This window comes from Canis lupus, chromosome 6, assembly GCF_011100685.1.
Source record: "Canis lupus familiaris isolate Mischka breed German Shepherd chromosome 6, alternate assembly UU_Cfam_GSD_1.0, whole genome shotgun sequence".
Taxonomy (NCBI): domain Eukaryota; kingdom Metazoa; phylum Chordata; class Mammalia; order Carnivora; family Canidae; genus Canis; species Canis lupus.
This window is the reverse complement of record NC_049227.1, coordinates 53330071-53474249: the sequence shown is the minus strand read 5'-3', so window position 1 is coordinate 53474249 and position 144179 is coordinate 53330071. Positions and strand designations below refer to the sequence as shown.

Genomic DNA, 144179 nt, shown 5'->3' with positions numbered 1-144179 from the left:
TACAATTTGATGATCCATGATGCTATCAACAGACATTTGAGACATTCTAACTGCCACCCAGTTTTCTAAGCCCTTATCGTCACCCATTTCAGGTTGGGTAATTCTGACTATCAATAAACTCAAAGGTTTCATCAGTTAGAACAGGATTAGCACCATGGTAAATTATAGCCATTTGTAAGGAATAATCCAAGAAGGCCCTTTAGATCTTCTGATCATGGGCTGCTTAGGCCTAGAATAAATCATCCAACTGATTTTAATATTCATTCCTTCACTTTATGGTACACAGGTTTTGTAATACTATATTCTGCTTCATGATTACTTTGAATAAACATGGTCTGAATTTTGAAAACTTAAATGGAAAAACATTTTCCATAATGCAAAGAGCCTGTGCTTTGGATTCAGTCATATTTGCATTGAAATCCTGATTCTGTCATTTTCTAGCTATGAGAGCTTGAATAATTTATTTAAGTTCCCCAAGTCTCAGTTTCTCTTTCAATAAAATGGAAACAATAATACATATTCATAAGTTGATATCACTATTATTAAATAAGGTAATATATTCATGGCTAGCATAATGTCTAGAATATAGAAGGTATTTAATAAACGTGTAGGGAATAAAGGACCAAAGAATGAGTAGTCAAAGGGGTGAGCAAGGAAGCAACATACATAGCTGCAGAGCACAGAAGATAACAAAGCTGTGTGAGTAGAGTGTGAGAAAATACTTAGTGGTGGGTCCCTTTCAAAGGAGAGAACACATGCCCCTTATTCATGGGGCTGCTACATTACACACGGGTGGTGCTCTCTGGAATTGTGCAACATGGCAGCCTTGTTTTAAGACATCTATATTCTTTTTTAAAAATATAATATGCTGGTCAAACAAAATATATCTGTAAGTGATTGGCCTGGATAACTACTATTCAATCCTTGATTTATAGCAGTGTCATCCAGGGATGTAGGAATTATCAAATAGGTGGCAAAACCAAAGCTAGTATCTTTTGTGTGCCTACTATACGTCATGTATCTTCTGAGACGCGAAAAGAGGAAAGTGCTATTGAAAACACCTCATTCTGGGATGCCTGGGTAGCTCAGTGGTTGAATGCCTCCTTTTGGCCTAGGGTGTGATCCTGGAGTCCCAGGATCAAGTCCCACATTGGGCTCCTACATGGAGCCTGCTTCTCCCTCTGCCTATGTCTCTGCCTCTATCTGTGTCTCTCACGAATAAATAAATAAAATCTTTAAAAAAGGAAAATGAAAAAACACCTCATCCCTTTGCCCAAGAACCTAAAATTTGCACCTTCTGTCGTGTGACAGTCTCCTGACACTGCCTGTTTGCTTGGGGGAGTCTAGGCCTTGTGGAATCAGTCCAGGACAAAGGGCTTCAAACACCTAAGATACCCTTCAGACTGCAAAGAACATATACATATAAGACAAAAGAAGCTTGTCAGCTTCTCCAGAGCAAGGATACACTGGATGTTCATGTCTACCTCCTTCATCCTTCCTGTTCTCCAGCCCCTTTCTAGTATTTCCAATTTCTGTCATCTTTTCTTCAAAGCTCTACTCCCTAACACAAAGATGTTCTGGGCAGTCTTTCTCTAATTCCCTTTATTCACCTCATCCTGGGAATAACTCTAAGGAAACAATCATTTTGCTTGACTAATTTGATGTAGCTCAAGTTCTTGGTTGGTTTTATACGTATTATCTACAGCATTAGTGCTGTGAAAACTTTCTCTCCCATCCCATTATTAATTAAAGGAAGTTATAGACAACCATACAAAATTTAAAACATAGCTGAGACTGTTTCAAGGCCAAAATTTCCTGTAAGAATAGTAGTTACATACTACTAAATTCTGACTTGTAAAGTACAGATGGAACTTGAAAAGTACTAGTCATTCTGGCCTTTTTCCACCCCTTTGAAAACCTGGTCTACACTGGGTGTTACACTATATGTTGGCAAATTGGACTCCAATTAAAAAAAATATGTTAAAAAAAAAAGAAAAGAAAAAGAAAACCCGGTCTTATATACATTGCCCACTATTGCTGCTGGGCGATTATCCTAGGCTTGTCATCAATCTGACCTGCTTGCCTTGCATGCCTTTATGATTTCATTTTATTTTGCCTAACTCTACCATATATCGCCTGACAATTTCAAATATCATCCCTGACAACTTTTCTCTTTTCACCACTATGTCAGAGCTCTCTGAAACACAGAACAGGTATAGTCTGACCTGCCCATTCTATAGCTTTATGACCAGATTAATAAGAAAAAAATAATTAATACTCAAACATTATCTGATAGATGACATGTACAAGTAGCAAAATTCCAATCTTTAGGACACACTGGCTTCATGCATAATGACTGGGAAGTGAAGAGTTCTAATCTGGCTTTCCAGCTTGCCTCTGCCGCATGCCTTGTGATGTAATATTCATTCTTTCTTCTCTGGCTCCTTGTATGTCAGCATTACCCCAGGTCTTTCCAGAATCATAAGCAACCTCTGGCCTATCACTTATTCTCAGTCCTGAGCTCCATTCTCCAGACTACAATGATAACCATGAGGAATAATTCTTGTGAGGAGGGGCTAAGGTAAAACTCATTTCCTTTCTGAGAACAAGTCTGTTAGTGTCACTCCTCTTTTGTGTTGCTAGTAGCTCAGCTGCTCACTACAGCAGCATGCTTCAATAGGAAGAGCTTACTTCTCATCTTTATGCCCTTGGGAGACTCTCTCCCAGGGGAGACCAGCAGAGCAAAAGCCATTTGCTGTCTGTTTAATTCTGGACCAGAATTCATTCAACTAAAATGGAAAGAAATATTACCAATACTGGCCTAAGCAAACAGGAGTTTTTTTCTCTTCAAAAAACCATGGATTTAGAGGCAGGAAGTCTACTACAGCTACTCTACAATGCCATCACAGACTAAGGCTCACCTAAGTTATCTTTCTGCTCTGTGTACTATGCATGTAGTTTTTGTCTTCATATTTACAAAATGGCTACTGCACCTCCATACATCACATCTGTGTTCCAGGCAGGAAGAAAGCAGAGGATCCTTGGCCATTTTATCAATTTCTTCTGGGCTTCCCTTCTCAAGCAGTCTCTGTTTATGCTCCTATCATTGACCAAAAAACTGTGTCTTAGAGCCAATCCAGTCTACAATCATGGCTGAGAAATCAAACGTTTTAACTTTCTAGCCCTTAGAGTAGAAGACACAAATTTTACAAACATAATACTCCTTCCATTGAAGGTTAAATCAGTGAATTTTTTTTAAAGTTTAGGGAAATTGTATTCATGAAATATATATTTCTCTATGTATATCTGTTACATTTTATTGCAATTTTGATGAGGGTGCTTAAGGCACTACATAAGTAACTCTCAAATGATAGACATTGTGCAAAATAACTAATATCTTAAACATTATACTCCAGGGCCAAAGTATGTGAAATAAATAGGAGAAGATAACAGGGAGGGGACAATAAAAAAAAAAAAAGCAGATTAAGATTTGGAAGAGGAGACAAAACTAAATTAAATCTGATAACAATAAGTGAGCAACTGTCCTAAGTGCTTGTTTCTCAAAGTCAAAATCAACTTGCACTCAATATCATCTTCCCAGGGTGTCTAGGAGGGTGCTGCAGGAGAGAAAACAAAACAAAACAAAACAAAACAAAACAAAACAGATGCTTCAGTGCCTTTGCAAAAACATATGTAATAATTTTCAAATACAGAAAAAAATATTATGTTATGTAAAAATATTAGACCACAAGCTTTAAAAATGTTGTTTCTATCTTAGGAATTCAAAACAATTATTAGTCTTTAAAGAGTACCCAAAGAAATTTGCAAACAATACACTATATTACTGTGTAAAATTATAGTGAATCAAAGATCCTTTTCTCACTTTCTTTTTTCTCTTAATCCCTTCTTTTATATTCTCTCTCTTTCCCTTGCTCTCCTTTTCCCTATACACACATGTATGATCACACACAAATTTATCCAAATAATATTGTATTTCCCTAAAGTGTTTTAGTAAAATACACATTTTAATAACAAATGCATATTTGTAAATAAGATAAGTTATTAGAATATTAAAGCATATGATATAATTTAAGAGAACAAATGTTTCAAATGTTCCCTTTAGTTATCTTTTTTTTTCAATTAGGCAAGATAGGCTAGTAATAACGTCTTCCATTGTCTGGTCTTCTCCTCTATCCTAGGCTATACCCTTGTACCTAAAAATGCAAATACAATTTGCTACCCATTTATTATGGAGCCTGGAAATAGTTGCAAAAAAATGTTTTTTATGTTTAGCTTATATCTCTCCAATATCTTAGTATAATAATAATAGTTTTCATTTTCAATAACACTTTAAACTCCTCTTTTAATATTTGTAGATATATCTTGATTCTACAATTATGCATTTATCTGTGACCATATTGTAATTAGTACATTAAATAGAAATCTCATGAATAGTATTTAATGTTTTATCACAGTAAGGATAAATAGTTGCACTTTAAATTCATTAGTTCATTTGACGTAACGTTTTTGAGATCTGCTACGTACCAACTATCATGATTTGCTTCTTTTCCTCTCGGTAGCCTGTGGTTAAAGACTGGAGACTAAGCATGGGTCTGTCTTCTTCTCCACTTAGTTGCTAGCGTCTAACTTTGTGTCTGGCACATAGCAAGTGTTGAATGCATAAATAGACGTTCATCTTCAAAGTCTGTTTCTGTTTTATGGTCCACTTTTTAGTCATCCTGAATCTAAACTTTTCTTTCCAAAAGAATAATCCTGTTCCTTGTAGCAGAATTTCAGGCTTGAATGATTGTTACATTTGTTTCCCAGCCATCTACACATGTGCCAAACTGCTTGAAGCAGTACTTGAGTGATTTCTTAAAGCATCTCTCTTTGCTTTTCCCACTCACTGTTACCTGAATTCAGATCATTAGCCAGGAACTTCTTGAGTGTCTTCTCAGAGGCATCCCGTTGTGAAAATCAAGAGCTTTTAAATGGAAGCATCATTGATGCATCCAAAAGACTGTCCAACCAAAATTATCCTCCGTACAGAGGGCAAAACTAATATGAACATCTTTTTTAGGTTCATTTTCTCGAAACGTAGAAGTTAAATTTCAATAGTCTTAAAATAAATAGTGTTATCAGATTGCTTTCCTTTCTTTTTAAAAAGATTTTATTTATTTATTCATGAGAGACATACAGAGAGAGGCAGAGAAGTAGGCAGAGGGAGAAGCAGGCTCCCTGCAGGGACCCTGATGCGGGACTCTATCCCAGGACCCCGGGATCATGACCTGAGCCAAAGGCAGATGCTCAACCACTGAGCCACCCAGGTGCCCAGATTGTTTTCTTTTCTGAGAGAAAATATTCGGGGCATGTTAAGACTACTGGAATTTTCCACATAGATTTCAGAGATTCTGGACCCACCTTGTACATTTAACAGTAAGCTACAATAGTTTGTGTAAACTGTTTTTGTAAGGTTAATGGTCATACAAAATAAGGCTTTCAATTGTGAATGTCTTCTTTCTAAGAAAAAATTTTTGTGTGTTAAAACACATTTACCAGATTATTAAGGTTACAGTTGTGACATGTCAAGACTGCAGGTTTCTGCTGCATATTATACATATTTTATTAATGACTTTGTGAGTTATTTCAGAGAAGTATCACAGAGCAAAAAATTTAAAATATATTAAAAATGTCTAATTCCGTATTTAGAAACAACTGCCAAACCACTATGACCCAGGGCCTAATTTTATGACTAATTATGAAGCAGCTGGGGTATGAATTATCTCTCATCAAAAACCATTCCAGGTCAAGGAACTTCTAAATAGTTCCTGGAGCTACCTCCATGCTCCCTCATGCAATTACATAGGAACCCATACATTTAGATACCTACAAATGTTCTCAGAAGCTGTGAATTCTAATCCTGTTCTATCACTAAATTGCTCTATAATTCTATGTTGCTTTTCTACTCCATGTTTTTTTCACCACTATATCACTGAATATGAACACAATACTTTTCTCTGGAGGACATGGTGAGGTATGATTAATTAATGTATGTAGTACATTCTGGGAAACTCAGAGGAGAGCTATACTGTATAAGTTATTGTATAAGTATAGAATATTGCACTAAAATCTCTAAACTGAATTATACAACAATGTACACTTTCAATATGGATATTTTGGCACTATATTTTCTGTGCCAATATTATAATTTAAAATAATTATAGTAGCTTCACTTTTCAAAAAAAAAAAAAAAGACATCTTTTTCTTAGAATACCAAATGCTACTAGTCTTTTAGCTATGGTTACAACAATAGCCTTAGTCAATTTCTATTAGAAGCCAGAAGTCATATATAAGAAATTCCGTGAGAATGAAAAAAATGACTGCCACAGTTGGTCTGGGTTATGGATGTTTATAATGACATGCTGAAACCGTTAGAGATGCATTAGTGTTCTAAGGATGGGCTTACCGTGGTTCTACATAGAGAGCCAAATTTGAATTTAAAGCAAAACTTGATTAAATAGTGTCTATGTAGCAAAAGGCAACAATGTTAAGGGGTGGGGAAAACTCTGAATGTCACAATGACAACCCTAAATTTTCTTTTGTTTGTTCTACCAAATTGAAAGCAATAACAACCCATCATCCACCTATTATGCGTTAAGTCCCATAACTTGTCAGCTGCTGAAATAATTGCCCAACCACTTAAATATTTCCAATATATGCCAGCAAGCAATGACAGTGTCAAATTCCTCCAAAGTATAGAATTTATGATCTTAGAATCCACTTCCTTTTCTTACCGAATCCCCATCTATATATATTTAATAAATATATATTTAAATATTTATATGATATAGATATATTTGAAACTCTACTTCCAATAACAGAATTATTTGAATTTATCATGCCTGTCATCTGTTATTCTCAAAGTACTTAACTAATAATAAATAATCTGTGAAATTTGTCTGTGACATGAGTATTACTACTTCTATTTCAGCAGCATGTTCCTGACCCTGGTCCCATCTAGTATTGCCAAGATGTCTGACTAGAGGAATTAGAAGTGGAACTGGAGACCAGAGCCAGATTGCAAGGTGGGTGGCTGGTGGTTCTACTGCTTTTTTGTCCTGTATGTGTCAAAAAATTTCCAGCTGTGGTTCCACACAGTGATCAGTTTCAAAGTCAGACTCCCTAGCAAAATAGCAGTGCAGTGAAGCCCAGCACAGCAATGGCAGGCCCAGGACAAAAATATTGCCCCAATCCACACCTGTTCAAAGTTCTTGCAACTGCACTTGATTCCCTGCTCCTTGCTAGTGTTTCAGGTTCCCCCTCCCAAGAAACCAGCAGAAGACCAGAGTGACTGTTCACTTTTTCTGAAATGGTCAAGTGGATCTCGTAACAATTTCAGAGCATTGGCATCTGGAGTAGTGTGTCTTGTAATCTGTTTCCTATAGTAAAAATATGCAAAAATAAAGTTGCAAGGATAATAAATGCATACGGGGTGGCTTTGAATGTTCGAGTGATCCCCATAAAACAACTTAATAAAGATTTGTCATTTCAAATATTGTATAATACAAATTCTCTTTAGTTTTCTTGTGATTTTTAAACCTCTGGTCCTAAGTACCTAAAAATTTTAATTTATTACTCTCTCCATATTAGTATTTGTGGATAATACCTGAGTAACACTATCACCCTTTAATTTGTCTTAATAAATTTCCAACCTGCTTGGATATTTTTTATAAACTTTCACTAACCATTTATGCAGATAGGGAAATGTGAGTCTTGTATGGAGATGGAAATTCTTCAGATTTGTAAAGATGTTGAGTGTCATAAGCATATTCAGAGGTTCCAAAATAAATATTAGACCTGGTGTGCAGTTTTTCTTTTTTTAATCAAAATGTGAAAGATCTTGGAGTAATTGACATCATTTAAATTGTCAAATAAAACTGCTGAGCTTACATTTTTATATCCATTCTTTCCTGAATTCTACCTAGAGAAATAAAAAGATCCATATCAGCACTGAAAGTGGCTAAAAATCCTGTTTGCAGATTGCCTTTTTCAATACATTCCAGAAATAACATGGATGAGCTCATATTCAGAGTGCTAACCACATAGCACCTTTGCAAAAATTAGGGAAGGACACTTCCTGAAAGGATAGGGACCTGAAAGCACATTCACATCTCTCTAAATATTGAAGAGCCCCAACATTTATTTCTTGATCTTTCTTCCCCACCCTTACTCATTAGAAAATTCTTTTGCCTTTAAATATCATCTTAATGTTGACAGCCAGATTTGTATTTCGGCCCCATTTGCCTGCCTTAGCTCTTGATTCATGTACCTGTTGTCTACTCAGCATACCCATTTTGATATCCAATTGGTCTCCCAAAGTTAAAATGGCAAAAAAATAACTCTTGGTTCCCTTACCCTCACTCAAACCTGATCTTTCCTAAGTCTTTCCCATTCCAATTAGAAACACTACACTTCATGTGTATATTTAGCCCAAATTCCTAGAAATCACCCTCAATTCCTTTCCCATCTCCTACTGTAATCCTGAAGCATATTCTGTGGGCTCTATTTTTACTTTAAATCCTGATTCAAGCCATTCTCATACCCTCTACCGTCACTAGCTAGTACAAGCCACTATAATTTCTCATCACCACGCCTCTAACAGCCTCCTAACATTTCTGTTCTTTATTCTTGCTTCCTATACAATTCATTCTTTACACAGAAGTTATTTTTTTTAAGATTTATTTATTTATTTATTTATTTATTTATTTATTTATTTATGATAGACAGAGAGAGAGGGGCAGAGACCCAGGCATAGGGAGAAGCAAGCTCCATGCAGGGAGCCCGACGCCGGACTCGATTCCGGGATTCCAGGATCGGCCCGGGCCAAAGGCAGGCGCCAAACCTCTGAGCCACCCAGGGATCCCCAGAATTTATCTTTTTGAGTTGTAAGTCAGACCATGGCATTGCACTGTTCAGATCCCACTGGTAATCCCCTATCAGAGTTAGGATAAAATCCAAACTTGTTATCATGGTGAAAAAGGCTCTATATCTCTGCTCACTCTCTAGCTCTCAGACTGCATCCAAAACATTCTACCTCTTGTTCTCAGCCCTCCTGATATTCGTGTGTTGGTTCTTTCTCGAAAATGTCAGGCTTGTTTCTGCTTTAGGGCCATGATACTGCTCTGGTCTCCCATGCACTCATGCTTCTCATTTTTATTGAACACCTATCATAGGATGCAATGAGAACACCTATCATTTATGCAATGAGAAAACAGCAATGACAACAAAACCTGCCCTCAAGGGGTTTACATTCTTGTGCCTAAGAGAATATTTTATTATCTCTTATCAAGGCTCCTAAAATAGCCTCCTAACCCTTTCCTTTGCTCTATTACTGCTCACTTTAAATTCCACTCTTCACACAGCAATACAAGTGTGGCAGGCTCCACAGAAAGGCTTTTTCTGAAGATTCTATATAAAACAGTGCTTCTCTGTCCACTCCAGGTCCCTATCATTTTTTGTTCTTTATTTTCTTCATGCCTCTTTTAATGATCAAAAATGATATTATGGACTTAGTTGCTTTCTTTTCTATTATCTGTCTTGTTCACTGAACTATAAGGTTCAAAACAACAGAGGTTTTGTTTTTCATACCTGTATTTCCAACTTATCCAACAGCACTTGACACATAGTATAGATTCACTAAATACTTGTAGAGTGAATATATTCAAAGGATGTCACAATACACAACATGCACAGGAAAGAGCTTAAATTGTGGAGTTCATTCCTTCTGGAAGTGCATATGATAGGTTTCAAACTTGGAATATGTGGAATGGAAAGGGCCATAGAAGGGAATGTAGGTTATTTACTAAGGGACTGTCTATAAAATATCTGAAAGGGTAAACCCCCATCCTTTAATTGCCCCATACAGAATGATTTGCACAGTCTTTGTCCCAAGACTAAGATCAGAGTTATCCTTTAAAGATAGTGAACACTTCTGGAAATAAACAAAACTGTTAAAGTAGCTGTTAATACTGTAAAGAGAGGAAAGCAGAGACTGGAGTAAATGAGGACCTTCAGAGCAAAGGGGAAAAAGAGACAGGGAAGGCAACTTTGCCTGAAAAAAATACCTTAAATGAAGCCTGCCTGCTCCTTCCTGCATATATGTCTCCATTCTGCTGCTCCTCAGCCTCATTTCCTTGATTTGAAGTCTGCTTATCTGCAGGCCATGATTGTTTACACAGAGCCAGAAGTCAGTGATCCAAATCAGGAGAAGAAGAAGAAGAAGAAGAAGAAGAAGAAGAAGAAGAAGAAGAAGAAGAAGAAGAAGAAGTAGTTGTTGTTGTTTGGATACAGATCTGCTCAATTGTAGTTAGAATTAGCATTTGTGAAATACTTGACATGTGCCAGGCACTGTTATACATGCTTTAAATATGTTAATTTATTTAATTCTAACAACTCCTCCATGAGATAGGTACAATTATTCTTCTCATTTTACAGACTATGTACAGAAATGTTGAAGTGACCAGCCTACACCCTTACAGCTTTTTAATTACTTAGTAGAAGCTCTAAACCTGGAAGCCTTTCTCCATGGTCAACACACTTCTTTACTCTCTTTATAGAAAAAACCCATGTCATTGCCCTATGTTAATAAACTTTGTTCTCTGTGCATTAATATAAATGAAAACTGAGAAAAACGAGACACTTAAGATAAATATACAATGCAAAAAAGAACCAAAGGAGAAAACAGGACAATTAACACTATGGGAAACAAAATTAATTTAGGATATTAGTAAAATTCCAGTAGTATCCTTTAAGGGATTTGAGAAGCTCTTGTATCAATAAGACATGATCAGAATGTTTTGAAACAAAGGCAATCAGGAACGTAAAATATTGTTGCTAAATTTTTTTTTTTTTGCTAATTTTTTTTTAATAATAGATTTGAAGGATACAAAGAACACTACAGAAGACCAACCAATCATATAGGAGATAAAGATAAAAAAATTTCAAGAAACATAATTCAAAAAAAAATAAATAGATTAAAATATGATAAAACTAATTAATAAAAAAAATTGATCCAGGAGGTCCAGCATCCAACTATTCAGAGCTCAAGAAAGAAATAAAGCAGGAGTAAGAAAAGAAGTCAAGACAGGAGGGAAAAGAGGAAATGAAATAAAGAATGAAGGAAAATGGAAGAAAAGATATATTATTAATGGAAGATAACTGGAGAAATGGCATAATCAAGCAGATTATGATTGATCTCAATCAGAATAGATTGAGAATTGAATTTACATTGGAAAAAGTTGAGTTTTAGTAAGAGAAAATGTTTTAAAGACATATGTGGAAGAAAATTCACAAAATACAAAAAACTCCAAATAGTAAGAGAAAATCTAATATTTTAAAGACAGAAAAAGTAGGTGACTACAAAGAAGTGAGAATCTGAATTGCATTAATAACTTTGGATATTAGAGAACAATAGAAGAGATCTTGACAAAGTCTAAAATTAGAAACCAGAATTCTAAATCTAACCAAAGACTGGATACACAAAAGAAACTCAAAACCTTTACCTCCCACAAATGTTTTTGCAAAAGTAGTGAAAAATACATTTCACAAAACAAAGTAAGTATATTATAAATGTGCCTTGAGGAGCTATGGAATTAATACAGAATATAAAAGTAAGAAAATTACAGATGCCATCTATGCAGCAAAACTAGAAACTACTGGTCCAAATTAAAACAGAAGTCAAGAGGGCCCTGTGAAGTTTTCACTTCAAAAAGATAGCAGATTTCTTTCACAAAAATGTGACTGAAAAATGTGAATTTCTTCTGCCAGTAAGGAAAAGGAAAGGCAATTAGAAACTCAGGGAAACACAAAAAGCTGTACAAGGAAGCTGTAGTTTAGAATGAGAATAGAAAATATGGCATGATTTTTATTTTTTATTTTAATTTTACTTTTTAAAAAATTCTATTTATTTAGTTGAGAGAGAGAGAGAGAGAGAGAGATAGCTACAGAAAGTACAAGGAGGGGGAGAGGAAGAAGCAGGCTCCTCACTAAGCAGGGAGCCCAATGTGGGGCTCTATCCTAGGACCCTAGGATCATGATGTGAGCTGAAGGCAGTCACTTAACCCATCGAACCACCCAGGTGCCCCATGATTTTTAGTAATTTATGTTCAATAAGAAAAAAACACATTTGATTTAATCTTAAAACAATGTTGAACATTATGGTTTTAATCACTTATGATTACATTTCCTGTTTACAACATAAATGACACAATTTGGATCTCAGTGAATGATGTTTTATTATTATTATAAATACTGATTTTAGTTTCTTATTTTTTAGATCGACTATTGTCAAAGATCCAAAGGCTTTGATTATACTACAGAATTATTTAAGTTAGCATGTGAAAGAAATTACAAAAATGACAGAAACTGGAAGATGGCATGACAAGAGGTAGAGGAACATGTGAAGAAGCTAACTTGTCATATTACATAGAGAGAACTCAATAGAATCTGCCTAAAATTGATGAATTAAGATATTTAATATTATAATAATAATCACTTGAGTAATTAAAATCAGAAACAGAGTGATAGAGGAAGGAAGAAGGGAAATTAGAAGATAGTGTAACTGTGATCACTTTCTTCTTGCAACACTGATTCAGCCAATATCTTCTAAATCAATAAGCACCTGCACATATATATCAGATAGAAATATAATGGCAACCTCCAGAAGAACCAATTTTTACCATTTTTATCAGAATTAATGAGTCATAATGAAAATTAGAAATTCTTGGTATCAAGTGACACACTGGCTAAAATAGTTTCCAGACAAGTTAATTGGTCTTCATGTCATCTGGCAGAAAAATAATAAAGCATTATTACAAAGTGAAAGTATATATTCTTTAAAAAAATGAAGTATATGAGATGTGCAAATTAATCTGTAATGTGAATTATAACCATTTCTTAGTTCAACGAAAGGGCAAGGAATTTAAGGTAAACAATGATGAATAAATAAAATGTAAAATGTATTTAAACAAACACATTAGTTTTTGCTGAATAAAACCCACCCAAAATATCTCAGTGGCATTCAACAATAAATTTTTGTTATTATTATTATTTTGCTTACTGGACTGCAGGTCAGCTAGGACAACTTCCTCAGCTTTTAGTCTGCTGTGATGATTCAGCTCCATGGTCCTATTCAGGAGCCCAGGTTGATCATGGCAATAGTTTTCTGAAAAATGATTTCTCATGATAAAAGTTGGAAGTTTCTACAGGGATGCATGAAAACACATGTTGCCTCTTAAGGCCTAATTTCAAAATTTACACATTCCCTTCTACCTTCATACCACTAGGCAAAGCCTATCACATGCCCAATCTCAACATCAATGAGGCAGAAAATATACTTCTCATATTCGCTGAACAGTAATCTAAGCTACCACATAGACACAGATGAAATCATTCATTTCTATTGAGCACTACTGATTTCATTCAGAAATACATTTTAGGAAATTATTATTCCAACCAGACTTTACCTATATTTGTTTTTCAAATATAAAAAGGCCAATAAAAGCTTTGCAAGTCAAGCTGCCAATAAAACTAAGTTAATAGAGTAATATATAACCAAGCCATTATTTATCATCTCACTATAAGCAGACACTAAAGCAAACTGCATGGTAAATTATTCTCAAAAAGGAAAAGTTTCATTTGTTCATTGTCTTGGCATACACATTTATGTATACATTATATTAATTCTAGAAACATAACATTCATCTTCTGTGTGAATAGAATATGTATAGCATTTGATAGGAAATACTCATTTTGTTCTGCTCAATAGCACTATCATTTAGAATATTAAAAACAAATTAGCACATTGGACACAACACAGGCTGGTGAAGGTTGACTAAAAGTAACAGTTCTCAAATGAAGTTCTTAGGATATATTTAAAAGCTCTTTAAACATAGAAGCATTACTTTCAACCACAAAAAACATATCATATTGTGACTTATCTCCTCTATGATCTAAAAGGAGAAGCTTTATAGTCTTCTAAGATAAACATTGATTCGAATTTCACAAATGAAGTATGGCTAACCATTAAGATTTTTTTATTATTTAGAGACTGCTAAAAAGAACATTAATTTTAGTCTTAGAGACATATGGATTTGGTTGATTGGCCAGCATGTTCAACAATCTAAATTCATTTTAGAAGCATTTTAAATGAATCAGCTGGTAAAACTCCAAGCAGAAACAACAAGCTAACTGAGAAGTAGGCCATTTTTCTCTTGATGTTCTTTGTAATCTTCTTTCTCCATTTCCAGTCCAGGAAATAAAGTAAGTCCTCATGCAAATATAGCTGAATAGTTTTTACAGTTCTGCCCTAGCACTACCAACTCCCTAAAATTTCTGGACTGTTAAGACCTATACATATTTAATGATTATTTACCTATACTGGAAAGAATGAGCCTTACGAAGACTTGCATGATCCTCAAACTCTAGAAAACCTATTAAAGGAAAAAGAAATCAATAATATTTCCTCTGAACTGAATAACTCAGCAAAGTCCTTTGCTGCAAGTATAGGATAGATGGATAAGTAGAGGATAGACAGACAAATGAAAAGAAGAGAGGGGGATAGACATATAGAGATAGAGATATATATGTACATATATGTTATATATATGCATACACATATGTATGTATATGTGTTTATATATCCTAATAAGCCTATGTAGATTCAGTGCACTATTTTCATGATGTTATTGCATAAACATCTCACTAAACCTACCTTGAATGACTTATATATAATAATAAATCAATAACTTAGGGCATCAGTATCTGTGGGGTAAAAAAGATTATCCAAGAAATATATACAAAAATTATAAATTTCTGTTTAATTTTCTTGAGGAAGGAATTAAATTCAGACATTTACTTTCTCTTTTACTAAGTGATCTTTCTATTTTTTGAGCAAAATTTTTGTCTTCAGTGGTCTACTGGTCAAATCTCTCATTCCTTTAGTTGCAACCTTTTAAATAAGTAAATAATTTAGACTCTTCATTAATTCAAATTGGCCCATGTCTTCCACAACCAAGCCAGATTGGTGATATTCCTGGTACATACATAGGGAAAGTAAAATGCTTAGCAAACTAGGATGACACTTAGTAGGTACTCGCTAAATCTTGGTTGAATGATTCAATGAATGAATTCTATAAAACCAGGAACTAAAAGACAAATTTGCATCATTTTTCTTTATTTCACAAAATTTCAACTCGAAAACATTGGAAATGTCATTTAATGAAGGAGAAAGTGCGTATCTGTATTTAATTCCTTCTGCATGAATGCTTAAAAGATTTAAATACAGATTTATAAGATGATTTGTCCTGGATATATTTCTTGAACAACCTTTTTTTCCCACAGGCACCAATGCTAAATTATTGATTTGTCATTAATGTATAAGTCAGGAACACATTTAAAGTAGGTTTAGTGAAAAAAAAATGTTAATTAACTGAATTTAAATAAAATAAGATAAAACCCTGCAGTTTACTCCAATTTAATTTTTTAAATTTTCACTAGAATGGCAGCAATGCTTCAGATGTGCTTTGTCTATCCAATGTGACTGTTCTTTTTTTTTCATAATTTTATATCAAGCATGTTTCATTGAATTACTTTATTTTTTTTACTATAAACATGAAAATAATTTTGAAAAGATGTCTGGAAGAGAAGAGCAATAAGTTGTATAACCTGTAAAAACATTAAAACATAACATAAAAACTACAATATATCAATACTTGCTTGACAAAACAGAAAAAAAAACATTATTTGAAGTCATTATAATTGTATACCTGCAAAAAAGCAAGACCATCAAAAAAATTATTTTAGTATGAATTATCATAGGACACTACTGTGACATCTGTAAGACATCTAAGAAAAGAATAAAATGGTGCTGAGAATTTTGAAAGAATATTTGAATAAATGGAGAGGCCAGCTAGCATTGCTTTAGAATGAGCATGGGGTTTTCTGGCCTATAGAGGAAGTCACTGCAAAGACCCAAAGTTCTAAGTCCCAGCCACATCAGTTTCTATGTCTCAAGTACCTAGTTGGGTTTCCTTGTCCCAACAGGAGTGTCCTTTGGAGGATATGCAATCATGACTATCATGACTATATCATAAATGTGCCCACTCAATACCTCTTCATGGCCATGAAACCACAGTAGGTGGGGGGAGTTATGACACAGGTTAGCCACATCCCCCTCCAAAGATTACTGGCAAAGATAAACCTTGTATTTCAATCAGAAGATCCATCATTTATTAATATATTTCCCTCATTGTAAATTGGTTGTCTCCCCCAAAACCACTCCCAAGAGAGTAGAAACTCTTCAGGGACAGGTGTCTTTGCAGATTTTGTTCACTTATGGGCCTGAGCACCAAGAATAGTGACAGGTACAGAGTAAGTACTCAAAAAATAACTATATTGAATGAATAGATCTCCTCCCTAGGGAGACTGTTAGACCCTCAAGAGTAAGAATCATATTTAATCAGACTTTGTAAATCCACCATCCGGTTCACTGATTGAGACCTTTTCAGAATCAATGAATACATGTTGAATTAATTGATTGATTATTTGGAAGTAGAACTAATAGGAAAAAACTTTTATATTTACAGAAGAGTTGTAAAAATAGTACAGATAGTCCCATATACCCTTTACCCAGGTCCCCCAAGGCGACATCTTATATAAAAATGGTAGTTTAGCCAACACTATAAAATTAACATGGTACACTATTAACTGAGTTACAGACTGTATATGCGTTTTGCCACTTTTTCACTAATGTTCTTTTTTTATTCCAGGATCCAATCCAGAATATCATGCTGCATATAATCATTATGTCTTCTTAGTCCCCTCTAACCTGTGACAATTTCTCAGCTCTTCATTGTTTTTCATAATCTTGACTGACAGATGCTTTTGAAGATACGTGGTCAAGTATTCTACAGAATGTCCCTGAATTTGTGTGTATCTATTGTGTCATGATTAGACTAAGACTGTAGATTTGGGGAAAGAACAGCACAAAGGTAAAGTGTATCTGTCCATTAATTTTTTAAAGGTCTTTTTAAAGATTTTTTTTTAATTTATTTATGAGAGAATGAGTGCAGGGTGGGGGAGCAGAGGGAGAGAGACAAGTAGACTCCACACTAGGTGGGAAGCCAACATGGGTCTCAGTCTCAGGACCTTGAGATCATGACCTGAGCCAAAACCAAGAATCAGACACTTGGGTGACTGAGCCACTCAAGCACCCTAATTTTTTAAAGTTTTTATTTAATTTTTTTTTACTATTACAAATGATAATGATATTTTACAAGGCTATGTGAGCATTTTGTATCACATGCAACATGTGTCAAAATTGATGCCAGTTTCAATTTTGTGCTAAGCCTAGGAATCCTGATAGATATTCTAAGCCTAGGAATCCTGATAGATAGCTTTTTTTGTATACCAAAACAATCCAAGACATATTCTGGTTGTCCTAAAGTCGGCTGGGCCTCTGGTCTGGAGTAGAAGTCAAGGCCTAAATTAAATGGTTGGGTGGAAACACCTGCCCCTGTTTTGGTCCTTCTGGTTACTGATCTCAGCAGCTGCTGGAAAAGAAAAAATAAGAGACTATTTGGTGGGCATATGTCAAGTTACTTACATTGATCTTATGGGGATGACATGGTATGATACTTGACACATAGTAACTGTAATAAATATTTGTTGAATTAATAAGTAAATGAATAAATGGCCAAGTCACAAAAGCACATCTCCTGGTACCATTGACAGAATATTGGGCTTTAAGACAATGGATCTGACCCAATATATCTGCAATTTTTCTCTTCAGGGGTCAAAGTAACCTGAAAAATTAGCTTTATAACAGGTAGTTGAAGAGAAATAGAGAGTAAGATCTCATCAAATGTTACATTGAGTCTAAAAGCTAGAAGTTGAGACTCACATAAGTTTCTTCTTGCTTTCTTTTTGAACTAAAAGGAAGATTCTGGAAAACACTCTTTGTTTCCTTTATTTTAATTAGAACTATGTATCTAACAACCTTAAGTTAAAGCCTTTACATGTTTGACATTGAAATAAAGTGTATTGTGGTCAGTGCTGACCAGAATTTTCTCTCTCTTGCTAAACCTAACTGTTGTATATATTATTGGTAGTATTTTATTTTTATTATTTTTAGTGTTTCGCTTGGAGGAATCTAAAAATGCACACATCACCGAAAAGGCAGTTTTTCTATTTCTGAAATAATTCCTCCTTAAAGAATGTTCCTGGCTTAAAGAAAATTTGGAAAAGGTTTTCTCTTTGAAAAAACTCATATGATTGAAGAGATTTCACCTTCAAAGAGTTTTACTCCAGAGGGAGCCCCCTTTGAGAATTTTAAGCATTGCATGGGAAATGTATGCTTTGAAGATTTTCATGTTAAAAAACAGTTGCATGACTTGGGTATCCTCTTTGAAGTTTTTTTAAAAACAATATTGAAAGGATTTCCCCCTTTGAATGCTTTCTTGTTACTAAGTACTGCTCTTCTGAAAACTGTTACTCTCCACTCAAGTGGTTTGCTTCTCTTTTTATTTTTCCACGTTGTTATCCTACCTTTTATTATTTTAGTCTAATAAGAGGGATAGAAGATGCACTCTACCAGAGCTCTTCCTCCATACTATAAAGCTAGAATTGGATTTCCTAGCCTCACCCTGCATCATATCGGAATCAGATGTACTATGAAAATTACTACCCCATATAAGGAACTAACTCGGAAATATGACCTCAGATAGCAGATTTTATAAGAATTGGTGATGTCTGGATGAATTATTCAAGAACATTATAAATTGGTTATAGGTAATAGAGAACACCTCAATGAATAATCTCTTTATAATATCCTTAAATCAGATACAGCTAAAGAAGAGATAAATCTTTTGAGGTAGGTCAGATGAGGCATATCATGACCAATATCAGGTTTCCTTCACTGGACTAACTTCCAGTGAGACTCTACCACAACCTAGGTGCCAAAGAGGACATGGAATAAACAAGACATCAACGTTACTCCAAGGTAGTTTACAATCTTATGAGAAGGTATAAATGCACAAAAGTAGCTATGACCTCTTGTCTTGTGTTAATAAGTGCATCGATAGCAAAAAGTCCTCATTATACTTTAGAGAAAGGAAAGGCTGTTGGTGATTGGGGGGATAACAGTCCTCACACAGGAAGGGACATTTCAGATAAGCATTAAAGCTGTGTTTTCAATTGGAGAATAGTAACCCATAATTGGGTCAAGACTCAATCCGATGGGATAACACTAGCATTTTCTTTTAATGAAATAAAATGGTAGAGAACAGAATACAGTGCAATAAAAAAGAAATTTTACACCACTCAAAGTAAGGGAAAATGTGCTTTCATGAAAATTGTGTTGTATTTTATTTTTATGCACATACATGTGCTTGTATTAGTTACACTGTACAATAACATTTCTTACAGTGAGTCTCAGTATAACAAAACAAAACAAACAAAAACTACTTGAGAGCCACTACATTATCTGGCAACCCTAACAAGTGTTCACTGATGTTAGATGAATGAGTGAATGCTTATACATGGGGTTTCTTATTGTGACAAAATATATGTAACATAAAATGTACCATTTTAACCATTTTAAATGTACAACTCTGTGGCATTTAGTACACTCACATTGTTGTCTAATGATCACTGCAACCCACTACCAGACTTGTTCATCATCCCAAACCGAAAGAACCTCTATACCCGTTAAACAATAACTCCCTATTACCCCTTCCCTCAGCTCCTGGTAATCACTATTCTACTTTCAGTCTCTGTGAATTTGTCTATTCTAGATCTCTCACATAAGGGAAATCGTACAATATTTATCCTTTTGCATCTGGCTTATTTCACTTAGCATAATGTTTTCCAGGTTCACCTATGTTGTATCAGAATTTCCTTCCTTTGTAAGGCTGAATGTATGTGTTTTTATTAGAGCATCTTAGAATGCTGGCCTGGAGACTACCTTGTAATCTTCATACAGCCTTTCAAGCTTTGCCCCAATTCTAGCAGTGTGAGGGCCAGTGGAGATTGTTTCTGTTGCCTATTTACAGCTCAAAAGCTTCCCATTCCCTGCCAGAAGCACAAAGCGGGGTCAGAGGTCAACACCACTTGTAACAGAAGCACTCAACAAACTTATTCCCTTCTTCTGCCCCTGAGTGTTCCTGCCTTCAGCAATCATACCTTCTCCATTTCCTAGACTGTAGCTTATCACCCCAATCCTTCCAGATGAACCACCTGTGTTTTCTAGCTTGGCTGAATTTCCTGAACCTCTGACATATTGTCTGACCATAGATCCCTAACAACCTTTTTTCCAACAGCTACTCTGTACTGGGAGTGATAGCCCATTACAATATATGTTCAGTAAATGATTTTAGCAAATATTTGCTAGCATCAGTTGAATTCTTTTTTATTATTTTAAAAAATTTACAGTCATGGACACATCATTGGCCATTTGAAATGACGTTTGCATGACTATTCATTTAATTCCATGAAAGAACTTTTTAAAATCTTTGGAAATATGTTTATATAATAATATTTTGATATAGCTGAGACTTGTTTAATTTTCAGCTGTATTAAAGCAATTTTGTACCATTCTCCATATATATGAGATGGTTGCTAAGGAACTATTCAATGTAAATATCAAGTAATTCAGGTTTGTGCTTCAAAGGGCAAAGAGCTAAATTTGAGAGATCAGAGGAAGATAATAGTGGTTTTCTTTCTCTTTTTTTTTTTTTTCCACTTGAAAATGCAGAGAGATATTGCAAAGTCTCCTTTTGTTCCTGTACAAGATGAATCAAACATGGCACCCCATACCTTGCCTCTCATGATTGTTTAACAGCTCTCCTATGGGCAAGGCTATATATATGCTACATGGGGACTACCTTGTGTTCCCTCTTGCTTCCTCCTCAGTTCCCTGGGCCTAACACATAGCCAGGCCTATTGTAGGCTCTCCATAAATACTTCTTGTTTAAGTCAATAAAGGCATAGACTGGCTAGACAAATATAGCAGCTTCTTTGCTCTATTTTTCTTTCATCTAAAAGCAACAATGCTGGCAATCTAAATCTGGGCAATGGTCATCGTGACCCTCACCCTAAGAGTGATTAGCTCAGGAATGGGAATGTGACCCAGATGTGGCCAAATCACAACAAGTTTTGGATTTTTGCTGGAACCTCTAGAATAAGAGACATCTTCTTCTGTCCAGGTCATTAAACTAAGGAATTGTAAGCCTAGAGCTTCCAGGGGCCTCCCTATGAATAAAGCCAACATAGAGGGGAGTAGAGTTGACAAAGAGAAAGGCTGAGACTTCCTGAATCCAACTCTGCCTGCCCTTTTCTATCCCTGTACTTTTCAGTTTCTTTCTTTCTTTCTTTCTTTCTTTCTTTCTTTCTTTCTTTCTTTCTTTCTTTCTTTCTTTCTTTTTCTTTCTTTTCTTCTTTCTTTCTTTTTTTTTTTTTGTACTTTTCAGTTTCGTGAGCCAATGCATCCCCTTTCACTGTTAAGAGTTTGAGTTTTCTGTCACATGCAAACAAGGATCTTGCCTGAAGTAGCAAGTTTAAGGTTGATGGCCCATTTGGAAAACCACAGTAGTTATGAGCAAAATTTCTCATTGTGGAGGTAATTTTAAATATCTCTCAAATTTGCCTGTTGTTGTTAATCCTACAGTAGACATTGTTAGTGTCCTCTCCCACTGGGAATTAGCCAAGCATTTGAGTACAATCAACTTTACCTCCTGCTGTGGTAATCTAAGCCCTTGAAATTCCTGGCTCACAGCGAATAGTTTAAGTATAGGCATGTGGCCTTAGCTGATTCAATCAGACTGAAAACCAGAACTTTAATTCAATGGTGGTAGAAAGAAAATTTCCCTTCTGAACAGATGTGTGCAACCATGACCTGGGTTTGCTGCAGCCATTTTGCCACTATGAGGAAAACCGGCCTAAGGAAAGAGTCAACACATAGAGGAAGACAAAGCTGTGAAAATTAGAAGTAATGTCTAATCTTTAATCAATTTAGTCTATCTCTGGTCTTTTTAATTCATGAACCAGTATGTTCTATTTATTGTTGAAGCCAGTTGAATTTAGTTCTCTGCTATTTCAGTTTGAAAGCATTCTGTTAAAATGTCTTAATTAAACCACCAGTCAACTAACAAGAAAATTCACTGCAAAGTGCCTTATTTTGCTAAAATACCTCTTTTGAGGAGCCAAAAGTAAAACATGTGAAAGCACCTAGCAAAGATCGTGGCACATAGGAGTACAAGAAATGTTGATTGAATTGGTAAGTATTATTTTTTAATAATAGCAATCAATTTAGTTATACCATGCAATGCTAAGGATTTGACATGCACTTCTTCGTTTAATCCTCACATCAAATTAGAATAATTGTAATGATAGGTTCAGGGATGGACATATGACCCAAGCCATCTAGAGTGACTCTCAAAACTTTCGTAGGAGCTATAGAAAAAGAGACTGACTTTTCCCCAGTGGATATGAAGTTGGAAGAGTACAGGCCAGAATCATCTTCACACACCTGATAAAGATCCTCTTTAAAATATATATATATATATATATATATATATATATATATATATATATATTGATTTATTTGAGAGAGAGTGTGTGTACAAGAGAGGGAAGGAGCAGAGAAAGAAGGAGAAGCAGACTCCCCTCTGAGCTGGGAGCCTGAGGAGGGAGCCTGAGGCAGGGCTCCATTCCAGGACCCTAGGACCATAACCTGACCCAAACGCAGACACTTAACTGACTCAGACACCCAGGTACCCTAATGAATGTCCTCTCTAAGAATGGGACCGACATAGAAGAAACAGACCTAAGAGTTAAAGAAAAAGCTGGTCTTACTGTAATTGTTTAAAATTCTATGCTCAAAGTTTTCACATGTTCTGTATCACTTATCTGCTGCTATGTAAAACAAAACAAACTCCAAAACTCAGAGACTTAAAACAATAAGTATGTATATTTGTTCATGAGTCTATGTGTCAGCTGAGTAGTTATGTTAATCTGGTCAGGCTGGTTCATTTTGATTAGGCTTACTTATATGTATGTGGTCATCTGGGAACTGACTGGTATATGATGGCTTCATTTACATACCTGATGGTGAGTTGTCTGTAGGCTGGGGCTAAATAGAACTACAACTGATCTTTCATCATCTGACAGGCTAGTCCATGTTGGCTCACATGGAAATGACAGTCTTTCAAGAGAGGGAGCAGAATGTACAAGGACTGTTTACTCTTGTGTAAGAACTATCATTTCTGCAAGATGTCACTGGCCAAAATAAGTCATAAAAGAAGCCCAGATTCAAGTGGGAGGGAATTGACATCTTGATAGAAGTCCCATTAGAATGTGGATACAAGGAGGCACGAAGAGTTAGAGACAGTTTTTAAATCAATCTACCACATGAGCCTAATTGAGTTCTCCTTTTAGACGTCTCAGTTATATGAAGCAATAAATTCATTTTTAAATCAAGCTTATTTAAGTGTAATTTCCTATCTCTCGTGTCTATCAGAGTTTTAACTGATAACAATGATTATTTTCCCTTTGTAGCCATATTTTGGGCTCCTATAGGGTGAGAGTCATATATGTTTATGTCCCTCAAAGTTACTCTTATTAGGTGCTCAAAAATTTTACTATTTTAGGCTACTGTAGTGGAGGATGTATTATACCAGGACTGTCCAATAGTAGCCACTAGTTATATTTGGTTATTGAGCACTGAAATGTGGCTAATTTGTACAACAAACTGACTTTTTAAAAATATTTTTTAATTTATATTTAAATAGCTGCATGTGGCTAATGATTAGCCTAACAGCACAGGTGTAGATTGATAATCTCACCTATGCCCCCAGGCCAGCTGAATGACTATGGATCAGTCGTATAAGCCTTCTAGTCTTAGGTCCCTTACCTATTTGATGAAGTGATCCGACAAAATGTTTTCAAAAAACTTTTAACTTTAATATTCTATGATCTTAAGTAATTCGTAATTTTTGCCAGAAGGATAAAAAATTCTGTAGGGGGATCCCTGGGTGGTGCAGCGTTTTGGCGCCTGCCTTTGGCCCAGGGCGCGATCCTGGAGACCCAGGATCGAATCCCACATCAGGCTCCCGGTGCATGGAGCCTGCTTCTCCCTCTGCCTGTGTCTCTGCCCCTCTCTCTCTCTCTCTGTGTGACTATCATAAATAAATAAAAATTAAAAAAAAATTCTGTAGGAAGTTTGATATTTTGTGAGGTAGTATGAAATGAAATGGTATGAAAGATTTTTCTTTTTTTTTTAAATAGTATTTATAGCACTTTTCCCTGCATGAAGAGTAATATGTAAGTGCTAGGCAAACTGTCCATAAAGGAAAGAGGAGGGCAGCTCGGGTGGCTCAGCGGTTTAGCACCACCTTCAGCCCAGGGTGTGATCCTGGAGACCCGGGATTGAGTCCCATGTCGGGTTCCAGCATGGAACTTGCTTCTCTGCCTCTCTCTCTCTCTCTCTCTCTCTCTGCCTCTCATGAATAAATAAATAAAATCTTTAAAAAGAGGAAAATAAAAGTCGACCATAACTGGATAATTTACTGTCCAAACAGAGACACTTTTGAGAGAGAAAAAGACACTAATGACAATTACAGTGGGACAAGTGGAACCCAGAACTGTCCCAGACAAACTAGGCTATATGGCCACTCTATGTATAATTCACAATGTTCCTTAATATAAACTAACATAACATGAGGCTAACAATGTGTCCAGGTATATATGTTTTCTGATGTCTGTCATACTACAGGAATAGATTTTATGTATATAAAGAAAGAAATGGATGACAGGGACGCCTGGGTGGCTCAGTGGTTGAGTGTCTGCCTTTGGCCCAGGGCATGATCCCGGGGTCCCAGGATCAAGTCCTGCGTCGGGCTCTTTGCATGGAGCCTGCTTCTCCCTCTGCCTGTGTCTCTGCCCCTCTCTCTCTCTCTCTCTCTCTCTCTCTCTCTGTGTGTGTGTGTGTCTGTCATGGATAAATAGATAAAAATTAAAGAAAAAAAAGAAAGAAATGGATGACATGGCTTTCAGTCAATTCTTCAAAAATAATTATTTCCTCTGGCTAGAGCTTCAAAAAATACTGAACAACAATGAATTAAAGATCAGGATATTAGGAGAGAACCTCTATAAAATCTTGCAGACTAAAACCAGATCCATGTCTTTTAACAGCCAGTCAAACCCAGGGTAGAATTTGCCTCATCAATTACTTATAATTAATAGTTTCTTGAAGAATATACTTACTATTGCTTTAATTCTAGGAAAATAGAAAACAAATAATTTCTCAACCTAACTGTATCTTTACATTTAAAATGTTTCTGGAGGGCAGTATATATTTTTATGTCACCATATAGTTGGTTCAGTATTTTTATGACACCATATAGTTGGTTCTGCTTTTTATCCAGAAACTGATAATATCTGCCTTTTAGTTGAACTGTTTCGGCCATTAATATTTAATGTTAGTATTGATAAAATTGAGTTTAAATTTATGACCTTAGTTTTTTTTTTTTTTTTTTTTATGACCTTAGTTTTGCTTCCTCTTTATTCTATCTGCTTTATTATTTCCTTTTTCTTTTTCTTGCCTTCTTTTTGGTTTTTGTTTCAAGTTTTTATGTAAATTCCAGTTAGTTAACATATGGTATAATATTCGTTTCACATGTGCAATATAGTGATTCAATACTTCCATACAACACCCAATGCTCATCACAAGTGTACTCCTTAACCTGCATCCCTAGTTCACCAGTCTTCCCCCCAACACAGAACTCTCCTCTGGTAACCATCAGTTTGTCCTTATAGTTAAGAGTCTGTTTCTTGGTTTGCCTCCCTCTTTCTCTTTTATTTACCCTTGCTTATTCATTTTGTTTCCCAAATTCCACATTTGAGTGAAATTGTATGGTATTTGTCTTTTTCTGACTGGCTTATTTCACTTAGCATAATATTCTCTAGCTCCCTCCACATAGTTGCAAATGGCAAGATTTCATTCTTTTTTATATGTATGTATATAAAAAGATTTCATTCTTTTTTATATGTATGTATATATATGTATGTATATGCATGTATCTCATATCTTCTTTATCCATTTATTTATATTCTTTATCCATTTATTGGTCCATGGGCACTTGGGCTATCTCCATATAATTTGGCTATTGTGGATAATGCTTCTATCAATATCAGGATGCATGTATCCCTTTAAATGAGTATTTTGTATTCTTTGGATAAATACCTAGTAGAGCAATTGCTGGATCATAGGGTCGTTCCATTTTTCTTTTTTAAGATTTTATTTACTTACGAGAGAGAGAGAGAGAGAATGAATGAGGCTGAGTAGAGGAACAGACAGAGGGAGAAGCAAACTCCTTGCTGAGCAGGGAGCCCAACACAGGGCTCAATCCCAAGACCCATAAGATCATGACCTGAGCCAAAGGTAGCCACTTAACCAACTGATCCACCCATATGCCCTAGGGTAGTTCTATTTTTAACTTTTTGAGGAACCTCCATACTATTTTCTGAAGTAGCTGCACCATTTTGCATTCCCACCACACTGCAAAGGGGTTTCCTTTCCTCCACACCCTTGCCAACATCTGTTGTTTCTTGTATTGGTGAATTTAGCCATTCTGATAGATGTGAGGTGATATCTTATTGTAGTTTTGATTTGTATTTCCCTGATGATGAGTGATGTTGAGCATCTTTTCATGTCTGCTGGCCATCTTTATGTCTTCTTTGGAAAAATGTCTATTCATGTCTTCGGCCCATTTTAAAAAATTGGATTACTTATTTTGGGGGATGTTGAGCTTTACAAGGTCTTTGTTCAATTTGGATAGTATATCTTTATCAGATATGTCATTTACAAATGTCTTCTTCCTTTCCATACGTTGTCTTTTAGTTTTCTTGCCTTCTGGATTGAGTATTTTTATGACACCATTTCATCTTTTCTATTGACCTTTTGGTTAAAATTCTTTGTTATATCTGTATAGTAGTGGCTGTAGGTTTTAAAATATGCATCTTTGATCAACAATGTCCCTTTAAATATCATACCACTTCATGCATAATATAAAAAGCTCACATTATTCTTCCATTCCTCCCCTTCCATTCCATATGTTATTGTTGTGATACATTTACTTCTACATATGATATTTTTTCATTACAACATTGAAAACAATTTTACTTTGAAAATAAAATACACAAAAAGACCAAATTTAATCATTTTATACAATATTTCAACCAATATTAATAACTTTCTTTTCTTTTAACTCACAGTAAGTTGCTATTAATTTCTGCTTTAAGTGGTTAATTATCTTTAGAAGAAATTCTAAAAATAGAAAAATTTAAACATACCCATGTATTTATCTTTTCCAAAAATATCTTTTATTCCTTTATTGAGACTCAATTTCCATCTAGTATAATTTCCTTTTATTTGAGAAACATTTATTCTTGTTGTGCAGATTGGCTGATAAATTTTTTCAACCTTGCCTAAAAAAGAGTTTCTTTTTCTTTAATTTTTGAAAGATGTTTTCTCTGGATGTTGAATTCTAGTTTGACAGCAATTTTTTTTCAACCCTTTAAAGATGTCATCGCATTTCTGAATTGCAATTTTTTTTCCCAGTGAGAAGTCTGCAGTCATTATTTCCCTGGCTGCTTTTAAGATTTTGTCTTTATCATTAATTTTTAGCAACTTGTTTATGATGTATCTTTATGTAGGGTTTTTGTGTGTTTATCTTGCTTGTGTTTGTTGAGTTCTTAGACTTGTGTAGACTTGTGGTTTTACAGTTTCTATAAAATTTGGAAAAACTTTTAGTCATTAAGATTGCCATCTTCCAAAAAAAAAAAAAAGATTGCCATCTTCCTCTCCAAGTTGAAACTTCAATTACACATGATTCAAATCATTTATTATTGTACCATGAGTCCCTGAAGCTCTTCATTTTTTCAGTCTTTTCTTCCTTTTTGTGTATCAGTTTGGATAGTTTCTATTGATTTCTATGTCTTCAAGTTCATTGATCTTTTCTTCTGCAATCTCTAAAAACTTCATTAAGCCGATCTACCAGATTTTTTCATTTTATTTTTATTTTATTTTATTTTATTTTTTCATTTTAAATATTACCTTTTTCTGGGCTAAAAGTTCCATGTGATTTTTTTATTTCTTGGTTATATATGTTATATAATGATAATAATCTTATACATAATAATTTTTATACTTTTATTTCTGTCATTACATTTATATTTTTTCTTTAAACACTTGAATTTATTTATAATAGTTATAAAATATGTGCTAAAACTCCTCGTTGCTACAGTTTCTGGGCATATTCCTATTGATTGATCTCTCTTGATAGAACTCCCATTTTTCTGCTTGTTTAGCATGTTTTGTAAGTTTGTATTGAGTTCTAGACAGCAAATTTTATGTTGCTGTGTGCCTGTGTTCTGTTGTCTTTAAAGAGTGTTGAATTCAGTTTGGTAGGCATTTAAGTTATTTTTGGATCAATGTGAGAGACTCTTTCATGATTTTCTTTTTGTAACTTGGTCAGGGATGGTCAGGAGCATTCTTAACACCAGTGCTAATTAGCCTTACTGTTAAGGTATTACCTTTCTGGGGTTTCTGTTGCATGTCCAAGGAGTTCAACAGGGGCCCTGTACTATGGCTTATTAGAACCCAAATGTCTCCCACTCCTGTGTATCTCCTGGCCCTGTGTGAATAAAGGACATTGCTCAGCTTATAGCATCTCAGTCTTCTTTTTTTAAGATTTTATTTATTCATGAGAGACACAGAGAGAAAGAGAGAGAGAGATACAGAGACACAGGCAGAGGGAGAAGCAGGATCCATGCAAGGATCCCGGAGTGGGACTCCATCCTGGGACTCCAGGATCACATCCTGGGCCGAAGGCAGGCTCTAAACCACTGAGCCATCCAGGGATCCCTCCTCAATCATTTTTGACCAGCCTTATGGAATTTCACCCCATGCATATGTATTTACCAGTAGACTCATAAATGACTCTTGCAGTTTTTTGGAGCTCTTTCTCTGTTTTTTTTTTTTTTTTTTTTTCTTTCCTTTCCAGTTCTCATCAGTTCAAATTTCAAGTGTTTAGTCTTTCTTAAGTCTCACATCTGTCACCTCAACTAATTGAGAGTGTCATATTCTACTTTGCTTACCTCTCTCCTTACCATATTCCAGGAAGGGTCTTCAGGCACAAAGCTGAAGAGATCATAAGGTTCACCTCATTTATTTTCTTTTTCCTCAGTTATGCACTGCCTGTTGTCCAATGTATGACAACAGTTGTTTCTTTATTTTTTTTCAAGTTTTGTTCTTTTTATTTTTTATTTTTTTTTCAAGTTTTGTTCTTTTTAATGTAGGAGGGTAAATCAGGTCCCAGTTACTCTTTAATGGCTAAGGATGCAAATAGGCCTAGTCCATATTCTTATCTGTGGTTGACATGTCTTGACATGTCTTGTTTGGGAAGTTTCTTTTTTCCCCTGTATGCTGCCATATTAACTGAGAACCTTGATTTTAACATATAGAAATATGTTTGATTTGATTTACTCCTGAGAGCTGGAGTTTTAGAAAAAAAGAAAACAGAGTGGCCTACTCCCTGTGGCCATTATTTCTGCTGTTGCTTAAGGATCTTGTCCCCAGTGCAGCTAAGTCAGATGCCCAGACTGGTGAACTTTGTTGCTACCAAGGACTCACTCAAGATTTTGGCCATTATTTTTTAGCCCAGATGGTATTAATTTCATTAACATTCTCTAAACTGTTTATGAACATTTGTATACGGTATGTATGAAATATTTCACAATACAAATTAAGTATTTTGCTTATAGTACAGATAAAATTTTGGAATTATGAAGTTTATGTTTTGTATTTGAACCATTATGAGAGAAACTCATTCTTGTGAGCACAGTGCTACCATAAAACAAAAAGCAAGCAAAGAAACAAACCAAGAAATAATAACTTACTTGTCAATGGACCATGAACTCTAAAGATATCCAGAGACAACTTTAATTATCATGATGAATTTGATTAAATATATTTCATACTGCACTATGGTAGAAAGAATTGGTGGGTCAAGGTGAAAAAATAGTTTCTACCCTTAAGAACCTACAAGGAATGGTGTGGTGGTGTGGTGGTAGAGCTGGGGAGCCCCAAGCATAAGGAAATAATTGGAAAATCATAGATAAGAATGGGTGATGGAAAACCACAGAATATTATTATAGCACAAAAGGAAAGAGTTCATGTTGAAGTGACAAATTAAATGATGCTGATAAAAGAAGCAGATATTAATTATGGAAAAGGCATATGTAAGGTGTATGTGGTGTGATGTGGTGTGGTGTGGTATGGTAAGTTGGAAAGTTGGAAAGGTCATAAAGAGACATAAATAAGGGCACTGAGGCAAGAATGGCATGGTAGGTGCAGGATATTGGTATTCTATGTGTCTAGAGCATAAAGTGGAAGATTGACAATACCTAGAAATGAGACTCAACACTATGAAGAGTTTGTATACCATGTTAACAAGGTATTGGACTTCACCTACAGTGAAAAGAAGCCATTAGAAGATTTTAAGAAAGTTGGTTCCATATACAGATTTATTTTTGCATAGATGTCATGGAGTATAGCATTCATATGATAAGAACAGAGGTTAGAAAAGTCAAATGATTTTTACAGTACTTGAGTTAAAAAACATCTGCCCCCCCTAAAAAAATTAATGATAAAGAGGGGGAGTAATTGACAGATCAAAGACCCAGATGATATATCATCAAGGAACTTCATCCTCAAAAGCAGAAGAAAGAAATACATGTGAGGGGATGCCTGGGTGGCTCAGCAGTTGAGCATCTGCCTTCGGCTCAGGTCATGATCCCAGATCCTGGGATCAAGTCCCACTTCGGGCTCCCTACATGGAGCCTGCTTCTCCCTCTGCCTGTGTCTCTGCCTCTCTCTCTGTGTCTCTTATGAATAAATAAATAAAATCTTAAAAAACATTTAAAAAAAAGAAATACATGTGAGTGGTTTATGTAAATTATTTCATAGGTGAGAGATCAACAAATTCAGAGAGATTATGCATTATGACCTCAGTTTTGTCAATGAAAGTGGCCTGAAAGTGAGTGGAGAATGGATGAGATTTGTGCAGATTTGGCTTAGTAATTGAGGGAGAGGAAGATAAATACAGCTCAAAGGATTAGTAGGAGAAGCTGAAGATCCAGCTGCAGTGTGAAATTATGATTTTATGGAGGCAGGATCTATAAGACTGGGAGATTTTTCACCTAGTGGCACTCAACTGCTCAGGTGTAGGAAAGAGAAGATGATAGATTAAAGCTCTGATTCAGTTTCTGTTGCATTGAGTTGAGGGGGTAGGGTTTCAAGTTTTTCCGAGTAGCAATTTTAAGCTTTCTTTAGACAATCAAAACCTATCTTTTAAAACTTCTCTCTCGGGGCAGCCCGATGGCTCAGTGGTTTAGCAGTGCCTTCAGCCCAGGGCCTGATCCTGGAGACTCAGAATCGAGTCCCACGTCGGGCTCCATGCATGGAGCCTGCTTCTTCCTCTGCCGGTGTCTCTGCCTCTCTCTCTGTAAGTTTCTCATTAATAAATAAATAAAATCTTTTAAAAAATAAATAAAACTTCTCTCTCATCTCCTATGAGAAGGGAAGAAACTATATTCATCAGGGGTTCTCTTGGGAAGAACAAAGTATAGTATTGTTTGGAAGAATTATTTCTCAGAGTTGTAAGTGAGACCCCCAATTGCATATTGAAGCAATAAATGATGCTCACTAAAATAATATGCATGAGGGGGCAGCCCGAGTGGCTCATCGGTTTAGTGCCGCCTTCAGCCAGGGCGTTATCCTGGAGTCCCGGGATCGAGTGCCACATCAGACTCCCTACATGGAGCCTGCTTCTGTCTCTGCCTCTCTCTCTCTCTCTCTCATAAATAAATAAAATCTTTAAAAAAAATAAAAATTGAAAAATAAAATAAAATGATATGCATGAGAGAGGGAGAAAATTTTGGTTTGCTTCAACAGAGAGGAGAGAGAGTACAAAAATAAGAAGAAAGAAGGAAGGAAGAGAGAGAGGGGCTGCAGATATCTAACCCAGCACAATATAACTCCTATTGTCACCTCTAAATATTCAGGGACAATCTCACAAATAATTAGGAGAAACTAATTTATCATGCCAATTAGACAAGGGACTGAATTTCATGTACAGGTTAATACAAAATGTACAAATGCAGGAAACACAAATACAGGAACTAGAGGCAGAGTGGATCATGAGAATTCAAGCTCCCAAGAGTAGACATTAATGATCCATGACAAGTTTACCTTCTGTGTCAGGAAAGCCTCCACTACAGCTTCCAAAGGACAGGATTCAAACTGATCCCTCTGTATCTCCTGACTGCCTAGCATTGCCTTACACATAGGAAACATTCAATAGATAAACTCTATTCTGAGTCATCCTTCTCAAGGATGAATGCTACCTTTTACAAGAGGAACAGAAGGAAAAAGAGTGACTGGATCTCTGACCTTTCACTGCCTTCAAATAAACAACTCAAAGCACAGCTCAGCACTGTCATTTTTAAATAACAAGGGCACGACATTTTCAAACATTGGAATACTGTGATAGCACATGTAAATCTTCTAAGAAAGACTGTATAACCAGAAACGTATGTGCATTCAGTAACTCTTATAAATTCCTGTGGTTAGGCTACAAGTAAAGCCACACTTGTAAAAACCCTGTACCAAAAAGGCTGTAGGCATCTGTTCTTGAAGGTAAGTGCTAACTCTCAGTTCTCTGGTCCAGGTCATTGTCTTGAAAAAATTTGTCAGGTTGGTCAGAACAGTGGCTAGTCCTGGATTAACCAATTATCAGGTTAAGTTTGTGCTTAGGCCAGTAAAGCTAGGGCACCATATATTTTTTTTTCAATGAAAGGCTTCCATGTATAGTATAGGAACATTTATTAGGCAAGATTTAGTTTTTCTTTGTTTGTTTTTGCTTTTTAGGTTATACTGGAAGCTAGTGAGATGTGTAGAGGAGGAAAAATTTTCCTCAACCTTCCTAGGAGACTGGCTGGGTCTGAAAATTAAACTGGTAAAGCCAGATTTACAGAAGAAAAGCATACACATTTAATTGACTTTTTACATGGACATGGTAGCCTTCACAAGAGAATGAAAAACTGAAGAAATGACCAGAGTAAGAAACCGTTATTCCTTTTAAAAAAAGAAACAATAAATTTGTGAAGAATTGACAAAACAGAGGGGTTTGAATAAGGGGTAGCAAGTGGTTAAGAAGTAACTGAGAAGATAATGATGAGTTTAACAAAGTTTGTACACATCTCTCAACCCCAAATGCCCCATCTCTGGTGATAAGGAATGTCATCCTTCTTTCTTGTACAGGGAGATATCTTTTCCATGGGAGTGTCATGATCTGTTTCAGGGAAGAGGGGTGGGAAGATGGTGGGAGGCCAAAGTCATCTTCCTGCTTCTGCCCTTTACTCAAAATCCTCCAGCTTAAGATATCCAATATGCCAAGTTCCCAAATTTTGGGGTAGCACGTTTTGAAAGCCATAAGATGGAAACCATACTTTCGTTAGTTTTGTTAATAATTATGTCTTCAACAATTACACTGTAGGTGGATATTTTCAGCAGACATAATGGTGTTGCATCCTAAAAGAAGAGGTACCAAACAAGTTGGGATAGTCACCGAGGAAAAAGAAAATATCCAAGTTCATTTGACAAAGATAAAGGACAAATATGTGACAGAATTTTGCCTTACTCATTCAGCTATCAAGTCTTGAGCAACTCAAGCTTACAGCTAACAATATGTGGACTAATAAAAATCCTCGAGGGACTGATTTAATGAAGAGATAAGAATTATTCACATATTAATTATAATTAGCATTTCAACTGTATGTAAATTAAGTACTTCTGAAGTATTTGAGGGTATTAAAGGTACTTAGAAACAGTTGATAGTCTGTTATCTTAAACATTCTGTTTACACTTTTATAATTAAATTTTACTGTTTGTAAGCAAGGAATTATTTTGACAAAGATGAACTTTATTCAAATTTAACTCAAGTTCAGAAGTTTTAAATTACACAAAATCTGAATATTGTGGGGTATTTTGAAAGGTTTTATTATAGCTTTTAAATTTTCTTCCCCCCCCCCCCTTTTTAGTGATACCTGGAAGGAGTTCCAGAAGATGAGTAAAAGAATTTCCAAAGCTATATTTTGTAAATTATTAAAACCTTATCTTAAAATATACCCTAATTGGTCACATTACATTCCACACCATGTATAACATCTGAGTGGCCAGATTGGTATCTTCTTTTTAACTATATCCTTGCCTGATGGGATACAGAGAAAGAAAAAAAAAAAAAGATCTCTTCTCTGCCTACCTGCAGTTCTCCAACTAGAACTCTGTAAATTAGACTGACAAAAGACAGATTAATAAGAGAAAAAGAAAAGTTTACTATTATGTATATTTTACATACACATGAGAGAAACTCAGGGATTAGTAACTCAAAGGGGTGGCTAGACCTTGGGCTTTTATAGCATTGTAACAAAGGAAGAATAATTTTTTCGAGAAGTAGCAGAACAAAGGAAAAGTACCTCAAGATTCTAGGGCTCAAATCATGGGAAGGCAATTATCTGGGAAACTAATGGTAGATAAAGGCTTAGTAAAGTTTGTTATATAGGGCCTAAAGTTGTCTCCAGTAATTCACTTTTGTTGTTTGGAGTGGAGGGGAGGAAGGACATCTTTACAAATTTATGTCTTACTTTTAGACAAATAGGAGGAGAGCTGACTACTTTTTATATATTTGCTTCTTCCCAATTGCCTTCAGCTCAAAATCATCCTTATGCCACAGTGGTATATCTTGAGTGGCAAATTCTTCTATGCTTCAGTGACAAGCTTTTGCTTATTCCTTTTTTTTTTTTTAAGATTTTATTTATTTATTCATGAGAAACACAGAGAGAGAGAGGCAGAGAGATAGGCAGAGGAAGAAGCAGGCTCCCTCCAGAGAGCCAGATGCTGTACTCTATCCAAGGACCCCGGGATCATGACTTGAGCCAAAGGCAGACACTCAACCACTGAATCATCCAATGCCCTCAGATTAATATCAAAAGAAAGTCCATTAGTCCAGTGCATTCACCAAGGTGAAATCAAGGCAATATTACCATATTATTAGCAAAAATACCAGTGGGAAAATATCCTATTGGTGTATTATAGAAGCTTCAAATTAAAGATAGTTTCCAGGCTATATTCAGTGTTCTTGAAAAAGCAACTAACATAAATATCTTGTTTAATATCCTTTATGTATTTCGATGTTGAGAAACTATAAACTATAAATTCATTGTATTGGCTTTTTTCCTTTCTGAGATATCAAAAGTGTTAAATAGGTAACACTCTTTTTTTTTAGATTTATTTATTTATTTATTTATTTATTTATTTATTTATTTGACAGAGAAAGTAAGAGAAAGAGAGAGAGAGAGAGTGCACAAGCAGGTAGAGTGGCAGGCAGAGGGAGAGGGAGAAGCAGGGAGCCCCAATCAGAACTCAGTTCCAGGACCCTGGGATCATGACTTGAACATAAAGCAAATGCTTAGCCAACTGAGCCACCCAGGCACCCGAATAGGTAATAAGCTTATGAAATAGCCTTATGACTTTAAAAAAGTTAAAATTAAAAAAAAAAGTTAAAATTTTAATGTCTACCCTAAATCTCTACCCAAATATTTTATAAAGACCTCATGTCCTTTCCTGCTCAAAACCTTCCAACAACTTCCTATTCCATTGTTTTTAAGGTAAGATTCAAACTCATCAGCATGGTATACACAGACATTTCAGGATCGGGTTTCCTCTTCAATTCTCCATTCCTTACACCAAAATTTTCAACACCATTAATACTTCTCTGTGTACAGTTTCTGGGTATTTGATACTCTGTCCTGACTTCCTGATTTGCAAACATGGTTTTGTGTATCAGAGATGCCTTCCCTCCCTCATCTACTGGCAACCTGACAGTTAAAATTTCAACCATCCAAAACCCTAATCATGTGTCCTCAAACTTCTTCAGCTTACATTCAAAAAATAATTGAGCGGGAGACCTCCTTTGTGCTTTTCCTGGTTGTGCTGGTGTGCTATACTGAATTTTTTTTTTTGCACTGAATTTTAATAATTGATTTTCTCATCTCTTCTCTCTCTACCAGAAGTCAAATTACTTGAGATTGAGGACAGTTGGGTTTTTTGTTTGTTTGTTTGTTGTTTTAAGTACCTTGCACAGACACTGAAATATGATATTTTTCAATAAATAAATATTAGATAACTTAATTTTCAAAAATTTTGAACAGCCACAGTCAATATATTTCTATATCTTTACAGACTAGATTATCATACCTGCAGTCTCATTCTCTTTTCTTTATCTTCTTTCACGTCTCTGCTTAAATGTCACGTTATCGGGATGGCCTTTCCTAATCTCCCTATTGAAAACTATCACTCATTTCTCATCTATTACCCTCTTTCTACCTTGCCTTGCTATTTTTTGATATAGCAGTTATCCTCTCCTGACATACACACATACATAAATTTTTTTTGTCTCTCCCACTGGAATGTAAGTTTCTTGAAAGCAGTCTTTGTTTGGATCACTATATCTTTAGTCCCTAAAATAGTGTCAGAAACATAGAAAGTATAAATTCCATTCATTTGACAAATATTTATTGAGTGCCAGGTACTATTTTAAGTGTTTGGGGTACATTGGTGAACAAAGTAAGTTCTTTCCCTCAAGAGTAGCCAGGGGAAGGAAGTGGTAAGGGAGGGAAAAAAAAATAAAAATTAACATAATAAATAAGGAAAATATTTACTATATTGGAAGATGTTATGGAAAATGAATGTAAGTGAAGAGGATCAGGTGTGCTAAGGGGACAATTTGCACTGTTAAATAGGGTGGTCAAATAAATATTTATAAATAAATGTTTATTGAATAATGGATATTTGTTCAATGAATGAATGAATGAATGAATACCTTCTATTCCATACAGATATTTTATATATACTTAAATTTGGATTAGTTAAATAATTTCAGCTCACCAAAACCACAACATGAATGGAAACCTTTTGAATAGAAAATTATTTTGTTTGAATGGGATATTTCACCTAATGTAAGAAAAAATGTTAAATGATTCATCCTACTCAGTTTCGGCATCTAGAGTTTTGGCAAACTCTCATAAATTGCGAGTCCATGGTTCTATTCATTATATCAGACTGGTTCAAATCCAAGCTTTTGTTTCTGAGTTGACCTACTAGCCTTATAGAAATACAGCACATTTTATGTATATAGGTAAAGTCAACTTATTTTTCTGTATTTCAGTCTTCCAAGCTATGAAACAAGATAAGGAAGAAAAGACTTGCCATCTGGTATGCAGGCATATCACTAGAAATATAATGTTCCTAAATGAACTTTCTTCTAACTTCCCACTCTAGCTCATTTGTCTTATATATCTATGTAATTACTTATTCATATATTCAAACATTTTTATTGAGTGCCAATTCTGATCCAGGGACTGTGCTAAGCACTTAGGATGTAGAGATGATTACCACTTTATTTAACAAAGTCTATTCATTAATTCATTCCATAATTATTTATTGACTATTTACTTTGTGTCAGGCATTGTTCTAGGTGTTCAGAGGACAGCAAAGAACAACAACAACAAAAAAAAATGCAAATTCACTGTTCTCATGTAGGTTGCATTTTGGCAGGCTGGAGACAAATAATAATCAACTAAACATATAGATACATAATGCAATGTTAGGCTGTTAATTCCTAAGAAGAGAAATAAAGTAAGGAAGGAAATAGAGTGATAGGATAGAGCTGCTATTTTAAATAGAACTCTCCAAGGAGGCCTATCTGAGAGGGTCACTTCAGAGCAAGACTTGAATGAAGTAAAGGAGAAAACCCTATAAAGTACTGCCTGAGGCTGACTTTCTTTGACAGCGGGTCCCAGACACAAGGTAGCTTCTATCAGTGGTGTGCTAGAGCTGGCCTCTACATGCCCTCAAGAGCCAACTATGCTCACCTCTTCCCAAATACATGCTTATTCATATTTGTAGCTCGAAATCAACCATGGTGGAAGTATTTATGTCATGGAAATGAACAAACATAACAAATCAGAGTTTTTTCTCCCAGAGAGCCAGTTGGTAAACATTTGCTAGTGTGTCACCAACACTGTTCCCATGTACTTAGGGAGGGGAGAGTGGTAGAGGTGAAATAATTTACTTAGGGGCTACATCTGACTTCTATGAAACTAGTGCTTTTGGTGAAGACCTAGCCTAAAAGCTCTGGTTGTTTTTTCATGTATCACTTCTTGGACCCTAACCTTTGAGGTGGGGGAGTAAACTTAGTAGTTGCTGCTCCTAGTAATTGGTAAGTGGCATCAATGAAAAAGTCCTTCCTCCCCACCCTTGCGTTTATATGCCACTCCCATTTTTAAAAAATGTTTATTCCATAACACCTGTTTTATCATGTTCTCAGTCCCACCACCAACTAAACCTGAAGAATAAAAAAGCTAAGTGGAGGACTAGAGCAGAACATACTACCACCCCTTGCTCCCAACAAAAGTGAGCAGGATATAAAAACAGTGTTTTTATCCATTTTATATAAATGATAGATCTAGTTTATTAACCTAGGTCCTATACAGATAAACAATACTTAAAAGCAAAATAAAGTGTTATTGATTGTAACTCTTTGGTTGCAAGTAATAGAAACAATTTGGCAGACTTATAGAAAAGAAAGAGCCAGTAAGTCAAAGAGTTAGACTCTCAAGGGAGAATACCATTGGATCTTAGAAACTGGAAACTAAGAACTAGGAACTAGAAAGCCTGATAGGTAGTATAGTCTCTGTTACTTAGTGTTGCTTTCTCTTTGTATCATCAGCTTCAATCCTTTATTCCTTCTGCACACCCGTTATCTCCACTCCTTAGCTTACATGGTAGAATGTGGTCCATTCGGAGTTGAGATGTTACCTATATAATCACTTAAGAACACCGATTTAGAGTTTTACCTCCTGTAACTAAGTTTCTAGGTGGCACAGTTCCATTGACATACTTTGCTAAGCTGCCCATTCTTGGTCTAATCAGCTATGGCCAAAGGACCTGAGCTCTCACATTACAAATATGGCTGCTTAAAGCCCATCATGGAAAGAGAGTCAAGGAATTGAGAGAATTCAGAGAAAGAACATGCATTTACGGGCTAAGCCAATATAACTACAAGTGCCCACAGCAAAATACTTCATACCAAATTAAAGAGCAGAAAGGGACTCAAAAAATCACCTATTTCAATCCACTGCCCTGTGCAGTGATCATTTCCATCCTGTCTCTGATGGATGCATTCAGCCTCTGCTCCAACATATAATAACAGAGAGCTGACTAAAGCATGAGGCCACTCATTCCAACAGGAGGCACTTTTATTGTTAGAAGGTTCATTCTTGCCTGAGCTGCAATTTGCCTCTCTATAACTTTAATCCATTCTACTTTGTGGAACAATAAACAACATGCTTAATTCCTCTTTTTACATGACCACCCTTTATTTATTTAAGGATGACTAATATGTTCTTCACTGGTTTTCCCCAGGGTAAAAATCTCCAGCTCCTTCAAACACTCTTTCTCTGATATGAATCCCTCATTCCTCACTATTTTAATGGCTAATTTGCTTTCAGTTGTCTAGAAAAGATATTCCTACCCCAAATGTATAAAGTGGTAAAGCAATCTCCCTGGCTCACATCACCAACAAGTCTACTGGAGTCAGTCTTCAGAAAGTAGGTGATCCAGCAGCTCAGATACTCATTCATCCTTCGGCAAATGCTTGGGGAGCATTTACTCTGTGCTAGGCATTTGTACTAGGTACTTGAGATACATCAAGGCCAAAGCAAACTGTTGATTCTAGAGCTTATATTGCAACAGAGGGAAACAGATGGTAAGCAACAAATGTAAAAAAAAAATAAACTAATTATATAGTACATTAGAATGTAGTGAGTGCCTTTAATAAAAAGAGTAGAGCAAGGAAAGGGAGACTTAGATGATAGGAGCAGGGTGGCAGGTGGCTGTATATAGTAGTGTTATCAAGGTGCATCTCATTCAGATTTGAATAGACTTAAAGATGAGAGAGGGTTGGTGGCGGGGGTGGGGGGTGTGCATGTGAAATAGGCAAAAGCATGTGCAGGAAGAGCAGAGCAGAAAAACAGCTTAAGTGAAGGCCCTAAACTGAGACACTGGCATGTTCTAGGAACAGCAAAAAAGGCCAGTAGATGGTAAAGAATGAGTGAAGGGGAGTCATCAGGATTGAAGACAGAAATAGGGACCAGATCAGGTAGGGTTATAAGCTTTTTACTCAACATGAAATCATGTTCCATTTCAGGGTTCTGAGTACAGGAGTGACATTTTAAAAGAATCTCCCTGGCACCTATTCAAAATAGATTGTTGGGAGGTAAGAGTTTCTTTCTGTCTTTCTGTGGTCTTTACATTTAGGCAAGCTTCTCTTGTGATTATAGTGTGTGGTTGCCTGCAATGATCAGAGAGACATGCTTCCCCATTTGTGTCCATCAAGATGGAAATGATGATTATTACCATCATCAAATTTCATACTTATTGACCCACCCCTGACCCAATCCCTGGGTTCAAAGGAATGCCATATTCTGATTGGCCTTACTTCTGAATTACCTGAAACTATCACTATGGAAAGGGAATGATTACTTTGATTGGCTTATCTGTGAAGCTAGGAATGAAGGTTAAACTACTCCACAGTGGAAGATAGAATGAACATTGAGCTGCCAATATAACGCCCTCTATAGTTATCTTGGTCTAACATTTTCTTTCTTTTTTTTTTTTTTTAAAGATTTTATTTATTTATTCATGAGAGACACAGAGAAAGAGAGAGAGAGAGAGGCAGAGACATAGGCAGAGGGAAAATCAGGCTCCCTCCAGGGACCCTGAAATGGGACTCCATCCCGGGACTCTAGGATCACACCCTGGGCCAAAGGCAGATGTTTTAACCACTGAGCCACCCAGGCATCCCAGGTCTAACATTTTCCTAACACTTACTCTAATTAAACATAGTCTGTGGGCAAAATTTGAGTACAATACTTTCATTTTTAACAAATCCTAGGATTGTAATTGTTTTGGTTCAATACTTTATGATTTCTTTGTAGGGTCTGTCATCAAACCATGTATCCCCTAATGTGTGTTTTGCAGCTCTTTATTTTAACCTAAATAGGAGACCTTACATCTATATTCCTGTTGCATTCTTTTCAATATCATCTTGAATGCTGATTCTATCTTCCTAATATAGGTTCTCTGTGATTTGCAAATTTGGTAAACAGGCTTAATTGTAAAAATTAAATAAGGACAAAATCATATTCTTCTTTTCTTAAAAAGATAATTTGTTTCCCTGATAGAAAATGGATGTAGGGGGTCGGGGAATCATAGAAGGAAGTGACAATGCTCCAAAAGAGACATCTATTGCAAAATAATTATGAGACTTAACCAAATCTGAACTATCTTCAGCTGTCACTTCTCAGTTTTTCATTGCCAGTGTTAAGAAACAAATTATTCAAACTACTTCAAAACTTCCAAAATCTTGAAAGATTTTGAAAAGGCTGATGGTTTCCATTTGTTATTTGGTTCCTTTCTTTGTGAAGTTATCAAAGAAGAATTCAGCTGGGAAGAGTTACTCATTCCAGGAATGAGCTTAAAACCTGTATTTTTATTTGTAAATCGTTTGTGAGTTATCATTTATGTGGCTATCTACATAAAGCGACATAAATTATAATGTGGATTTTATAATATATTTATAACATTTCATAATTTATAATATTTTAAAGCAAAATGATGTTGTTTCCTCTCCATGCAGGATTTTCTTTCATCTCTCACTTTTCTGTGTATTTTTCTTTACTTTTCTCATTCTCTCCCCTAGTTTAGTTCTTTATGCATGATCATTCCAAAAACTGCTGATCCACTCAAACTATTGTGTTCTCTTCCAAGAATAATCTCTATTATATGCACAGTATAGGAAGGACAGCCAGCTATGCTGAGCTTTTTTCAGTGAGCATGTAGATAAGCAGTCACTTTTGCTGAATACAAAAGAGGCAATGTTTATGCTAAGACAGTCCTTTGCTCGCCGCCATCTAATCCTTTCGTTTTTTAATGTAAAATGTATTTTTATCAAAGTAACACATGCACAAAGCTTAACAAGTAAATAGTTCTGGAAGATTTATCATGAAATAAACAAAGCCAAAACTATACTCTTCTGTCTCACCCTTTTCTTATCCCCAAGTACCATGCCCCAGAAGCAACCAGTTTGAACTCTTTTCCCTGATTCTTCTGGTATTTACCTCTATGCTTCTGAATGATATGTTCACTTGCTATTTTCTCACCTATCAATTCTAGACATATTCTATTGACTTCCTACTTTGGAATATGAGAATTTATATTCCTGCCACACACACACATGCATACATCCATACTTTTCTTCTATCCTCTTATGAGATTGTTTGATAATCTTAATTTTATTAATATTCAGTGCTTACATTATTATGAAAATGTAACTATTTTTACAATTGATCCATACAGTGCATTGTGATTTATTTCTTTACAACTTTTTATTTATCTTAGAGTTAACTTTATTTTTTCCTAAGCTTGCCAACAGCACTACAAAACTCTGCTCAATATAGTCAGACATTTTTGGTCTAGATAAGTTCCATGCTTTCTCTTGGAGACATCTCCTGGGGCCCTCCGGTCATATATTGTATTGGAACCCAAGGACTGCTGTACTGTTGTATAGCTGTTGGCTGAGGTCTTCTTTGATCAATATCTAATTTACTTCTACTCTCTTATATGTTGGATCTCTGACTTCCTGGATACCATATGTTCTTTACTGATGCATACCTTCATTGGGAAATACATCTTCCAGAAGATTTCAAAGAAGAAGTGTATAGGGAACAAACTTTTTGACACACAAATGTAGTGTATTTATTTATTTATTCAAATGTAGTGTATTTAGAAGTATGTTTTTTTCTATTTTCATACAAATCAATAGTCTGGGAAGGAATCCTTGTTCTCAGTTCTTAGGAAGCTTTGTGTTATGTCTGCTGAGGAGGGAGACAGGTGAGCATTAATAGGTGAAAAAGTGAATTTTAGTAGAATTTTCTCTTGAATTGCTCATATTATAAGTGAGGTTGAGCATTTTTGTTTTACTTTTTCTGTACTATTTATCCATATTCAATTTTTATGCTTTACTTATTTTTCTATTTGGTTGTTGACTTTTTATTTGCAGGAACTCCTTATATATTACAGAAATCAGCCTCTCTCTTTACGATAGGAATGTTAATGTTTTCTCACAAGGGCTCAAGGACCCAGAAGACAATTTGACAGCATTTTTAAAAATTAAAAATGTCTTCTACTTAGGAATTTAATTTGTGGTATTTTCCAGCAGAAATATTCACACATGTGGAAAATGACTTAGAAACAAGAATATTGATTGCAGAATGGTTTGTAAATAGTAAGATTGGAGGCAACCTAAATGTTCATCAACTAGATCCAGTGAAATAAATTATGATTTACTCATCTGGTGGAATATTATGCAGCTACATATAAAGAATGAGGCAGTTCTAAATGTATTGATAAGGAAAGATCTCTATATTTTTTAAGTAAAACGTAAGTTGCAGAAAAGTGTGTACTGTAGTTATTATTTTAAAATAAAAACTGAAACTATATGTTATCAATTTATGCATTAAAACGTTATGCAATGAACTGGTAAGATGGGTTGCTTCTGGAATATAGTAGCTGGGGAGCAGGAGTGGAAGGTATACGCTTTTTCTTTTTGTGCCTCCTTTATTGATATATAATGTACATACTGTGAAATTCACCAATATTAACTGTATAATTCAATGAATTTTAGTATATTTAGTACATTGTACAACTATCACTACAACCTAGTTTTAGAACATTTCCATCAGTCTAAAAAGAAACCTGTGTCCTAGTTTTCAATCAACATGCTTTTGTTATAGTTAGTCCTCATTTTCACTCCCAGCCCTAAGCAACCACTGATCTATTTTCTGCCTCTCTATATTTGCCCTTTCTGGGCAATTTATATATGCTTTTGTATCTTTTGAATTTACTTTTCCCATTTGAATTTATATTACCTATTCAAAAATACATACCCAAAAACCTGATCTAATTGATTCCTTCTTTTCATAAGATGAAACTGCTTTATGAAAAAGTTAAAAGAAGTCTTTGGTACTACAAGCAGATGAGAGGTGGAGATAGGAATAAAATCAGGACATTATGAACAAGATCCTATTTCCTACTTTTATTGCAGCCATATTAGACCTCATTTTGGCTTAGCATACACTGAATTTTAGATTTAATCATTGTTCACATAAGTGTAAATCTCTGTAAAAGGTCAAAACATTTACCACTCAGAAGGGAAAGAACAAATCATTATGCTGAAAAAAGATATGGGTATGAAAATAATACTGTACAGGCACTTCACTTTTTATTGCCTTATTTTGTTAGGAATCCATAAACACTAATATAATCTTGTCATATATTACAAAGGTTGGCCATCTGCTAATGTTGAGATTAATAATCTGCCCCATGGTTAACTCATAAAATCATACAAATTTAGGTTTGGATGAGGTTTCAGAAATTTATCTATGACATTTTCCCAGATTTATTCCACTAGATAGCAGCCAATCTAATTACTTCAGTGGCATGTTTAACCTTTGTGAAAATCTCTATATAGATTTATTTATACCAATATTGTTGGCCGTTAACAATCCAAGAGCTAAATTTGTTGCCAGATTTTTGTCAAGTGAATAATAGTTAATAACAAAAATAATAAGTATGATGATAGCACCCTTTATTGAATATTTACTTGTAACCCACCACTGAACTAGAGAGGTGCTTTACATCCATCAAGCCATTTAGACCTCACAACCATCTAGGATGAAGTCTCTATGTTTCTTAAAGATTTTATTTACTCATGCATGAGAGACATAGAGAGAGAGGCAGAGACACAGGCAGAGGGAGAAGCAGGCTCCATGCAGGGAGCCCAACATGGGACTTGATCCCTGGTCTCCAGGATCCCACCCCGGGCTGAAGGTGGCGCTAAACCGCTGAGCCACCCGGGCTGCCCGAAGGCCCTATTTTTAATCCCGCTCTTTTCAGTAATGGAAACTTTTTTCCTGGAGAGGTTAATGAACATGCCTAATGTCACACAGCTGCTAAATGAAAGAGCTCAAATTTGAACCTAGTTTTTAATCAACATGCTTTTGTGATATACATTGTTGCATTGGCCTCATTCCTGACTCCATATTATATTTTTGTCTTTTGTCATACTTATTCTCTCTTGTTTTTGCTATTTTATCTAGTATTTTACGTGTCTTGTAAAGAATCTTAAATCTTTTCTAGATGGTGGTGGGTTTACATAAGCAAGCGTATTGACTATTGTTTGTTCAGTCTTTTTTTTTTTTTTCTTTAAAGATTTTATTTATTTATTCATGAGAGACAGAGAGATAGAGAGGCAGAGACACGGTCAGAGGGAGAAGCAGGCTCCAGCTGGGAGCCTGACGTGGGACTCAATTCCGGGACTCCAGGATCACGCCCTAGGCCAAAGGCAGGCACTAAACTGCTGAGCCACCCAGGGATCCCTCTTTTTTGTTTAATTTAAAGATTTTATTTATCTATTCATGAGAGACACACACAGAGAGAGGCAGAGACATAGGCAGAGGAAGCCTGCTGTGAGGCTCCATCCCAGGACCCTGGGATCATGCCCTGAGCTAATGGCAGACGCTCAACCACTGAGCCAATTAGGCGCCCCTGTTCATAGTCTTATAGTTTGTTGGGAGAAAAAGTAGAAAAAACTGTGTTTTTGCGAATATTGTAATTTCTTTTGGCACCTAAGGACAAGCTTCCCCTCATAAGACGGTTTGCCTTTGCCAATCAATCAATATTGATTGAGTCAATGTGGAGAATACAGAAAATTATGCTATGGTTCCTGCCCTTTGGGAACTTACATATTAATTATGGAGGGACAATACATGTACAAGACCACAAACAAGTGAAAAGTGATTATTAATGGCACTGACAATGGGTCCTTTCTGTATTGTAAGTCAATGGTGAAGACACAGGGAAGGCGTCGTGGGAAATAGCTATTTTTAAGGACTGCCAACCCCTAAGGTAGGCCAAAAATGTCTAATATTTGTGTGCTTTGAAGCGTTCTATGGCAAAATATTTGGACAAGATGCTCTTTAAGATCTGCTCACCTTAAAAATAATGTTATGAATCATACATAAAGTTACCATTGAGTACAGCGAAATTCCATTTCGTAAAAGACGCGAGAGGATTGCAGGAAGGGTGTAGAGGAAGACCCGCACTAGACACCTGGGAGTAACTGGAGGGAAAATAGGGAATATTTTTCGTTTCCCAGGACTGCGAGCACATTTGTGTCTGTGTCGTGGTTGGGGGGGACAGATGGAGGAGAGGGTAAATTGGTGGCAAAAGCAAACTCCACAGAATGGACGCTTGTCCAAATTTCGTTGAACCTCTGAAAAACGTACTAAAGGCCCAATAGGGTATTCGAATTAAAACGGAGAGCCCTGAGATACATAGGGAAGGGAGTCGGTTTGTGCGGCCCATCGTAGCGGTCTCTAACCAGAACCAGCGGCAAGGACAGGACCGAGGTGTCACTGCACTCCCCCGTCTCCCCCTCCAGGCACCGAAGGGTGGACGATCCCCATCTGGTCTTCGCCACCGGGCTGGTCTTGCCTTCCTCTCCCTCCGGGCCCTGTGACCCTTTTTCCTACAGGGCCCCCAGTCATCAGCCGGGGGGGGGGGGGGGGGGGCGTCGCACCCTCCGCGGGCTGGGCCGCACGTGCCGGCGTCCGCTCCCGCACGGTCCCGCGTAGCGGGGCGTAGCGGGGCAAGGGGGTTCCGGTGCGGAGGGTGGAGAGGGGCTGCGAGGAAAAGATGGCGTAAGAGGAAAGCCATAAAATAGTTTTGGGTTGCGGGTGTGTGTGTGTGTTGTTTTTTCTCTCCTCCGCCCCCCCTTGGAGCAAATAGGTGCGGGGCGGCCGCAGGGGACGAGGTTCGCGGCCCAGAGCGGAGGCGGCCTGGGGGCAGCCCCGCGTCCAGGGCCTCCCCGGGGCTGCAGCGCGCCGGGCGCCGAGGCTGCGCGGAGGAGCCGCCCCGGGGGTTCCGCGGGCTCCGCGGGGCTCCGCGGGGGCGCGCGCAGGGGACGGCGGGCCGCGGCGCTCCACGGCCGCAGCGCGGGCCCCGAGGGCGGAGGGCCCCGGGGGCGGAGGCCCGGCGCGCGGCGGCGCGGAGGAAGCGACGGCGGCGGCGCCCACTCCCCCTCGGCCCCGCGCCCCGCCGCTCGCCTCCCGCCGCCGGGCGCCGGCGCGCTCGGCTCTTTCCGCCGCCGCCGCTGCCGCGCGCTGCCCCGTGCGCTCCGGCACCTTCGGCAATTTCCGTCGGGCCCCGGCCGCCATTTTCTCGCCGCTTGTGTGTCTCGCTGGCTGCGTGGCTCGGTTCCTGTGAGCGAAGCTTTGTCCGGTTCGGCAATGGACGGGTACGTAGTGCGGCCGGCGAGGAGGTGTGTGAGCGGGGCGCCGGGCCGTCCTGCCGCCCGGGCCGGGGTCGGCGGGGACCCCGCGGGCGGCCCCTCCCAGGGCCGGGCTGCCGTTACCCAACCCCCGCCCCATCGCACACACCCCTCCCTCCGCTTCCCCCGGCGGCTCCGCTCGGGAACCGGGGAAGAAAGCGGGCTCGGAGGCCGGGGCGGCGGCGGGGCTGCGGGGGGCGACGGCGGGGTGGGGGCCCCGCGGCGGCGGCCCGGCCCTGCCCCCTCCGGGAGCCATTTCCATCCGAGAGCCGGACCCGGGCCCCGGGCGGCCGCGCCGGCGGGAGCGAGGCCTGTGGGGGGGCGGCCGGGGGAGACGAGAGGGGAGGCAACGGCGTGACCCCCGGCCGCCCCCCCCCCCCCCGGTCCCTCCGGCCTCCCCGGGCCTCCGGCCTCCGCGGCCCCCCGGCCTCCCTCCCCCTCCCGGTCCCCCCGGCCCGCCCCGGTTCCCCGGCCTCCCGGCTCCCCCCGGCTCCCCCCGGCTCCCCCCGGCCTCCGCGGCCTGCCTCCCCCCTCCGGCCGCCCCGGCCCGCCCTGGCTGGGGGAGATGCCGGTGGCGGGAGCGGGGGGTGGCGGGAGCGGGGGGTGGGGGGGCGGGGAGGCCGAGCGGCGGCGGGAGGAAGGGGGAAGGCAGATGTCATACTCCTTTGTTTTCACTGGAGTCTGGTGGTGGGGGCGGGAGACCGAAAGAAAAGAAAAAAAGCCTTTTTGTGGGGGCCTGAGGACGTTCCAGGCTTGGCAGAAGGGCCCAGAAACGAAATCGTCTGAAAACCCGAGTGTTTGCGGTCGACCTCAGTCACACGGGCAGAGGCCAGCAGCCATGGCAGGAACGAGAGCCCCCGGTCCACCCACCCAGGGCCGTTTTTTTTTAAGTCACTTTGACCAGTTTCTGGACAAACAAAAAACAACTGCAAAAGACAAAAACAAAAAAACAAAAAACCAAACACCACCCGAGCCGGAACCGTGCGGCGACTCTGAAAGGCCGAGGAGGCGCAGTGCCGCTGAGCGAGGCGAGGCCGCGGCGCGGGGAGGCGGCCCGGCCCGGGGTCTCCGGGGTCTCCGGGGTCTCCGGGGTCTCCGGCGCTCGGCGTCTGAGGGGCCCGCGGGGGCGGTGCTGGGCGACCGCGCCGCCGTCCGCAGCCCTGCCCGGGGCTTGAAGCGGGTCGTTCAGAAAGCCCCTGGAGTAGAATCCGTGGCAACATACGGAGAGCCAAGTAAAATACGAGTTTATTTTAAATGTTCGTGGAGTTTAGTGTTTTTTAAGACACATCGAGGGAAGGACATACCAAAGTTAGAGTAACAGACTTCACCCCAGAGGTTGTTTAGACATTGTTTTCCAGTGAAACGTAGATCTAGAGAAGTTCACTATTCCTCCAGAGAAACCTGGAAACTGGTGACTAGACTTGGCAGTGGAGTTCATGTTCCCTGAGTCTATCAAGATAGCTGAAGAGTTGGTTTAAGTCTTCCATTACTAGTCTTAAGTGTAAAGCTTGGCAGAAATGGCACCACAGTGTTTGGAGTTTTTGTTCTTTTTGGTAGATAAGGGTCGTGGGAACAATACCAAAAGTTCAGCGACTTTCATCTCAGGTTTGAAAGCAATTTTCCACAAGACCGAAGTGTCGTTGACCATCTCTCTATTTGTTTTCCATATGCATGGTGACTGGAGGATTTATTAATGATGAACTACTCTGAAAAAGTTTTAGAGCCCAACAGTGATCCTTAGAACAACGAGGCTGAAACTTTTTTTTCTTTCTTTACAGAATTGTCACTGAGGTTGCAGTTGGCGTGAAGGTACGAAAAAATTGTTTGAAACTAATGAAAACCGAATTACTCAATCTACTGTTATCATTAGTGGAAATTTTCAGCTAACTTTTGTAAGTTACAATTAACAAAAGTGAAGTGTTTAATTTCAAGAGTTGGATTATGTAGTTGATAATCTAAATGGACAAAAACTAAGTTTTTTTTAGAAAGGCAGTCTGTGAGAATAACATCTTAAAGTAGGTATGAGTGCTGTTCAGGGAATGAAAAATGCTTTCGGATATAGAGCTTTGAGAATATATAAATAATAGCTCAGTTTTTTGAGGAGAGATTACGATTTTAAATAGATAAGTGATTTGACCAAAATCGTGTGATTTTATTAATCTAATATTTTTTTGTACTTTTAATTGTGAAGACTAAACTATGTATTTCAATAATGAGCCACATTAACAATCCGTTATCTTGATCCTTAAAAGAAATTTGTTTAGGCAATTAGCTTCAAATTAGAGTCAGAAGTTAAGAGCTGGTTTGTCTTTTCCATTAAAGGAAAATAGGCCTTGTGGTACAGATCATTTGGAATCTTTCCTCACTTTTTGGCCAGGAAAACTACTTATTTAGATCTTCCTTCTAATGCTTTGGCCTTTTCCTTGAATCCTTGCACATTTTAACAGTGTACTATGTCAAAATTTTTGTTTGCAAACCTGTCTGCTGTGTTGGGGCATGGTTCTTTGGTTTTTTAAAAATTTTCAGACCTGGCACATCTTTTAGGCCTAATACACAAATAACTTGTTGATGCAATGACGTTTCCCCCTTTCAAGTATGAATAGTCTTGGGAGGCTATGTTCTTAGCATAGTGGTAGTGACTGTTGACAATATTTTTTGGAATTCTTAAAATTTCATCTACAACAATGTGATATTCCTTAGAATATCCTAAGGAGATATTTTGTATTTTCTTTTTTCTGCCTTACTAAATATTTGTTCATACTTGATATTTAGTCTTATTTGTTGAGTTCATATTACATAGATCAGGGGAGAGAGAGTGAGCTTTTTCTGGGGAAGGCAATCTTACTTGGCAGTGATATTTTCTAAGTTGAAGTAGTTGCAGGGTTTGAAATTGGGAATAGTTCATGAGTGCAGGATATAGAATGTAAAATTACCATTGAAATAGATATCCTCTGTAATTTTGTATAAATGAATGAATGATGTAAGTTGGAGAGAAGGAACTGATAAGAGCCACCAGGAGTAGGCTGACAGAAATGAGACAGAGAATCAGATGTCCAGTTATGGTTTATTGGTTTAACAGTTTTCTATATATTAGTAGAGGAGAAAAAAATTGGAAAACAATGTAAAAATAATTGCCAGCCGTTTTTTTTTAATCCATTTTTTAATATAAAAGTTTGAATAACTGAAGTTTTGTTTTGCGGACTTTTCTAAGATGGTGGTTAATAACTTTTGCTTTGGAGTCATGCCTGTGTATAAGTAATTAAGTTTTCATATGTATATATATTCTTTTAATGTGCCTGGTTAAAATTCATAGTGGTAAGTATTTCTCACTGAGTCCCAGTCCTGTTTCTCAGGTGAGGTAATTACGTTAAATTTTTTCTGGTGCATTTTTTTCCTGAAGTGTTTTTTAGATTTGTATATTATCAAATATTAGCATCCTTGCTTATTTACACAAATGGGTTTTCCACAAATACCATGTGTACTGGCTCACTACTTGCCTTTTTTTAAAAAGATAGCTTTATTGAGAGAAAATTTGACATAAAATAAACTGCACTTATTATTGGACATATGAATACACCTATGAGATCATTACCATAATGAAGATCATGTCTATCACCCCCAGAAGTATCATTTTGCCCCTTGGTAATCCCTTCCTCCTGTCTGTCTTTCCCCAAACAACAATTGATCCTCTCTCTGTCACTGTAGGGTCAGTTTGCATTTTTTAGAATTTTAAGGGAGTCAGGATGTACCTCTTTGGTTTTATTTCACTTACTCTAATTATTTTGAGATTTACTCATGTTATCTATCAATAGTCTATTTTTTCTTGCTTAGTAGTATTACATTTTATGGATATACAGCAATTTGTTTATCCATTCAACTCTTGGGTTGTTTCCAGTTTTTGACTATTGTAAATAAAGCTACTGTGAACATCCTTGTAAAAGTCTTTGTGTGAACTTTTCATTTCTCTTGGGGAAATACCTTTGATTGGAATGACTGGATCGTTTGGTATGCATATGCTATTAACTTTTTTAAAGTTTTGAGAAACTCCAGACCATATTCCAAAATGGTTGTATTATTTTACATTGCTACCAAAAGGGTATGAGATGTCCAGTCCTTCCACATCCTCTCCAATCCTTGAGATTGCCTTTGGCTGTAGGCATTCTCGTAGGTGTGAAGTGGTAATCTCCTGTGGTTTTAATTTGCATTTCTTATGTCTGTGATGTTAATTATCTTTTCATGTTCTTTTTGCCAGCTGTATATCATCTTTGATGAAGTGTGTCTATATCTCTTGCCCACTTTTTAAATTGGATTACTGTTGAGTCTTAAGTCTTCATTCTGGTTATAAGTCTTTTATCAGTTATATGGTTAATATTTTCTACCATTTGTATTTTCATTGTCTCGATAGTGTCTTTTGAAGAACAGCAGTTTTTAATTCTGAAGAACTGAAGTTTACCAATTTTATGTTGTATGGCTCATTTCTAAGCCAAATTTGCCTAACAAAGATTTTTTTCTCTTTTGGTTTTTCTAATAGAAGTTTTACAGTTTTTGGGTTTGCATTTAATTTTTTTTTTAGTTCATTTTTTTTTTAATACAGTGCAAACTATAAGTCAACATTTTTTGTTTTCGTATATGGATTTAAACTTCCAGGACCATTTGTTGAAAAGGCTATCCTTTGTCATTGAATTGGCTTTGCACCTTTGTCAAAAATCAACTATGTATATATGATTCTATTTCTGTACTGTATCCTTTTCCACTGACCCATTTTTATCCATCTAGATGCCAAAAACAAACTGTGTTAATTATGATGACTTTAGTCTTGAAATCAAGCAGTCATGGTCCTCTTTGTTCTTTTTCAAAGTTGTTTTGAAAAACAACTTAGTACTGTGTTTTTTTTTTTGTTTTTTTTTTTTTAATAAGAGTTTCTACAAAAAAGCTTGCTAGGATTTTATTGGAATTAACTTGAATATATAAAACAATTTGAGGCAAATTGACGTCCTAACAATCTTGAGTTTTTCCACTCACAAACAATTATATCTCTCCGTTTACCTAGATCTTAAAAGATTTCTTTTAGCAGTGTTTAATTTTCATTGTACAGTTTTTGTACGTTTTTGTTAGATTTATCCCTTTTTTGTGTTTTTTGGTGCTATTGTAAATGATGTTGTTTTAAAAATCTCAAGTTTCCAGGGGGCACCAGGAACTCCACTGAGTTCAGGGTGACTCAGTGGTTGAATGTTTGCCCTTGGCTCAGGTCGTGATCCTGGGGTCCTGGGATCGAGTTCTGCAGCAGGCTCCCTATGGGGGGAGCCTGCTTCTCCCCCTGCCTGTGTCTCTGCCTCTCTTTGTGTCTCTCATGAATAAATAAATAAAACCTTTAAAAAAAAATGAAGTAAAAAAAAATGTTTCCGGTTATTAGTGTAAGGAACTACTACAGTTTTTTGCATGTTTTCTTGTGTTCTTCACTCTTGCCAAACTCACTTGTTAGATCTAGTAGCTTTTTGTAGATACCATCAGATTTTCTACATAGACTGCTTATTTTATTTCTTCATTTTTTATCTTAATACCATTTTTTTCCCCTGCCTGTGGCATCTAGTATAGTGCTGAGTAGAAGTGATGAGAGCAGGTATCTTTGTCCCTTATATGAGGGTGAACCCCTAAATGATATTCTTTATTTCTTAAATGTTTGGGGCAATTCACCAGTGAAGTTGTGTGGGCCTGATGTTTATTTTCTTTGTGAAGTTTTAAATGACACGTTTAATTTATTTAATAGATACAGGACTATTCAGGTTATTTTTTCTGTTTATTTTTTATTATTTTTTAAATTTATTCATGAGAGACACACACACACAGAGAGGCAGAGACATAGGCAGAGGGAGAGGAGAAGCAGGCTCTGTGCAGGCGGCCCGATGGGGGACTGGATCCAGGGATTCCAGGGTCTTGCCCTGAGCCAAAGGCAGATGCCCAACCACTGAACCACCTGGGCATCCCAGGTTATCTAGTTCTTAAGTGAACTTTGATAATTTGTACCTCCCATAGAGTTAGTCCATTTCTTCCATTTGCATAGAGTTGTTTGTGAGACTACCTTTTTATACTATTGATGTCTGTAGAATCTGTAGTGATGTCACTCCTCTCATTGCTGATACCTATGATTTGTCTTTTCTCTTTTTTCCTTGTCACTTTAGCTAGAGATTATTTTATTAATGTTCTCTAAATATCAGCTTTTGGTTTCTCTGAATGTTCTGTTTCTATCTGTTTTATTTTCTGCTTGCATTTAGTTCTTTTTTCAATTTATGTTGAAGCTTGAGGTCATTGACATACCTTTTCTAACATAGAGGCTTAATGCTAGGTGTTTCCCTTTTAAGTACAGCTTTCATAGCATTTCTTAAATTTTGACACGCACAAGTATGTTTTTTGTGTATAGCATCAAGTTGGAATTTGATTTTTACATCCAACTTACACCCCCTTCTTTTGACTAATAGCATTTTAAAACGATTTTGCTGTTTTTCTATTTATGCCTTGTGTTCTTCCCTTTTTCTGCTTTTTTTGCATAGGTACTTTTTTAATTCCATTATATGTCTTGTTAGTTGATTAGCTTGTGATTCTTTGTTATATTAATGGCTGTTTTTAGGAGTTGTAGCATAGATCTTTAACTTAACCGTAGTCTTCCCTCAAGGAGTATTTATGCCACTTCACATAAATTATGTGAGTATTAGAATACTTTATTTCTCCTCTCTTGGCATCTGTGCTATTGTTATACATCTTCCGTAGATGTTATAAATTCTATTGTTTGTTTATTGAAACAGCCAATTACCTTTTTTAAAAAATATCTTATTTATTCATTCATGAGAGACACAGAGAGGCAGATACATAGGCAGAGGGAGATGCGGGCTCCTCACTGGGAGCCTGATGCAGTATACGATTCCCGGACTAGGATCCATCTTCTGTATTACCCATAGTATAGTTATCTGTATACATTGAATATTCAGGGGGGATTCTTTTTTTTTTTTTTTTTAAAGATTTATTTATTTATTAATGAGAGACAGAGAGAGAGAGAAAGAGAGGCAGAGACACAGGCAGAGTGCAGGGAGCCCAACATGGGACTTGATCCCGGGACTCCAGGATCAGGCCCCAGGCCAAAGGCAGGCGCTAAACCACTGAGCCACCCAGGGATCCCTCGGCGGGGGGAGGATTCTTTACAGATTCCCAGAGTCGTCTCTGTGCAACTCTCTTTGGTATTTTGCTGTAGAAACTACTTATTTTGGTCTCGTTGGACTCCTGTCCTCTTACTTAGGGAGTTTTGAAGTTTGGCCGTTTTCTCCACCCAAGCTGTGCCATGGCCAGAGCTGTGCCATGGCCCGGTCTTTCTCTTAAGAGAGACTAAGCTGGAGGCAGTCATGGACTCATTCATTTGTTTTTTGAATTTCAGGGATCAATGTCCATCATTGTCTGATGTTCACTGGTTTTGAAAACCATTGTTATGTACATCAGGTGTGATTTTTTTTTTTTTTAAGTTCTTTTAATAGGGTAAACTGGTGTGTGTTACATCACCTTGCCTGAAGGTAGAAGTCCATCTATTTTTTTCCTTTTTTAGAAAATTACATAATGTGGTCTGCAGTTTTACATCTGCTTCATTCTTTGTCATATGGACACACTGCAATATAGTTCCTACTTTGGTGGCGTTATGGTTTGATTCCAGTTTACAGTTACAGACTGGGAATATTTACAATGGAAGTAAAAATGCGGTGTCAAGTGAAATCACAATTACAAAGTTTATGAAAACCACATTGGCAAAAGGATTCTTCACTAATTTGTTTTCCACAACTGGATATGGGAGTGCCTGTTTCTCTACATCTTTACCCATTTCTGGGTTTTATAAAAATTTAGAATGTTAGCTAATTATAGGCTAAAAAGGTGCTTTATAGTTTATATTTTGAAATGGTTGAGATTTTAAGAATTTGAGAGTTTTAAATTTCTTGCCCTATGAACTACCTCTCTATACCTGACCTATTTTAATGATCATCTCTGTTAGATTTCTGTGTAAAAAGTGGTAGATTCATTGTAGGTACATTTTCTTACATTCTTTGAATTTGAGGTTTTTCATGTAGTTTTAGGTATATAGATTTATTTATATTAAGTATAATTTATTTTTTTAGTTTGATCTGAAACATTTTTAGCTTCAGTTTTATCTTTTAAATGGGATTATAATAGTTTTGAAGATTAAACGTGATTATACAGAAAAAGTATAGTTTCACAACTAGGTCTTAAGTTAATGTTGATTTATACTACATACAGAATATCCAAATTTTAGAGCTTTAGGATATGTTGAAATTTCATTTTTTTGTTATCTTTATAAATTTGCTGTAGTTACTCCATTGATTTTAGACTCCTTTCTTTTTGGTTAGCTTAGTGAGAGCATAAAAGGAAATTCGTGAATTTTTAATAAGAGGTTTGTTGCATCTCTTTAAAATGTTTTTTTACATTCTTTGTGATTTGTAATTAATTTCAGGGTTTCTTTCTATACCCTTAACCATTTTCCACTGCGAAATCTTTGCAAAATAATTGGCCTTAGGAAAACAAATGCATGAAGTGATTGCATAGTAATTCTAGATGATAACTCAGTATGTTGAAATATTAACTCTTTGGATAGATGTTTTAAATAGTGAAAATTGTAGTAGTTTTCTTGTAAACTAACTAAATGAAGCCTTTAAAACTGGATAATTAATAAAGGACATAGTTGTTACAATAAGTTGTTAGCATTTTCCAACTTGGATTTCATTAGTGTTTTTGAAAGCACTGGTTGTAAATTGCTGAACTTTACTGTTTAAATTTTGCTATAGGTATTGAATTTACCAACATTGGCTTTTTAGATAGTTGTAATGAAATAATGCTCTTACTTTTTTTGTAACGATTGAACATAACTGGTTGTTTATAATAGGTGTGTTATTAAAAATGCTTTGCTCAGGTTTTTAGATTCTTCTATTTCTTAAAATGCTATATATATATATATATATATATATATACACACACACACACATGTGTATAGCATGCACATGCATCCTTAGGTATTTGTATCAGAATTTCAAGTTGAAGGCATTTTTAGTGTGTCTGTTAAGTGACAACATTGTTAACTTGTAATTCAAAGACTGAGAATAAATGCTCCTTGAGTGTAGAGGTAGGGACCTTATTTGTTTTAGTGCTCCTCCACCATGGATTATACCTTACTCAGTAAATAATTTAATGACTCCTCAAGAGTCTCTGGCTTCAGTATGCTTATAATCTCAGCCATTTATCAGTAAAAAGATAAACACCAATTTTATTTCACAGCATTCTTCCTTTTTACTGGAGATACAAAAGAGCTGTATCTTTTAGAACTTCATATGAAGAGATAAGAACACAAGATTTAAGCATGTGCCATTTGGCCTCAATAGGAGAGATTAGTTTGGTAAGGATCAGAGTAGACTTCACAAAAGTAGTGACTTGTGACATATGTATGGTAAACAGTTTGGGAGGAGTGAGTAGTATATGTTGAGGGAATGATATGGCCAAAGTTGTGTTGATGGGTGGCACAAAATCACAACCAATGAATAGCTTTTGTGTTGGTAGGTTTATATATGGGTTTGTATATGGATATGAGAGAAAGAGAAGATGGCAGATAGGTTGTAGAAGGCCTTAAGTGCAGGTTATCAAATTTGTATTTCATCGTGTAGGCACTATTCTATATAACTGTAAGTCCCCATATATAAAAGTAGCCTACTGTTATGCTGTTTTTGGAATTTGGAGAATAAGTTCCAAAAGGATTGGCTGTGGTATTATATGGAGTGCTGTGAATTAGAATAATGAGTATCTGTAAATGTTATATCTTAATCTCTTATTTGTTCTGTGTTGCTGAAGTATCATAGCTTTCTTAATTTAGTTTTAGACATATTGCATTAAGGGCTAATGTGGGTAAGTAATATTTTTACTTTAGAAGTAATAAAGTGTCACAAAAGCTTACGAAATAAATGTTTTTGAGGAATGATTCCTTTTATAACTTGTGAATTTTGAACGTAGAAGAAGACAATAGTTACCATGAATAAATATAAATACCATGAATAGTTATCATTGGGCACTTAATCCTAACAATCATCAGTATACCATTGCTAAAATTTGTGATATCCACTCTACTTTTCTCCTGTATTGTTTTGGGAAAAGTTGCAAATACTGTTTTTTTTTTTTTAATTTTTAAGTTTTATTATAATTAGAATTTATATATATATATATATATATTTTTTTTTTTTTTTTTTTTTGAGAGTATACCATCAGGTAGGGAGAGGGAGAAGGAGAATCTTAAGCAGGCTCCACACTGAGTCGGGGAATCTCACAACCCTGAAGTCATAACCTGAGCTGAATCAAGAGCCATATGCTTAACTGACTGAGCCACCAGGCACCCCTGTATTATTATTTTATTTGTAAATGTTTTGGTGTGTCTCTAAAAGATAAGGGTTCTGTCTCTTTTTTTTTCCTAGAAAAATAAACACAATAATATTAGGATGTCCAAAAAAATGAACAATTCCTTAATGTTACCAAATACCAAATTTGTGTTAAAATTTTAATTGTCATAAAATCATAGAATTTTTGCAGGTTTTTTTTTTTTTTTTTGTGGAAGGGGGAGATCAGGATCAAATAAGATGAACACATTCAATAGAATGATATGCCTGTTTTAGTTCTTTTAATATGTTAAGTTCTTTCACTCCTGTGGGTTTCATTTTGTTTTACATTGTATTTTGTTTTTGAAGAAAACTTGTTGGTCCTATAGAGTTGTGTCCCCCCCCCCCCCCCGCCCCCCCGTCTCTGTCTATTCATTGTGTTCTGATGTTGTCATTTAAAATGTTCATGTGTCATTGATGTTGGATCTAGAGACTATCATATTCTTTTTTTGTTTGTTTTTGGTAATATTTTATAAGTGGTAGTATGTTTTTCCACTAGAAGACATTGCTGTTTGATTTGTGTGTGTGTGTGTGTGTGTGTGATGTTATTCTCAATGTTTCTTGTAATAACTTCTTTCACCTTGTTTGTGCTCAGCATAGCCTGCTTGTAAACATCTGTTCTTCAGTGTTCTTAAAGGATATATAAAAGAAGTGTATCTTAAAGTTCACTTAAAATTTGCATAATGGAAACACAGTATTAAAATTTAATGTAACTTGAAATTTTTGATGGTGGACAAGAATGGTTTTCGATGAATGTCTTGTCAAATTAAGAACATGTGATTCAGAATTTGCTAGCAGGCTAGGGTTTGACCTCTATAACATTGAAGGTAATTTCTGAGCTTTAGTTTTAACTAATTTTTATATTTTTAAATATTTTATTTATTTATTTGACAGAACAAGCAGGGGAAGCAGCAGAGGAAGAGGGAGAAGCTGGCTCCCTGCCGAGCAGGGAGCCCCATGCAGGGGGCTGGATCCCAGGACCTTGGGATCATGCCCTGAGCTGAAGGCAGATGCTTAACCAACTAGCCACTCAGCACCCTTAATTGAACAAATTTTAAAATGGACTTAATAGGATCTACTTCAAAAGTCATTTTAAAGATTACGTAGAGTAACTAGTTATATTTTGTGTAGAATGATATATAAGTGCTCAAATGATGATCATGCATGGTGTTACTATAGCTCTTTATACACCTGATTTGGAAGGAACACCTCAGTGGATGCCAAATAATATAGTTTTTTATGTAGGTATTAGAGACCATTTTTTTAGTGTTTAAAAGTTAAATTTTTTTATTGAAGTGCATTTAACATACAGTATTACTAGTTTCAAGTGTACATAATTAAAAAAAAAGTTTTTGTTTTTTTTTAAGTGATCTCTGTGTTTAAGTGTGGGGCTTAAAGTCAGGACCCTGAAATCAAGAGTTGCATGTTTTTCTAGCTGAGCCAGCAGAGCCCCCTCAAGTGTATATTAGTTTTTAAGAGAGCCTGGAGTCCATGTTAAAAATAGCTAGTCAGATAACACTAAAGATAGAATTAGTGAACTGAAAGATAAAAATTACTCTGTTTAACAGAGCAACAAAGAGATGAAAATAGTAGAAGGGGTAAAAGATGGAGGAAAGGAAAAGAAATTATAAGAAGTACCTAATTAGGGTGTCAGAAAGAGAAACTAAATATTGCAGAGAAGTAGAATATGAAAGTTTAAGAGTCATATTTTTCCAAAATTGATGAACCTCATGAATTCTTAGATTTAGGATGCACAGGAAAACTTAGGTACATGTACATCACAGTGAAAGAGCAGACGACCAGACACAGAGAAGTTCTATAAAGCAGCCATAGAAAAATCGTATTTCCTAAGAAAGAATAAGAACTAGAGAGACAATATGCTTCTTCAGCATAGGAGTCCAGAAGATAGTGGAATAGTATCTTCAAAGTGTTGAATGAAAATAACTACCTATTATTATATAGTCAGCTAAATTGTCACTTAAAGAGAAAAATAAAATAGTGACATTTTCAGAAACCCTTCTTCCCTTTCCTCTCCCCAAAAAAAGACAGTTGGGGAAATTTATCAACAGACCCATCGAAGAATTTCTAGAGGTTGTACTTTAGAAAGAATACTGGTAACTCCAGGAAGGAGGTTTGAGGTAGGAAAAACAAGGTTAACCAAGAAATTGATAGGTTTATGGGTAAGGTTAATTATTGATGTTATTAACTAAGAAAGTAATGGCAATGATTGTTTGATTTGGGGTTTAAAAAATAGAAATAAAAATATTAAATCATAATAACATGTAAGAGAGTAGTTGAGTAATTGATGTTTAAGGTCTGATGATTCTAGTATTCTTAAGCTGTGTTGTCCCTTATAGTATTGAGCACTTGACCTGTGACTAGTCTAAACTAATCTCCAATTGTAAAGTGCACATAAGGGATCCCTGGGTGGCGCAGCGGTTGGGCGCCTGCCTTTGGCCCAGGGCGTGATCCTGGAGACCCGGGATCGAATCCCACGTCGGGCTCCCGGTGCATGGAGCCTGCTTCTCCCTCTGCCTGTGTCTCTGCCTCTTTCTCGTTCTCTCTCTGTGACTATCATAAATAAAAAATAAAATAAAATAAAGTGCACATAAATTTCCAAGACTTACTAGTATGATAAAAAAAGAATATAATTTTTATACCTATTACATGTTGATAATATTTTGGATTAAATAAAATATTTTTGTATCCTTTTCTTTTTAATTTCTAAAATATGGTTACTACAACATTTATAAGATTGTGTTGTACATCTTACATTTCTTTTGGACAGTACCAATCCGGAGGATAGAAATTTCAGGTCCAAAATGAATCAGATTAAGTTTACGTCTTAAATTGTAAGGTAAATTTTAAAATTGTACAGTAAAAATAGGGGTAGAGTGTATACCTTCTAAAATAATTGGAGGATGAGGGTGACTAAAATGAAAGGCACATAATCCAAAAGAAGTCCAGGAGAAAAGGTAAAAGAATAGGACACAAAGTGAATTCATTTTAATAGTGTTAGGAAAGGTTCTGTGGAGGATTCCTTTGAGTCTTTAAATGTAGAATTTTGGAGGGTTGGACTTGATTTAACCCTAATTATCTCCCGAAGTCTCCATTTCCAAATACCATGACATTGGGAGTTACAACTTCAGCATGTGAATTTTGTTGGTCATTAACATTCAGTTCATTGCATCCTCTGTATACTTTTCCTCCAGGCCCTCCCCAGGTAACCACTCTTGAATTTGGTGTTTGCCATTCCTGTCTATACTTTCACTGTGTTATTTATGTTTTTGTATGTTAAGCAATATATGGTTTTGTTTTACATGTTTAAACTATGTATATGTGCCATATGCTGTGTGTATTCTGTAACTTGTCTTTCCTGTTAAATATTATTTTTGTTATTTTAACTTTATATATGCCTCTAACTCATTCACTTTCATTGCCATACGGTATGTGACTATATAAGTGTACCATAACCCTATTGACAAATATTGAGGTGGTTTCCAGTTTTTTCCTGTTATAAATTGTGAGTATTATTTTGCATATATCAATAAAAGTCACTTTTCAAATGTCTCTGGAATTGGAATCACTGGATTTTAGTGTCTGTTTTCAAGTTGATTGGATATTGATGTTATATTTCTAAGTGGTTGTGCTAATTTATACTCTACTAGTAGTGTGTGAGAATTCCTGTTTCTGCCCATCTTCTCTGATAATTGGCATAGTTGGACTTTTTGTCAGTTTAAGGAACACGTGAATGGTATCTTGTTTTAGTTTGAATTCCCGGAGTATGAATGATACATTTTCTTAGTTCACTCATGTTTCTTCTCTGTTAAGTACCTGTTCATATAGTCTGTTCATTTTCTTTTTAATGTAGCTTTTAATCTTACTATGTCCTAGAGGTTTTTATATATTGTGGATACTAAAGCCATTTTACTTATAAGTACTATAGTTAACTCCTGTCTGTGGCTGTTTTGTTTTTGCATTGATGAACAGAAGTTGGAAATTTAACATCATTTTTATGTTTTGGCTTAAGAAATTGGTCTTTAACTCAGGGTGTTAAATACAGTAGATTTTATTTTGAAAGTTTTGATACAGTAGATTTTATTTGGAAAGTTTTGAAAGTTTGTTTTTCACATTTAAGGCCTCCTGGAATTTAAGTTTTGTGTAGTATATGAAAAGGTTTAATGATATTTTTCTCTTACAGATAACAAACTTTGTACCAACTTAATTGAATAGTTCGTGTTTTATTTTCCCACTAATCTGCAGTGTCTGTTATCAGGTTGCCATATATGCATGGAACTATTTCTGGGTTATCTGTTTTATTGTTTGTCTTTTCCACAGTGTCTTAATTTACTGTAGCGTCTTGGAGTCTTGTGGAATGATTTTTACAACTATGTTCTTCAAAATTGTCTTGACATTTTCTTTATCATGTGTATTTTAAGATCAATTGGCTGAGTTCCATAAAGACACTTTGGGTTTTGATTAAATTGACTAAGTTTATAAGATAATTGGGGGGAGTATTTACATTATCAATAAAATAAGATGGCAGTACTTGAACTCAGAGGGAGAGAACTATAACGTTTTTTTTTTGAAAAATTTACCTCTGTTTTTCTGTGTAATATTTTCTCTAATTATAGAGGTTATGCTTAATGCTTTAGGCAAAAAGGAAAATAGATGACCGGAGACTTTACCCAAGTTAATCAGCACCATACGTACTTCGCATCATTTCTGCTACATATCATAAGAATTTTAAGCAGCACATATATGTAAAGGGTGAAAAAAGAGGGATACTTTGAATAGTTCAATTTCCTTCAAAGTTACTGGTTTATTTAGTGTTTTCCTGAAAATCATGTTTTTATTGGGCTTCAGATTTCTCAGAATTGTATAACATTTTTTAATTCTCCTCTTCATATTCTGTTTATTTCTCTTGTCAGAGAGCTTATTTTATTAGTCTGTACAAAGACCAGCTTTTCCATAATTCTTTAATCTCTGTTTTTATCATTTTTTTTCTCACACTAGATTAATTTTGTCTTTTAGTACACTTTAGATCCTGAACTCATTGACTTTCTTGTTTAAAAAATGTGTTCAAGATTAAGGAAGATTAGGTGATACTTTTGAGAATAAGTTTTTTTTTTTTTTTTTTCTTTAATGATAGTCACAGAGAGAGAGAGAGAGGGGGCAGAGACACAGGCAGAGGGAGAAGCAGGCTCTATGCACCGGAAGCCTGATGTGGGATTTGATCCCGGGTCTCCAGGATCATGCCCTGGGCCAAAGGCAGGCGCTAAACCGCTGCGCCACCCAGGAATCCCTGAGAATAAGTTTTTAAAGTTCTTCTTTTTCTGTTTTTTATGTTGAGCTATAATTTACCTATAACTCTTGTTTCACTTGTACACATAATGATTTGATATATGTGTATGTTATGAAACAATTACCAAGATAAGTTTATTTAATATCTATCACAATATAACATTAAAATTTTTTCGTTATGAGAATTTTAAAGATTTTTATTAGCACTTTGAAATGTACAATATAGTATTTTTATTTACAGTAACTGCTATATGTTGCATCCTCAGGATTCATTTATCTTATAACTGCAAGTTTGTATGTTTTGACCACCTTCACCCTTTTTGTCCATCCTCTACTTCTGGCAGCTTTCCATCTGTTTTTTGTATCTATAAATTTAGGTTTTGTTTAAAATTAGATTTTACATATAAGTGAGATCATATGTGTAGTATTTGTCTTTCTGTATCGGATTCAGTATAATAACCCTCAAGGCCCATCCATGTCATAAATGATAGGGTTTCCGTTTTTTTTTTTTTTTTTTTTCCTAATGGCTGAATAATATTCCACACCACATTGTCTTTATCCATTCATTCATTGATGGACATTTAGGTTAGTTTCCATGTCTTGGTTGTAAATTCTGCATTGAACATGGGGATGCAGGTATCTTTGAGATAGTGATATCCTTCAGATAAATTCCCAGAAGTGGGATTGCTGGATTATATAATTATACTTTTAAAAATTTGGGGGAGAACCTTTACTGTTTTCCATAGGGGCTGCACCAGTTTACATTCCTACCAGTAGTGAATAAGGGATCTCTTTTCCCTACATTCTTATAAAATACTTTTTATTTATTGTTTTTTTTTTTGTAATAACCATTATAACAGGTGTGAGGTGATAGATACCCCATTGTGATTTTAATTTGCATTACTCTGATGATTCGTGATGTTGACCACTTTTTTACATGATGACCACTTTCTTACATACCAAGTGGCCATCAGCCTTTTTTCTTTGGAAAGATGTCTATTCAGATCATCTGCCCATTTTTAATTAGATTTTTTCAACCCTGAGTCATATGAATTCATTGTATATTTTGGATATACCATAGTATCCTCTTAGTGTCCCCCATGGGTACATTCCAACATCTGTAGTGGATGCTTAAAACTGAATAATATCTAATTCTATGTATATGCTGTTTTTTACTTGTATGTATACCTGTGGTAAAGTTTAATTTACAAATTAGGCACAGTAAGAGATTAATAACAATAGAATAGTACTTTTTATATAGCTAGGTGAATGTGATCTCTTTCAGACTAATTGCACTGTACTCATCTTTCTTGTGATATGAGATAAAATGGCTATGCGATGACATAAAGTGAGGTGAATGATGTAGACATTGTGATGTAGGATTAGGATGCTTTCGACCTTCTGACAATACTTCAGAAGAAGGATCATATGGTTGACCATGGGTAACTAAAATTATAGCTAAGAGGAGACAATTGTATATGACTTGCAAATATTTTCTCCCATTCTGTAGGTCCTCCTCAGGTTGCCTTTGCTTTTGGTGTCAAATCCAAAAAAATCATTGCCTAGACTAATGTTGAGGAGTTTATCCCTGTATTTTCTTCTAGGAGTTTTATGGTTTTAGATTTTATATTCAATTATTTAACTTATTTTGAGTTGATTTTTGTGTGTGGTGTGAAGTAGTAGTCTAGTTTCATTCTTTTACATGTGGCTATTTTCTTAGCATCATTTACTGAAGAGATTGTTTTGTTTTACTGAAGAGATTGTTGTGTCTCCATTGTATGTTTTTAGCTGCTTTGTCATAAATTAATTGACCCTGTATGTGTGGATATTTTTCTCTTCCATTGATCTGTGTATCAAGTTTTTATGCCCGTGCCATCCTGTTTTGAGTACTGGTTTGAAATCAGGAAGTGTGAGGCCTCTAGCTTTGTTCTTTTTCAAGATTTCTTTGGCTATTTGGGATCCTTCACAGTTCCATACAAATAGGATTGTGTTCTATTTTGTGAAAAATGCCGTTGGAATTTTGATAGGGATTGCATTGAATCTGTAGATTGCTTTGTGTAGTATAAACACTTTAACAGTATTGATTTTCCCAATCCCTGAGCACAAAATGTCTTTCTATATATTTGTGTCAATTTTTTCATTTTTATTTTTTAAACTTCATTATTAAACTTTCAAGATACACAAAAATAGTATGAATGGTACAGTGATACGCAAATCCTTTCTTTTGGGGAATATTAAAGTAAATCTCAGAGGTCATTTCATACCATCCCTAAATATCTTATTGTGGGTCTCATATAATCTCCTAAGGATTATATTGGTACCATTATTAAACCTAAATAAAATTTAAAATAATTTCTTAATATTATCTAATTCCCAGAGTAGTCAAAATTTCCCAGTTCCTTCAAAGATGTCTTTTTTCCCCTTTTCAAATCAGGAATTAAGGACAGTCAATATTTAACATCTAGTTAATGTTTAGTTAATTTAATGTTTAGTTAATGACTTTTAAGTCTCTTTATAAATCAATTTACCCTCTTCTTCCCCTTTATCATTTTTTCTTTTACTGCTTATTAGAGAAACTGTGTCATCTATTCTGTATGATTTTCCACTTTGTTGATTTTGATGATTATACCTCTATGTCATTTTACACATTCCTCATATCCTCTTTCCTTTGATGAGGCTTGACCAGATTCAGGTTTAAATTTTAGCAGGGATATTTTGTGGATATTCTCTATGTAATTCCTATTGTATCACAACAGGAGGAATATATTTATTTCTTTGTAGTGATAACATTTATCAGTGGATTTGGGTTTTGTCATTGTGATGTATCCAGTATAGAGTGCTCCAAAATCCTTTTACCTTCGTTTTTTTTTTTTTTTTAAGATTTTATTTATTCAGAAAGAGAGAGAGAAACAGAGACATAGGCAGAGGGAGAAGCAGGCTCCATGCAGGAAGCCCGATATGGGGCTCAGTCCCAGGACTCTGGGATCATGCCCTGATGCTCAACTGCAGAGTCACCCAGGCATCCTCTACCTTCTGGTTTTTATAATGGTTTAAAACGATTTATTAATCATTTAAAATGATTAATAATGACTGCAGTTTCATTGAGCATTGCAAAAATGGTGATATTCTTTTTTACCCCTGCATATTTTAGTTAGATTTTTCTTTTTTTACATCAAATATTTGTCATACTGGAATACCCTTTTTTGTAAAAAACAGGGTAGATTTTGACTTTAAAAACGTTTCCTGATGAGTTGGTACTGTAGCAGCCTCCATTTTAGCCAGTGTGAAGTTTTTGTTGTTAAGAATCATTGTGATGGCAAGGACTTTTACATTAATTTTCCAGTCTTAGGATGATCATTCTTTAAAAAGTCTTTGTTTCATCTAGAGCCAGTGAGAGCTCATAACACAGGTAGCTTTGATACTTACTTGCTTGAAGTAGGATTTCTTGTTCCAGACCTTTTGTTGGCCACTTCTTTAAGAAAATTCTGGTTCCTTTGGGTGGGTAGTCCTTAGAGACCACAATGTGGGTGCCAACGTGCTAATTGTTGTAAGGTTGTTACTACTTCAAAGCTCTTTTAGTAGATTAAGCTAGCAGTGTTTTGAGGGCAGATACTTTGGGCTCATTTGTTATTTCCAGTTCGTACTTTACATTTTTATTCTTCTGATTTTATATTTGTATCTCTTGTACGTTGCATAATTTCGCTTTTAATATTAACAATATTACATATGTATACTAGTTTTTTGAAAAGGAGCATCAATATTATACTGATATTGTAATTACTGACGATAGGTAAAGGTTTCTTTGTGGTTATTTTTGTTCTTACAGTATAATTACAGAATTCCAAAGTTTATTGAGAGATTTCTCTTGTGGTTGTACTACCAAGTTGATAGGTTTAATGGTTTCATTTTGGTTTGGATTTTTAGGGATTCCACCCAAGTGAAAAGTAAAACTCCATTTATAATGATCGTTAAATTCTTATCCACTCTAATTTGCTTTTTCTATCCCATTATAGCTATTTTCATTAATATTTGGTTTATCCTTCTTTATCGAATATAAACATGTGAATTGCTTCCTGCATTCTTTCACCTGGGCAGTGAAAGAGAAAGAGGCAGTGTATTCAGAGTATTAATGCTAAGTGTATCCTGGAAATCACACCATAGCTATACATGGACATTTTTTTTTTTTTTTTGTATTGCTGTATAGAAAGTATATGAGTACCTCTGTTCCCAATAACCTGTCCAATAGAATATATTGTTCAGTGATTGGAGTTTTGCTAGTCTGATATATGAGATGGCACCTTTATTGTATTAATTTGAATGTTTTTATTGTGAGCAAGATAAAAACAGTTTTCAGTTTAATCTTCTGCCTATATATTTTTTTTTAATGGAGTAACTGGTCTTTCTAAATTTTCACAGTAGTCTGTATTTGAAGTTCATAAGTACTTTTTGATCAAAGTTATTTAGAAACTATTTGAAAATTTCATCTGATTAAACTAAAACAATTTAATTTTTTCTATTTTTTTCCCCTCATCAAAATGTCTTACTGTGTTTGAGCAAATATGGTTTGTACAATTCTTCTTTATGGAGTTTATTGAGTTACTCATTACAGAGAGTATGATCTGCTTTTGTGACTTTCCTAGATATTTAAATACAAGGATGAGTTGCACATAACTGAAACATATCAGTTGAAGAATTTAAAAAATCATAGTATACCAATATATTAGAATGCTATGTGAAGCTGTTGGTAAAATGAAGTACATTAGTAGTGTTGAGTTTTTTTCAGAATCTCTTAGCTGTTTTATTAAATGAAAGGAAAGCAGTGTGAAGCAGCATGTATGGTATGATTATGTTTTGTATGAATATTAGAAACATAATTTTTGGAAAAGAATTGTAAATTTAATGATAAATTTTGGACTGAGGAGAATTTTACATTTTCTCTTTTTGGACTTGAATTTTCTAAATATTTGGAATTAATAATGTTATCAATTCTGTTGAATATGCTTATGTATTCTTTTTAATCTCCCTTCTACTCTGCCATGAGTAGTGACTGCCAAGAATTATTTTATCCTTTTCATATGTGATTTTGTCACATGTATATGGCAAAAATGTATTGTTTTGTGTTTTCTTGAGTCTTACAAAATGGTATGCCCATTTTATGTTTTCCATGACTTGTGTTTTAACAATGGTTTTAATTATTAGCCATGTTTTTGTGTATAGTTATATAATACTCATTGTAGTATAATATTAATCTATCTGTTAAAATACCCTGATGTGTCTCTTTTCCTGTTGGAATTCACCTTGGTCATTTACTATTTTTGACTTAAGAACAATGCTGCTCTGAACTTTTTTTTTTTTACTACTTGGTACATGTGTGCAAAAGTTATTGCGAGTATATAAGAATAAAAATTGCTAGGATGTAGAGTATGTTGAACTTTGCAGGGTAGTATAGATTTTTTTCAATGTATCACAGTAGTATATAAGAATTCTTCGTGTTTTAGATTCTCATCAAGAATTGGTCAAGTTTTAAATTCCTTAATATTTGCTATTTTGGTATGTAATATTTTCTTTGGTCTTTTTTTATATTTTCTTAATTACTAATTTATTTTCCCCTAACATGTTTATGACCATTAGTGTTTCTTTTGTGAAATTTTATGAAATACCTATTTGTTTCTTTGCCTAATAAAAATTTGAATTTAACCAGTTACATAGTTTTTTATGTATCATTGTTGCTGATTCTCTATTGGTTATTGCTAATATTCTCTCATAGTTTGTAGCTTTACTTGGCACTTCTTAATGGTGTGTTTTGATGAACAGAACCTGCTAATTTTAATGTATAGAGTTTAATATGGCCACAAATTCCCTGTGCCATCATAATTAAAATTATTTGTGTTCTTTTTCTACCTGTTTGGATCTTTCCCTTGTTCTTATGGCAGTCTTAGCTGTTGATTGTTGGAAATCTTTTTTTTTTTAATTTTTTTATTTATTTATGATAGTCACACAGAGAGAGAGAGGCAGAGACACAGGCAGAGGGAGAAGCAGGCTCCATGCACTGGGAGCCCGACGTGGGATTCGATCCCGGGTCTCCAGGATCGCGCCCTAGGCCAAAGGCAGGCGCTAAACTGCTGCACCACCCAGGGATCCCGATTGTTGGAAATCTTTAAAGCAATCTCTAATAATGGTTTTTAAGTTTTCATCTATTGTTGGGATAGTTTTTTTAATAGAGATTTTGTGTCCACTCTGTAGGAGAATTTATCAGTATTTTTCATGATTCATTTTCTTGTGTTCTAAACTTAAGAAGCCCTTGCATACTCAAATCATGAAGATTATTTCATACATTACAAAAATTTTTAAAGTTATGCATTTTATATTTGTCTCTAATCCATCAGAAAATTATTTTTTGTTTATTGAAGTAGATAGGGATCCAATTTCCTTTTTTTTTTTTCTCCCTGTGTAGAGATAGCTAGTTAAAATTGCAGTGCATTTCTTCACATTATAGGTAAATATGTGTTAGGGTGAAGGCTAAGTTACTGTATTAAATGCAGAACATTGTGGTATAAATAGACAAGTTTATTTTTCATAAGGCAAAGTCCTCTTGGTTTAAGAAAATGGTATCAGTCTGCTCCATCAGGTTATTCACTGGGCCAACTTTCTTTCATCTTGTTGCTTCATTATTTTTTAAGCTTTTGTTTTGTTGTCTGTGTGGTCTGATAATAGATAATTGTACTATCTTGTTTTTTTTTTCCTTTGATTATTCTCAACCTGAGGTTTGTCTGTTCTGTTGTTTTGTTTAAAACTCAGCTTTTGGGGATCCCTGGGTGGCGCAGCGGTTTAGCGCCTGCCTTTGGCCCAGGGCGCGATCCTGGAGACCCGGGATCGAATCCCACGTCAGGCTCCCGGTGCATGGAGCCTGCTTCTCCCTCTGCCTGTGTCTCTACCTCTCTCTCTCTCTCTCTCTCTGTGTGACTATCATAAATAAATAAAAATTTACAAAAAAAAAAAAAAACTCAGCTTTTGTTTTTTATTAATTCTCTTTAGTGTATCATTGCAACCCATATTCTGTATTTTTATTGGTTGTATGAGTTAGTGCTTCTATCTAGAATTGCAAATAACTTGATATTCTGCTGACTTAGTTATGAAGGCTGTTAAATGTACTCTTCTGGCAGCATGTGTGAAATTATTTGAGGATGATAAGGCCACAAATAAAGCATTTTTTAAAACAATAGACAAGACTTGGCCATTCATGAACATAAATTGTAGGAAGGAGAGTGTCCTGCACACTTCATGTCAGAGTAACAGGCTTCTTTTATACTTCAGTAGATCTAAGATATCTCACTCCTCATCTCCAGAATTACATGAATCCACTGGAGAAGGATTTTTGACTCACACAAACATCTAAAATTAAACTGATAAGATGTATTTCAAAAGAAGTCAAGTATACTTTTGAAAAGTGTGGGAGTCTGTTTTTTGAGAACGATGACAATTGTTAATAAAACATTCATTCACTTATTTTGTCAACAATTGTTTGTGAACCCTGTGTTTCGTTGACACTTGGGGATATCGTAGTGAACACTGCTGATGTGAGCCCGGCATGCTGTCTGATAATCACTGTTGGTTTATTATAACACTTAATCCCAAGGATTTTGATGTAAATGTTCTCTCCATATATGAATGAGGAATATTCTAAAGCTTAGAATAGTTAAGAAATTTACTAGGTACTTGGCTGGCAGGTGGAAGCTAAACTATCGGAGCCCCTTTTCTTAATGCCATATTGCATACTTGTCATACAACACAATGAAAATTAGGTTGTTAATCTAATTGTAGTCACATCAACAGACTAAAAAAAGAAGTCACATGATAATAATAGCAGTAGGTGAAGAAAAAGCATTTGGCAGAATCCAACATCAGTTTGTGATAAAAACTAGAAATAGTTTCCAGTTTTAGGAGAACCTCCTCAACCTGGTGAAGAACGTCTACAAAGAAACTAAAACATACTTAATGGTGACAAAATCAGCACTTTCTAAGATTAGGTACAAGGCAAGGATGTTGCCTCTTATCAGTTCCTTTCAACATTCTATTGCAAGTTTTTGCTAATGTGGTAGGGCAAAAAAAAAGGAAATAAAGGGATACAGATCAAAGAGAGAACAAAATTATTGTTCACAGATAACTTGATAGCCTCTGTAGAGAATCTGAAAGAAGTGACAAAAAAATCTGGAATTGATAAGCCAGTATTGCACAGTTGCTTTTCTGTATACCAGGAGTGAAGAAATGCAGTTTGAAATTAAAATCGCAATATTGTTGACAAAAACCCAGAAAATGAAATACCTAGGTATAAATCTAACAAACAAATAGAGAAGATCTGGAGGAGGAAAACTACAAAATTCTGATGAATGAAACCAAAACAACCAACCCAAAACAAATGGAGAGATATTCCATGTTTGTGGATAGGAAGACTCAATATTGTCAAGATGTCAGTTCTAACTTGATCTATAGATTTAATGCAATCCCAGTCAAAATTAGAGCAAGTTGTTTTATGGTTATCAACAAACAGATTCGAAAGTTTCTGAGGAGGGGCAGAAGACCCAGAGTAGCCAAGACAGTATTATTATTTTTTTTTAATAGCCAAGACAGTATTAAAGAAAAAGCTACAGGGGATCCCTGGGTGGCGCAGTGGTTTGGCGCCTGCCTTTGGCCTAGGGCGTGATCCTGGAGACCTGGGATCGAATCCCACATCAGGCTCCCGGTGCATGGAGCCTGCTTCTCCCTCTGCCTGTGTCTCTGCCTCTCTCTCTCTCTCTGTGACTATCATAAATAAATATTAAAAAAAAAATTAATTAAAAAAAAAAAGCTACAGTAATCAAGATAGTGTAGTTTTGGTGAAGAACAAATAGGTCAGTGGAACAGAATAGAGGGCCTAGTATAGAGCCCCCTGTAAATATCAACTTACCTTTGACAAAGGAGCAAATACAATACTGCGGATCAGGTACATTCTCATTAACAAATGCTGCTGGAACAGTTGGACATCACTTACTTGCAAAAGGATGAATCAAGACACTGCTAACATCTTACAAAAAATTAACTCAAGATGTATTAGAAACCTAAATATAAGATGCGAAACTGTAGACCTCTTAGAAGATAATGTAGGAGAAAACCTAGATGACCTTTTTAGTTATAGGTATATTATACCTTTTTAGTTATAACCAAAGACTCAATCCATGAAAAAACAATTGATGTGCTGGACTTAATTAAAATTAAAAGACTCTTGCTCTTATAAAGACATTATCAAGAGAAATAGAAGATGAGCCACAGACTGGAGAAAATATTTGCAGAAGATGTGTCTGATAAAGGACAAAACAGATCAACTCTTAGAACTCAACAGTGAGAAAACCCAATTAAAAAATGGGTCTAAGACTTTAGTAGACACTTCACCCAAGAAGATGTACAGGTGACAAATAAGCACATGGAAAGATGTACCACATCATATGTCATCAAGGAAACGCAAATTAAAACAAGATACTACCACACATGTATCAGAATAGCCAAAATGTAGAACGCTGAAAACCATAAATGCTGACAAGGATGTGAAGCAACAGGAATAGTCATATGTTGTTGATGGGAATGCAGAATGGTATAGTCCCTTTGGAAAATAGTTTGGCAGTTTTATAGAACTAGCTATACTTTTACCAATAATTGTGCACCTTGGTATTTACCTAAAGAAGTTGAAAATTTACACACAAAATCCTGGGCATAATTACGGCAGCCATATTCATAGTTGTCAAAACTTGGGGAGCAAGCAAAACTCTCTCAGTAGATTGAATGAATAACTAAACTGTGGTAAGTCTAGACAGTGGGATATTTTTCAAAAGTTTTTACTTTTGAAATGGGCTTTCAAACCATGAAAAGATTGAGGCACCTTAAGTCTATGTTACTAAGGGAAAGGAGCCATTCTGAGAAGGCTACATACTGTATGTATGGAACTATATGCCATCCTGGAAAAGGCAAAACTATAGAGACAGTACAAAGATCAGGTTGGGAGAAGGATGAATAAAGCAGAGAATAGAGTTTTTCAGGACAGTGGAAAATATTGTATACAACATTCTAATGCTAGAAATATGTCATTATACATTTGTTCAAACCCATTGAATGTACAACATCAAGAGTGAACCCTCAGGTAAACTGGATTTTCAGTGACTATGATGTGTCAACGCAAGTTGATCCTTGGTAATAACTGTACGACTGTGCCAGGAGGTTTTGATAATGAGGGATACAATGTATGAGTGAGGGCGGGGAGTACATAGAAATCTCTGTTGCCACCTTCTCATTTTTATTATAAACCTAAAACTGCTCTTAAAATATTTAAAAAAATATTTTATTGTTGCTGGTGAACCAATGGTTAGGCTCACCTAACCTATTTCAAGGAAAGAAGGAAAAACTGTTGGCTTTGTGGAAAAGGGGAGAGATTGACATAATGGAGTTAATTTTCTTTTTTAGGGTTAAAAATTTTAAACTATTCCTAATAGTGTAACACCTGACATTTGTTTTTCAGTGAATATTTGAAAAACAGATAAGTGACCTATTTATATTTTTAAAATTAAAAATGTCTGATGGTAATATGTTTTGTTTTTTACAGAGAGGATCTGACGAACTACTCTCAGGCAGTGTTCTCAGTAGTCCAAACTCTAATATGAGCAGCATGGTGGTTACAGGTAAGTGTTTCTCTGTTAACAATGCTTAATTATTTGCCATTAAAATGTCAAAACTAAAATTTAGTCTTTTATAGAAATTTAGCCTTTTATAATTTATGTTAAGTGTTTTAAGTGTTTCTGTTTAAACACTACAGAAATTTTACTAGAGTATATATGGGTCAAGTAAAAAACCTGAACTTGGTGACTTCTTTGGGCAACTACCTGAGTCTGATTGCCATTTTTTTATCACAAAAATATAACTCTTTCTTTTATATTCTAAGTCCCCTCATTCTTGTTCCTTTTGTACTTTTGTTTTTAGTTTTTGTGTTTATGTCTTAGTATATATTTTAACATAGTACTGCCTCCGAGTCTTGGAACATATCCAAGACTCGGAGTGGATGCCTGAAACTGCAGGTGGTACAAAAACCTAAATCTACTACACTTTTTCCTATATATACATACCTGTGATAAAGCTTGGTTTGTATATTAGGCACATGAAGAGATTAACCAACGACTAAAAATGAACGGTAATAACAATATACTGTAATTAAAGCGTACTCATCCTTTGTCATCTTGTGATGTGGGATGATAAAATGTCTGTGATAAGATGAAATGAGGTGAATGATGTAGACATTGTGATACAGTGTTAAGCTACAGTATTTTCGAAGGAGGATCATCTGCTTCTGGACTATGGTTGACAACTGGTAACTGAAACTATGGAAAGCAAAATTGCATATAAAGGGAATTACTATGTTTTTGTATTCTATATCCCACAAACCCTAAAGTCCAATTAAATAAAAATCAAAAGATTCAGCTGCACAGTTGTCTTTTTGTGTACTTTCAACCTTTTTTCTTTGCTGTGACAATATTTTAATTATTTGAATTGAGTTCCATAATGTTATCTCCATATTATCTTCATACTTAGGGTATTTTTCTTAAATTGTGTATGTCTGAAATAAGACAATAAATTGTCGGTTGTTTGTAATGTCCATCTAAACAAATACAAAACAAATTTTTAGGCCCTAGTTTTATGGGCACAATTTTGAATCTGATGATGATGAGGAGGAGGAGAAGACAACTGAATTAGTTTGGCTTATAATCTTGCATTTTACATTTTTTACCTAAAACCTTTTTGCTTTTTTCTAAACCCTTTCCTGACTGACTTGCTTGAGGTAGTAAAAGGATTGTAAAAGACTAGAACCACTTTGATTTGCTTCAGATAGCTATTGCTTATGTATATATACACCTTGGTGCACACGTACACATGCCTAGCAGTTCAGTTAAATAAAAACTATAATGAAGTATTTACCAAATATAGTCATAGTGATGTGAAATTGAATTTGCCTGCAGATAATTATTATTGATTTTTCATGATTACAAAGCAAAATCACTAGATCATGATTTTGATAGCCAAAGTATGGTGTACAAATAATTAAAGTGGTCAGATGTCTGTAACGCTGCTTTGCTAGTTTCATTTTTAAAAACAATATATATAGTATGAATAGTTGAAACATTTAAAAAATTAATACATATTGCTATGACAGAATAACTGATAGCAGCCTTTCCTTCCCCTGATATGTCCTCCAATATAAAAAAAATATGAAGCTGTATCAAATATATTGGATAGCTGTTGCCTGGGATTGATGAATAGGCAGTACTAGATAATGATCCCTGAGAAAAGGGAAATACACGAAGTGAATCCCATTTTCATTTTGGCTCTCTGCCTTGGAGTGCCCTATTAAAACACTGGGCAGTTAAAAAAAGTAGAATCTTTTAAAAAATATTTTATTTATTCATGAGAGACAGAGAGAGAGAGAGGCAGAGACATAGGCAGAGGGAGAAGCAGGCTCCCAATGCGGTACTCGATCCCAGGGACTCCAGGAACATGCCCTGGGCCAAAGGGCTCAGACCCTCAACTGCTGAGCCACCCAGGAGTCCCGAAAAGTAGATATTAAACTAACATCAAAACACTAAACTAGTATGTAAATGTAAATTGGTAAAGAAAAATCCTTTGTACTAATCACTAGCTATGTGAGGTCATGAGCATTTGAAATGTGCTGTTCCTAACTGAGGTGTATGTATGTGTGGAACATGTGTGTTTCAAAGACCGTATCAAAAGTAGAAAGAATGCAAGATACTTCATTTTTTAAAATACTGATTGTTGATGCAGTAATATTTTAGATACAGCAAACTGAAATATATTATTAAAATTTTAATTCTTTTTACTTTTTGATGTAGTTAATAGAATATTAAAATTATGTGACTTGCAGAACATTTCTTTTGGATATTACTAATCTAAGAATTAAGAGGCAAAGGTTGTCAGACTGGATTAAAAAGCAAGGCCTAACTGCACTACCTCTTGCTAGAGTCCATCTGAGGGAGAAGGATATAGACTGAAAACAAAAAGGACAGAAAGTAATAATCTATGCAGACGACAAGCACAAAAAAGTTAATCTGATTATTGTAGCTTCAGACAGAATTCAAGACAAGGATTGTTACTAATATTAAAACATTTCATAGTGTTAAAGGGTTAATCTATTGGAAAACATTTATATAACAGTAATAACAGAGCCTCAGAGTTCATTAAATATGTAAAACTAAAGAGAGAAACAAATCTATAATCATTATTGGATATTTTAACAGTAATTGATTTAACAGTAATTGATAGGACAGTTAGATCTTTAAATACACAGAGGATTTGAACAATGGTATTCTTCAGCTGGGCTTTAACTCATATTCAGGAAACTATACCTTGCCTGCAGAATAACTTTTCAAGTGTACATAGCATCACGGTAGACTGACTTTATATCAGGACATAAAATAACTCCCTGGATTTCAAATGGCTGAAAGCCCATATATCTAATTATAGTGGAATTTAAGTAGAAATCAAAAACAGTAAGAAATCTAGGAAATGACCAAATATTTAGAAATTGAACTGCATAATTCTGAACAATGTGTAAATTAAGGAAGATATAAGGGAATATTTTTCTGATTGAATAAAAGTGAAAATATATCAAAATTTGATGGCTGTAATGCAAGAAAATACATTAGGGGAAAATGTGTCTTCCTATATCCGTGTATTAGAAGATGCTTATATTAGAAAAAAAGTTTACTCCTATCAAGAAAAGAAAACTACAATGCCAGTATCAGGAATGAAAGTAGAGGAACCACTACAGATCGGAAAACTGTAATGCCAGTATCAGGAAGCAGAGGTACCACTATAGATCCTACAGAATGTTAATGGGGAAAATGAGACAATGTTACAAACAGCAAGCAGTAATGCCAATAGTTTCACCAACTTAGGTGAAATAGACAAAATCCTTCATAAACCTAATTAACCAAAACTGACCTAAACTATTACTCCATAAAATACAGATTATGTCTGTGTCCATTATAAAAATCAGATTTATAATTTTTTCCACAAAGATTACTCTAGGTATAGGTGATTTCACTCACAGGTGATTTTACTCCGGTATATGAAGCTTCAGAGTATGAAATAATAGCCATATTCAATATACTTTTTTAGAAATTAGAGAAGCAAGGAATACTCCAAATTCACGTTATGATCCTGCTATAATTGATACCAAAACCTAACAAAGATGTAAGAAATCAAGATTTCAAACTAATATTTTTCATTAACATAAATGCAGATATTCTTAACAAAATGTTAGCAGATCATCTAACAATATATGAATGATAATTCATGATTATTAATTGAAGCTTACCCAAGGATTATAAGGTATATTTAGAAATTGAACTGCATAATTCTGAACAACACATAAAGAAGATAAAAGGGTAACTTTCTGACTGAATGAAAGTGAAAAGGGTAACTTTCTGACTGAATGAAAGTGAAAAGGGTAACTTTCTGACTGAATGAAAGTGAAAATATATCAGTCTAATTTATAATAATAGAATGAAGGAGAAAAAAATCATTTTAATAGAAGGAAAAAAAGCATTTGATAAAATACAACATTCATACATGATAAAAATCTTCCAGAAGCTAGCAAGAATAAAGGAACTTTCACAACGTGAATAAGGTGCACCTTATCAAAGAGACTAAAACAATTCCATTCTTTTATGGTAAAATATTGAATATTTTCTCTTGAAAAACAGGAATGAAGTAAGGATATCTGTTTTCACAATTTTTCCAGCTTCTTGCTTGTATTAGGGCAAGTAGAATAAAATACAAAACTTAAAATGGAAGAAATAAAACTATCTTATTCACAACATGGTTTTCATTTTTTTGGAAATTGAATTATTTTATAGAATTACAAGTATAGATGTTTCTGGCAGTTCACAATATTTCATACGGTATTTGGTTGCTATACTTAAATATCTGACTTTGTACAAACCTGCTTTTCAGCTCTTTATTTGCTATGTAATTTTTTAAAATTTAAATTCAACTAATGTAAGTTAGTTAACTTACGGCGTAGTATTAGTTTCAGGAGAATTTAGTGATGGATTCATTACTTACATTTAACACCATCTCAGTAAGTGTCCTCTTTAATACCCATCACCCATTTGGCTCATCCCTCCACGCTCTTAACCCTCCCGCAACCCTCAGTTTGTTCTCTTATATAGTCTTCTGTGATTTGCCTTCCTCTCTGTTTTTATCTTATTTTTTTCCTTCCCTTTCCCTGTGTTCATCTACTTTGTTTCTTAAATTCCACATATGAATGACATCATAGGATATTTGTCTTTCTCTGACTTACTTCACTTAGCATAGTATACTCTAGTTCCACCCATGTTACGTCAACATGATTTTTAAAATAAACCGACAGAAATCTATAAAATGTTTTGTAAAACTAATCATTGAATGGTTACATGATACAAATTCAATATATAAAAATTGCTTCCTGATATTATTAGCAAATTATTGAAAAATGAAATTTAAAAAAGTCCATTTACAAAAATATGCGAGACAGAATATCAGAGAGTAAGTGTAACAAATAATGTGGGAGACATGTACACCAGTAACTATACAGGACACAAAGAAATATTAGAGACCTAAATGAGAAAGAAACCATGTTCATGAATTAAAAGGCTCAGTATGTTAAAATGTCATTTTCCCCTAAATTGGATGGAATTAAATCTGTGTCAGTGAAACTCAACAGGCTTTTTTTTTTTATTTTTTTTTTTTTTTTTATTTATGATAGTCACAGAGAGAGAGAGAGAGGCAGAGACACAGGCAGAGGGAGAAGCAGGCTCCATGCACCGGGAGCCCGATGTGGGATTCGATCCCGGGTCTCCAGGATCGCGCCCTGGGCCAAAGGCAGGCGCCAAACCGCTGCGCCACCCAGGGATCCCTCAACAGGCTTTTAAAATGAAATTGACAAGTTGGTTCTAAAATTTAGAATTAGATGTGGAAATTAAAAAGGACCTAGATATAAGCTAAAATCATTTTCCAAAAGAAAAAAAAATCACAACTGATTTCAAGATTCACTGTAAACTTGTAGTAATCAAACAGTTTAACATTAGCAAGATTAGTTTTTATAGAATAGTGTACAGAAATAAACTACAGTTAAGGTCAGCTGATTACTTACAAAGGTGTCTTGGTCATTCAGTTGTGGAAATGGTGCCAGAAAACAGTTGAAAATAGATATGAGAAAAAGGAACTCAAACTACTTAATATTGTACAGAAATATTAGATGGATATATACCTAAACCTAAAAAATATATAACACTTTTTAAAAAATTACATTATATATCACAAACTTGAGGTAAATGATTTTTTTAGAGAAGACACAAACTACCCATAAAGGAATAGTTTATAAACTAGACATTTCACCTAAATTTTAAAAATTCTCATCAAAAGACGTTAAGACCATGAAAGCCAAATCACAAATTGGGAAAAGATGCTAATACTCACATATTAATACATATATCTAACAAAGGACTTGTATGCAGATTATATACAGAATTCTTTGAAAAAATTCTTTCACATCTATAATTACAAACAGCATAATTTTTTTGAAATAGGTGAAAGAACATATGAATAGCTGATAATAAGCACATGAAAATATGTATTAGTCATCAAGAAAACACGGGTTATAACTGCTGTGAGATATGTCACACCAACCAGAATTTAGGCTCACATTAAACAGATTGGCAACATAAGCGTTGATGAGGATGTAGAGAGACTGGAACAACTCACCATGGCTGGTAAAAATATAAAATAGTTTGAAAAACAACTTGGCAGTATCTTATAAAGTTAAGCAGCCTATGACCCAGTACTTCTACATCAAGGTTTTCTACCTAGTGAAAAAGACTTGTGCAGCCTATGACCCAGTACTTCTACATCAAGGTTTTCTACCTAGTGAAAAAGACTTGTGCAAATATGCATATAAAAAAATTTATTCATGATAATCCCAAACTTGAAATTATCCAAATGTCTGTCAGTAGAAAAATGGGTCAATGAATTCTAATCATGCAGTAGATTAGTAATTAGTGACAAAAGAATGACTATTATACAAAAACATGAGTGAATATTAAGACAATATATGAAGCAAAAGAAGCCATACCCAAGTGAATACTCAACTGATTCCGTTTTTTACAAAGTTAAAGAACAGATAATTTTTAGTAAAGAAACCAAAATAATGGTGGCCTGTGGGTGTTGGGATTAACAGCAAGTACAAGGTAATTCTCTGGGGTATTGGACATACCCCATATCAATTAACAAAGTTGTACAGTCTAAAAGTGGTTTGAAACTGGGAAAGGCTACCACCTCTGGGAACCATGAACTACCCCAGTTTTATTTTGCTGGAATGTGAAGTAAGAGAGGAGGGAATGACTAAAGTTGAACCCTGATAGGTTGGGGTTTGGATATAGGATTTGATTTGCTGAGGAGCTTGGACTTTACCAGATTTACATATTAGAAAGGATTTTCTATTTTGTGGGGGTCACAGCTATATATAGGACAGTTAAACACTTTCCAATAATATGCTCCAGAGATACTAAGGTGTTCTGAATTTTAGGTTCTTAGAATATGAAGGAAATGTTGTATCAAGAAATTAGGGGGTCCCTGGGTGGCGCAGCGGTTTGGCACCTGCCTTTGGCCCAGGGCGCGATCCTGGAGACCCGGGATAGAATCCCACGTCGGGCTCCCGGTGCATGGAGCCTGCTTCTCCCTCTGCCTATGTCTCTGCCTCTCTCTCTCTCTCTCTCTGACTATCATAAATAAATAAAAATTAAAAAAAAAAAAAGAAATTAGAACTTCTGAGTTACTTGGAAATAGATTAGTTTGGGAGAAGTATTAGTTTGGGCTTAGAATCACTGGGTTGATGGATGATAGTCCCATTAACAAAGGGAAAATAGTGGAAAAGGAGATTTATTTTCAGTGGAAAGAATTATCTGTTAAAAGTATGTTTAAGAATAATGTACTTTATGACTGAAGAATGAATTGAATCTTTTGGAAATGGAATAAAAATCCTTAAAGTGTTGTTTTCACATAAGAAATTTACATTTAACTTATTTTATCTTTTTTTTTTTTTTTTTTTTTTTTTTTTTTTTTTTTAAGTATTCAACTTCTTATTTTTATTTTTATTTTATTTTATTTTATTTTTTTATTTATTTATTTATTTATTTTTATTGGTGTTCAATTTACTAACATACAGAATAACACCCAGTGCCCGTCACCCATTCACTCCCACCCCCCGCCCTCCTCCCCTTCTACCACCCCTAGTTCGTTTCCCAGAGTTAGCAGTCTTTACGTTCTGTCTCCCTTTCTGATATTTCCCACACATTTCTTCTCCCTTCCCTTATTTTCCCTTTCACTATTATTTATATTCCCCAAATGAATGAGAACATATAATGTTTGTCCTTCTCCGACTGACTTACTTCACTCAGCATAATACCCTCCAGTTCCATCCACGTTGAAGCAAATGGTGGGTATTTGTCATTTCTAATAGCTGAGTAATATTCCATTGTATACATAAACCACATCTTCTTGATCCATTCATCTTTCGTTGGACACCGAGGCTCCTTCCACAGTTTGGCTATCGTGGCCATTGCTGCTAGAAACATCGGGGTGCAGGTGTCCCGGCGTTTCATTGCATTTGTATCTTTGGGGTAAATCCCCAACAGTGCAATTGCTGGGTCGTAGGGCAGGTCTATTTTTAACTGTTTGAGGAACCTCCACACAGTTTTCCAGAGTGGCTGCACCAGTTCACAGTCCCACCAACAGTGTAAGAGGGTTCCCTTTTCTCCGCATCCTCTCCAACATTTGTTGTTTCCTGCCTTGTTAATTTTCCCCATTCTCACTGGTGTGAGGTGGTATCTCATTGTAGTTTTGATTTGTATTTCCCTGATGGCAAGTGATGCAGAGCATTTTCTCATATGCATGTTGGCCATGTCTATGTCTTCCTCTGTGAGATTTCTCTTCATGTCTTTTGCCCATTTCATGATTGGATTGTTTGTTTCTTTGGTGTTGAGTTTAATAAGTTCTTTATAGATCTTGGAAACTAGCCCTTTATCTGATATGTCATTTGCAAATATCTTCTCCCATTCTGTAGGTTGTCTTTGAGTTTTGTTGACTGTATCCTTTGCTGTGCAAAAGCTTCTTATCTTGATGAAGTCCCAATAGTTCATTTTTGCTTTTGTTTCTTTTGCCTTCGTGGATGTATCTTGCAAGAAGTTACTATGGCCGAGTTCAAAAAGGGTGTTGCCTGTGTTCTTCTCTAGGATTTTGATGGAATCTTGTCTCACATTTAGATCTTTCATCCATTTTGAGTTTATCTTTGTGTATGGTGAAAGAGAGTGGTCTAGTTTCATTCTTCTGCATGTGGATGTCCAATTTTCCCAGCACCATTTATTGAAGAGACTGTCTTTCTTCCAATGGATAGTCTTTCCTCCTTTATCGAATATTAGTTGCCCATAAAGTTCAGGGTCCACTTCTGGATTCTCTATTCTGTTCCACTGATCTATGTGTCTGTTTTTGTGCCAGTACCACGCTGTCTTGATGACCACAGCTTTGTAGTACAACCTGAAATCTGGCATTGTGATGCCCCCAGATATGGTTTTCTTTTTTAAAATTCCCCTGGCTATTCGGGGTCTTTTCTGATTCCACACAAATCTTAAAATAATTTGTTCTAACTCTCTGAAGAAAGTCCATGGTATTTTGATAGGGATTGCATTAAACGTGTATATTGCCCTGGGTAGCATTGACATTTTCACAATATTAATTCTGCCAATCCATGAGCATGGAATATTTTTCCATCTCTTTGTGTCTTCCTCAATTTCTTTCAGAAGTGTTCTATAGTTTTGAGGGTATAGATCCTTTACATCTTTGGTGAGGTTTATTCCTAGGTATCTTATGTTTTTGGGTGCAATTGTAAATGGGATTGACTCCTTAATTTCTCTTTCTTCAGTCTCATTGTTAGTGTATAGAAATGCCACTGACTTCTGGGCATTGATTTTGTATCCTGCCACGCTACCGAATTGCTGTATGAGTTCTAGCAATCTTGGGGTGGAGACTTTTGGGTTTTCTATGTAGAGTATCATGTCATCGGCGAAGAGGGAGAGTTTGACTTCTTCTTTGCCAATTTGAATGCCTTTAATGTCTTTTTGTTGTCTGATTGCTGAGGCTAGGACTTCCAGTACTATGTTGAACAGCAGTGGTGAGAGTGGACATCCCTGTCTTGTTCCTGATCTTAGGGGAAAGGCTCCTAGTGCTTCCCCATTGAGAATGATATTTGCTGTGGGCTTTTCATAGATGGCTTTTAAGATGTCGAGGAATGTTCCCTCTATCCCTACACTCTGAAGAGTTTTGATCAGGAATGGATGCTGTATTTTGTCAAATGCTTTCTCTGCATCCAATGAGAGGATCATATGGTTCTTGGTTTTTCTCTTGCTGATATGATGAATCACATTGATTGTTTTACGGGTGTTGAACCAGCCTTGTGTCCCAGGGATAAATCCTACTTGGTCATGGTGAATAATTTTCTTAATGTACTGTTGGATCCTATTGGCCAGTATCTTGTTGAGAATTTTTGCATCCATGTTCATCAGGGATATTGGTCTGTAATTCTCCTTTTTGGCGGGGTCTTTGTCTGGCTTTGGAATTAAGGTGATGCTGGCTTCATAGAACGAATTTGGAAGTACTCCATCTCTTTCTATCTTTCCAAACAGCTTTAGGAGAATAGGTATGGTTTCTTCTTTAAACGTTTGATAAAATTCCCCTGGGAAGCCATCTGGCCCTGGACTCTTGTGTCTTGGGAGGTTTTTGATGACTGCTTCAATTTCCTCCCTGGTTATTGGTCTGTTCAGGTTTTCTATTTCTTCCTGTTCCAGTTTTGGTAGTTTGTGGCTTTCCAGGAATGCGTCCATTTCTTCCAGATTGCCTAATTTATTGGCGTATAGCTGTTCATAATATGTTTTTAAAATCGTTTGTATTTCCTTGGTGTTGGTAGTGATCTCTCCTTTCTCATTCATGATTTTATTAATTTGAGTCTTCTCTCTCTTCTTTTTAATAAGGCTGGCTAATGGTTTATCTATCTTGTTAATTCTTTCAAAGAACCAACTCCTGGTTCTGTTGATCTGTTCCACAGTTCTTCTGGTCTCGATTTCGTTGAGTTCTGCTCGAATCTTTATTAACTCCCTTCTTCTCTTGGGTGTAGGATCTATTTGCTGTTTTTTCTCTAGCTCCTTTATGTGTAAGGTGAGCTTTTGTATTTGAGTTCTTTCCAGTTTTTGAATGGATGCTTGTATTGCGATGTATTTCCCCCTTAGGACTGCTTTTGCTGCATCCCAAAGATTTTGAACGGTTGTATCTTCATTCTCATTAGTTTCCATGAATCTTTTTAATTCTTCCTTAATTTCCTGGTTGACCCTTTTATCTTTTAGCAGGATGGTCCTTAACCTCCACGTGTTTGAGGTCCTTCCAAACTTCTTGTTGTGATTTAGTTCTAATTTCAAGGCATTATGGTCTGAGAATATGCAGGGGACAATCCCAATCTTTTGGTATCGGTTCAGACCCGATTTGTGACCCAATATGTGGTCTATTCTGGAGAAAGTTCCATGTGCGCTTGAGAAGAATGTGTATTCAGTTGAGTTTGGATGTAAAGTTCTGTAGATATCTGTGAAATCCATCTGGTCCAGTGTATCATTTAAAGCTCTCGTTTCTTTGGAGATGTTTTGCTTAGAAGACCTATCGAGTATAGAAAGAGCTAGATTGAAGTCACCAAGTATAAGTGTATTATTATCTAAGTATTTCTTCACTTTGGTTAATAATTGATTTATATATTTGGCAGCTCCCACATTCGGAGCATATATATTGAGGATTGTTAAGTCCTCTTGTTGAATAGATCCTTTAAGTATGATATAGTGTCCCTCTTCATCTCTCACTACAGTCTTTGGGGTAAATTTTAGTTTATCTGATATAAGGATGGCTACCCCTGCTTTCTTTTGAGGACCATTCGAATGGTAAATGGTTCTCCAACCTTTTATTTTCAGGCTGTAGGTGTCCTTCTGTCTAAAATGAGTCTCTTGTAGACAGCAAATAGATGGGTCCTGCTTTTTTATCCAGTCTGAAACCCTGCGCCTTTTGATGGGGTCATTAAGCCCGTTCACATTCAGAGTTACTATTGAGAGATATGAGTTTAGTGTCATCATGATATCTATTCAGTCTTTGTTTTTGTGGACTATTCCACTGAACTTCTTCTTAAAGGGGAATTTTAAGAGTCCCCCTTAAAATTTCTTGCAGAGCTGGTTTGGAGGTCACATATTCTTTTAGTTGCTGCCTGTCTTGGAAGCTCTTTATCTCTCCTTCCATTTTGAATGAGAGCCTTGCTGGATAAAGTATTCTTGGTTGCATGTTCTTCTCCTTTAGGACCCTGAATATATCCTGCCAGCCCTTTCTGGCCTGCCAGGTCTCTGTGGAGAGGTCTGCTGTTACCCTAATACTCCTCCCCATAAAAGTCAGGGATTTCTTGTCTCTTGCTGCTTTAAGGATCTTCTCCTTATCTTTGGAATTTGCAAGCTTCACAATTAAATGTCGAGGTGTTGAACGGTTTTTATTGATTTTAGGGGGGGATCTCTCTATTTCCTGGATCTGAATGCCTGTTTCCCTTCCCAGATTAGGAAAGTTTTCAGCTAGAATTTGTTCAAATACATATTCTGGCCCTCTGTCCCTTTCGGCGCCCTCGGGAACCCCAATTAAACGTAGGTTTTTCTTCCTCAGGCTGTCGTTTATTTCCCTTAATCTATCTTCATGGTCTTTTAATTGTTTGTCTCTTTTTTCCTCAGTTTCCCTCTTTGCTATCAACTTGTCTTCTATGTCACTCACTCGTTCTTCCACCTCGTTAACCCTCGTCGTTAGGACTTCTAGTTTGGATTGCATCTCATTCAATTGATTTTTAATTTCTGCCTGATTAGCTCTAAATTCTGCAGTCATGAAGTCTCTTGAGTCCTTTATACTTTTTTCTAGAGCCACCAGTAGCTGAATAATAGTGCTTCTGAATTGGCTTTCTGACATTGAATTGTAATCCAGATTTTGTAACTCTGTGGGAGAGAGGACTGTTTCTGATTCTTTCTTTTGAGGTGAGGTTTTCCTTCTAGTCATTTTGCTCAGTGCAGAGTGGCCAAAAGCAAATTGTATTGGGAAAAAGAGAAAAAGAGAGGAGAGAAAGAAGGAAAGAAAAGAGAAAGAGAAGAAAAAAAAAAAAGGGAAGAAAAAGAGAAAAAAAACGGAAAAAAAAAAGAAGAAAAAGAGAAAGAAAAAGAAAGGAGAAAAAAGGGGGTGGGGGAAGGAAACAAATCAAAAAGCAAAACAAAACAAAAACAAAACAAAACAAAACAAAACAAAAACAAAACAAAAAAAAAAAGAACCACCGGGGAGTATCTTCTGATTCTGTGTTCTTTAAGACCCTTGGCTTCTCCTGGAAGTTGTCAGTCTAGCTGATCTTCTGGGGGAGGGGCCTGTTGTGCTGATTTTCAGGTGTTAGCAGTTGGGGGAGCTGCTGTGCCCCTGCCTGGTGCAGGGCTCGGTGGGGGTTGTTTACCCCGTGAGGCCGCAGGAGGAACAGCCCCAGTGGCGGGGCAGCTCTGGAGCCCTGGATTCAGCTCCGGCAGGAACTCCGTCTGCAGGGCCTGGAGGCTCCGGGGCGGGGCCGCTGATGTGCTCAGCTGGGGCAGGAGCGTCCTCGCTGTCCTGGGCCCTCCCGGCCTCTGCCTGTCCCGGGGGAGGCGGGATCCTGGGCTGTGTCCCGGCGCCCTGTGCTCCGGGGCCTGCGCTGTTGGATTCGCGCTCCCGGGCCGCGCAGCCCCCTCCGCGGAGCCGCCGCCCGAGCCCCTCCGAGCTGCTCCTGGAACCGCGCAGGCCCCTCTGCACGGAGCCTCTTCCTCTGCCCGAGCCCCTCCGAGCTGCTCCCGGGGCCGCGCAGCCCCCTCCGCGGAGCTGCCGCCCGAGCCCCTCCGAGCTGCTCCGGGTCCCGCCGGGTCCCGCCGTGCGCGCTGCAGCCCTTAGGGAGCTCGGCGCACTCTCCTGGGCGCGCAGTTGCTGTTACTGTCCCGGGGAGCCCGAGGAGATCCTCGCCCTCCTGGGTCCTGCTCCAACTCCCCGCGAGCCCCTTTCCGCCCGGGAAGGTCGGTGCAGCTCCTGCTCCTCCGGGACGGGGCTCTCCTGTCCTGGGGACACTCGCCCCGGCCTCAGCCCGGCTCCTCGCGGGGCCCCTCCCCCTCGGAGGCCTTTGTTCCTTTACTTCTTTTTCCCCGTCTTCCTACCTTGATAGATGCGCGAACTCTTCTCACTGTTGCATTCCAGCTGGTCTCTCTTTAAATCTCAGGCCGAATTCATAGATTTTCAGGATAATTTGAAGGTTTTCTAGGTAGTTTGGTGGAGACAGGTGATTTGGAGACCCTACTCTTCCGCCATCTTGCTCCTCCCCCCTACATTTAACTTATTTTATCTTTATTCACAGTGGATACTCACTGAGTTTTAAGATTTTTTTTCCCCCTTAACATAGAGAGGTGAGATTCTGTGTATGTTTTCACAGACCCCAATATTAATATTGTTGCTTATAAGAGCAGATAGCATAAAATACCTTTAAAAACCAGTGATTATACTTGCCTGGAAAAATATGCCACTGTCATCCAGGTGTCTCAAAAAGGTACTTTTACAGACTGTATTACAAGGAAACTTTTATGGTTATCAGATACAGAACAAGATTTCATATATTCCAGCTATATCCAAAATGCTTCCTCAAATTCACTTTACTATAGAATTCGGTTTCTAAAAGCATCTATCTCAACAGCCTTTTCCCTTATCTGTCCAGACAGACTTTCTTTTAAAATATATACCTGTTTTTTTGTGTCAAAGAAAAAAATAATTTTAATAGTGAGAAAAGTTAATACTGTTAGAACCTTAGTCTCAGGTAAGTATCTACTAAGTCAGTGCATTAAGATTATTTTGTAATGCATTAGTTCCTTCAGAAATAAAAGTGAAACATTTCAAAACAACTAGCTCCAACTAGTATTGGGGTTGGATTATTTGAAAGGAGTTTTTAACTATTTGTCAGTGGGGAGGAACCTTGACAGCTGTAAAATTTTTGAGTCATTTCTTAATAGCTTTGGATATGGAATATTCCTCTAAGGTATATATGTTTCTGCCAGTGTTGCTAATTGTTATTCTGTCATAGACTTATTATTGCTAAAAGTAATATTTTTACGTGAAAGAACTGAAATCATTCCAAGGATTCTGTTTGATATAGGTTAACCAGAACTCTTTGGGATTTTCATTTTAACTTTTATGTAAAGACATTTTTATATAATGTCATTTCATTTTGTTATAATGCTTTGAGAATTTTCCAGCACATGAGACTTCTAGTTTAGTCTAGGCTTCTATTTTCTCTAGCTCATCTGTAAGGTACTTTTGGCAAGTAGGCTGTACAGCTGCTTAAAAATGTAGTTACAGCATCCAGTTTTTACAATAAGCCTAAGATTTATTTATTTTGTTTTTATTTTTATTTTATTTTATTTTATTTTTTTGTGGTAGCTGTTGGTCTTGACTAAACAACTGTCAGAATAACAGAAATATCTTTCTGTATATACCTGCATTTCTGGTTAACCCTTCTTTGGAATTTCTATTTTCCCAGATAGGAAAGTAAGGTGTACAAACATGTATTTTTAAACTCCGATTCTTTTTATGTTTTAGTTGTCTACAGCCAGCAGCTTCTTTAACTTTATGCTTTGCCCTGAAATCTAACTTAAAACTGCTTGGAGTTGAAACCACTTTTCTACTCAGTTTCACATTTGATAAAGGAAGCTAGCATTACTTTCTATAAATGCTGGAATGTGAATGACTTAAGAGAATGACAGTGTACTAATATTTTTTTTAGTTTCCAGTATATAAATAAGTATAAAGTTCTGAAGTGTTGTACTTCAAGTTGATACACAGTTGGAAATAAAATTAGAGTATTGGTGAATGACTGTGACTAAAATAATAGATTTATGAGTTAAATGAGAAGGTAGTTTTTGAGACCTAAGTGTTGGGAGTTCATATGAGCAAGTAAAGATAGGACTTTGGGGCCAATTAGCTGTGGACCTCCCAACTATTATTGGGAATGAGTACATAAGCAGACAGTTCAAAGGAGCTGTAAAATGAATAAGGGAAGTAAAACTAGAAAGGAATTGTTAAGGGTATTGTGGGAACAGAGACATTTGGTAGGGATGAGAGGGCTCAGTATTTTGACCATGGATGAATTTAACAAATTACCCAGCATCTTAGTGAAACTTAATATGAGAACTGCAGGTAAACACTAGTAAAGAGCAAAGGTCAGTCAAGGAAAAAGAGAGACTGACGAAAGGTGAAGATGTTCACTATAGAATTGAGGTTGAAAACTACTTTTGAGTTTGGAAGAGAAGTATTAAGTAGACATAGGTTTTACATTTTTTTTTACATACTATTTTTTCGAATTTGAGAGGAACATCTTAAGCAAAACTTTAAGAAGGCTAAATAATATATGGAAAATGATGTGATTACAGATTTCTGCAATTTATACAACCTGTATGCATAAATAAAAGCATTACGACGTTGTTGCCTTATTCTTAGAAATCATTTTAATTATGACTGGTTTTACATTCACAAACCAAAAGTTTCTGGGTTTACCTCAGGACTAGAAGGGAAAGATTATATAGAAAGAAGTCCAAAATTATGGTACTTTGTGTTCTGAAGAATCACAGATCTAACCTAGAGAGACCCAATCTTTACTTCTCTGATAGGATAATAAATGGCCTATGTGTTTGATAAGCTAAGGGCTATACATTTTCTTGTGTCCTTTTTCAGGGCTGGAGTTTTTTTATGTATGAAAGTATGCTTAGTCATATGATTTAAAAAGTCCTCATTTCCCAATTTCATGTTCTCATATTCTCATCTAAAGAGAAAACTTTCACTCAGCCGTTAGAAACAACAAATACCCACCATTTGCTTTGACACGGATGGAAGTGGAGGGTATTATGCTGAGTGAAAGAAGTCAGTCGGAGAAGGACAAACATTATATGGTCTCATTCATTTGGGGAATATAAAAAATAGTGAAAGGGAATAAAGGGGAAAGGAGAAAAAATGAGTGGGAAATATCAGAGAGGGAGACAGAACATGAGAGACTCCCAACTCTGGGAAACGAACTAGGGGTGGTGGAAGGGAAGGTGGGCGGGGGGTGGGGGTGACTGGGTGACGGGCACTGAGGGGTGCACTTGACAGGATGAGCACTGGGTGTTATTCTATATGTTGGCAAATTGAACACCAATGAAAAATAAATTTATTAAAAAAATAAAGAAAACTTTCATAATATTTAGCACTAAAATAAGAATATTTAGTACTAAAATAGGAATAATAGCCACCCTTTCTAAAACTATTAACTGACTGAGAGAGTATCAGTATGAGGAGTTTTGATGTTACATGGTCTTTGGGAGAAAAGGATACAGTTGTATATAATGTGATATTTTGGGGGGGTATCTTCCTACAGTGTAGTGTACTAGTTAGTTGACCTTTCCCCCATTTCCCCAGCATTGGGGATCTTACCGATCATTTTGTTCACTCCGGTACCCCTGGAGCCTCAAATAGTGCCAAACACATTCTTGATACTCAGTAACAACATCATCATCATCATCATTATTATTATTATTATTGAGAGAAAGAATGTGAGCATGTGAGTAGTGGTGAGGGGCTGAAAGAGTGACGGGAGAGAGGATCTTAAGCAGGTTCCATGCCTCGTGTGGAGTTTAACACAGGCCTGGATCTCACAATTCTGAAATCATGACCTGATATGAAAGAAATCAGGAGTGGGACACTTAACTAACTGAGCCACCCAGGTGCCCTGGTACTCGTAACTCTTACAGAATCAGTGTATGAATGAATTTTAAAGACACTTGGAGATCAAATTAATCTTAGAATTTTACAGATATTGTTGAATGTATACACACACACACACACACACACACACACCACCCCACACACATATAATGTTAATGGGTAGTGTTGATTTGGAGAATACCATGAAGTATCTAAAGTTACATAGTAGTGGTGTATACATGTATATTTTTCAACTTATCAAGTATCCTTCATTTTAGTTAGTTTCAGAAATATCCTTTAGTCTGTAGACAGTTAGGAACCACTGATACAGAATAAGGAATAGACTGTAAGTTCTTCAAACAGCTTTGCATAAAACATCACCTATTTTATTGTGTCTGTAGTAGGACCTTATTTTTGGTGAGGCTTTAAAATAAAGCCCGGTAACTACTTTGTTGATTAAAATATATCAGTTTACTTTAAAGGGCGTAGTAACAGAATAAGTTAATCAAGTCCATGAGTATTTTATAGTATATAGATGTTGAATGTTATTAGTGACAAAATATTTAGATAGATAATAAATTAGGAGAGTCTCATTGTAGGTAAGCCATAATGTGGATTTGATTGCATAATTATTTTTACAGCACTACCTTCTTTGCTCCCATTTTTTACTATGATACATTCCAAATTGTGAACCATTTATAATTTCCCAGGTAAAAATTACAATCTCCTAATTTTTGCTAAGTCAAAAGTAGAGTTTTTTTTTTTTTTTTTGTATTTCTGTTAGTTCATAATAAAATAAAATGATTAAATTGTAAGATAATTGTGTTCTTTAGGCATTGGACAATTTATTAAATTGCCTTTTAATATTTTTGCTTATCATTTGTTACTCTTTATGTATACAGTTCAGAAATATTTACCAAATAGTGATCTTAATTGATAATGTAATTTTATTAAATTTTATTTAATAATGGTGGATATTATTTTCTCTATTCTTTTTGCTTTTTGAATTTTTAGGAATTATTCAGGTCTACTCAGCTGTATATTTAAATTCTTTTTTAAATTTTGTGGTTTTTATGCAAATGAGGAAAATTAATAAGGACTTTCTAAAATGTTTTTCAGCCAATGGTAATGATAGCAAGAAATTTAAAGGAGAAGATAAAATGGATGGTGCTCCTTCTCGTGTACTTCATATTCGAAAATTACCTGGTGAAGTGACAGAAACAGAAGTTATTGCTTTAGGCTTACCTTTTGGTAAGGTGACCAACATCCTTATGCTGAAAGGAAAAAATCAGGTATGCTTCCTTTCAGGACCTATAAAATGTTAAGCCTGAAACTACCCAGTATGTGTGTATTAGCTAATTCTTAATAAAAGGATAGAATATAGTATGTCTTAACTTTTCTAAAAGAACATAACAGAAGTCTTATTCTGATTTTTCCTGGTAATGCTGATTGAGAAACTAATGCTGTGGAGCCAGAACGAGTGATTCACTGTAGTTTTCAAATTTTGCCCTTGAATTCATTTTTAGATGGTTATAATGAGATTGTGGAAAATACAAATGTATATAAATGCAGTTTTTTCTTTTATTGTGTCTCTACCGTTTGTAATATCAGAAAACGGGATACTAGTAGCTTTTTTTAAATATTTATTTATTTATTTATTCATTTATTATTTAGTTTAATTTAATTTAATTTAATAACAGAGCACAAGCCAGGGGGAGCAGCAGGGAGAGGGAGAAGCGGGATCCCTATTGAGCAGGGATCCCTATGTGTGGGGCTCCATCCATCCCAGGACCTTGGGATCATGCCCTGAGCTGAAGGCAGATGTTTAACCATTTGACCCACCCACACGCCCCACACTAGTAGCATCTTAACCTTTAAGCTTATCTCATGGAAATACTTATCTGGTAGCATTAGAAGAAAATAATTATTAATCCTAGATATTCTTCATTGAATAAATATCCCTGTGGCAAAAAAGCCCAGGCATATTAATAAGATTTTGTTTTAAAATTTCTAATACCATTTAGAAGAAGGTGTGAAATTTAACATCTATTAAATATAATTAATGTCACTAATAATTGGATTTTTAATTTTTTTCCTTGTCTCTTGACTTATACTGCTTTAAAAATGACTTTGAGATCTCTTATGTTCTCTAATAGGGGAATGGTAAAATTCTAATATTAGAAAATGTTTAGATTTTACTTTGTCAAAAAAGATTTTTGTCTAGTTTTTGTTAGACTACATTTGTGGTGTGTGGAAATAAGGATAAGTAGGATAACTTATTAGAGTGTCTAAATGTACCTGGAAAGGTTATACTCTAGATAGTAATTTTTTTCATTAGCTGAATAGATTACACAGATACTGAAGTTTACCTGAAATATAATTCCTAGTATTAAAATTTTTGCTATTTAAATTTTCAGGCATTTTTGGAACTAGCAACAGAGGAAGCAGCTATTACTATGGTTAATTACTATTCTGCTGTGACACCTCATCTCCGTAACCAACCAATTTATATCCAGTACTCCAATCACAAAGAACTAAAAACAGATAATACGTTAAACCAAGTGAGTATGTGTTGGTACATAAATAAAATGGCCTAAGACATATTAAGAATCTCAAATGTATGAATGGAAAGTAATCATTTAACCGTTTAACCATTCAGAAGATTAACTATGGCATTTTGTTATTTTCAACACATTTTCTTGTAGTAGTACATCCCTAAATGTTAAATATTATGTTAGTTTACAAAATGTGCAGTCTATTATTTTCATGTTTTAAATTGGTACTTGATGAATTAGTTAAGTAATACTTTTTCAAAGCTTTAATGTTCTGGTCAAAATGTTCATTTCATGTTGTAAGTTCAGATTTTTGTATAGGAACTATGAGATTGAGCTTGCTATTCACATAAACTATATAGAACTCTGTTGCCTGGACTTTTAAAGTATGTTTATATTTGACTTTGTATAGGTCTTAGGTTTCATGGAAGAATTTTTACTGCAGATGTGTTCATGGTCTTCCTGGAGGAAGCAATATGTAAAAATTGAAAATATATGAATATTTTGATTTATTTTTTAAAATGTGATATAGAAGATATTAATTATTTAAAATTAATATATTTTTTTAAAAATGGTATAAGAACTGTTTAAGCCTAAATACATAGAGCATTGCAAGAATGGTCTAAAATTGTAAGCTCTTTTAATACAGTTTTTAGCTAATTATATCTTTTCTGTTTCAGTAATATCTAAACTATATTTGGCTCTTTGTCTTGAAAATGTAGTGGAATGTAATTCCTCATAGATTTTAACCATCATAAAAAGTGACTTTTCAAGATCATTTTTGATAGGTTATAAATAATCATTTAAAACTTACTGTCTAAAGGCTAAATTTTCTTTTTTTGTTGTTTAATTTGACAATAATTTTCATTACCTTTGAACCAGAAATTATGCTTCAAAAAATTTATCATTGGAAATATACCAAAAGAAAATCTTCTATACTCATTTTACTTATAATTTAAAATGGCATTTAGTATTTCAATTTTATTTTATATGTTAGTATTTTAATAAGGTAATTCATGAATGCATTCTCATTTTAAAAGCTTCCAGTGCAAAGATCATGAAAAAATAAAGATAAGGCATCTATAGACAAATGTATGTAAGGAAAGGGTATTTATAATTTTAAATAGGATAAACCGTGAAATCTCCATGAAGAAGTGACATTTGAGTAACACTAATCACTTCAAAGTGATTAGGAAGTAAATGCACTTCTTCTGACCTGGTTATTCCAGAAATAGGGAGCAATGCAAAGTTGCTTCTGTTGAAGAAAACCTGGTTTTGTAGCCATAATTTTGGTTTTCAGAAGCCCTTTAATCTTTTCTGATCATCTTTTTTAATATTACAATTGGTCATGTTTTATTATTTCACAGTTCTTTAAGGTACTAATTAACAATATTTTAAAAGATACTATATGTTAATTATCTTATTTTCTTCAGTGTTAGCTATTATGTTTGTCTTGTATATCCATCTGTCTATCCCTTCTCCCCCCCAGTAGTCTGTTCATATTTCAGAATGGATAGTTAAGTTTTACTGTTTGGACTGGTAGGCTTTTATTACAGTAAAGTAATGAGTTTGGATATTAAGCTGGGATTCTCCAAATACCAAAAAAGGTCCTTATTCTGGGTCAGTAAAACTCCCTTTAGAATTCCTGTTTCTTTTAAAGGGAGCATTTTGTTGTTTTTGTTTTTTAATGGTTAAAGGGGAGAGAGAGATGATGGGGGTGGGGTGGGGAGGCAGCAGTTTACCTGTTGCTCATTACGTAGACTTTCCATTAACCCTTTTATTTTCCCCCTCTGCCCTTTGTGACTGCCAGATTCTAATGTCACTCATGTAACTGTCAGTGCAGACCCTGTTTGCTATGTGTTCATTGTGTCTTCTCATTTGTTTCCATTCATTTTCTGTATACCAGTATTTTGATAAAAGTATTCTCAGCTGATGACAACACTCTTTCTATTCAATATTTGGGTTTATTCCATTTTATATTCATTAATGGGTGTTTTTAATTCAATTCCAGTATAGTTAATATATGGTATTATACTAGTTTCAGGTGTATAGTGAGTCAACAATTTTATACAATTTTATACTTAGTGCTCATCATAAGTGTACTCTTTAATCCCCATCACCTCATTTATAGGCATTTTCATGGGCTTTCATAACAGAGGCAAATAAATATGAGTCAACCACGAATTCTTCCATGATCCTTTGTCAAGTTACCAAGTCTTACCAATTTATTCTTCTTAGTATCTGCCTAGTTTTCATCATCGTTCTTGCTACTCGCATAGCTCAAACACACACTATCACCTCTTGGCTATATTACTATGATAGCTCTCATACTCATCTACTTCTTTACTTTCCTCTCTTGATTTCTTTCTCCCTAGTACCTCTCTCTTCACCCCACTGTCTCCCTTTTCCTTTTCTACCTCCCCCCATATGTCCTTGTAAAACAAATCTGACTTAGTTACTCCCCTGCAATAGATCCTTTTCATGCTCAAGATAAAGGCCCCCAGAAAAGATGGCTATTTCTATCTTATTGGCTATATATTTGCCTATGCGTCTACCCAAAAGTAATTGTAACTCTTCTAACCTGACATTCTTTCTCTTACTTCTAGTATTTTGGGACCACTGTGTTTCTGTGATGTTAATTTTTCCTGGAATATTATGACCTGCCTGCCCTTGTGCCATTTTTCCAACTCACATTTCACACAGCCATTTGCTAGACATCTTCAGGTCTCACTTTTAGTTTCCTTCCAGAAAGCTGTATTTTGATCCACAAAGACTGGATTAGGTTTGCATTAAGAAATCTTAACACAAATTAAAATCACAGTGAGATACTACCATGTACTAATAGATTGCTAAAATTAAGATGGATGATGCCAGGTGTTGGTAACAAGGAGAATCTGGAGCTTTCATATATACATTTGGGAATGTAAATTCTTAGAATTGTGTTTAAAAACTTGAAACATATAGTAAAGCTGAGCATATACATATTCTTTGACTTAGTGAATCTACTCCTAGTTATACAAATGTGCATCAAAAGATATGTATGAAGAAGTTCATGGAACACTAATACATAATAGTCCAAAGCTGGAAATGATCCACATGTTCAGCAGCAGTAGGGTATGCTGTGGCATATTCATTCATTAGAATTTGTTAGAATACAAAAAAAAAAAAAAAAAAAAATTGACCAAGCTGCTGGTACCTGCAAAACATGTATGTACACCATAACAATAATATTTATTGAAAGAAGCCAAACCAAAAAATAAATAAATAAATAAATAAGCCAGACGAAAGTAAAACATACTATATGACGCCATTTATTTAACTGATAGAAACCATGAATGTGGCTTTTAGAGTTTTGATAATGTTCTTTTTTTATCTAGGTAGTCATTTCACAGATATGTCCAATTTGTGATGTTTACACTTAGGATTTGTGTCCTTTCATATGTGTATATATGTGGTTTGCCAAATTAAAATCTAGGTTGGCAAGCCAACTCTGTTCCATCAATTAAAAAAATACAGAAAAGTTATTTGTTAATGATATTTGTTATTTGTTAATAATAGAAAGCTATTTGTTATTGATAATGGAGAACCTAATTATTAAGCCAAAAAGAAGATGAAGGAAAGTTCAATAGTATTGGGGAAGAAAGTTTGTATACATCCTTTTTATAGACTAGATACATATTTACTCATATGTGAAGATGGTATCTCTGGAAGGATACCCATGATAATATTGGTGAGGAATGTTTAGGGGAAAGCAGACAGGGTGATAGGGTTGCAGAGGAAACAACCATTTGTACCATTTGAATAGCATACCATGATCATGTGATTCCTGTTTCAGAAAGACAGTCATTCCATTATTTGAAAGAGGAGATGTTAGTGTTTTCCTAAATTGTGATATTTCTTTGTAGTAACAGATAACTATATTCAAGGACATGCTCCACTAATGAAGTAATTAATATTGCAGTACACTACTTAAAATACTTTGAGTCATTTTAGCCAATATATAAATTTGTAGGCCTAATTATTTCTTTAGCATTTAAATAATGAGGTTTAACCAGATGGGCATGTGGTCTCTGAATTCCAAACTGTGTGATTCCCCTGGTTATGTGTCATTTCAGTGAACTGTTTCTTTTTTATTTCTAGCTTTATTGAGATAAAATGGATATATTGTGTAATTTAAGGGATATAATGTATTGATTTGATACACTTATATATTGCAAAATGATTACCACCATAACAAATGTGTTGTCAAAGGGAGCACTGTTTGTTTTCATAAGTGTTGTCCTAATTCTATCATGGTGTTCAGTTGATATTCCTATTCATCTGCCAATACAGCTTTTTCAAACTATAAAGCAATGTAGCAGTATTTGTCATTGTTGTTTAATAATTATTTGCCATTATATAGGTTTTTTTTGACTCCAGATAGGTAGAAAAATTATTTCCTTATCAATCTGTCACAGTAGGAATAGTCTATTCTGTATGTATATTTTTTCACATTTTAAAATCTCAGAAATTAAGATGTGTTTCAACAGTAATTGATCTGTCCTGGTTTAATTAGCAGTATCTTAGAAGTTACGCTAGTCTGAAAAAAGACTTAATATGTATCCTGAATATTCCTCCCTTAAGATTATATTAGAAATAATAAGCCTTATGGTAATGTTTTTTTGGGTTATCTTGCTGAGATTTACTATGTGCCTTTTTTATGGAGTAGTGAATAATGTAAGACTGAAGTTTTATTGTTCTCTTTAGAGAAACTTTTAAGTTTCTTTTTAAAACATTTTCTGATTATGTGAATTTGCCAAACTATATTTTGTTCTTTTGAAAATAAACTACACTGCCTATCTTTGCTTGTTCAATAAAGGTTCCAAACCCTAGATAATTGTTTTGAATTAAAGATTAGTAGACTACTTGAATTATAAACAGATAATACCTGGTTCATGGCAGGTGCTCAAAGTATTTATTGACCATTATATTTTGTTTAATCTGTATGTGTTGTAGAAAAGAAATGAGCTAAAAGTATAAGTGAAAATTCAGTATGTTTCTGAAGTGTTTATCTTTCAATTTTCAGCGTGCTCAAGCAGTTCTTCAAGCTGTGACAGCTGTCCAGACAGCAAATACTCCTCTTAGTGGCACCACAGTTAGTGAGAGTGCAGTGACTCCAGCCCAGAGTCCAGTGCTTAGAATAATTATTGACAATATGTACTACCCTGTAACACTTGATGTTCTTCACCAAGTAAGTTTAACTAATTTTCATCTTTACCTATAAACTGGAGAAATAATGATACAGTAGATAAATAATACTTTGATTTTAATGTTTTAACAGATATTTTCTAAGTTTGGTGCTGTATTGAAGATAATCACATTTACAAAAAATAACCAGTTTCAAGCTCTTCTCCAGTATGGTGATCCAGTAAATGCTCAACAAGCAAAACTAGTAAGTCTGGAGCCCTATTTTTTTTTTTTTTTTTTTTTTTTTTACTATAGCCATATTTTTCAAAGGCAGATAGATATACACGCTATATATCACGAATGTCATTAATACTGACATACCATGTAGCTTTATGGATGGCACAAATTGGTGTCATTTAGATATTATTAGGAAAGCTTAATATTTGTGATAGTGTTTCTTTTTAAGGATAGTTACATGTGTAGTTTTCTGTAATACAGGTTTCTGTTATTTTGCACTTTGATTTGATTTAGGTCTGAAATTTTAAGCTCTTGAGGATATAGCAGGATTAAATTGTGCATGTACACTAGTAAAGATTTTAAGTGTTTTCCAGTAATTAATTTAGCTATCAAGACCGTTTGGCTAAAGTATATCATCACACATATGGCTCAGACGTTATGATAGGTTCTCAGTTTATTTAAGACTATGGTATATTTAATATTCTTTTTAAGGTTTTTTTTTTTTTTTAAAGAACACTGTTCTGAATGGTTCTTAGTCTACTTTTTATTTACAACATACATATTTTTTATTATGTATGGAGGGTGAGAAACTATTAAAAGAAGTAAACTTATGTTCCCACATCATGACCACCTTTCAAAACTTCGTACCGTATCTTTGCTTCTAAATGCCTTAATCTTCTGTTTCTGTATCATATTTAATTCTACCTTTGCCCTAGCTGTTTAACTTCTTGTGTCATATTATTTCATTGTGATTATTCCATTGTTAAACCATTAAATATTCATTGTTAAACCATTACATCAACTGTCTTTACTTATCATCTTTTGCCCTTTATCTTACCTCTTTTTCTCCCTCTTACTCTTATTTTCAGACTAATTATGTTCTGTAATACTTCAGTGCTTCCTCTAGATTAAGATAGATTGTATGGAACCCAGACCATCTTTGATTGTTTCATTGTGTTTCCATCCTCAGAATCTCATTTGGGGAGCAAAAAATAGCACAAAGTCTGTACCGTTAATATTGACATAATTGAAATGGTTTAGCAAGTGCTGTTATGTCAATTTTTTCCTGATATTTTATGTTGTAAACAGAACAAGAATTTATCCTTTGTTACAAAGGGAAGCTAATATTTAAAGAGGTTAAATTACTAATCGTAATACACACTATGTGTAAGGGAGACATATTTTCAGCCTGTTGCTACTCACTGGTTCTTAAGTTACATGATCTAATCTTATTATATTTTCCTTTTCAGGCATACATTAACACTTGGAATTCTTTTTTCCAAAAATAATGATTTCTCTTTACATGCCCCAGTCCTCCAACTTTGGAGAATATTTTATGTATTTAAAGAGTAACCAAAATACATGCGGTATGAACTTTGATCAGTAGCAGACAGTCTAAAAGTCATGATCTTTATGGCATTTTTTGCAACTTCACAACATATTTAAAATATAGTGTATGTTTGTCTTAATGTGGAATATTTTCTGTCATCCTTTCTGATGCGGAGGGAAGAGTATTTGGTAAAGGATCAATGAAATGGAATTACACTGTGTTTGGGCTGTAATTCAGTGGGGAAAGTAGTTTATATGTGTGTTTTGTCTGAAGTAATCTACAGTAATCATGACAAAAGGTTGTACTTTAATGTTATCAGGTGTTTGAAGTTTTCATTTACTCCGTCTTCTATGTACAGATAATAAACATCAGGTATTGTGAACATTAATACACTCAGGGCTTTTCTGTAAAAATGTACCATTGTAATTCCAAGAGAATAGGTAATTGTTTGATATTAATTAATTAGCTATTCTGGTATCTGAACTCAACTTTATTTCACTTACTAGAGAAGGAAAAAAGTTTATTTCCCAAACTTGCTTGCTCCATTATCTTGTAACCCTGACACTTTGTTGAAACAGACTTTTGATGACTGTAGTAATTTTTCTTCATGCCCATATATGGACTGTTGAGTATACCTAGAGAATGTCATATAATCTAGCAGTTGGTACCAGTTGAAATTCATCAGCATCAACCACAACTAGACTTGGCCCTCTACTGTACTTGAAAAATCTTACCACATTTCACCAGTCCTCATGCTGTCCCAATTTTCACAATGACTATATCAGAAAATTCTCATTCCACCAAATCTTTTCTTACTCCCCTTATGACCTTGTGTACTGCTTCTCAGGAAAAATAGAAACTATCAGATGGAAACTCCCATTAGCTTTTCTCACAAAATCTAATTATATCACACCTATCTTTCTCTTCTAATAAAAGGCATAGATATTTCTAAGACCAGTAAATACCAGATCCTGTTCTCTTCTGCCCTCCAAAAGACTTTGCACTATCATCCCTTCTTTCTCTTATATTTTTCTCTTTGTTGGCTATTTCTCACCAGTGTTTTAAGTATCCTTATATCTCCTTCACTGTAATTGAATTTACCCTGAGTTCCACATCTTTCTCCATCTATCACCCTTTCTTCTCTCTTTTCATTTATAGCCAGATTTACTAAATAAGCTCTCTTTGTTTGCTGTTTATACTTCTTTTTATTTCTCTACCTACTATAATTTGGTTTCAACCCCCTTTTCCCAAATTGTTCTTTTCCAGTGTCATCAGTGATCACTACAGTAGGAAAATCTAAAAAGCATTATTCAGTTTAATGAATTCAGTTCTTATCATCCCTAACCTCTAGGTAACTTTTGACACTGTAAGCCATTCTCTTTCTTAAAATTGTCTCTTCTCCAGGTCTTTAACACTTATCAACTGGATATATTCCACCTCTCTATGTCTTATCATATCCCTCCCTTCTGCCTGGGGGACTTCATCTATTCCCGCAGCTGAGTCACACCTTTGTGACTCTGACAGTGCCTTTGACATGATTCTCTAGTGTTATATCCTAAGAGACTCAGACTAGGAACTTAGTGAACCATTAGGCACCTTCAAACTTCGTGTGTTCAACTCCTGTCACTTACCCTCCCTGGCCTCCCCGCCCCACCACCCCAAAACAAATCCTGCCTCACCTGTGGTGTTCCCAGGGTACCAAATTCTATGTCAGTAACAAGCCAGAAAACATGACTTTTTATTCCTCTTTCTTTCAGCCTATCACCAAATTTTACTGATTCTTATCATCAATTTCTTTTGAATCTATTCTTTCGTCTCTCAGCTCTTGCCACCACTCTAGTCTAAGCCAGGTGTTCTTCAAAGTGCTAGTCTCTGATGTTACCAGGAGCTTTTGCCAAAATACAAGTCTGCATGCTTCTAGCTATGATGTGTTTAGTGTGATATTGATATATATGCTGACATAGACTCCTTATCTTCATGCGGATAGGTTTGGGCTGCTAGTTCATGAATCAGCTTGAGTAAAGCCCTAATACAAGCCATCATCTTTTAAATCCTTATTTCAATGGTCTTCTGACTTCGCTCACAACTTTTACTTCTTAGCCCACACCTGTTTTTTCCACAGAATACTAAGAATGATCTCAACTTAAAGTTCTGTAACTTCATTCTCAGTGCCCTTCAGTGACTTTTTCCTTAGTATAAAGTCCTTACTCCTTAACAAGGCTTGCAAAACTCTTCATCTATCCTCAGCTTGTCTCACCTTTTACTATATTGGACTTTTTAAAATAGATTGCATGTGCTGTTTTTTCTCTAATTTCTCAGACTTACAGCCTCATGTTCCATTTGCTTCTGCTTTCTCTTTGGTTTTTTATCTCCAACTTTTGTCTTTGAGGTTTACACATCTCAGAGAGGTCTTCGTAAACTTCTAACTACATCATAGCCCTTCCTTTCTTAGTTCTCGCTACCACACATTAAATTTATTTATAATTACTTGTCTGTATTTTTTGTTTTACTCTAAGTTATGTAAGAGTGAGTACCTTGTCTGCTTTGTTCTTTGCTCTGCTGTATTCCTAGAACATAGTGCAGTGTATAGCACTTAGAACTTTCATCCCGTGTCACAACTCTTCCAGCATCTGCTCTGCTACAGATGTCTTCTCGTTTTGCAGTCATCCTTGTGGATCTCAGTATATAATGAAATGGGTTGGTTCTAAACTTTGTAGTTCAGTTGCTACATTTTTATGCTTGTTAAAATGGTGGAGGTTATATAAAATTATAGGCAAAGTATACAAGTTTAGAAAGAGAATCTCAAGCCTACCTCTACTTTTCTAGTGGCAATTGTTCCAAATGAATGGAAGATGAAAAATAAGCACTGGGAATTCAGTTAGCCGACAAAATGTACCTTTACATTTTGGTAAAGAGAATTTATAGTGTCCTTCAGAGTATGATCCAGAGCTCACCTAGGTTCTTGTCCTATAGATTGCATCTATATATAGATATGCATATATACATATGCATCTAATGGGACTCTTAAGATATCCTGAACTAAGAAATCATAATCTTTGGGGGTGGGACCCCAGTACTCTGTTTTTGAAAGTGCTATGTAAAGGCAGCTTGAGGGATAGAACCAACCAAACTCTTATTATATATTACAGTTTTTGGCAATTAATTTTAGTTAATTGGAAGATATTTCCCCCTAGCATTTTGCTTTATAAGAGAATAACAACTCAGGAAAAGATTAACAATGGAAGTATTAGGGTTGGAGGGAAATATTCAACAATCTCTTGAATTTGTCCTAAGATTCGTATTCTGTATTTTAGTCCAATCTCTAAAAAGGTCTTGCAAAAGAATGTTGATCTACTATTAAAATAATATTGTTCTAGATTTATATACCTAATGGATCTTGGTCTATGTAAACATCAAGCTTAATCTCTTGATATTTAATCAGAAGATCTGTTGCTTCATTTTCAACGTGGGTTATAGAGCTAAACATATTCTTCATTTCTGAATTGTCTTATACAGTAAATGTTTATTCTAATGAAAAATTAACAATATATTCCCTTGTTCTTTAGTTTGTTCTAGTCTTATATCCAGCCAGAGTAGAAATGGTGATTATATAGGAGCAGGAAAAAACCCCATAATAATAACAGTAGAATATGTCTTATAACTCACATTGTACTTTTGCATATGTCATCTTTTATTTAATCCTCAAGGTAACTCTGTGGGGATTATGGCAGCCATTATTACCTCTGTTTTCTAGATTAAGATAGATCCTGAGATTCAGAGAGGTTAAGTAACTTGTTCAAGATGACCTAATTGACTATAGGCTTTCAGCTCTAGAGTTTGCACTCTTCTATTCCTAAGCTTTTCTGGGATGATGTTACATTTTCTAATTCAACAAGTTTTGATTAGGTGGACATCTCAATGAAATAATAGTTTCTGCCCCATTTCATGGGAATTGCTCTTATGCATTATAGTGATATATTTGGCTTGAAGCACTTCATAAAATGTGGCATCAAACAAAAGTTACCATATAAAATTATACCAATTTTTCTAAGTACTGCCATCCAGCAAAAAATATGTATGTATAATAAAGTATTATGCAGACCATTATGGTACAACTCTTGTAGGACTGACTGTATTTGTTATCCTTATTTATTAAATCAAATTATTTGCAGATTTTTTTTAATTAAAAGCTTTAGTATATGTGCTTAACTGGTTGTATTTTAAAGTAGCATTTCTATTTAAAGAAGATAGTATTTGTGGAAACAGATACATGTACAGCTGGGATAATAATGATACATGCTATTTGATCCCTTTCCTGGTGTTTTTTATGTGCAGGTCTTCATTGTTGGGTTTTATTGTCAAAGTCCTGTTTCTTGATAATTTTCATTCCTTAAGACTGCTGATATACTTTATTCACTTTTACAGGCCCTAGATGGTCAGAATATTTATAATGCTTGCTGTACCCTAAGGATTGATTTTTCCAAACTTGTGAATTTGAATGTAAAATACAACAATGATAAAAGTAGGGATTATACTCGACCTGATCTTCCATCTGGGGATGGACAACCTGCATTGGACCCAGCTATTGCTGCAGCATTTGCCAAGGAGACCTCCCTCTTAGGTATGATTTTTATTGTCTATACCACTTTTCTCCCATTTTGCCAAATGGGAAAGTGCCTGTTAAACTCCAGTAAGTATAATGAATCCCTCACTTTGTAATTTAGCAAATTGTTGGGTTTTATTTATTTTTTTAGATAAGAGGCATATGAATGCTGTTGGGAGAAAAACCTAAAATGTTATGAAAATTCTGTCAGCTGTATTCCTTTCACTGTCCTCATTTTTTTCTCCCAAAATGAAAGAAGAAAAGTTCTAGAGAAGAAATACTGTTGAGTTTATTTCACGTTGAACTTGATGTCAGACTGTCTAGGTCTGAGCCTAGGTCTAGCCTCTGTGCATATTCTTTAAGGATAATCTGATTGTTTTAATTTAGCAGTGCATAGAAGCAATGAAAAGTGAATAGACCAAACGTAACAGGAGTAGTCATAGGGTTTTTTTCAACACATATTATAGCCTATCTCTTAAAAAGCAATTTAAACTAGGAAGAATTTTCTATAAAATTTATTTTGGTTTTCTCTTTTTTTGTCTTAACCATTTATATTTCACTTTGTTCTCCAGTGGATTTGACTCACCACACACACACAGACACACACACACGAAAAACAATGCAAAAATTTTTAACTACTGGTTGATCGAGTCGAGATGAAGAAAGAATAAGAGAAAATGTTATTTTTTGCAAGTTATATGAGTAAAGTGATTTATAACAAGATGAAATTTTACAGTTTTATTTGCTGTGTTTGGGAAATTCTTGATTTCTGACATGTGTAAGATTATGTTTAAATCAGTTTCTGTCCATATGGAACCCAAGATTGATGAATTACAAACTAGTTCTTACAGTTCAGTTTATATACCTCAGTCAGATAAAGAAAAACCATCTTATAATGAAGTAATTCTTGGAAGTAGATATATATTTACTGTAGATATGTAACAGTTCTGCTATCTGTTGTAAATATGTAGTAATGTAAGTGATACATCCATGAACAAAGACACCTGATGCACAAGAGAAGCAATTGATACTCAGAATTAATTCTGGTAACTTGAGAAAAAACTGGCTCTTTTCTAATTTTCTGATATATCTAGCACAAGCCATAATTGTTTATCATGATTTTAACAGATTCTTTAGCATTCTTTTCTGACAGAATTTCTATACTGTGTGGGCTTAGTTTAAGCCTTTATTCCCTCAACTTGGCTTGTTAAGTTGACTATTTCATAGTGTACCATTTTTAAAGGTAAAGTCAAGAGTGAGACAATGAGTGATAACAAGATCTTTGTAATTCTTACTTGCTTGTAGATTCTTAAGTTATTTACAAATAGAAATTATTTTACAGAAGAGAAAAAAATCAACATTTATTGAATAACTCTTAGATCTAGGCATTCTACTAGGCGCAGTAGTTCTGCTGGAGAGATAAATTATTTAATCCTTAATGTAGATGACATCAAGATTTTATGTCTAGTTTCTGAGAAGTTTAAAAATGCACATCCAACTCCTTAAACAACTTAAGTATAAAATGTCAAGAAATTCAGCTAGCATCAAGCACAGGATCATAATAATCACTTTTTGGACTCTACAGAGTTTTGTGCCCATTTACGTATAGTTAGATAAGCTGCGTGTGTTTGGATTCTGGGTAGAGTCCTGGTTAGAAGTCAGCTGGATTCTTCTAGGGAATTCATCACTGTTTTCCTTGCAATTTCATGGCCCTGGTGAGATTTTTATTTTTTTTTTAAGTAATAATGAAATAAATGTCTTTTTCATAAAAGATTATGAAGCCCTGGCATAATTAACTTGTATCTTCTCTATACTTTTATCATTCATTTTTCAGGTGTTCTGCATGTTTTGCACTAAAAGCATGAGTTAAGTTGTTCACTACTTAATAAATTTGTCTTCATCTTCTAGCTCTATTTTGAATATTTTAATATATCTTGTTTCTGCACTCTGATTAAAGAGAAAACGTTGTGTGGTGAAGATATGTGAATTCACCTTCCTTTACTAAATGACTTCATCATTTACCTGTTTTAATGGTTTTGCATCTTGTGATAACCAGGTTTTTATACTAAGTATCCCCAGATATCTTTTGAATGATAGGTGAGTTGTAAGTTTCAAAAATCAAATAATGGTATGGACTCTGGTAGTTTTGATAATTTAAAAGAGGTAACCATTTTTTCCTCTTATTTTCTATGCAAATACGTATTTTTGTACAAATTAAAAATCACTCTGTAAGCTTAGTTCTGTGTTTTATTGTAATTGTTATTTTAGTAAGAATTTTTTTGAAAAATAATTTTAATAGCTATCTAGCATGCTGGTGGATCTGTAATACTTTTGAAAGTACTTTTACTTCCAGACGTTTTATTAATATATGTGGCATTGTGACAAATACCCTGTACATAACTTTTTTGTTATTGGGTCAAAGAAAATGTTAAAGGCTCCTGATTCTTACTGTAAATTTCTTTCTGGAAAGATGATATTAAACTAGTATGGTATTTGAGGCTGGCCATTCTACTTTTTTGCCTACCAGCATTGATTTTTTTTTTTTCAAATATTTGTCATTTTTAAAAATTTTTTTTTCTTTTTTTTTTTATGATAGTCACACAGAGAGAGAGAGAGAGAGAGAGAGAGGCAGAGACATAGGCAGAGGGAGAAGCAGGCTCCATGCACTGGAAGCCCGACGTGGGATTCGATCCCGGGTCTCCAGGATCGCGCCCTGGGCCAAAGGCAGGCACCAAACTGCTGCGCCACCCAGGGATCCCCTATTTTTTTTGATTTGCTTAGAATATTAATTTGATAGGAATAGGAATGTGTCAAGTTTTATTATTTAACTTTTATGAGCTAACTTATTAGACATTTTTAAATTTTTAAATTCTTATTAGACATTTACACGTCTCTGAATTGGTTGTCTAGGTTTTTGGGATATACAATATATGTAAAATGTGTATTAAGGATATACATATTTCATATGAGCTGAGTCTTCAACTTGATTCACAGTATTTTAGACGCCAGCTTATAGATGAGTTATTTTGAAATAATTTATCTCAATCCAAAAATACCCATTTATAGGACTTGAAGTTAACTTTTTTCCCCCACACATTTGTGGATATTGTGATCTTTATTAGGAACCACTTATATTTTGCCTTTTTTAAAAGTTGTTTTCAAGCACCGTTTATAAAGACCTCCAATATTACTTTTAATAGCCTTCTGGAGTGGTAACTAAATTTTTCCTATGTTTATTTTCCTCCAATGATATTTAATAAGTCAGGTGACTTTGACATACAACCAACTAGTATCATTGGATCCATTTCCTGCTGAGTCTTCTTCAAACAGTACTTGTTCAAAATAAAATAATTGATAGCTAGCTGTCTCTCTTTATTTCAAAGATTCTTAAGAACACAAGTACTAGATGGTCCTCCTTTTCTGCAAATATTTGGGGGAATTTCCTTTACCTTGTATAATTTTTATATCTGAGAACTTGACTGAATTTGGAATCAATATAGTACATTTTAATTGATTTGTTTTACACAGTAATTTCTTAAGACTAGCCTTTATACCTGGCTCCTCTTCTTTTTCTTTTATTACTAGGGATTACCGTGTTTCAGAAAATGTAACTTTTTCAAGAAGGAAGACTGAGTGCTTTGTTATTAATTAGAAATCTGACATCTAAATACATAATCACAAACCCGGCCAACTATTAGTTATTCACGTATTCTACTTCATAGAACAAAGTGATAAAAATCCTTGAGATTTATAAATTGAGACATCATTACTATGATCATTTTATCATGTTTAAGAAGTATAGCTTATTAAGGGGTGGATCGATTTTAGAGAAGTGCTAGAAGTAATTTTTCATGCTCATGTTGTCTACATTTTAAAAATTAAGAAAGATAATGTGTACAAAGAATACTTAATGTTAGAACTTTCTATGCATTTTGAGTTGAATAAAGTAAGAGCAAGGTATCTCATCATATGACCTTAACAGAAAGGCAGACCAAATTTTTCATGAGAAATCTGTTGATCTTAAATAATAATTGAGAACAGATATTACAAACATTTGTTCATTAAGGTAAATCTGTAATTCTATAGAAACAGTGTCTCAGGTTTTTCTGTACATCACCAGGCTGAGAATCATGTGGAGTGAGTCCTAGCAGTCCATAGTTTCTTAAGATCTCAAGATGCTTTTACTGTGTAATGGGAGCTGATAATTACTGCTATAGAGAAAAGTTCGTAATTTTTAGATGGTAAATTTTAGCTTTTTAGCAATGTTAATGGTGTTCTCAAAAAAACACTCTTCATAGCGATTAAATAGTATGTTAATACTGTTAATTCATGCCAAATATATCTTGGTATAATTGTTCTAATGGAATATTGTTTAGCTTTAAATTGATTTGTTTTTTCTCTATGTGTTATAAGATTAACACGTAAACTTAAATATTTTTTAAAAATTATTTTTAAGTGGTTTCTGAAATCTTTGGTTTTCTTTGTTACTTTTGAATGGATTATTTGCGTAGTAATTTTAAACTTTTTACTATGAAAGATTTCAGTCATATACTAATGTAGTGAATCCTACATTCATCTCAATTTAGTAGTTTTTACACTTGTTTTATCTTTTATCTGCTCATTTTTTCTATTGTATTTTGAGGCAAATCCTCGACATCATGTCATGTCATCTCAAACATTATCATAATATCTTTAAAATAATGACATTTTCTTTTTTTTAATAATGACATTTTCTTATCAAACCATAATATGATTATCACACTCATCAAATTTGACAGTGATTTCTTAATGTCACTGAATACCCAATCCATCTTCAAATTTCCCCAATTGTCTCAACATATTTTAAGACTTGATTTGTTCAGAATAGGATCTTCTCAAGGGCCATAGATTCCTTGTGGTTGTTACTTTTCCTAAGACTCTAAATCTGTGGTAGTCATCTCCCTTCATCCCCACCCTCTCCATTCCATTGACTTAATGAAGAAACCTAGAAATTTGGGGAAAGTCCTACAAACTTGATTGGTGTGGCTGTTTCTTTGTAGTGTCATCTTAACTTGTTCCTCCATCCACTGCATATTTTATGTAGACCAGAAGTTCGCTTCAAAAGCTTGATTAGATTTATGTCCTGTTACATTTTTTTCAAGCAGGAATACTTTATAGTAGGTGTTCTTGTGTTTCATGTTGTATCTTAATTGGAAACATAAAACATCTGGTTATCCCACATTGAGTGTTGCTTTAAGACAGATTGTGGTTCAGGTGGTGACATTCTGATCTTTCCATTATATTTTTCTACTAATGGTTTGAGTTTCCACCAGTGATTGGTGCCTTAATTATTTCATTTGGTGTTTGCAAATGTTGCCTTTCCCCCCTAATTGACATATTTCTCTACATTAATTAGTTGAAAATCTTTATAGAGTTTTCCTTCATCAACTAGGACTGTTTACCTTGTAATGCAATTTGTGCAGGACAGTTGAATTCTTGCAATTATTTGTTAGTTTTGGTGGAAGAAATTGACGCCCAGCTTTTGTTTTTTTCATTTATTATGTAAACCTTTTCATGAATGGGTACAACCTAGATTCTTTCCAACTACAGTTTAAACTTCAGAAAGTAAGTAAGTAAGTTGCCTCTAGTGCTGGTAGCCTCAAATGTGGTTTGAGATAGTGACCTTAGTCCAGATGTGAGCTGTCTGGCTTATCAATGTAATAATGTTTTTTTATTTTAGTCTTAGCCAGTGGCCCAAAAGAGGGAAGCAGGGTGGTGAATAAGAGACTAAACAGAGTTAATTAAAACTCAGATATGTTTCTCTCAAAAAAGAATTCATCCCCCTAAAATAAAGAACCAGGAATGCACCAGGAAGCGTTAGTATTTCCTTACTAAATACCAACAGAATATAAATCACTTTTCTCTTACAGCTATTTGTGAGGGAAAAAATGATCCACAAATAATGAGAATGAGTTGTTTTCTCAAAGGATTAAAGTCCCTTAGGTGATGTTTCCCTTGAATCCTTGTGTATATGCAATCTGTCTGTTTATACTTTTTAACTGTGATTCTATAGGTTATGCAGTAAAAACATCTTTTGTGAAACATTGCTATCTTACATGTCTTATTTCAGTAGAGTGATGATGGGGAAAACTACAAAGCTAAACTAATTGGAAATTAATTAGTATGTTAGCAGTGAGCTAATCGAGCAGTACTCATATTATTTCCTTATATTTAAGTGATGCCTGTGTTTTGCCATGTGTGTATTTTTAGGAAATAAGATGCTCATTGTTGTGTTTTAGGTATTATTTAGTAAATTTAGGCTGTTTCAGTAGCCTCCAAGGTGAATGCCATTTGGAAATTCTTGTTTTTCTACTGAACCATTCAATAGCTTAGGGAAGAACAAAATTATCAGTTGGTAATTTCATGAATTTGTAGGGCTACTTTCAGTTAATTATTACGATGTAGGCCATTAAGGAGACTTTTCTAAAAAGATATGCTTGCTGAAATCCTTAAAGTCTTAAGGATACTTACACCAGGGGTCTTTTTATGTGATTGGTATTGATAGAAGATATTAGCTGTTTTTTCCTACCACTATTTGCTTTCCCTATAGGAATTGGGCTCCACTATAAAAATGCCTACATATTTTGGGGGTAGTTCCTGTGATAGGAATAAATATTTACAAAGTTATTAGTTTAAAAGTAATTACTTAAGATTCCACCTTAATTGCTACAGTTCTCCATATATTTTGTAGCAAAAACACATGAAATACTATGGCTTAAAATGAAATTGTCTCAATGCCGGGAACCCAAAAGGTTGTCTGATGCATATGGATACTAATCACTAACCATTTCGTGAATATGTATGAAGTGCCAGGCATCATTCTTAGCCTTTGTGAGTTAATCCTCACATTATCCCTAAATGTAGTTATTCTTATTGTCCCTCACTTCATAGGTTTAGAAACTGGGACACACAAAGATTAGCAGTTTGCTCCGATTCCCATAATTAGTGAGTGGTTGAGATAGGCATTCTGGCAGTCCGGCTTCAAAGTTCATACTCCTAACAAACAAATTTGAATTTGAATAAAATATACTATAGATTAGGCCTGTTAGCCTGCCTTCTTTTTCCCTATGGAGTTAATAATAATGTCATATATGTAGTAAATACATACGTCCTATAATTTTAATTTCCCTTTTTTAATTTCCTCTCCCCATATACTTAAATGTTTTCTGTTACCAAGATGTTGTTACCAAGTCCATTTAGTGTTTAACCTGGTTATTATATGATTACAAAGCCAGAAGTACTGTTTATATGTCCATTTAAAATTGAATAGAAAATAGGAAATACATATATAATATGCAAACCAAAATATAGTAAACTGAATTTATATTTATATGTTTTCACGAAGTGTACACTAAAACTTAAATGCCAGAATCTTAATTTTAGCAAAGCTTTAATCTATAAGACTACATTATAGCAAAGAAAATTTTGGTTGTAAAATCAAACTTACTAATCTACTGCAGACACATTTGCAAATCATCCTCCAACAAAAACTAAAATGATTACAAATATACAAACATTCTAGAAATACTTTTAAAAATATTAAACTCCATGGATTTTTAGAGTGTATCACTGAATGCCATAACATTTGCAATTTTTTAAAAAGCCATAAATTAGAAAAGCAGTATTTTGTCATGTTCAATAAAATCAAATTTTTCGTCATAACTCACGAAAATCTTGTACTAACTCACTGTCCCATAACTTTGGCTTTCTCATTTCTGTTTTAATGTGTAAGAAGTAGGAAACTATAGAAGTTAGGTTGAAACTTCTCTACATGTGCATTCTTAGAAAATAATACTGAGTTAATTTGGATTATTAAACTAACCAATTTTGCTGTGGCTGAGTTTTTAAAGTATTAATTTCTCAGTCTTTAAAATACTTCTTTCAGAAAAGAAGTAATCTGAGATAAAATTGTTCATTTGAAAATAACTGTCAGTAGATAAAAGTTTTTAACCTCTAAATCATGAATTAACTTGAAGCAATAATCTTTAGAGAGTTAACTCTTTGAGCCCTTTTAAAATAATATTTGAATGAATATATGTTAAATCTGGAACGTGTTTTCTTAGCAAAGGAAATCTGTTAATGGTAGTTGCCTACTTTGGAAATATAATAGGTCACAGATGTGATATGAATGTTAGAGAAATAATGTTACCATGTCCATGCACATTTACTTATTTGCCAGCATTTTCAAATAGGATAAGTTTATTCCTGTAGGGCTATAAGATGTTGTTCATAGACTGCCATTTAACTGTCCAAGGTAATATTTTCATATAAAGTTCTTAATGGATAATCCCATAACCTTTGCTTGAACTATGTTAGGTTCACTCATCATATTGTTCTCAGCTGTAGTTTTAAGAAATTCTATTTACCTTCATTTCCAAGACAGTCTGTCAGATAGTTGAATTTATTTATTCTAGTGTTACTGTTCATATTTCTCGGGCTACACAGCCTTAATTCAGTAGTAATCAGTGCTAGCCTTGGAATATAAAAGGTAAGTTTAAATTAAATCAGACTGTAAATTTTACTTTCAAAAAGTGTTTTTTTTTAAGAGTTGACAGTTATGTATATTGAAAACAAAAGCTTTTCTAAAGTGTATTACTGCTGCTTTTATAATTGACAGAAGAAAAACTGACTGCAGTATAAAATGTGCCTCTATCTAAAGTAAGTAAAAATTAGGCAGAAAATTTTCACTAGTTGCTCTAAAGATAGAGCAAGAAAACAAAAGATGCATATAGGAAATCTCATTTTAATTCTTCTCTTTGATCTTTTTTTTCCCTGAGCTCTTCCTAATTTCATATTTACTTCCCTTTTAGCTTTTGTGATTTTTTTGTGGGGTTTTTTTTTTTGTGTGCCTGTTGATCTTGATTTCAATTTAAAGGTGTTACTCTCTGAGTACCTTTCCTATATGCCCTGCTTTCTAGATATTCCCATAACTTTGTTAAGTATTTGGCATGAGCATTTCATAGCCCTGAATGGATTCTGCCTCATGTCAGTGACATCCTGGTTAATTCATTCATTGACTTATCCAGCAGTCATTTTAGCACTGTGCTAGGCACTGCAGAGATTCAGAATTACAAGGTTCTATAACTTGATTTACAATCTGGTGGAAGCAGCAAACATCTGAGTAGCTCTAATTTGAGGCAAAGTGAAATCTGTAACAGAGTTGGTGTGGTATTAGAGCATAATGAGATACACAGTGAGATTCATCTGAAGGAGATATTGGGAATGTTTTATGGCCATTTGATTTGGATACAAATAAAAAGGGATGCCTGGGTGGCTCAGTGATTGTCTGCCTTCAGCTCAGGTCATCAAGTTCTGCATCAAGCTGCCCCACAGGGAACTTGCTTCACCCTCTGCCTATGTCTCTGCCTCTCTCTGTGCCTCTCATGAATGAATAAATATATTCTTAAAAAGAATAAAAATTAGTGTGAGCAGATGTGAGAAAGTATATATCACATTTAGGGAGGACAACATTGAGTTATGATTAAGCCATAGGGTAATTGGTAAACTGTGAAAGGCAGTGGTACCAGAAAGAACTTGAGACAAAATCTTAGAACTGTTGTTAGCCAAGGGAGTATAGTGGAGACTATTAGTCTAAATAAAATACAGTTGGGAATCTAAACTGGGGACATGAAATGAGAATAAAAGAGACAAATACATGGAAAAAAAAACATAAAGGTAATAGTACTTGGCATCTTATTGATACAAGTACTTAGAAAGAATTAAACTGGGGATCCCTGGGTGGCTCAGCGGTTTAGCGCCTGCCTTTGGCCCAGGGTGCGATCCTGGAGTCCCAGGATCGAGTCCCACGTCAGGCTCCCGGCATGGAGCCTGCTTCTCCCTCCTCCTGTCTCTGCCCCCCTCTCTCTCCCTATGTCTATCATAAATAAATAAATCAATCTGAAAGAAAGAAAGAAAAAGAAAGAGAAAGAAAGAAAGAAAGAAAGAAAGAAAGAAAGAAAGAAAGGAAGGAAGGAAGAAAGGAAGGAAAGAAAGAAAAAAGGAAAAGAAAAGAAAAGAGAAAGAAAGAAAGAAAGAAAGAAAGAAAGAAAGAAAGAAAGAAAGAAAGAAAGAAAGAAAAAGGAAGGAAGGAAGGAAGGAAGAAAGAATTAAACTTGTGGAGAAGTCCACTGGGTAGTAGGAAATTCTGTGAGCTTGTGAATTGGAAAAACAGGTGTGATATTTTAAAAGCTTGGCTTAAGATTCTTTAGGTGTAAGAGGGCAAGAGGATCAATGGCTTGAAATTACAATTGAAACTTAAGCAGTGCACAATTATATTGTGGGAAAAATTAAACTTAGGGATGAGATAAATAGCATTAAAATTAAAAGTTCCTACTCAGTTCAGTAGTTCCCATAAGGTTATTCATGAAGGTGGGTATAAATCAAATTATGATGGATTAAAGGGTATAAATATGATAAGAAAGCATTTATTACTCTTTGAAGAAGTGTACTATAAAAAAAGGAAAGAGAAATGGAATGTAGTTGAGAAATGGTTGTATTGAGGGACTGTGTATAATTGTATGGGCTCCAGATCCAGGTGTCATGAGTTCAGAATTCATCTTAGCTTCACTGTCTTAGCCTCCCCATGTGTAGTGGTTATAATGACAGTGTTACAAGGGTATTATGAGTATTAAATGTGTTAATAAGTATAGTTTGTATAGTGCTTGGCATATAATGAATGCTCATTTCATATTAACTAGTATTTGTTTTTTGTGGGATTTTGGGGGAGACTTAGAGCACAAGTGGGAAGGGGAGAGGGAGAGAGAATCTCAAGCAAACTGCTCACTGAGCATGGAGCCCAACACAGGGCTCAATCTCATACCCTTGAGTTCATCTCCTGATCCAAAACCAAGAATTGGATGCTTAACCAGCTGTGCCACCCAGTCACCCCTAGTATTTATTTTTAAGGCTAGCTTCAGTCCTAGAATTGAATGTATAGTGAAAATGCCAAGGCCTAGAAAATAGAAAGGTACTTGTTGAGGATCATAATGAAGAACTGGAAAGGATTAGCAAGCTCTTATAGAAATGTAGGGGAAGGAAAATGTAGGGGCAGAGCTGAGCCAGAACTGAAGTCATCAGTTATGTAGCCCATATTCTTTTCTTCTCACCATTCTGTGTTTTTATGAAGAAAGGAAAAGGGGGGAACAGATGAAAGAAAGGACTTTTGAAGTTGGTAGAAAATTTTGAGGGAATTCTGATGCCATTCTCAGACTTTATGAATATAACAAGATTGAGAGTAGGATGTGGGACATAAATCTCGTAAATTTGTAGGGAACCCTTGGAAGTAGACTCCAAAATCGGCTAACGTTAGATTTAAATAGCAAAATGTTTATGGAATCAGTTTTGGGGTGTGTATGTGTTTTCACTCTAGTGCTCACTTCGGCAGCACATGTACTAAAATTGGAATATTTTTACTTTAATACTTACCTAGATGAAAGCTTAGCAAAAATACAAGATTGGATTTATCCAAGCCTGGCGCTGAAGAACATCAAAAAAACACTTAGGCTACATTGTAAATAAAGTCAAGCCAAGAAAAAACAGAATTAGCATAAAGCCCAAAAGTGGGTTCAGTAATTGCATGGAATAGGAGAATTAAGAAAGATGGGAAAATGTTGGGAAAGCAGAAATGAATGGCAAAACACAAAAAGAGAAAGAAAACTCAAAGATGTAGCAAGAGAAGTTGCTAAAATGGATTGATGTAAAAATTGTCAAAGTAGAAGTTTTAAAGAAATTTTGAGCCAAGAGTGTTTGACATATCATAGGTTGATGACAGGGTCTGGGAGAGAAGGAAGAAATAAAGCCAGGTGCTGTATGTAGTCTTTCTGTAATGAGAGAAATGTCCCAGTAATCCGATGGTTCTTTTGATGATGAGAAATGATTGGATGAAGAATCTGTCTTAATTGATGGTGGTGGGACTGCAGTCTGAAAGTAACATTGGGTGGTAGGGTAGAATGATGAATAATATATCCTTTTTCTTTCCTTTGGGGAAGGGTTTATGAAGATAAAAAATGACTATTTGAGAGGGTTATAGGAAAAGTTTCATTAGGATAAAGCAAGCCTTTAATTAAAAAGTTTCTCTAAGGAACAGATTGAATAAAAATGCTATTTGTTAATGATAGAAAAGAGAATGGATTCCAGCAGGCAAAATAAAGAAAGGAAGGTGGTACAAGAGGAGGAATGGATTGTTTCAGGAAAGAATAATAGTGTTTGTCATTATTGTCAAAAGTGAAACTTAGTTTCAAGTCAGGAAATAAAATGTAAAAACCGTTCTCCCCACCCAAGCCCCTGTACTTTTATGAGTTAGAAAGAGCCTCAAAGTCCCACCACCTATCCTCTAATCAGAAGTATGTGAGACAACTACCACATGTCTTGAGCAGGGTAAAGAAGTAAGACCAAAAGAAATTCAATCAACTTTGGATACAAGTTTTAGAATGTGAAATGAAGTTACAAAACCAATTCTGCATCTTTAAAAATCATGGATAAAAAGGTCATAGTCAGGAGGAGCCTAAAGAGACATGACTAAATGTACTATGGGATCCTGGAACAAAAAAAGGACAGATAAACACCAAAGAAATCTGACAAAGTGTGGACTTTAGTTAATAATTATATGTCAGTATTGGCTGATTAATTGTAACAGTAACACCATACTAATACAATGTTAATAATAGAGGGAAAAGGAAAGGACCCAGGTTATATAGGAACTCTGTAGAATCTTCATTTTTTCTGTAAATCTAAAATATAAACTTTATTAAAAATCATAGATAGGGACACCTATCAGCAGTTGAGTGCCTGCCTTCAGCCCAGAGCATGATCCTGGAGTCCTGGGATCGATCAAATCCCACTTCGGGCTCTCTGCACGGAGCCTGCTTCTCTCTCTGCCTGTGTATCTGCCTTCTCTCTCCCTTCCTCTCTCTCTCTCTCTCTCTCTCTCATGTGAATAAATTTTTAAAAAATCATAGATAAATTTGTAAAACATCTTTCAGATCTATCACACCAAAAAAGACTCCAGACTTTTCATTTTCAGCTACCATTTTAAATTAATTTCATTTCTCTTAATTCTCAGTGATCATTTTTCCATGATGTCTTGATGTTTTGAATAATATTGTGCCAAGTTACCCCCGTTTTAAACTCAGATTTCAAGAAGGAAAAGTATTTCAAAAACCATTGCCTTTAATATTTAAAGTTTCTTTGAACAAATTTTCTATCACCTTTGGATACGGTGAAGTTTTTCATGAGGTGGTTGAATTATATATTGACATTGTAGAGATGTATTTCAGAAGACGCTTTCTTGCAAAAATGAAGTATTAAACTTAGACTGTCGTTTAATCTATCAAATTTAGGTAAATTGGTATTTTATATTTCATGAATTAATAATTTTTCTTGAAATGTCAACAGGGAAAGATGAGTATAACAAGGACTTAGAACTTAATTCTGAAAGTGTCAGTAGTGTGTAATCTTGATAATGTCTCACGTTAAAAAAAATATACCCATTTATATTACAGCATTTTCTTTGGAATGAATAATTTTTTTTTAATTCCTTAGTATTTCTTGAGAAACATACATACATCATACCGAATATACATGGCAGTGGTTCACAAAGTATCTGGAGATCTCTCCGGCTCTAACAAAGTCAAAACTGTATTCATGACAATATTAAAATGTTATTTGTCTTTCGACTTTTACTTTCACTACCATATGTTAGTCTGAAGGCTAATAGATAATAGACTATGTGATCATATGTTCTTTTTTTTTTAAATAAAAGTTCTTGATTTTTTGTTTCTGGTGTGTTAAATATCAGTTGATATACCCCAAATAAACAAAAGCTCTTTGTGGTCCTCAGTAATTTTCTAAGAGTGTAAAGGGGTGAGACCAAAAAGATTAAAAGCTTTTTCAGTATGGGGATACGAAGTTCAGGATTTTCAAGTATTTTAATAAACAGAAGATGGTGATAAGAGTTGAGATGTACAGAGAAAATGCTAGGAATTAGGAAATTTTTTAGATGAATTTTGGTAACTAATAACAATTAATTGTTCAGTTAATTTTTGGGGGGTTAGTCTACCCTGAAAATCGTTTGGTAAGTTGAAAATGAAACCAGAAATTAAACTGACTTAATTTTTTATTGTGGAAAAGAGATGCTCAAATGTCTTCTTAGATTTAAAAAAAAAATCTTTTATTCTTAAAAGAGAATTTGAGGATTGATACTGAACTTTTTTCTTCTGCATGCCCTGTATTGTCATTGGTGTTTGGGGCCATGGACTGGATCCCATTAAGACCAAGCAACTTAACAAAATTTTTAAGTTACTTTTTCTGTTGAAGAGTAGTGAAACAAGGGAATGATTTGACAGTGTAATGCCTAATCTGGAGTTTCTGCCACGATTGAATAATTGTGTTTATTTACAATAACAGCACAATAACAGCTTTAGTTGATTGCTATGTACATTGAGCCACAACTATCTGAAAATACTGAAGGAATGATATTTAAAGAAAGGACGAGGAGGGGTCATTTTCTAAGAGTATGAAGAAACAATACTGTGAGTGCATGTCTAAGAACGGGAAATATGTCTGTATACTTGTCATTGGCAGCAAATTAAGATATCTTTTAAATGTTAAATGGAAGTAACCTATAAAGTATAATGAGAGCTATGGTATTTACTGGAAGTTTGTAATGCTGTAGAATAATTGGTTAAAAAGATCCACACTGGTGGATCCAAAAAGGCATCAAAGACTACTAAAGACATGAGAAGTTTTCCTTTAATATTAGATCCTTGTTTCTTGGATTTACTTTTAAAATAAAATTGTTGAAAAAATAAATAATAATTAAAATGAATGAAAATTGGCCACCACTACCATGAGTTAATAATTGTTAAACCAGCGTGATGGTTTGTTATTCTAGTGTCTCTTTTTTTATGTTGACTATTTTCCGTAACAAAGAGTAAAATCTAAAAAAGAAAATGGAGAAAGAAGAAAAAAAGGAATCTCGAAAAGTGGGTAGAAAGTACTAAAGTAAGCTCATCCACAGAAAGATTGCAACAAATATAATTCCACTGTTGAACTGCTCATAGAGAAGAGATAAGAAATTGGAGGGGGAAAATTTGTAAGTTAGAAACTGAAGAGATTAAGATTTGTGAATCTTAACCCTTCAGACTATCAATGAAAGATCATCATAGTTTCTATAAAGTAAAAAGATTAAAAAAAAAAAAACTTGGCTAAAATATTAAGATACCTGAAACCAAAGGCAACAAGCACATCCTTTTGACATACACAAGAAGGCTGGTGGAAAGAGAAAAGAAGAAATAAAACATGAACTTACGGGACAACAGTCCTAAGGGCCATTTCTATACAGGTATGTCATGAATTAACTTCATGTAGGTTGGTTGTTTCTTTTTAATGGGAAGGAGAAAAATACAATTCATTTCATTAGTGAACTAACATTTATTGAAATATAAGCTGGTATGTAAGAATTGAAGGGATGGAAGGATTTTGAGTTTATTCTTAATTAGAATGTGAATAAAAGATGGTGAGACAAAAGAATTCTCTCTAGAGAGCAAATGATTAGCATATTTTAAACAACAGACTGGAAAACAACAATAGAAATAAAGAAATGTTAAAACTGGTAGGGGAAAGGAAAAGACTGAAAGAGAAAGCATGCATGATACAGTGACGTTTTCTCAATCTTCCTACTGGGGAAATTTGAGAAATTTGTTGTGTGTGTGTTACAACTACATGAGTGTGAAATTAAGGCAAACAAACTTTGGTAAGGTTTTCTTCAGGTCATTTGAATGAATTAAATAATTCAGGGTGATGTGTCTCCAAGAGCTGAAGAACTTACGATATGTGTTTCAGAAGCTGTAATTGTCTGATTTCAAGTGAGTTTATGAAGAAGATAGCACTTGTCTAAAAAAGTGTTGAGTTACTGTTGAAGATGATATTTATTTTGGATGTGATTTCTTGCTGTAAACCATGGAAGTGAATTTTTCAAGTTTCTGACTTAGAAATATCATTCTTTATGCTTTGCTTTTCCATAGGAAATGGAATATTGTATATTTAATTTTTTAACATACTACAGGTATGTACCTTAGCCCTAATATTTAATGATTTCATTGATAACCAGTTAATTTTCTCTAATTGCTATATTATCAGCAAACCGTTTTTCTAAACGTTATAAAAATTAATTTTCAGGAACCATTTGGAATGGTCAGCCCTAAGCCATGCAGCCATCGTGCTTAAATTGGTTTTTGTAAACGACTTGTGTGTGTTTCGTAAAATATGCTTTATTTTAAAATTAGGGCTTCCTGTTGCAGCTGTTCCAGGAGCTCTGAGTCCTTTGGCTATTCCAAATGCTGCTGCAGCAGCTGCTGCAGCTGCTGCTGGCCGAGTGGGTATGCCTGGAGTCTCAGCTGGTGGCAATACAGTCCTGTTGGTTAGCAATTTAAATGAAGAGGTTAGTAAAATAATTTTCTAATGTTTATTCTTTAACTCCATTTCATTTGTGAAAGTTTCTCATGTTTATTTCATTTTGCACTTGCCTTTCTTTTTATGTACATTCATTAGTCAAAGTATTTTCTGTATGTTTCTACTTCTGAATAAAATCTATGTACTTGTTTAGGTAATATTTCCTTAGTCATATCTCTTTTTATATATATAATTATTATTATAATTATTATTATTATTATTTTTAATGTAACTACCTATTTTTCCTAAGAAAAATATGGTGAAGTACTATAGTATGGCTTTTTCTTTTTGTTGTTCTCAAAGGCAAATGTGATCTAATTTGCAGATTTTAACTGTAAAACAATTTTGTTCTTTGCCTTTTCTAATTATTTGCTTGTTCATTTCATGCTTATGTGTCATTGCATTTTTTTAAATCTTATTTTATGTGAACTACTCTAATACATTTTTCTTTGAAGGTTCTTCCAAAGATCTTGACGAGGCACTCTTCCAGTCTTTCTTAGTAATTTTTTCTTTGCAGTTATTAGTCATTGTCTTCTAAAAATATTTTTCAACTTTATCCCCTCCCCCCTTGTTAAATAAAATTTATTGCTGAGTTATTTTCTTTAGTTGTACATTTTATGTCTGGTATATTTTATTTTGATTGCTATGAAAGCTGGTATGAAATGTGGGAAGCTCAGTGTATCAGTTTACAATGTCTAATTTGAATATTTGTTTCATTTTTAATTGGCCTCTGTTAATACGAACATTAAGCTTATTTTATCATTTAATACTATTGTCATTCACAGTTCTGCATGCTAAAATGTTTGAATCAGAGTGCCTTTGTTTTTCTTTTAAGAATTTTGCCTGCATTTCATAACCAGCCATGCTTATGCAGTTAAAGTTCAAAGTTTAAAATTCCTGTGCATGCTTTTCCTTCCCTATGTTGAGATGAAATGCTGTAATTTACTCTTTGATATAGATGTACTTTACCCATATTTGTCTTGGATGACTACATTTTACTCAGTTTTTCTTGTACAGTACATAAACCAACCATTTTCTGACCAAATTCCTGCATTTCCTATGTACTGACCTATATTTTATTTTTTTTTTGTTCCCCAATTCCTTATTTTTTTCTTCTGCATTGCTGTTTCCCTTCCCCATTTCATCCTTTTCCCCTGTGTGTTCACCTTCCCTTTCCTTGTCTTTTCCCAAATGCCCATTCCCTTCCCTGTCTTATCCTTTATTTTCCTTGTCCTTGTCTTCATTCCCTGTCTCCATTCCCTATGTTCATGCTTCTGTGCTTGAACAAATGTTCCTCGGACCAACTTGCCCCAATTAACCGCCTTGAACCATGATCCATGACCACCTCACCATTCTGCGGGAACCACCCTTCGTTATGGATGATCTGTTCATCTCCGCTCTTCCTCGACTCTTCTCTCTTCTTGTCTTACGCTGCTTGCTCTTCTCTCCTTCTAAAGATGGTTACGCCCCAAAGTCTGTTTACCCTCTTCGGTATGTTATTGTTAGCACTATACTTTTATTATTGATTTGATTTTTGTTTCACCTTAATTCTTATTTGTAGCTAGCACTTTGGCTTAAAGTTGAATAGTAAATCTTTTGCTATTTTTCTTTGCTATTTAAAACTCTCCATAGACACAAAATTTGTTTTAATGCATGCTGATTTATTTTGCATGGTCTTTAATTTAATATCATTCACATAGCTTTGAGGGTTTATCAAAAGTTATTCTTTTCAAAATTCACTGTTCAAAATCTTGATCTTCTTTATTCATTTGTGAGAATGATGAGTTTGAATGCGTGATCATGTTGATGTCTGAATGTTTCATTAATATGTCAGAAAGATAATCTTGAGCTGACTTGCATGTAAAATTAATTCCATTTTTGGATTACCTCTCTGTGGCTCCAAAAAAGGTGTTTATGGAGATGTGCAGCGTGTGAAGATTTTGTACAATAAGAAAGACAGTGCTCTGATACAGATGGCTGATGGAAACCAATCACAACTTGGTAAGATTAAACTATGTGTTATCTATTACATCTTTAAATCTGTTAATAAAAACAAACCCTATTATGGCAGTAAGTGATTCTTTTTTTTTTTTTTTTTTTTTGATAGCCGGGTTCAAAATGTCATGTTAATTTTCATATTTTAACATATTTATACACGATGACCATGTTTGTATTTTCTCCTGTCCTCTTAACAATCCTCAAGTACAATCTAATGGAAGATTTGGCCTCCAAAATTGTAGTAATCGTTTCACATAAGAAGGGTAGTGTTTATATTAAAGATCCTTAGTATCTTTCTTTCCTGCTTACTCCCTGTAATAGAAGGTAACTGTTCATATAGTCCATGGAATCCTGATTAATGTGAAATTTTAATTCAAAATATTTGTCTAAACCTAGTATTGGAAAATGGAAAATGAGTCACATGGAAAATGTATTTTAGAGATACCAGATTTTTTACAGAATGAAGAACTTGTGCTAGACAGGCTGTTGTGTTAATCCCTTTTGGAATCTTAAAATGTACTTAAGTCCATTATACTTCCATTAAATATTTACGTTAATAAGAATGTATCATTTGATTCTATACACGAAGTCAGATCGCATAAATATGGTATACAGCTATGTATTCACAATGTGATACGACTGTAAATATTATGTTCTTAGCTTATAATTCTGTTCATTGAGATTTGGGCATGATGATGGCTCAAATTGGTTGCTTTCACTTTTTTTTTGAAATTTGTCACTTTTGATGTAAGGACTGTATTTTTGCTATTACACCCAATGAAATTCACAGACTTGAACGGTATGATATATTTGGTCTTTGGAAAGTTTGAATTTTCTTGTTTCTTACCAACTGTCATGGTAGCTCAGACAACACATAAAACTATACATCTGGCTCTTCACTTTTTAAAATGGAGATACCCATCTTTAATGAAAGATATATAAATAAAGAGTGCTAATCAGGTCCTAGATGCCTAGTAAATCTTTTCTTCTTTTGCTGTGTGTGCTCTGGTAGAGGTAGTCATGGCCATTGTTTTTATATACGTTGTAAGAAGCATTTAACAAAGCTTTCTCAACTGTTTCATTTTTTTTTCTCATCAGTATGGGAGCTGTGGGGGTATTACCCTCATATAAAGGATATATAGTGGTTATGGTTGGGAAGTACCTGAGGTAGAATTTAACCAAGCTTTTCTGGATATTTTTTATGTAAGGACTATTTAAGGACTTCTGTCCTTCTGTCTTCTTATAAGGACACTAGTCTAATTAGATGAGGGCCTCATCCTTATGACCTCATTTAACTTTCATTATCTCCCTTAAAGTCCCTGTCTTCAGATGGTCATTTTGCAGGATTAGAGCTTCAGTATAGGACTTTTGGGAGAACACAGTTCAATGCATAATAGTACTTATAAAAAGCAGGGGTAAAAGATTTGCAAACTTAAGATCTTTGAAATAAAGCTTTGACATGATTTACAGTGTTTAAACTATTTTACAGTAAATTATTTCTCATGGCTAGATTTTGCTTTTTTGAAATCCTTATGATTCTAAAAATACGCACTCATACCATTGATGCCTTTAATATTGAAAAAATTAGTGAGACATTTGAAAATGTAATATGCTTTATTTTTGGGCCCTATTTTCCTTTTGGTTTTCATAGGACTCTATTTGGAAATAACTCATTTCATGATATAGGCAGGTTTTTTTGTTTTTTGTTTTTTAATGCCTAGGACATAGTATGGGGGAAATAAGGAGAATTAAAAGATACTATGGGTTTAAATGTGAATGAGATTGTTGCAAACCTTGGAGGCCATGTTAAATTGGATGTTTTAAGAATAATTTGTGTATTATTTTAAAATGACCTTTAACAGAATTCTGATAAAATCCCAAGGAGTAGTAGTTTTTTCATGTTAAACTGGTTTTTATTTAATGTATAGCTGCTTTCTCAAAAGTAAAGTTACTTAGTTCTTCATAATAGTCCTTGATCTACTAAGTTATCTCTCTCACAAAAAGATTTCAAGAGATCTTCCTTCCCAAGAGGAATTAGCAAGGAGGGAAATAGCAAATGTTATGGAATATAATGGGGAAACTATTTACTTACTTACTTACTTACTTACTTACTTACTTACTTACTTACTTATTTATTTATTTATTTATTTATTTATTTATTTATTTATTTATGATTTTATTTATTCATGAGACACACAGAGAGAGAGAGAGAGAGAGAGAGAGAGGCAGAGACACAGGCAAAGAGAGAAGCAGGCTCCACTCAGGGAGCCTGATGCAGGACTTGATCCCAGGACTCCAGTATCACCTAGGGATCCCCAGGAAATAATAAATTTAAAATTTATGATAGAATCTAAGTCCCTATGCACCAGTAATAATAGCAACAACAATGTAAAGGAGTAAGTGCATCAGTCAAAAGATAGGTTGTCAGATCTGATTTTTTTTTTTTAACTGGTTGCGAGAAACTTAAAAAGCACAAGGATGTGGAAAGGTTGAAAGAAAAGGGATATATATATAAAAGATAAATTTAGATCACCAGGAAGATAAAAAGAGTTTTTGGTGTGTGTATGTTTGGGGGGATGCCCCTAATGAAATAGCCTCAAAATATATCAATCATAAATGAATAGATAGAACTAGAGGGACTCTTGAGGAAATCTTCTCTTATAGGGAGAGATCCCAACACACCTTTCTGAATTAAGTCAGGCAGACATAATACAACAAAGATACAGTTACCTTAAAATTACACATGTATAGAACTACACACTTAACACTGTTTTTTAAGTACATTGGGGAACATTTACTAAAGCAGGCTTCAGTAAAGCAGAGAGTAAGTAACATATATTCTATTCTCTGTTGCACAATTTGAGTTAATAACAAAAAGATACATTTAGAATTTCCTAATATCTCATGGATCGAGGAAGTTACTTTAATGAGAATTTAGAATACTTAAAACTAAAATGATAATGAAAGTACTTACAAATTAGATATGTGTAGTACAGTGAAAGTGGTGTTTTGACAGGAGGTTAACTTTAAGAATGATGGTATAAACCCAAGGAAAGGATAATAATAAAGATAAGACTAGCAATCACTGGTATAGAAGACACTTAAGAGAAAAAACAGAGCTAGAAGGTGGGTCTTTGAATAAATTAATAAAATAGACAAGTGAGTATTGAACTTGATTTTTTAAAAAGTGAGAGACAACACAAATAATACTCGGAATTATAAACTTCTCCTGTATATACTGTTATTCATTCATATCTTTTTTTGGTAAACATTTCTTTATTTTCTTTATTTTTTTTTATTTATTTTTCTGAAAGATAAATAAAGCAGGGGGAGCAGCAGAGGGAGGGGGTGAAGCAGGAAGCCCTGACATGGGGCTCTACCCCAGAACCCTTAACCCACTGAGCCCCACCCAGACGCCCCCATTAATACCTTCTTCAGAGATAAAGGGAAAAGTAAACAATTACATTCAAACAAAAGTGCCATTTCCATTGTGCAACATTGGCCTTTTCCTCTTTTATCATTGATGGCTTTGTCCATTTACACCGTATTTCTTGTAACCAGTTTCAGGATATCAGAGTCCTGTTATTTAAACTTGGTTCATCTTAAATTAGTAGTTCAAATAATCTACTGTTTCTTGTTTAATCATTATGTCTGCTTCAGTTTTTGACAAGCTTTTTTTAAAAAAAGTGTTTAGAAATTGTCACACTCAACCCCTCTTCTTCAGCCCTCATCCATTTGAGATTCCAATTGTTTTGTCAAGTCCGATGACTAGAATACTTCTCATTACCTATTTCCAGAGGTAGCTCTCTGGTTATTTTGCTTTATTTTAATCCCATTTCTCTATCATCCATCTCCTCTTGGTACAGGTACTGTCCCTAGGACTTTTTATTGTTATTTTCACCCTTCAGTGTATCACAGCTCAGCTGATTGTGCAATCTTTTCATAACTTTACAAAGCTGAACTAAGCATTCTTTATAACAGTGTGCTTCCTTATACCACTTTATTCCCTAAATTCATTCCTTATAATGCATTTGTATGAGCTAAGAGTACTTTATCATAAGTAATAGAATGATAGAACTTTAAAAATGTTTTGTAATTCAAGTAAGTTTTATAATAGCTTATATACCATGTCTATGAGTAATTGAATTGAATTTTGTAAGTGAAAATTTAGAAGTATGTGTGAAACGCAGTAGAACTAGTGAGAAAGAATTCAGGCCTGAGAGATGATTTTTTTCTGTTCGCCTCGGTTGAAAAAAAAAAAAACTAAGAAAAAAGCATTACAAATATATAACACTACAGTAAAAACAGTCAGGAAGAGTAAGCTTGTTTTTACAAATTAGAGAAGCTACAAGTGAAAAAAGAAAATACTGTTGGTTCTTTTCTGAATTGTACCTTATACTTTCATAGCATTTTCCTTTTCAGACCTGTTTTATATTTAACTGATTTATGTTCTATACAGGTAAGTATGATAAGATGCATGGGTTTAATAAATTCTGTGTATCTCTGGTATCAGACTATGTGCTGCAGTATACTAATCAAAAAACATTTTGAGAGTAGGGGTTTTATTCTCATTTCCCTGCTCTTCCATATTGCCTTTATCTCTCTACTGTTAATACTCTAATACTTTGAGTAGTCAAATCAGACGTCCAGTTTAAAGTATATGGCTTACGAAATGGTCTTCAGTTGTTCTGACTAGTGAGTAAAATGTGAAACGTAGAGAACTGTTCTGTAATCTCAGGCCAGTTCATTTAGCTTAAAAATAACCCAACTGTTACTTCAAGAATTAGGTATGTAATGTTCTGTGTTTAGGCACTGTGCTGTGTGCTGGGATAGAGACCGTGGTTCCTGCCTTCATATACTTTGCAGTGGGAAGGAGGATTTAGATAATTAAATTGTGATAAATTTTAAAAAGAAGTAAAGGGTGAAGGGAAGGCCTTTCCAGAGAATGATGAGAAAGGCTAGGAGGGATAATGAACAAGATGGGAAACTGGTATAGATCAGCATGCATACAGGGCTAAAGGTAAGAAAAACTAGCACTTTAAGGAGATAGGTTTTATGTAGTTCTAACTTAAAGTGCAAAGAAGTATAGTACTAAAATCTATAAGTTCCATGAGGGGGTAGGATGGTTCTTACTACTTGATTATCAGCACTACTAACAAAGTAGTTGGTATTGTTGTACATCCTCAAGAAGTATGTTCAAAGAGGCTGGGGAGATTTTATTCTTTAACATGGTTTTTGCCTTTCCTAGTCTGATCTGACCTTAACGATTTTAAGCAGGTAATGACATCAGATTTGCAATTTATAGGGCTCATCCAGCTGCTATGTGTAATAGAATGGATTGGAGAAAAGTAGAGCAAAGTCCAACAGTTTTGCAGGTCAAAACATTGTGACAGTGTAAAGCAGAGAATGGAGAGCTGTATTGAGGGATAATTAGGAGTAAGAAGAGTATCGTAGGACTTGGGAATTAGGTTATGGGGCAGAAGGGAGAAAAAGTTTTATAGATAAGTACTAAGTTTATTCAGCAACTAAGTTTATGATTTATCAGGATTGGCAAGGAAGAGAGAGATTCATAATCAGGATTTACATTTTATGAAAGAAACGAACTTTTTTGTCAAAATACTTGTTTAGTGCAAATAAATTTAAATCATCTTGTCAGTGGCTGTTATAAACTTGCCATTTATTTAAAAATCATAGAATTCAGTTATTTTAACTATTCTAAAAATTATTTTGCTTTGAACTGTGTTAATATTTTTTTAATAGGCATTTTTTTCTTTTTACAGCCATGAACCATCTTAATGGACAGAAAATGTATGGTAAAATTATTCGTGTTACTCTGTCTAAACATCAGACGGTACAACTACCTCGAGAGGGACTTGATGATCAAGGGCTAACAAAGGATTTTGGTAATTCCCCATTGCATCGTTTTAAGAAACCTGGATCCAAAAATTTTCAGAACATTTTTCCTCCTTCTGCAACCCTTCACCTATCCAATATCCCGTAAGTACTAAGCTAGAGTTTTCTAAGGGTATACATTATAGAAATAAAACATAAAATTTATTATTAATCTTCTTTTTTTTCCATCCAATTTTCCTAGTCCTTCGGTAGCAGAAGAGGATCTACGAACACTGTTTGCTAACACTGGGGGCACTGTGAAAGCATTTAAGTTTTTTCAGTAAGCAAGCTTTCTTGTCTCTAAATTAGTGACTTTGACAAAAAGTTTTCTTCAAGTAGTTTTTATCTTTTTTGTTTATGAAATTAATTCTGGAATAGGTGAAATTCAAGTATTTAAGCACTTCCTAATTTTTATGAAGTATCTAATTTCATAATTTTGTTTCAGAAGAGATCACAAAATGGCTCTTCTTCAGATGGCAACAGTGGAAGAAGCTATCCAGGCCTTGATTGATCTTCATAATTACAACCTTGGTGAAAACCATCATCTGAGAGTGTCTTTCTCCAAGTCAACAATTTAAAAAGGGGGAGGTGAAGATTGAGGGTGTATCACATTGTTTGGTGTCATCACCTATTGACTGTTCAGAAAAGTGGGGACCAGAGTTTGATTTTTTTGTTGTTGTTGTTGTTTCCTTTTTTTTTCCATGCTGTTATCATTCCTTGGTTATAAAATGAAATGGCATACATAAAGGCAGAGTTGTTAACTGCTGTATTTCATCTGTTCTATAGGTAGGCCATTTTTATTGTCTGTTTATAATTTTAGTTTAATTATACTTTCCTTTTTCAACTTAGTTGACATACGTGCCTTAAAAAGGAAAACTAGTGTTGCTATTGTGCATTTACTAGGTAAAAGGAATTGGTTGTCTAGGGCACATTGTTATATGGGAATTACAATATGTTTAGGCAGGGGTGTGTAAAAAGGTTAAGTTTTTGTTTCTCCTGCTTGGAACTTATTTTGAATTATTGGCTTGTCACATTTCTTTCTATTTAATCAAATAAGATACATGATACTGAAAGAATTAAAGCAGCATTTTTTAGTTTTTACTACCTTAGGCTTTATTGCTTTAAAAAAACATTGGCCTTTTGTATCTCACAATTCTGGTCTAGATTCAGTTATGAATGTAGGCATTAGTTAAAATTAACAAGATGCAGAGTATTAATTTCTTAAGACAACAAAGTGATTTCTGTAAGTTTGAGCCCTACGTGGAAAGCATTGTGGAATCTTAACCTTTTTGTACACACTCTTGTGGGACGTATCATATAAATGTCAGCACTAAGTAATGTCTTGTTTGTGGCTGAATATTTTTCGTAGATGTTTTTGAAGTTGACATGACTTACGTGCATTTAAATATATATTGCCATCCTTAGTTTGTAATTAAGATTTGGAATATGGTTGTGGATTTCTGAGCATGTGCAGACTGGTCTAGCTAGTTCAGGAACTGGTGCATGTATTTTTCAAAGATAAAGAAAGTGTACTGCGAAAATTTGCAGGAAGATTAATTTTGTGGCAGTTTTCTAAAACTGACAACCAGGTGGGACCAAAGTTTATGTGCCTTTAGTCTTAATTTACCTTGCATTGTAATATTCAGTTTTAATAAATCTTCAAAATATTTTGTATTTAGGAATAGATCTGACTTTAATAAAAACATGGCTCAGAATCTACAGGTCAAATTAATTTGAACAGTTCTTGTCAATCTGAATTGTTGATTCTGTTTAAATGACCAATACTTTTTGAAATTGATGTACTTAGTTTCAAGATTCATAGATTCTGTTATCTATGTAGACAGAATGGTCATGTATATTTTCTATTAGTTGAGTTTTTACATCTTTAGAAATGTAAAATTCAGTATAGTTTGAAAGCGGCACAATTAAAAATTAATTTTCTAACAAAGTTGGGAGGTTTGATGGTTGTTTAATTTCCTTTTGTGTGTACTCTGCTTACCTCTGTAGCATGCTCAATAAACACTTCTGTAGCTCTGTATTCACCTTTTCTGTCTTTCTCTGCTGCCTTTTCTCTTTCCTCTTCTTTGTTTTTCACTCCACTGTGCTTCTGAATTCATGTTTATTCTCTGCCAGGGTGGGAAAGGAGTAATAATATTATAATTCTATGGCTTTATACCATAAATAAATCTAGATGCTGTGAAAATATACCAGCTGGTTTTTTTTTAATTTAAAAGATAGTAACTGCTTTTCAGGAGGACACATATTAAACATTTCCCACCCTGTTATAATCTACTGCTTTAAAGACATAACTTTTATTGTATCTTGTTAATTCTATCTCTTTTGTTGTTGTTGTTTTTTTTCCAGTAGATTTATGCACTAATAGATCTTTTGGATTTGCCATGCTCTCTTGCTGCAGTTTCATCTTTCATCTTTTGTGTCTGCTAAAGATTTCTTACTAATCTTAGATTACCTTGCGATTTTTAACAAAGGGTATTAGGTGTTATTGGGAAGAAACTTTGTCTTGGGTGGGCAGAAGATACATTCAGGTAATTTGTGATGTTATAACTTCCACTTTTTTTTTTTTTTAAAGGAGTTCAGTTAGGGGGCTATTTGTGTTATTCATATTTTTGGTTACTTTTAAAAAATAGATATATTGGTGTCAGGTAACTTCAGACTTTAATACATGTTCCATTGGTTTGTTTTGTTATGAAATAACTGAGAATTATGCAAAACTCGTACATGGCGAATAAACAAATGAAGGAATAGGAAATAACTTTAAATGTGCCATATTAATACAACAATTCAGTTATCTCAAAAAAATATAGTAAGCGAAACAATTGTTTACATTTGAGTCAAGAACATTGGGGTTATTTGGAAGCTAGACGATCTTATATTTTTTCTTCTTAAAGTAGGATTGTACTACAGAAGCACTCAAAGCAACAGCAGATGTGCCTCTAAAGTATGTAAAATCCAATACCATGGCTAATGAATAGTAATTGAGCAAAGTTTCTCCTGAGTGAACCTTTTTTCTCAGTATTGGGTGGTGGTTGAAATATCTGAAATATAGGTGTTTAGCTACCTTTCAAGTATTCTTTGTGGCTGGCTTTGGGTTGGAAGAAGTCCTGAAATGTGTGTAGGAACTGGGTTGCTCCAGTTGCTGAGCTGGGGAGAGTTCACAGTACCTCTGATGGGGGATGACCAGACACCAAAGTTCTTCCTGCCCGGGAGGTAGAGATTCTTCAGTCTCTTAGAGTGCACTGTGGTAACAAACAGCCTTCCTTCCAAAGCACTAAGTCAGTGAAGTGGTAATTTTGACATTGTAGAATATTTAAAACTTGGTACATTAAATTAATTGAGTCCTTGTCCTGTGTATAAATTGCTGAAGTGCTAGGTGAAAATAATGTCAGCATCATCATCATTACCATTATATGCCTCAGTCTTTTACAGTGAACTAGCTAACAGTGAAGTGTTCTTAAGACTTAGTTGCTTCGTAATAGAGGCCTTACCTTGAATATGTAGAAAGGTAGTTTTTTGTTTTTTTTTTTTCTGACTAAGCTAGAAAAACTTGTGGTTTTTTTTGTTTCGTTTTGTTTTTTTGACATTAGGATTTGGAAATGGGTTTCAAAGCACCTACTTAAAGAATGGGTTCATATATATTTAATTTTATATTTAACGCTAGAAATGTAATGTAGCATTTGAAAGCCACTAAGAATATCTTGGCTTAACCAGGAAGGGTAACATATCATTCTCTTTATTATGTTAGGAATATACTAACTCACATTTTGAGGCATTTTAAGATAAGGTTAGTCTAATCAAATTACAGTAAATTTACTTTGTTCCTTAGTTCTGTTTGGATTACCATATAGTTTCTAGGCAAAGGACAAGTCACTTTCTAAGCCTCAATATCTTTCATCTATAAAATGGATGCAATAAATTCTGCTCTACCCACCTCACAGAATTTTTGTGAAGCTCAAACAGGATAAACACAGAAAATCTGTGTAAATGGTAATCTGCTATGTAGGAGGAAGTGTAACAACGCCACCGTTTTAGGACTACATGCCAGATTAGCATGTAGTACGCTTACCCACAGTAAATCATATCCTATTCCCTTTTTTGCTACACGGAAGTTTTTTAATGGTCTAATTTTATTTTAAGTGTCAGTCTGGTTAAAGAAAAAAGATGGAGAATGCAAGTATATATTGCATCCCAAAGCCAAATGAAAGGAGAAGGGTTTATTAGTCTTATATTTTCAATTTGAACTATTTGATAGCCCAGTAATTGAACATAGATACATATTTAATTATAGGTTCCACTTAAAAATGAGATTTTTTTTAAAGTATACAACTTTAAAGATTGCTGTGAACCTTGGCAGTAATTCTAACACTTAAAAGACTTTGAAGGCTGTGAAAGGATCTTCTCTTGACTAGAACAAGAATTCAGAGTTTCCTCACTGACTTAATATTATAAAATGGAACATAAATCTAAAAACATTTGTTCATTCAGGAAAAGGGTACAACACTCTTTAGTGAAACTGAGCATACATAGGTTTATTGTGGCTAAATAGGTTTCTAGAAAATACTAATTTTAAGCCACAGTATTAGAATTTATTATCAAAAATCTTAATTTTATAGTTGTTTACTCTTCTAAATATACTCCCTTTAAGGTTCTTTTTTTATTTTAGATTTTGCAAGTGTACATGTGATTATTCAAATTAAGAACATAAGCGTTCAGATATGCAGAATACCGAGAAAACCTAATGAACACCTATGAATTTAGCACTGATTCTTTCACACGTAATACTATCCATACTTTATAATTTTAATATATGAAATAAAACCTTACAGATTGAACTGACATCCCTGTGTATTTGATCTAGTCCCTACATCATCCCTTCCCCAGAGGTAATCATTACTTTGGTGTTTGTTTTTATTCAGTAGTTACTTTTCAAAGGGAATTTGTTCTGTAATTGTGTGTATTCTGTAGCCCAAACTTTGTTTTTCTATCTAAATACTGCGCATATACTCTAATACTCATGATGTTTGGATGGTATATTTTGTCATCCAACACACAAATTACAATTTTTAAAGATTGAGATATTTGGACATCCATATTCTCCTTATGAAATGTCATGACATAACCAATTTTAGGAAGGTTTTTAAGTCCATTCCTTTTTTTTTTTTTTAATAAATATTGAATAAGTTGTTGGATCTTAAGTTTCTCCTAATGTAAAGAAGGATGTGAAAAGTAAACGAACTATTGCTATTATCTTAAAAGCTGAGATTAGGTGTAATATACTTAAATACAAATACATCCTTTCTAGCTTCCTATTATAACCCCCCTTCTTGCAACTTTAAGAGTACTTGGCATTTTTGTTTTCATCCCCTTAATTGGTGTTAATGTTGTATAGGATTTTTTAGAGAAGGAATGTTACTTTTTATTATGAAACATTTCAAATACACAAACAATAGAAGACTTTAACCCTCATCAGTCAGCTTCATTTACCAACACTTTGTTCCTCTACCCACTTCTCACTTCCTATAGTAAACAAATCCCAAGTATATTTCATCATCAGACTTCCTACTTTCCTTGCATTGTATTAGTCACTATTCTGTAATGTCTAAGCTAGTCTCACTTGTCAGCAATATAATTTCTTAAGATCTTAGAACCTTGCTACTAAAAATGCAAGTCCCAGACCAGCAGCAATTAGTATCACCTGGGAGCTTATTAGAAACTCAATCTCTGGCCCTGTCTCTGACCTGCTGAATACATTTTGATAAGATTGGCAGGTGAGATCCATTTGGACATTGAAGTTTGAGAGGCACTCTCTAACAGAATACACTTTTTTCAGTTTCATGAAAGCTTAAAATGTGTTTTTTTTTTCCCTGAGTGTGAAAATTTTATTAGTAATTTTAAGTTACTCAGACACAAAAACTGTTAATAACATTAAGGGATAACTGTAGAACTGAAAAGGTCCCTATATGGTAGTTTCTAACCTCATTTTAAGTATAAACTTCTAGAAAAGTCGAAGAGTTGAGCAACATTTTTCTTTAACTTACCTGTAATTAGAATACAGGTCCCAATCCAGTCCTCCAGTGTGTTCTACCAAGTAAAGAAAATATAGGCCCGCTGCTATTCCTAAATTTAATTTATTGTACAAGTTAATAGATAAATAGCTAATAATAGAAATCAATATTTTTAATTTAGTACTCTGTTAAATTTAGCTTGACAGGGAAAGAAATTCCATGTGAATTGATTTTAAGTGATTAGAAATTAACTTTTTAAAGAGCTGACTCTATTATAGTATAATAAAACGATGCCCTTGGGTCATGTTAGTAAATAGGCAACTTTTCTACTCACTGAAATGCTTCTTAAATCCATTTCCCTGACTCTAATTGGATAGTAGATTCATAGTTGAAATACCTAAGCTTCACCGAGTGATACTTGCTGAAACTCTCATAGTTAAAGCTGTGGTATAAATACAGATTGAGCTTTGCCATAGCATGCCTTCAGGGACCCTTACATACCTTTAGTGTAGTTTGTAATGTTCTGGGGCCTAGCAGTTTCCTCCAGTGTCCTGTCTTGCTGAGTATTTCCTGCTTACCACTACTATTGCTGTCCCTAAATCTTGTTGCTGCTTTAGCTGTCATTTACACTTTATTTCATTTCTCACCCATCCTCTTTTCTTCTTTGCAATTAAGTTTCTTGCTCCTGTGACTTTTCGTTTTTATAACCATAACCAACCGATCACACTATTCCTTTTTACTGCTGGTTAATGAACGGACGAATGATAGTGCATTGTATGTAATATTCAGATGTTTTCCTATTTTTTGTCTGGTTCAGCTTAAAATCCTTCTGCCATTATTTTGCTTTTTAAATTTTGGGACTCTAACAATTCCAGATGGTTAAAAACATGAGAAGTCTTCCAGGAACCTGAAGCTTTCACGTATTTATCACTATGTGGAGGACAAATTGTCAAATAATTGTGGTTAAAGAGCTCGTTTAAGGAGGGGCACCTGGGTGGCTCAGTCCATTAAGCTTCTGCCTTTGATTCAGTTTATGATCCTGGAGTCCCAGGATCAATCCACATGTTGGGCTCCCTGCTCAGTGGGGAGTCTGCTTCTCTCTCTCCCTCTGCCCCTCCTCCCATTTGTGTTCTGGCTCTCAAATACATAAAACCTTTTTAAAAAGAGCTCCTTTAATAAAGGAGACTTAGAAACTTCTAAAAGGTGATTACAGTTCATTTAATCATGATTCCAAGAAAGTAAAGCCTATATGTTCAAAGGAATAATTAATATTTTCTAAAGTAATGTAAGTTTCTGAAAGAGCTCCAGGGGAAAAAAAAAACATTACAATAGTTCGCTCTTTCATAAGTTTGTAATTTTGTGAGACATTAAGTAAGTTCTATTTTTTAATTCTGGAAAAACATAGGCATTGATGTTACACTAAACTGTATTCAAGTCTTATTCTGCTACCTAGTAGCTGTGAGTCCTTTATAAAAGCCCTAACTTTCCCATCTGTAAAATGGAGGTAATATCTACCTTGTATGTGCACTGTGGGGGATTTATGTGAAATTCAGTTCCATCCCATTTATAGTTTTTCTTTTCCCTTGCTTGGGGAAGATTTTTGGCATTCCATTTATGGAGGTTGGTTTTTTTTTCCCCATAAATATTAAACCTCTTTCATTCAAAATGCATTTATTGTTGGACACTTTTGCTACATGAATTATAGGGAATTCAAGGATAAATAGAACCACAATACCGTTTCATAATACTTGGAAAAGGCAAACTTGTTCCAATATGTTTGATAAATATTAGAGAATAAGCATTACATGAGTTTCACATTTATGTGCAATTCATCATGGGAAACCTGATAAAAGCAAAAACCAGCACCCAGCTAAACCAGCTGTGTAGAAATGTACCCAAGATGTTAATGCCAAGATAATGCCTAGGACATAGTATGGGGGAAATAAGGAGAATTAAAAGATACTATGGGTTTAAATGTGAATGAGATTGTTGCAAACCTTGGAGGCCATGTTAAATTGGATGTTTTAAGAATAATTTGTGTATTATTTTAAAATGACCTTTAACAGAATTCTGATAAAATCCCAAGGAGTAGTAGTTTTTTCATGTTAAACTGGTTTTTATTTAATGTATAGCTGCTTTCTCAAAAGTAAAGTTACTTAGTTCTTCATAATAGTCCTTGATCTACTAAGTTATCTCTCTCACAAAAAGATTTCAAGAGATCTTCCTTCCCAAGAGGAATTAGCAAGGAGGGAAATAGCAAATGTTATGGAATATAATGGGGAAACTATTTACTTACTTACTTACTTACTTACTTACTTACTTACTTACTTACTTATTTATTTATTTATTTATTTATTTATTTATTTATTTATTTATGATTTTATTTATTCATGAGACACACAGAGAGAGAGAGAGAGAGATAGAGAGGCAGAGACACAGGCAAAGAGAGAAGCAGGCTCCACTCAGGGAGCCTGATGCAGGACTTGATCCCAGGACTCCAGGATCACCTAGGGATCCCCAGGAAATAATAAATTTAAAATTTATGATAGAATCTAAGTCCCTATGCACCAGTAATAATAGCAACAACAATGTAAAGGAGTAAGTGCATCAGTCAAAAGATAGGTTGTCAGATCTGATTTTTTTTTTTTAACTGGTTGCGAGAAACTTAAAAAGCACAAGGATGTGGAAAGGTTGAAAGAAAAGGGATATATATATAAAAGATAAATTTAGATCACCAGGAAGATAAAAAGAGTTTTTGGTGTGTGTATGTTTGGGGGGATGCCCCTAATGAAATAGCCTCAAAATATATCAATCATAAATGAATAGATAGAACTAGAGGGACTCTTGAGGAAATCTTCTTTTATAGGGAGAGATCCCAACACACCTTTCTGAATTAAGTCAGGCAGACATAATACAACAAAGATACAGTTACCTTAAAATTACACATGTATAGAACTACACACTTAACACTGTTTTTTAAGTACATTGGGGAACATTTACTAAAGCAGGCTTCAGTAAAGCAGAGAGTAAGTAACATATATTCTATTCTCTGTTGCACAATTTGAGTTAATAACAAAAAGATACATTTAGAATTTCCTAATATCTCATGGATCGAGGAAGTTACTTTAATGAGAATTTAGAATACTTAAAACTAAAATGATAATGAAAGTACTTACAAATTAGATATGTGTAGTACAGTGAAAGTGGTGTTTTGACAGGAGGTTAACTTTAAGAATGATGGTATAAACCCAAGGAAAGGATAATAATAAAGATAAGACTAGCAATCACTGGTATAGAAGACACTTAAGAGAAAAAACAGAGCTAGAAGGTGGGTCTTTGAATAAATTAATAAAATAGACAAGTGAGTATTGAACTTGATTTTTTAAAAAGTGAGAGACAACACAAATAATACTCGGAATTATAAACTTCTCCTGTATATACTGTTATTCATTCATATCTTTTTTTGGTAAACATTTCTTTATTTTCTTTATTTTTTTTTATTTATTTTTCTGAAAGATAAATAAAGCAGGGGGAGCAGCAGAGGGAGGGGGTGAAGCAGGAAGCCCTGACATGGGGCTCTACCCCAGAACCCTTAACCCACTGAGCCCCACCCAGACGCCCCCATTAATACCTTCTTCAGAGATAAAGGGAAAAGTAAACAATTACATTCAAACAAAAGTGCCATTTCCATTGTGCAACATTGGCCTTTTCCTCTTTTATCATTGATGGCTTTGTCCATTTACACCGTATTTCTTGTAACCAGTTTCAGGATATCAGAGTCCTGTTATTTAAACTTGGTTCATCTTAAATTAGTAGTTCAAATAATCTACTGTTTCTTGTTTAATCATTATGTCTGCTTCAGTTTTTGACAAGCTTTTTTTAAAAAAAGTGTTTAGAAATTGTCACACTCAACCCCTCTTCTTCAGCCCTCATCCATTTGAGATTCCAATTGTTTTGTCAAGTCCGATGACTAGAATACTTCTCATTACCTATTTCCAGAGGTAGCTCTCTGGTTATTTTGCTTTATTTTAATCCCATTTCTCTATCATCCATCTCCTCTTGGTACAGGTACTGTCCCTAGGACTTTTTATTGTTATTTTCACCCTTCAGTGTATCACAGCTCAGCTGATTGTGCAATCTTTTCATAACTTTACAAAGCTGAACTAAGCATTCTTTATAACAGTGTGCTTCCTTATACCACTTTATTCCCTAAATTCATTCCTTATAATGCATTTGTATGAGCTAAGAGTACTTTATCATAAGTAATAGAATGATAGAACTTTAAAAATGTTTTGTAATTCAAGTAAGTTTTATAATAGCTTATATACCATGTCTATGAGTAATTGAATTGAATTTTGTAAGTGAAAATTTAGAAGTATGTGTGAAACGCAGTAGAACTAGTGAGAAAGAATTCAGGCCTGAGAGATGATTTTTTTCTGTTCGCCTCGGTTGAAAAAAAAAAAAACTAAGAAAAAAGCATTACAAATATATAACACTACAGTAAAAACAGTCAGGAAGAGTAAGCTTGTTTTTACAAATTAGAGAAGCTACAAGTGAAAAAAGAAAATACTGTTGGTTCTTTTCTGAATTGTACCTTATACTTTCATAGCATTTTCCTTTTCAGACCTGTTTTATATTTAACTGATTTATGTTCTATACAGGTAAGTATGATAAGATGCATGGGTTTAATAAATTCTGTGTATCTCTGGTATCAGACTATGTGCTGCAGTATACTAATCAAAAAACATTTTGAGAGTAGGGGTTTTATTCTCATTTCCCTGCTCTTCCATATTGCCTTTATCTCTCTACTGTTAATACTCTAATACTTTGAGTAGTCAAATCAGACGTCCAGTTTAAAGTATATGGCTTACGAAATGGTCTTCAGTTGTTCTGACTAGTGAGTAAAATGTGAAACGTAGAGAACTGTTCTGTAATCTCAGGCCAGTTCATTTAGCTTAAAAATAACCCAACTGTTACTTCAAGAATTAGGTATGTAATGTTCTGTGTTTAGGCACTGTGCTGTGTGCTGGGATAGAGACCGTGGTTCCTGCCTTCATATACTTTGCAGTGGGAAGGAGGATTTAGATAATTAAATTGTGATAAATTTTAAAAAGAAGTAAAGGGTGAAGGGAAGGCCTTTCCAGAGAATGATGAGAAAGGCTAGGAGGGATAATGAACAAGATGGGAAACTGGTATAGATCAGCATGCATACAGGGCTAAAGGTAAGAAAAACTAGCACTTTAAGGAGATAGGTTTTATGTAGTTCTAACTTAAAGTGCAAAGAAGTATAGTACTAAAATCTATAAGTTCCATGAGGGGGTAGGATGGTTCTTACTACTTGATTATCAGCACTACTAACAAAGTAGTTGGTATTGTTGTACATCCTCAAGAAGTATGTTCAAAGAGGCTGGGGAGATTTTATTCTTTAACATGGTTTTTGCCTTTCCTAGTCTGATCTGACCTTAACGATTTTAAGCAGGTAATGACATCAGATTTGCAATTTATAGGGCTCATCCAGCTGCTATGTGTAATAGAATGGATTGGAGAAAAGTAGAGCAAAGTCCAACAGTTTTGCAGGTCAAAACATTGTGACAGTGTAAAGCAGAGAATGGAGAGCTGTATTGAGGGATAATTAGGAGTAAGAAGAGTATCGTAGGACTTGGGAATTAGGTTATGGGGCAGAAGGGAGAAAAAGTTTTATAGATAAGTACTAAGTTTATTCAGCAACTAAGTTTATGATTTATCAGGATTGGCAAGGAAGAGAGAGATTCATAATCAGGATTTACATTTTATGAAAGAAACGAACTTTTTTGTCAAAATACTTGTTTAGTGCAAATAAATTTAAATCATCTTGTCAGTGGCTGTTATAAACTTGCCATTTATTTAAAAATCATAGAATTCAGTTATTTTAACTATTCTAAAAATTATTTTGCTTTGAACTGTGTTAATATTTTTTTAATAGGCATTTTTTTCTTTTTACAGCCATGAACCATCTTAATGGACAGAAAATGTATGGTAAAATTATTCGTGTTACTCTGTCTAAACATCAGACGGTACAACTACCTCGAGAGGGACTTGATGATCAAGGGCTAACAAAGGATTTTGGTAATTCCCCATTGCATCGTTTTAAGAAACCTGGATCCAAAAATTTTCAGAACATTTTTCCTCCTTCTGCAACCCTTCACCTATCCAATATCCCGTAAGTACTAAGCTAGAGTTTTCTAAGGGTATACATTATAGAAATAAAACATAAAATTTATTATTAATCTTCTTTTTTTTCCATCCAATTTTCCTAGTCCTTCGGTAGCAGAAGAGGATCTACGAACACTGTTTGCTAACACTGGGGGCACTGTGAAAGCATTTAAGTTTTTTCAGTAAGCAAGCTTTCTTGTCTCTAAATTAGTGACTTTGACAAAAAGTTTTCTTCAAGTAGTTTTTATCTTTTTTGTTTATGAAATTAATTCTGGAATAGGTGAAATTCAAGTATTTAAGCACTTCCTAATTTTTATGAAGTATCTAATTTCATAATTTTGTTTCAGAAGAGATCACAAAATGGCTCTTCTTCAGATGGCAACAGTGGAAGAAGCTATCCAGGCCTTGATTGATCTTCATAATTACAACCTTGGTGAAAACCATCATCTGAGAGTGTCTTTCTCCAAGTCAACAATTTAAAAAGGGGGAGGTGAAGATTGAGGGTGTATCACATTGTTTGGTGTCATCACCTATTGACTGTTCAGAAAAGTGGGGACCAGAGTTTGATTTTTTTGTTGTTGTTGTTGTTTCCTTTTTTTTTCCATGCTGTTATCATTCCTTGGTTATAAAATGAAATGGCATACATAAAGGCAGAGTTGTTAACTGCTGTATTTCATCTGTTCTATAGGTAGGCCATTTTTATTGTCTGTTTATAATTTTAGTTTAATTATACTTTCCTTTTTCAACTTAGTTGACATACGTGCCTTAAAAAGGAAAACTAGTGTTGCTATTGTGCATTTACTAGGTAAAAGGAATTGGTTGTCTAGGGCACATTGTTATATGGGAATTACAATATGTTTAGGCAGGGGTGTGTAAAAAGGTTAAGTTTTTGTTTCTCCTGCTTGGAACTTATTTTGAATTATTGGCTTGTCACATTTCTTTCTATTTAATCAAATAAGATACATGATACTGAAAGAATTAAAGCAGCATTTTTTAGTTTTTACTACCTTAGGCTTTATTGCTTTAAAAAAACATTGGCCTTTTGTATCTCACAATTCTGGTCTAGATTCAGTTATGAATGTAGGCATTAGTTAAAATTAACAAGATGCAGAGTATTAATTTCTTAAGACAACAAAGTGATTTCTGTAAGTTTGAGCCCTACGTGGAAAGCATTGTGGAATCTTAACCTTTTTGTACACACTCTTGTGGGACGTATCATATAAATGTCAGCACTAAGTAATGTCTTGTTTGTGGCTGAATATTTTTCGTAGATGTTTTTGAAGTTGACATGACTTACGTGCATTTAAATATATATTGCCATCCTTAGTTTGTAATTAAGATTTGGAATATGGTTGTGGATTTCTGAGCATGTGCAGACTGGTCTAGCTAGTTCAGGAACTGGTGCATGTATTTTTCAAAGATAAAGAAAGTGTACTGCGAAAATTTGCAGGAAGATTAATTTTGTGGCAGTTTTCTAAAACTGACAACCAGGTGGGACCAAAGTTTATGTGCCTTTAGTCTTAATTTACCTTGCATTGTAATATTCAGTTTTAATAAATCTTCAAAATATTTTGTATTTAGGAATAGATCTGACTTTAATAAAAACATGGCTCAGAATCTACAGGTCAAATTAATTTGAACAGTTCTTGTCAATCTGAATTGTTGATTCTGTTTAAATGACCAATACTTTTTGAAATTGATGTACTTAGTTTCAAGATTCATAGATTCTGTTATCTATGTAGACAGAATGGTCATGTATATTTTCTATTAGTTGAGTTTTTACATCTTTAGAAATGTAAAATTCAGTATAGTTTGAAAGCGGCACAATTAAAAATTAATTTTCTAACAAAGTTGGGAGGTTTGATGGTTGTTTAATTTCCTTTTGTGTGTACTCTGCTTACCTCTGTAGCATGCTCAATAAACACTTCTGTAGCTCTGTATTCACCTTTTCTGTCTTTCTCTGCTGCCTTTTCTCTTTCCTCTTCTTTGTTTTTCACTCCACTGTGCTTCTGAATTCATGTTTATTCTCTGCCAGGGTGGGAAAGGAGTAATAATATTATAATTCTATGGCTTTATACCATAAATAAATCTAGATGCTGTGAAAATATACCAGCTGGTTTTTTTTTAATTTAAAAGATAGTAACTGCTTTTCAGGAGGACACATATTAAACATTTCCCACCCTGTTATAATCTACTGCTTTAAAGACATAACTTTTATTGTATCTTGTTAATTCTATCTCTTTTGTTGTTGTTGTTTTTTTTCCAGTAGATTTATGCACTAATA

The 144179-nt window shown here is 34.9% G+C and overlaps 2 protein-coding genes across 6 annotated transcripts; both read left to right on the top strand.

Annotated features, from left to right (window-relative positions):
* The first annotated feature begins 47500 nt into the window (after positions 1–47500).
* PTBP2 (polypyrimidine tract binding protein 2) lies at positions 47501–131631 on the top strand. 4 transcript variants are annotated; one of them, XM_038541248.1, is made up of 14 exons: positions 47501–47651; positions 49463–49493; positions 74079–74154; positions 92534–92706; positions 93832–93975; positions 99032–99196; positions 99287–99397; positions 105125–105320; positions 121640–121779; positions 123248–123281; positions 123699–123791; positions 129569–129785; positions 129883–129960; positions 130126–131631. In XM_038541248.1, exons 1-14 carry the CDS (start codon positions 47644–47646, stop codon positions 130256–130258), a joined length of 1599 nt encoding a protein of 532 aa, XP_038397176.1. In that variant the 5' UTR covers positions 47501–47643; the 3' UTR covers positions 130259–131631. The 4 variants fall into 4 exon arrangements, with proteins under 4 accessions (XP_038397176.1, XP_038397175.1, XP_038397174.1 ...); XM_038541247.1 differs by having other exon boundaries at positions 121625–121779; positions 130129–131631; XM_038541246.1 differs by having other exon boundaries at positions 121625–121779.
* A 9185-nt stretch (positions 131632–140816) lies between these two features.
* LOC119876386 (polypyrimidine tract-binding protein 2-like) lies at positions 140817–143748 on the top strand. 2 transcript variants are annotated; one of them, XM_038541244.1, is made up of 3 exons: positions 140817–141902; positions 142000–142077; positions 142243–143748. In XM_038541244.1, exons 1-3 carry the CDS (start codon positions 141688–141690, stop codon positions 142373–142375), a joined length of 426 nt encoding a protein of 141 aa, XP_038397172.1. In that variant the 5' UTR covers positions 140817–141687; the 3' UTR covers positions 142376–143748. The 2 variants fall into 2 exon arrangements, with proteins under 2 accessions (XP_038397172.1, XP_038397173.1); XM_038541245.1 differs by having other exon boundaries at positions 140839–141902; positions 142246–143748.
* Positions 143749–144179: the final 431 nt, after the last annotated feature.

Coding starts and splice junctions, on each gene's coding strand:
- PTBP2 (XM_038541246.1), top strand. Junction 99,197..99,286: donor CACTTGATGTTCTTCACCAA/GTAAGTTTAACT, acceptor ATGTTTTAACAG/ATATTTTCTAAGTTTGGTGC. Junction 99,398..105,124: donor ATGCTCAACAAGCAAAACTA/GTAAGTCTGGAG, acceptor TCACTTTTACAG/GCCCTAGATGGTCAGAATAT.
- LOC119876386 (XM_038541244.1), top strand. CDS start 141,688: ATGAACCATCTTAATGGACAGAAAATGTATGGTAAAATTATTCGTGTT. Junction 141,903..141,999: donor CTTCACCTATCCAATATCCC/GTAAGTACTAAG, acceptor CAATTTTCCTAG/TCCTTCGGTAGCAGAAGAGG. Junction 142,078..142,242: donor AAAGCATTTAAGTTTTTTCA/GTAAGCAAGCTT, acceptor ATTTTGTTTCAG/AAGAGATCACAAAATGGCTC.